Below are 144179 nucleotides of genomic sequence, written 5' to 3'. Positions count from 1 at the left end.
CCGTGTAAAACAGATTATAGCAGTAATCAAAAGTGAATCCAGAATGAGTAAAATATAACTATACAGGTCAAATACCAGTACCACTAAAAAATATTAAATAACTTCTAAATACTTAACTATTGTTTCGAAAGATGAAGGCACTTCCACTCCATTAGGCAGTATCTGCTTCAACACGTGATCTACAGACACAATTTTCCAGACAGTTGTAAATATTTGTAGGACAGAGGAAAGCATAATGTGAGAACAAATAATTAGAGAGTGTTTCTACCTAAACTGACATGTCAATATAACAATCAAACACTAACTCAACAAAATGGAGAAATCAGGGTTCAATAACAAATAAGACCAGAAAGAAGCAATGCACTTTTATTCGTGTACCTAGGTAGGTGATACGAAGAACTTGATGAACCGGGGGTCCACTTACGGTACACCCTTTTGTATTGGTATACCAATGCTCTAAGTGCCACCACATAGGTGTATGTATATTATATTATTATAATAAATTTATTATACAGCAATTTAGAATGCAGGAAAAGATGTATATGGCACAATTCATAAATTTTGAAACATGATTCCAACAAATAGATAGATGTCAGGTCAGCATCCAGAAATCATGTTAAAAGACAGTTTCTTCGGTATGTTTCAAGAGAACAACGGACCCACCTGCACTCCAGTATGAATAACCTAGAGTCAATGAATGGGGCAAAACTTCAATCTCGCACAAGTCCTTAAGCTCATCAAGCTTTTGATTTGGAATATCGGATAAATCTGAAACATACCCAAATCAATTCACAAATAAGAATGCCCACTGAAACTACAATTCATTATAATGAAACGAAAAGAAACTCCAAAGAAGCAAAAAATTAATACCTTGATTCTGAACTTTCTCGGAGAGTATAAGGTAACGGTTTTTGTCACAAGTTGGGTCCTCGGTGATGGGTTTAATTCGGGGCTTGTCAAGCAAGTAACTACACAATCAATCAGAGAGGAATTTTAAAAAGAAAAAAAAGTGCAGCTAAAACAGTCGCATGGAAAGAACAGGGAGATATAGAGAGGTACCCGTTGAGAATTCGAGTAGCAACCTTGCAAAGTTGGCAGGGTATTCGAAGGGCCCAGAGTTTCAAGTGCACATCGAACTTGCTCTTGTCCAACAACATCGCCACTATGTTTGGTTGGTGAGAAAAAAATAGAGAAGAAAAAAGAGATGAGAAAAAGGTACAATAGAATAAAAGGTTGAGAAAAAGAGAAAAGAAAGTAACAAAATATAACTACTTTTCTCTCTCCCTTTGTTGCTTGGTTGTTAGAAAGCGAGAATAGAGAATTAGCGTAGGTTTTCGAATGACAAAAAAAAGTCCCTATTACATTATCATGCACTAAAAATAAGTGGTGTTAGCACAATGCACCCTTAACTGCACAACTTACAAGTTAAGCGCCAGTAGAAAAAAAGACTGACTAATGTAAATATATGATATTAGAAAGAAAAAAAGGAACTCTAAGTGTATGTTGAGTTCCACTTCTAGAGGGACCAAAATTGATTATGGAGGTGTAGAATTAATTCTGACATGTTTGGTTGCTTTCAAGTATAATTGATTTTGCCTCCATAATTGATTCTACTTGAAGCTAGGATTTGCAGCTTTTGATTCTAGAAGTGATTTTTAACACATATTTAAAGTTCGAATCACTTTTACATGAATGTACCAAAACGCAAATCAGTTTCCCTTATACCTCACTTTTAGATAAAATCAATTTTATAGAATCAATTCACTCGAAATCAATTGTGTCACTGCAGAACCAAACATATGCAATGGACTGGGATAAGTTGAAAGCATAACTAGTTAGCACAAACGTATTGCACCTGAGTTCCTTCGTAGAAAACGCTATCTTAATCATTAATCATGGAGCATTTAACTAGATTTGGAACAAACATAAAAAGGCCCAATGCCCATGCATAACATGGAAAAAGCTACTATTTTCTAACTCTTGGATTCAATCAGTAAAGGTACCATTATTCTGGACTCAAACAAAATGGATAGAATTATATTTAGGAATTAACCTCGTTGAGTCATTTTGACAAACACCTTATGAGTGCAAAAATACAAATATATAAGGGTTCGTTTTCCTGCACCCCCAACCTCTTCCCCGTGATATAAGAGTTCAGAGGGTCTTACCTTCAAACTGCGACGGGCTCTGAAACGAAGTGGTGGAGAAGCGCCGAGCGAGCAAGGTGGAGTAGTTTAGACAGTTGATTTCAGAGAGACTGTGTCTTCGTGCGTATGTGGTTCGGTTTACTTGTCTATTTTTCTTTTTTTTGCCAAATAACACTGCCATTTAAGTGACAGATTTAATCTCGCATCTCAAAGTAATACTTGTGTAAAAAATATTAGAGTAAATTACACTCTCATCCCTTCTTATTCAAAACATATTAGAAAATATTTCACTCCTCTCCCCTAAGATAAGCTTGAATTACATCTCTCTCTCCTTTTATGTTAAAATCTACCCTTTACTCCCTCAATATTTTTTTTAATTTCTAATAGTCTAGCAAAAAAATTATAATCTAACACACTTCGAAAAAATAGTATTGTTGGTCTATTTTAATATATTCAAAATTTGAATACATATTTTTCGCTATTTTTGATTCACAATTTCATTATAATATAGTTTTATACCCTATTACAAAATAGGAAACAACCCAAAATAAAATTAAAATATGCGAAAAATTACTAAAGACAATGAAGTATGGTTATTTAAAATTTAATTTTATACTCTAAATTATAAAATTAATAGAAAAATATTTAAATTTAATTATCATTGACATTTAAATTATAAAGAAATGAATTTATTTTTCTTAAATGGTAGCTCAAAATTAATATATATCATAAAAATATTTATTTATGCCAAAATAGATTAAAGTGTAGTGTATATTTAATTATTAAGGGAGGGGGTTGTAATTCAAGCATTTTATATGGGAGGGGAATATAAGTTTTACTTTTCAAGGGAGGGGAGTGTATATTTTAACATAAGAGGGGAGGGAAGTGTAATTCAATCATCTTTGAGGGGAGGGGAATGTAATTTACTCAAAATATTAAATATACAGTTATTTCGAGACACACGGAGTATATATGAACAGAGACAAAATGTTCGCGTTTGTATCATAAAAATCTAACATGCGGTTTTTGTTTTTGTTAAGTTCAAGTTTGTTTAATGATTTTCAATTGTATTTCCACTGTTTTTTTCTCTGTTTTGTTGAATGAAAGTCCTTGTCAGAAGTTTTATCCTCAACGAGGCCTCCGTCAAGGGGATCATTTATCTCCTTACTTATTTATCTTATGTGCTTAGGTTTTTTTTGGGCTTCTAAATAAGGCACAAGCAGAAAAGGGCATTCATGGAATTCAAATTGCTAGAGGAGCGCCAAAAATTAATCATTTATTTTTTGCAGATGATAGCCTCATTTTCTGTAGGGATTCTTTTCAAGATTCCCAGACCATTCAAGAAATTCTTAATACTTACCAATCTGCTTCTGGTCAACGTATTAATTTGGACAAATCTGAAATCTCTTTTAGCCGAAATGTACCTGATGATCGTAAAATCTTGTTCCAAGGTTGGATGCAAATTAAGGTTGTTGAGTGTCATTCAAAGTAACTAAAATTGAAATTGTTTCCTCCCATTCAGAAGTCATTCCCCAACCTCGAACTAACTCTAAACCCACTCAAACAGAAATTGTTAATCTCTCAGATGTTGTGTCAGATTCTGAATATGAGACAAATATCATATATGGCTCATAAGCATCAACCTTTCAACCACCACCCATTAGGCACTCCATATATAATCTTAGCATCTTTAAACAACCACCACCTAACCCTAAGCTTGAGGAGCTAAGTACTTTTATTTACAATAGAGCTCAAGAATTGCTTGAGGAAAGGCTAACTAACTACAATTTCCAAGACCAATATGCCAAGTGGGACAACCTAAGAGCACAAGTAGACAAGGCATTCAATGACATGAATGAGAGAAGCCCCCAACAATGGCTAGTTGAGGTTCTTCATTAGATGAATCTAGTAGACCTCAGATGCAATGCTAAGAGGCAACTTCCAGCACCCATACCTCCTATTGTACCTGATGATCTGGAAGAAATTTATGAATTCCCATCTCTCCATCAGCATGTGTCTGCAAAAATTGATTTGAATCCTGAGCACCTGATAATAAAAAAAGGCATTATTGAGAATCCAGCTTTTGAAGCTTTTAAGTATGAAGTCATAGCTTAACTAGCTTCTCAAAGACATAAGCGAGAGAGATTCTATAAGCTAAGCTCGATGCTTCGATAGCAAAGCAGGACCCTGTGGATGAAGATATCAAGGCGTTGATGCACCTGATGAGAACCATAAACCGTTAGGACTTTTGGCCCATTTGTTTTACTTTTATTATGCAAAATTTATTTTTAACTCTGATCAACGTTTCTTAATATGTACATCGGAAAATACTTACTTGGTCACAAACACAAACAAAAAGTGATTAGGCACACACACATAAATTGAAAAAATTAAAAGAAAAAGTAATTGAATGACGTGACTAATTTTTTTTTCATTTATTTTTCTCCATGTATGTGAGTGTGCCTAAACATTTTTCATTTGTATTTGTTCCTATGTAAGACTTGCTCTATGTACATCAGTACTTTAATGCATATAATATTTTTTTTTATTGATGACAAAAGGGGAAGTAAGAGTCATAAGTATTTAATTATAAGTCTGACGCGTAAGAACCTATAATTCTAAAAATGCTATATCTCTAGAAAAATAACATCAAGAATTCTTCAAGAATAAAGAATAGTCAATCACAATGCACTATTTGCCACAATTCAAGGAGGTGTGACTGAAAAATAGGAAGTGGACAAATAAATCATCCAATTAAAATTTGCCAACTGTGTCTTGAAAAATTCTTGAAGATATTTTTCTTGAGAAGTAGCATTTTCCAATTCTAAAATTTATTGTTTCCGATAAAGTGAACGTTTCTATGATATGTTAAAATTTGCTTTAAGAGAATCAGTTAACCTAGTCAAGATCTAGGGGAGCTTACAAACCTCACCCTTTGGATTATAAGACTCAGGGAGAGCTTACAAACCTCATACTGTGAAGTCATCAAGTTAATTAATTAACAACAACTGTTCTAGAAATATTTAAGTTTGTCATCATAAAAAAAGGGATATTGTAGAACCAAAATGGGTTTTGTACAACGCCTCTGAAGTTTTGAAGATAACAAGATATAAACGAACAATTGGATATACTAATGTGCGTTCAATAATACAAGACTATAGAATTAAATTCTGACTCTTAGGTCAAGTTATAATCATGAAAATGAAGACTCTAAATGTATAAGGTAGCATCTGAAGCAAAGGAGAAGCTTATATGACTTTGAACAAGATACGAAGAAAGGTCAATCATGAAGTCAATATTCTGATCAGAAGAGGAATTTCGTTTAGAAGCATCTGAAGATCAAAAGCATATGAAGAATGAGCCTCTAAAGGGTGATGTTAGAAGCTGAAGACTCTAAACAAGTTTTTCGTGTTCTAAGGGAATGTCACAATCAAACGCAGAGTAATACCGTTTGTCTTCTTTTGAACATGTGCAGAAACAGACAAAGAAATTCAAAGGCAAAATAAATGTAACAAATTATTCCATTATGGGCGAAAGAATTTTGAATGAATACAAAACAACATTAATAATTTGAGGCAACATTTTAATGTCTCTGATCAAGCTTCTCAATGACTCATTTGATGCACTGACACTCTTCAACAACGGCTCTCAGAACTTCTCCTACATAAGGACCTAGGCAGTTGAAGAAAATACAACAATACTCTAAATTTTACAAGTGGCCTTGCTCTGTCGAAATCAAATAGTGCACAAAAACATTTAGAAAAATTCTTAGTAACTTTCATATCTTAGAATTTCTTAAGTTTTAGAGTCCGTATGAACTTTATTGTATTACACATCTGATTGTATATCAAGTGTAAAAAATCAACAATCCTTTATTTGATTAAGTTAGATTTTAGAAGTATATTTCTTGTGTGATTGAGCAATATAAGTCTCTTTTTTGTGCGATTGATCAAGGGAAGTCTCTTGCTCTTATGCTTGAGCAAATTATAATATGTGAGATTATAGTTAAAATCCATTGGAAGTGTAAGGAGACTGGACTACTTTCGATTTGTAGGAGGAGCCAGTATAATTGCGCTCCCCCCCCCCATATATGTGTGTGTGTGTGTGTGTGTTTGATTTCATTTCGCTGCATTACACTTTGTTTCAGACTTTGAACAAGACATTGTTTTGCTTCAGACTCTAATAAATAGTTTTACAAACACTTAGAATTTTTTTTGTTAATCCATCCCCCTTTCTTTTGTTTTATTCACCTTCAAAATTAAATACATTTGCTTGGACTTTTTTTTACAAAATCCACCACCTTATTCACCACCATAACTCCATCTACCAAATTTCGACCCTTAAGAAATGTTGTTTGGGATGAAGAGGTAATATAGTTCATCACTCTGGATAATCTCACCACTAACGCCTTAGAAAGAAGCTTATAAATATTCTGTAATAAAGAAATTGGCTGAAAATCCTTTAAAGAGAATGGGGATGCTACCTTATGGACTAAGGTTACAAAATAGGACAATAAACATTTGGGAACCACCTCATTCCCATGGAATTGATTAGACATAATTCTCACCTCATTTTTCAACACATACCAAAATTCATTTATAAAAGCAAAATTGAATCCATTCGGTCCCAAACTTTTATTTCCGTCATTATCATTTACCACCTTTTCAATCTTGTCCAACAAAAACAGTTTAATCAAACTATTGTTTTCCACCGTAGAGAGTCTACTAAACGGAACACCATCCAACCTTGATCTCTCCATGGGATTGACATAACTGGTTTTAAAGTACTCTACAACCTCGCCACACACTTGTAACAGAGATTGCACCCACACATCATTCACCTTTAATACACTAATGAAGTTTGTACTTGATCTTTTTTTAACACATCTATGAAAATACTTTGAATTAGCATCTCCTTCTTTAAGCCACTTTGATAAATTATTGCATCTTTAGCCTTTAAAAACCTCAAAAGATGCTCAAACATAACTTTTCTATTTTCTGCGTCTTCTTGAGTAAATACGCCCCTTTCCCCTTTCTCATACAACATTGCTATCTCCTCCACCAAGTTGACCACTCTCTCCTCCAAAGTCCCATACTCCTCTTAATCCCTCTCCTTAAGTCTTGCCTTGAGCGCCTTACTTTTTTTCTTCAACACTATCGCTATCCACCCCGTGATACTTTGACTCTTCCACACATCCTTCATCGGCTTAAGACACCGATTCTCTGTTATTAAACTGGAAAAGTTTTGGACCCCAATCCCACCCTCCCACTTTTACTACAAAGGACAATAATCGGACACATCTCTTGGGAGAACCCAAAGGGAGGTCGTCCCCCCACATATGGGACCACTCTTTCGAAACAGCTCTGGAGGTGTTTGTTGTTTTGGTTGATTCGCGGGGTTTGGATGTTCCGCCTATACATGACACCTGTTTGATGCGTTTTTCTATTGTGTCTAGCTTTGTGCTTCTTGTGCACGATAGCTTTAATAAAATTTGCAGATTAAAAAGAATCTCTCATAATAATATATGTGTAAAAATATAGGCAAATATGCGTACGGATATAAATTATAAAAATAGATTCGTTATAATATATATGTACAAATATAGGCATGTGTACAAATTACAAAAATAAAATAAAATAGAACCTTTGTATTAATATATGAGTAGAAATGTATACATATGTATAAATTATAAAACAAAAATTAATAATAAACCCCCCTTATATAAGAAAATATAAGCACATGTATAAATTTTAAAACTTTAGACCAATTATAATATATATATATATATATATATATGAGTAAAAATATAAGCATGTGTATAAATTACACAGAAGTATGCCTCCATTATGATATATAAGTGAAAATATAGGCACACTTATAAATTACAAAACAAAAGGTCATGTTATAATATATGAGTAAAAATATAAATACGTGTGTACATTAAATAAAACTGCCCTATGTTATAATATATGAGTAAAAATACAGGAATGTGTATAAACTACCAAAAATATAGACTCTTTTATAATATATGAGTAAACATATAGGAAAAATAAACCCTCATTATAATATATATGAGTAAAAATATAGAAATGTGTATCAATTTCAAAGTAGAAGGACTCCATATTAATATATGAATAAATCCATAGCTATGTCTATTGATTATTGAGATATTTTTATCAAAGCATTAATTTTTCATTTTACTATGTATCCCATATTTCCTCGAAAAAATGAATCCCATATTTTTTTATGTAATATTTTTCTCATTGTTTCTTTTTATATTTTCCGTTGTCAACTATTTGTCCCGATGTTTTTTATGTATCACTGATAAATATTTGTCTTGTTGTATTTTTTTTTTTTTTATATTTATCAGTGACAAATATATGTCCAACATATGATTTATTTAGTAAATTATAATATATTTCTATAATTTTATAACTAGATATCTATCATTTTAAAAATTTGTCGAAAAAATATCATTTTAATTTTAAAATTTTGGGGGAAAACAATTCAACAATATTTTTTGAAATTGATACTATCTTTTTTTATTGAAGGAAGCAATTCAATGCATTTCGTTAGCAAAAATGTGTAAAATACATTATGGTACATCATCAAAAACGTGGGAGCTAGCATCACATGGGGCTACCTTCATTAATAAATGAGCAACTCCATTAGTTTGACTCTTATCAAACTCGACATGAGAGTTTTGGAATCTATGTTGAAACAATTGTTTACAAGCATTAATATTACATTCAATTTCGTTATTATCACCTACACATGTGTTGAAAGAGTCCACAACCTTCTTATAGTTTAAAGCAAAATCAACGTTATCAAATTGAACATTTGATACCCATTCCAACGATGTATGCAACCCAACTGCTCCTCCTATTACAACATCACAAAAGAGACAAAGCGTGTTTCGCAAGCACAAACTCACCAACATCGTCACGAACACACATCTCAATGCCTACTTTGTTTAGAGATGAAGAAAATGAGGCATCTATGTTGCACTTATAACGGTCTCTTGCTTGCTTTCCCCACCAAATTAACTCTTGCCGGTTTGAATTCGGTCGGTGCATATTTGTATGCGTAACACTGCCCCTTTCCCCCCAAATAATTTGTGCCGATCTTCAATCATCAAGAAGATATGTTGCCCTGTCCACTACCTGAGCATTTGTTACATTTGATTTTTTTTTAATCTAAAGACAAAGGTTTCATTTTTTTTAAATTTGAGTAGATCATAGCTCTTAATGTTGAGAGACCATATAAGTTTCTTTGCTCTTAATTACAAAAATTTGATTTTTTTTTTAACGATTTTTTAGGGGAATAATTAAAGGATTTTTTGTTCATAAAAATATTACTACATAATAAGAAATACATCTTAGCAAAAACTAAATCATAATTAAAGAACTTGTATTTTTGAGTTTCCAAAACATATTTTGAAGAAAAATATATCGCTTTTTTTATTTTCTCCACATTTAAATAGTTTCAAAAATAAAATTACCAAGCAGTTTTGAACAAAGCTTCACAAAATTTGAAGATCGCATGGCGTGCGTTTTGAACTAGTGTTGGTTGCACTCTTGATCTCTCACAATTCAGTTCATCTGTGAGGTAAAGTCAATTTGATTCAACGTCATAGTGTTTATGTTGTTTTGTTTGCAATCTTCAAGTTTTTCATTAACTAAACAAGTTTGGAATGTTGAATTATTAATAATTTTGTTGCTTGCAAGCTGTTTAAGTTAATTCTTCAACAAATAACTGAGTGATTTGATTGACTTCAGACATGACATTTTTGTTTACAATCATCAAGTTTTTCATTAACTAAACAAGTTTGGAATATTGAATTATTAATAATTTTGTTGCTTGCAAGCTGTTTGAGTTAATTCTTCAACAAATAACTAAGTGATTTGATTGATTTCAGACGTAGCATTTTCGTCTACGATTTCCCCTTGAGGCACATTGTATAGGTATTTACTATTTTTATTTACTATTTTCATTACTTTGCTGTCCAAAAATATAAAATATTTCCAATACTATACTTTGCAAAATTGAAATTGCGTGTCCCGTTCATTATTGCTAATTACTCGTGTGCTGCATTTTGGCAAGACTTGGGAAGTACTTATGGCTATCTTAGCTGTAGCTAGTCTCTGGGTCTCCCCATATTACATGGCTTTCCTAAATACGTCAATTGACTTGACCATGCTGGATAACGTGTTCAATGGGATCTTTTTCATATATATCATCATTGGATTTTTTTGTGGCCTACCGAGATAAAAGTACACATCTAATGGTCAGTGAGAAAAAGAAAATTGCACTGAATTATGCAACAAAGTGTTTGTTGTTGGACGTAATATATGTGCTTTTAGTGAATATTGTTTACAAACTCCTAAAAACAAAAGTGGTTTACATCCCTTATAAAAAAGTGTTCATTTTGGCACGTTGCTTCAAGCTCTTATATGTAAGAATAAATGACATATGTTTGCTCCTCTTTGTATTCAACATTATTTAAGAAATGATATGAGTTGAGTTTTGTTTGTTTAAAAAAAAAACATATACCTTTATTCATACGTCGACAAACTAACACAATATGTGGTAATGTAGCTTGTTTTTCTCAATGTACACATGGGAGGGTGCACTTTCTATCTCATTGCTTCACCGCACCCTGATGCCCAAACGTCTTGGACCAAGCCAATGACGGACTTCTTCAGTGGCCGTTGCACAAAAGATATGTGACATCGTTGTATCTAGCAGTGACTACTTTTTCTACAGTCAGATATGGCGACTTGCACCCCGAAAGTCAGGCAAAAATGATTTTTTCAATGATCTATATGATTTGGAACATCCGCTTTGCGGCTTATATAGGGCTGCAAATCACTAGCATGATTGAAAGAATTGTGAACAAACATGTAAGCAATATTCTTTTTATGTTACTGTTACATATGTTGTGTGTGTTTAATGTTTTTGTACTCAATAGTTTAGAATTACATAGCTACGCACTAGTATAGAAACTCCGAGTTATGAAACCGATTCTTCATATCATTTTCCCAAAGTGGTAATATACTAAGAACAATCCCCCCCCCCCCCCCCCCCCCCCTCCATCACTTTGGACAGTTTTATTTTGCATTGAACAGATTTGAGAATACAAATGCTACTTCCTAATCTCCCCACATACATGAATATAACCATAAATGAACCTGAAACTTTAAACTTAACACACAATAACAAATTGATCCCTACTTTCAGCATACATTTTGGGAAAACAACACACAAATTATAATCATGTTATTATCAATAACATTTCTAAGCCAAGGGCCAGAGCTAGGCCCATTAATTAGGTTTGTTAGGTAGTGTTATAAACTTATTAGTGCATGTGAATGTGTGATCTATTCGCAATAGGTTAATTATAATATTTTCCATAATTGAAAGATTTACATAAGTTTTATGACATTCTCTGAAGGATGAAGATGAAAGGATAGAAACGGAAGTAGAGCTGGATGAAGGTACATACTTATCCTATTGTTTCTATATAAACTATTATTATAATGATCAGGTGTATAAAAGCTTGAATGATGATTTATAATAATTTAGGTATGGGTAGTAATAGTACACATGTGGCTATTGAAAATTAAAACAAGAGTCAGTCAAATCATAAAACTTACTTTCTGTTGCTGAGGGACACAACTTCCAAAGATGATGCATTGTTATTTACAGAAGTCTCTGGCCAAAGATGTACCAGTTGCTCAGCTTCATATACTACCATCCAAAGTCCAAACTAGCTAACGCAAATTGTTCTACAAACAAAATAGTAGTCACGGAGGAATGTTATAAGGACAATAGAAAGTGCAAAAGTAATGTAAATGTTCGCAGCGATATGGTAAAAGATGATAATGAGGGAGCGACCAAAAACCAGCACAAAGCACAAAGAATCATTCTCAATAGTATGGTGATTCTTACACAAAACAACTGGGAACAACAACAATAACAATAATTTAACACAATTAATTAGATTCAAACTTCACACAACAATTTTCAATCATCACATGCGCAACCCAACTCATCGACGGAGACAATGTTTTTCGCCGTCATCGCCTGTATTGTTTCCTTTCGCCGCCATCTCAGTTCCTCTCGTATATTTTCTTTTTTAGTTTTAAGACATTGGTGGGAGTAACAAATGGTCACGACAATTGATTGGTAATGGAAGCAGAATCAAAAAATTGGGGAATGGAATTCAACAAACACATTGGTGAATAATAAAAGTTGTGTTGTGTTTATGTTGTTCTCTCATGAAACAAATCTGGGAGTGCATTATAATTGCGTTTGTGTTTAGGGATTTGGTGAGTTTGCAACTGGACAATGATAATTGTGTATTTGTTTCGATTTTTATTCCATTTGAATGAATGAATGTTCTTTGGATGTTCTTTACTTTGTCTTCAGTTCTTGGGAGTTGCTGGGTTTGAATGCAATGATATACTCGAAACTTTCAATCGCACACAAAGTCAACAATACAAAATTGAAAATTATCAATCACAAAATAAATAAATAGTCGACCTCTTGTTATCAATGAAGCTTCTAAACTAACTCTTTGCAATTTGTTTATCGTGTATTACTTGCTGATTTTACTAAATAAGTTGGTTATGGTTTATTTCGTGATGTTGAATAACTTTGTCAAGATAAGCAATAGATTGTCCATGCACAACCACATTTGCAACAAACTATCCAATCAATTATGCCTGAAACACCAAAACCAACTGTCTATTCATCTGTGAAGAATCCAACTAGCCAACCAATTGTTGAGATTAATGTAAAAACTGATTGAAAACCTTCAAAAAAGTCAATTATAAGATTGGTTGTAGTAAAACCCAAAAACTTCAATTTCTTGAATGATTCTGATAGAGAACCCAAGAAGGAGAATGATTCTAATAGACAACTCAAGAAGGAGAATATGTTTAATAGACAACTCAAGAAGAAAATAATTTTGGTGAGTATGTTTATGAATTGCTTAATTATCTGTTTTTTCCCTCCATTTAGAGTACTAAATAGACAATATAATTGTGTTGTGGTAATCCCTTTTATTGTATTCATAATTTTCAATTTTAGAAAATAGAATTTGGTTTTAAATTGTGATTTTTGCGTGTTTTGTTTTCAAGGGAGTTGGAATCAAAAATATAATTAATTCTTGTATTATGAGTGCTATTATACAGACATTTACTCATATTACACCATTTTCCTGTCAACAATGCTTGAAATATCAAAGCCTATTGTCCATTCACCTGTGAAGAAGCCAACTAGTTAATCAATTGTTGAGATTAATGTAAAACCTGATTGAAAACATTCAGGAAGATCAGTTGCAGTAAAGCAAAAAATTAATCAGCATGTTAGAGTAAGAATTGTAACTCAAATTTTAGCTTTGTTGTTTGTATGTTACCATATATAGTATTTTTGATTTATGTGATGCCTATTTAAATGTAGGAATCGAAGAAAATATGAAAGTTAAGTAGTGATATGACTTAACCAAAAAGAAAGAATGAAAGACTCAATAAAACTAAAGACACTTGCTAATGATGGAGAAACATAGGCATAATCAATCAAACTTATATACAAATGTTGATGTTCCTGATCCAAAAACATGGGAAGATACTGCAATGTTAACTTTTCATTTTAAAAAAAGGAACGAGGCAAACACCTTTGTCAAATATTTTCGAAATATGAAATGGATAACATATTTCATTGATTAAAGAAAACATGACAAAGTTTAATGGATGCAATAAAAATTAAACAATATTAGGAGTAGAAGATATGTTTTTTATCAAATGACTGTTCGCTTTCAACATAATTAAATCGAAAAGGATAATGATCATCAGGACTTTGTTTTGAATACATGCACCAAATTGTTGGGATGAACTTTTGCAAATTTGAAGCGGTCTTAATTTTGTGTTTCATATATTTGTCTTGTGTGCTTATATGTATTAACGACAAATCTTTATCTCGTATTTCATTGTGAAATATTTGCTATGTATTTTATTATGACTAGCGAAAAGACGGGCATTGGCCGTCTTACCGCTCTTTTTATTGCGCTAGCGTTTGAAAATTATTAACAGTGTTTTTCTTAATAAAATTTTGATTTTGATTAAAACTAAAAATATAAATGATTTTTTTGAAGGATAAAAATATAAATGTTTGTTGCTTTCAAGTTATAACAGACCAAATTAATTATAATTATCTATTTCAATGACACCAACAATATAATAATCTAAATTCTTTTTTTAATGACACCAACAAAAATATTTATTATAGAAAAAGTTGTTTAAGGAAATAATTGGGATAATGAAAACGTAAGTATAAATAAATATACTCATCTAGTTTATTACATTTTTTAAATGATAAAGGAAAAAATATAGACATATATTTATACCGTGTTTGTTACATTTGTTTTAATATTTAAATTTATTATTATCTATTTGTTACATGTGTTATTTGTATTGAAAATTGATGGTATTTTTGCTTAACCAAAAAAAAAAATTGATGGTATTTTTGGAAAGAAAAATTCAACCCAAAGTGCTGAAAGGGGTAGTTTTCTTTATATATTGTATAGATTAATTGAGCACAATCAAATTATCTTTCTTCTCTTAATTGACGTTGAAATGTTCACATTGATTAATGTGTGTTTCAGATAAAACAATACCGTATGAATTGCATGTTTCAACGGCTTCTTAAATGAACTGTATCTGAAGAAAAAACTTGTGTAAACATATGAAAACTCTGTGTATAATAAGATCACACACCTTGTATTTATGATGTTTTTACAATTAGTGCATTGAATATTTAATCAGTAAGCACTAATCTACAAAGTTGAATACTCTAGGAGCAATAACAATCAATTTAGAAAGTTGTACAATTAAAGGAATATCTAAAGATTCTTAACTTTAGTTACTTGAATAAAACTAAAGTGTGAAGAAATTATAGTTAGTTTGTTCTCATGCTTATTTTAAGGATATTTAAAAAATAATAATTTTAACAAATTATTTCGTCACGAACATTTTCTCGTTTATGAATTTACTATCTAAAGATATAAAAAAAACTAAATTTTAATATTGATTAGTGACAAACAAACCTTTGTCTCGTGTATAAATTTGTAAGTGTCAGCGACTTTCTTAATTATTATTTTTTAAACAAAAGAGACGTGCAACTTAAGGAAACTGCAAACCCTAAAAAATATATTGATAAAAGAGAAAGAGAAACGTGGAGGGGGGACATAAAACCAAAACCCTCAAAAGAAACTAGTAGAATCTAAAATAAGGAAGCCCCAACCTATTTCTAGCAAAGTCTTCCCTAATTTGAACAGACAAGTCAGACCAACAAAAGGAAGTAGCAAGAGATAAGCCCACATTAGCTAGTTTTTCTGCACAATGGTTCCCTTCTCTATAAATATGAGTAACCATGAAGGACATAGTTCTAAGGTAATGGAGCATGTTCTCCTATTTATTTTGTAAGCGCCAGGGAACTATTTTGCTAGATTTGAAAGCCAAGGTAACTAACATTAAATCAGTTTCAAGCCAAAGATGTGTCCATCCTTTCTGGTAAGCAAGCTTTACTGCATACATTGCTCCAATCAATTCAACATTCAAAGAGTTTGATACACCAAGATTATAAGCACTTGGATTGCCCTGGTGGTATTGGCTTGTGATCTGGGAGTGTGCTCCTCCTCGAGGTCTCAGGTTCGATTCTCTCCGGTGTTAATTTGGGTGGGCTAATTATTCAAAAAAAAAAAGATTATAAGGAAAAGCACCAAGAAAGTTGGAGTCACTATTACTATTTCTGAAAATTCTACCACATGAAGTTTGACCTGGATTTCCTGAGCAAGCTCCATCAATATTACATTTGATCCAATTGAAAATTGGGGGCTGCCAGATGATTTACTTAATAACATGAGCATTAGGTCTTCTCATTAAAACTTTGAAGCTTTTCAGAATCATGAAGTCAGTGATTGAAGAATTACATTGACTTTTGGTTAAGTTACCAGATAAAGAGTAGACGATATAATGAGGTTGATGGCTGATTTAGGGTGAATGACTTTATCTGAAAATCTTCTTTGGTTTCTGCAAAACGAAATTGCTAAACAAATATTTGTGATAGCCGCTAGGATAACCAACTTGCATTGGGGAGACCAGCTTTTGTTGCAAACTTCTAATGCTTCATTAAAAGATTGAAAGCTCAGGTTTAGATTCAATATTAATCTTAGCCAATGCCAAATATACTTAGCAAAATCACAGTTGAAAAAAAGGTGAGATGATGATTCCAAATTCGTGCCATAAAGACTGCAACATGAAGGAAGATAACATCCTCTATTGGAGAGATTGTCATCAGTTGGTAGCTTGTTATGCAAGGTTCTCCAAAGGGTGAGGGTTTTGGAAGGAGGAATGGAGTTGTGCCAAATTAATTTAGCCCAACTAACATTCTGACCACCAGGGCAGTGAAATGTGTAAGCTTCTTTAAAAGAGAGGGTGCCATCATGAGAATGTTTCCAAGAGATATTGTCATCTGTCTGAACAATGGGAATGACTGTGTTAGCAATTAATTGGCTAAGTGCAAGATAGGCTTGTAGGATGCAAGTTGAGATATTTCAGCAAGAGTTGTGAATGTAACTGTTTAGAGTAGATTGAAGCAGGCTATGAAAATGTTGATGGATATGAAGAGTATGAACCAAAGGGTCTCCACCCCAGGGGTCTGTCCAGAATTTGATGTTTGCTCCATTACCAATCTTCCATTGACAATTATCTAGAATTTCACCATACTTGTGCTTAATACTGCTCCATACAGAGGAATAAACATGATATGAGATAGCTTTGTTGCCTCCAATGACCCTGCTTATGAGATATTGAGCCCAAGGAAGTTGAGAGTGAGAAAGCTCCCAACAAAGTTTAAGACCAACTGCTTCATTGATTTTAGAGAGATATCTATTGCCTAAACCACCTTCTTTCAATGGATAACAAGTTTTGTGCCATGCTACCGTAACTAGTTTCCCTGTGTTAACATCACCACTCCAGATAAAGTTTCTCATCCACTTTTCCAAATCTTTAATTAGAGTTGTTGGCCAAGAGTAGATTGAAATACAGTGAAGAAGCATACTTTGGATTACACTTCTAATTAATTGCACTCTTCCAGCAATAGATAGGAGAAAAGTTTTCCAGGCTGAGAGCTTTGATTTTATTTTGTTAGCAATTGGTTGAAGATAGACAGATTTTGGCTTGCCTTTGAATATTGGTACTCCTAAATATGTGAATGGAAGTGTACCAATCTTAAAACCTAACAAATTGGCTAAGTGAAGAAGCCTAGTATTAGAGTTTGATCCTGCAAATATTGAGGATTTTTGTGGATTGACAAGTTGACCAGAAATTTAAGCACATCTGAGAAAGATATTTGAAATAGCTTGAATATTGGAAGAAGTTCCTTTGCAAAAAGCATTATATCATATGCATAAAGGATGTGAGATGGAATAGCTTGATCTTTGGTACCAGGAATAAGAGTTAGCTTTCCTTCCCTTACCAGCTTAGTGATGTGTCTATTGATGACTTCCTCTGCAAGGCAAAATAAAAGAGGGGATAGTGGATCCCCTTGTCTGACCCCTCTGCTACAAGAAAAGTAACCATGTTGTCTTCCATTGAAAGAGATAGATAGCTTGCTGAATTAATGATGACTCTTATTCAGTTGCATAATTTTGAGTTAAAACCAAATGCTTTCAACACTTTAACGAGGAAACTCCAATTGAGAGTATCAAATGTCTTGGCAATATCAATCTTCATTGCCAGATTCCCTCCATAAGTTGTGTAAAGAATTAATAGGTTCAGATTTAAGACACGTAAGACAAGTGCAATCCTTTATTCCTCTTCCTTTGATAAATCCTCTGTGTGTCAGCGACTTTCTTATTGACTCATATACATGAAAATAACTATAAAGGTTGAAGTATGGAAACAATCATAGTTAATGTATTATAGTAATTCTCATCTATGATTAATTTGTTATATTTCTTCTAATTTTCATATTATAGATATTAATAAAAATAAAATTTTTAACTAATTTATGTCCTTGGTAAGATTTTTTTTTTTTTTTTATGAAATTGATAATTAATATATTATAAATATTATTATTTTTATGAAAATGATATTAAATTTTTTTAATATCACTACTTGATTATTGACAAACAGTTATCCCGTGCGAATTGTATGCCCTAACTACACTTTTTGGTCATTTAGACAAAATTAACGCCAAAACAATAAGGTATAGTTAGGGTATATATTTTGGTTGTTCTCTTTTTATCCAGAAATAATAAAATAAAAAGCTTATTTTAAGGACACACATTTTAAACAAAAGTATCACTTAAAAAAAATCTTAAAACAAATTTTGTCTAATGTTCGATTGAGTCTAATCCATAATTACATCTATCTACAAAAAATCATAAGTTTTAAGTATGATTTAATGAGAGACAATTCAATTGATTCACGTCTTAAATTGAAAAAAATATATCTCCATTGAATTCTCGCAACTTTGCTCATGTGTTTTTTACCCTTCATCTTTTCTAAAATACATATCGGTGAAATATGTTATAAGTATCGGCATATATGTGTGAAGTATCATATAAATATCTGGTCATTTTGATATTTTATGGATGCCCATCCACAAATATCGATGAAGTATCAATATCTGATACATATTCGTTACAAATACGTCACCATGATTAAATTATCTGAGCTTCATAGACGATAAGTCATTTTTTTCGTCAAATGTGACTTTGGCACATGGATCCAGTCTAGCACAAAAGGTCATGGTCTATTTAGAGGACGCGTAAGTGTCAAAGGTCAATGAGGTTGAAATTTAAAATAGGACTAAATTACACTATGGAAGTTTGAGTTTTGTAATAAATTGGTTCTTTAACTTATTTTGGTCACGCGTAAAAGTTTGAGTTTTTTAATAAATTAGTCCTTTAAGTTATTTTGGTCACACATAACATTTTCGATTTAATCCTTCTGCCACATCATCGATTTTGTAATGTTTAAGGACTAAATTGAAAATGTTTATAAAATTAAAAAACTTATGTATGTTACGAAAAATAACATTATCAACTCATTTTTGGAATAAGATGTGCCACATCTCTCTCTCTCTCTCTCTCTATATCTTGATATACTTGTTGATGCCAATGCATTATTATGAATACGAATATGACATGTAAATGCTTAAGAGAAAATAAGAAGCGATGCAAATACATTATTTTTATTAAGAATATGACATGTTTATCCTTAGAGGAAAGTAAGAAGCGATGCCAATACATTATTGTGAATAAAAATATGACATGTATATCCTTGGGAGAAATTAAAAATATTTTTGAACAATGTTTTTTTTGACTAGAAAGATGGGAGTTGCTTACCTCTTTTACGTACGAGTTGGTTTATTAATCCTTGTTAGTTGTATGGGTAATTAGGAGATTTTACACTTGTAAAGTGTGTTTTTGGGCTTCGAGTTCAGTAATCTCTCTCCGCTAGCTACCCGTACTTACTTGTATAAATAAATCCACAACTCAGCAAAGAGTGAGTTTTACAATCCTCTTTGTTTCTTTGAAATAACGGTGTTTTTGTGTCCCGTTTGGTGACTTTTCGACACTCCGTTCTTAACCGGTAACACACACACACACACTCTCTCTCTCTCTCTCTCTCTCTCTCTCGATATACTTTTACTTTGTAGATCTCATTACCATCATCAACTCTTCTTTTTCACTAACTACTTTCTCTCCATTCACTTTAATTTCTCTTGTTCATATAGCTCCAGTTCGATAAAAAAAATTCTTCGTATTTCCCCCCAAATTCTTCGTATTTGAACTCACTTTGACTAATTTCTAGGGTTACCGGAGCACCAAAATGAAAACTACTACTAATCAAGCTGATGAACTCGATGCTGCTGAGGCCATGCCACCGCCTAATTCCGTATGTATCTTCTCAATTCAATTCAATTTCAATTTCATTCTTCCACCTCAATTGCATTACACCTCATGCTGCTGCTGCTGCAATTCACTGAATGTTGTTGTTTGTTTCGTTGCAGAAAAGGGTCAGGGTCAAAAAAGAACTAACTTTTCAAGATATGTATCAAAACCAAGACTTGTTTGATCAGGATGATGATGATGATGATGACGATGATTGGGATCCATCTCAGAAGCAAGCTGATGATGATGATGGAGTTGGTCAGACCTCGGTGTCCGATGTCATCGATGAAGTTTCAGAACCCAATCCACTCCCTAATGCTGTAAGCGTCTTCTCAAATTATTGATCATTTGTATGTCTCATTTCCATGTGTGATCGAAACCAAGGTTTAAACTGAATTGTAATTGCTTCGTGATGTTTAATATTGTGGAAAATTGTAGTCTTATTGCAGTTGATGTGCTTACAATTTTATCTGTTTATTTAAATATTGAAAACCTTTGAGTTTACGGCCACAATCAGTGATTGAGACTGACAGTGTTGTTTGTTTGACTGCAGAAAAGGGTTAAGGTGCAAAAGGAATTGACTTTTCAGGACCTGTATCAAAGCCAAGAGTTGTTTGACGAGGATGATGAGGAGGACGATGATTGGGATCCAACTCAGTTGCAGAAATGTCTCGAAGTCATCAAGTGGTTCTGTAAAAATTGTACTATGGATAACCTAAACAATGATGTCTGTTGCCAAGTATGTTTGTAATTTTCCTTTATCATTGTATAGAGGAAATCTTATTATTTTATGGATAGTTATCAATCGTGATATATGAACTGGATTCGGTGGTGTTATTCATCTATTTTCATTATTACGAATCATTATTTAATTTTGCAAATATAATTCAGTGGTATCTTCTATGTACAGATATGTGGGGAGCATAAAGATTCTAAAATCCTGAGCCGTGGGCATTTTGCATCTCCCTTTGCACAAGATGAAGATCCAGATGAGATCCAGCCAAGTATAAAAAAACTGAAAGGTGAATATGCATGCTTGCTAATGATTCTGTCATAAAGTTATAGTCGAGTCCAAATGTTCCGCACCATGTTTCGGTAATACTGGACAAGTAATATTGCTTTCAAAAAGGAATCTTGGCCAATTTCCTTCCAAGTTTGTCAATTGGCTGCCTTCATTATGGCTGTTAATTTTGAGCTGTCAGAGTCGGGGATAGATGTTTATCATTAAATTTTATATGTTGATTCATTAAAATTTATAATCACTCTGTGGTTGCTCGACCTCAATTTCTTTTTCCCGTAGCACTCAAGTTAAATTAGGAGAGAAAAGAATGCACTATGAGATTTCGTACTCAACTGTCAGAGGACCAATTTCCTTTTAGACGTAAACCCTTCTTTTATACGTAAACACTGATCTAATTCCGCATATCGCTCTGTATTTGAAGAAACCTTATTTAAAAGCTTATTGTAGCCCATGCTTGATCCCAGCTGTTTAGGACAACTTTAATAAAAAGCTGAAAGACAGAATGACGATAAAGCAAAACAAAAACTGTATATAGATTCACATGACCTTTTTTTTAGTATTATAGAAAACATTAATTCAAGAAAATTACAATGTATCAACATGCACAGAAATATGCTATTCAGATTTTTATTTGTAGGTTCTGAATGTAGAGTTGTGCATCATACTACACATAAATCAAGGGAGATCTACGTTTTTTTTATCCCTTTAGCTTGTATGGAGTTATCTAAAGGAATTTTTACAGGCTGGTATCAGTATCACTTTTGTATATCCTTATGTTTATTCTTACTAAAGATATTATTATTCTCATATGATTGTATGTGGATTTTGCTTTGTGTGGTATCAAACTCCAAATTTATAACAGTATTACCCTTATCTTTGTAGATGTTGACTCACTTGAATCAGCAGCAAACAGTTCTACGGCAATTGGCTTTGATGAAAGAATGTTGTTACATGCAGAAGTATGGTTCTACTTGTTTTGTTGATTCTCTTTTTACCCCTCTTCAAAATTTGATGCTATGCCTTATTACTAGCCCACTAGCACATACAAGCATCGTCATTTTGGTCAATATCCAATCAATATTTTCTTTATTTTCAATGAAACACTAGCGTTTTCATGTCTTTGTTTTGTATGTCACTAAATAGCCCAAGCATTTTAAAAAATGCTGTAACAAACTCCCACTAACCCAAAATAACATAGACTTAATCAAATCATTATGAGTTACAATACTCATATATATAAGTCTGTGGTTAGTGGTTCTGAGTTTTCAATATTACAGAAGTCATATATCCACATAGGTACACGAATAGTAATTACTTATAGGGATAGCCTATTAAGAGAGTGTAATTACATATAGTCAAAATCAATAAATGTTCTACGACATTCAATTAATCCAAGTTTTATAAAAAAACGTGACTATGAAAATCCATAAAAGCAAAATAGGAAATTCAATAATCCCCAAATTGGATTAACATAGACACTTAGTTTAAAGAAAAAAATGTGGATTAATGTGGCCACTAGAATGTCAATTAACAAAAGAACATTTATGATTATCTCAAATTATAAGTACCACAAAAACACAATATCATACTCGATAGGAGTATTGATATTATACATTGTACTTACTATTTATGACCTCATAAAATGTGGAATGTTGGTAAAACAGAAGCACAATGTATATTTGCATGCCAAGAAATTATTGTGCATATTCCAACAAAATTGACTTAAGCATCCAATTATGATGCTCATTGAGATCGATAGAATTTTAACATATATCTCAATATAATAGAATGAGACTAAAGTTTAAAGTCTCTTAAGCTATGCCATATTTTATAGTGTGCACAAGAGTATATGGCGATAACGACAATAATATTGTGTACACATTTCTCTTGATCTCACATATATATATAAACAAGAGTGAGATTTCTCATTTGAGCTCATAATATATAATATTGTGTACACACTCCCACTGATCCCACATATATATAAACAAGAGTAAGTGGAATTCTCATTAGTGATCACTGATACAAAATATTATAATAATGTAATATTCAACAGTGGGATACTCAATTACTAGTGCAAGATCATCAACATAAGTGGTTATATAATTTTAGCCAATAGAGTTTCATGAACTCAACCACATATTTTGCACATGAGCATAGCAGAATTATTAACACAAGTGGTAACTCAAAGATAATATGAAATCCCTTAAATACATATTTTATCAATGGCAGATATCATCAAGAATTGGGTTTCATAGTTAACCACATATTCTGCATTTACAATTAAGGAGAACGTAAATTTTCATTTAAGAATTTTATAACACAAGATCTCCTTTTCACAATTAAAATTCCACAGAATTTTATAAACATAGTAACCGTTATATGACAGAGTATGATGATTATATAAAAATTTATCATCATATGAGTGAGATGAGTCTCTAAAAATAGGATAAAAGACTCTGTTCACAATTTTAATAACTCACTCAAAACTCAAATGCTACAATTATACTTACACAAATAGATACAAATTCTACATGTCAACTAACTATATCTCATAAACAAATATATTTATTTGTTTTCATATTTTAGATATGAAATAGAGACTTATATTGAGGATATTAATTATGTTATTGCTATTCTTTAATACTTTTGGAAGCTTATGACTATTTTCTCTTATATCCTCAATAATAATAAAATATAAGTCTTCTGTATTTCCGCTGCTTGTAACCTAATTGTTTCTCAAATTTGTGTAAGTATAATTGTAGCGTTTGAGTTTTGAGTGAGTTATTAAAATTGTGAACAGAGTCTTATATCCTATTTTAGAGACTCATCTCACTCATATGATGATAAATTTTTTATATAATCATCATACTCTGTCATATAACGGTTACTACGTTTATAAAATTCTGTGGAATTTTAATTGTGAAAAGGAGATCTTGTGTTATAAAATTCTTAAATGAAAATTTACGTTCTCCTTAATTGTAAATGCAGAATATGTGGTTAACTACGAAACCCAATTCTTGATAATATCTGCCATTGATAAAATATGTATTTATGGGGTTTCATCATTCAGAACTCACCCACCCTATAATAGTAAAGTTATACACTAGTGTATTTATGGGCAGCTCGAGGAGTTTTAGTTGATAATATATCAAAGTAGGGCTTTTCTTTTCCGAATATCTGATTCCATATATGAAAAATGTAGTTCTACTCTGTTCGTATTTATAGTCAGGTGTCAATATTAACCCTACTTTTTTTTTAATACTATCAACTAATTTCCATTTTAAACATACTCAAAGGAGCATGTTTTGTATGTATTATCTTTTAAATTTGTATATTAATTGTTTTGCAGTAAACTTTTAAGTGTTTCAAGACTATACCACTTTTGCGGTGAATTGTAATCATTCTGACATTATTTTACGAGCTTAATCATTCTGAAATGTTTCTGTTATTTACTTATATTATAGCTTTTGACTAATATCGACCCGGGTCTTGTCATAACCTGTGTATGGATATCATCTGCTATGCCGCTATGTTCCGTTTTCCCCCATCTTTTCTAAATCAGAAAAGGCTCGTTTGCTTGGTCCATGGTCTATGTTACACACCACAAAAGTTTCATCACTGTAGCATTTAATTTTGATGCATCACTATCCCATGCATGCACTATGATGATCTGTATTTTTCTTTGCTAAGAATTTCATGTCTGTCTATCTGATAATATATTTTCTGGTGGTTATTGGTTTGAGTAGGTTGAAATGAAATCACGTCCACACCCCGAAAGGCCAGATCGACTTCGAGCAATTGCTGCTAGTCTTGCCAGAGCTGGTATTTATCTATCCAATATTTGCTATTACCGTTCATTTTTTTGGGCTATCGATATTTACCACTTAGCCTTACTACTGATTTCCTTTCAATTTTCATTTGTCTTCGATAAATAGTCATACTGATCAAGTGCATTAATTGTCAAATTTGAGTCACATAGGTATATTTCCAGGAAGATGCCATTCAATTCCTGCTAGAGAAATCACTCAAGAAGAACTGATGATGGTAATTGCCTTCACTATACTTTGTATAAATATGTGCCGTGCACACACATTTCCACCTATTTAATAGCTTTTTTATCGAGAGATCCCCAAACAAATAAACGTAGGTCAATTGTTGGACATACTTGCCAATGATATTTATGGGATGTTGTTTTTGGAGGCAAAATTGATCTATTTCCTTAATTTAAATGTTACATGACATAAAACATAATTGGATCATGCTCTTTTTTATTAAACACCAACAATCATGGTTTTAGTATTGGTTATTCATCCAGTTCAAAAATATCTATGGAATAAATTTTTGTCAGCTGCATCTTGGCATTCAGTGATTATGTTGGTAGGATGACTTTTGTTTTCAGTTTCTGCCTTTGTTTCCCTTTCCTTTTTCTAACCATAGATCTCAAAGGCAACTGTTGGACCATCACGCAATTCTAACCATTTAAGATATTGGAATTGAAGGTTCATTCTTCGGAGCATATTGAATCTGTGGAAGTTACAAGCAAGTTAATGTCTAGGTGCGTTAATCTATTTCTTTATCGTGGTCTGTCACTCTATGTTATATTTTGTTTCTTCTTCCTTTTTTCCCTTTTGTATAGACAATATTGATTTTAATACAACTTGTATTCTGGCCAGTCCTCTTTACTGGATTTCATTAAATGCTTCAGTTTTAAAATTTTAATACCTCTTGCTTTACATTGGCAATAAATCTTTATCATGATCAATGATCTTTATGATTTCAGTTATTTTACTTCCGACACATACGCCAATGAGCATTCAGCATGTGCTGCTAGGTTGGCAGCTGGGTTATGTGCCGATCTTGCATCGGCAGTTATTTCTGGGCGTGCCAAAAATGGATTTGCTTTGGTACGAATCATTGAGTTGCCGTTCATAACCGTCATTAGAATTTGAACAATTTAAGGTTTGCTGTAGTTAATGCTTGTTCCTCACTAAAATCAGGTTAGACCTCCTGGTCATCATGCCGGTGTAAAAGATGTGATGGGGTTTTGCCTTCACAATAATGCTGCAGTGGCAGCATTGGCGGCCCAGGCTGCAGGGGCTAGGAAGGTGCTAATTTTAGATTGGGTAATGTCTTCACTCATCTATCTCTGAAATTATGCGATTTTCCTGAAGGCAGTGTTGACTAAGACATTCAATATGTTATTTAAGTATTAGTTGATTGTACTCCCTGATCATTGCAGGATGTTCATCACGGAAATGGCACACAGGAAATATTTGAGCAAAACAAATCAGTGAGCTGGATTTAATTATTATTTTGCTCTCCTTACTTTTACCTTTAATTGTATTAATATTGACCTTTTATTCAAGGGGGCTGATAATTTACACCCACCTAAAGTCACTAAGGAGTAAGTTAGCAACCCACACCCACTTGGTTTTGACTAAAATACCAACTTTCACTGTAGTAATCACTTGAAATTAAAGGCTAGTTGTCAATTTCACTCTAGTTTTTTTTAAAAACCTTAACTTCCTAAAACAGAACTATAATTCGGTACACCCAGGATTGAGAATTGACTTTGTAATATTTTTTTTTTTTTTTAACTTTGAATCTTCTATGTTAATGGTTTTTTGTTTTGCGTAAAAAACAAGAGGCTTAAGTGCTTTATTTTTTTTCTCTTCCAGTTTATTGTATTTTTTATTGGTTGAATAGTATTATATATTATATTTACTAGCTATGAAAACAGGGAAGAGGCTTTTAGTGGCTTTATCAAGAAAAGAAAAATAAACAAGGAAAACTTAGTAACCTTAATTCAACAACAACGGTAGATAGAACGTGTTATACCTGGGATAATGGTAATGGTAGATGGAACAACATTGTTATAGCTAAAAACGGTTACATGATATTTGAACTATTATTATTTTTTTAATTAATTAAATTAAACTTACAAAACTACCCTTCTGTTTAAAATTTGTTTGAATAATGGCAAATGAGTTTTTTAGTAAAAAAACAAGTAGGTGTAACTTGTTAACTTACTCCTGAGTGTGTTTAGGATGGTTGTAAATTAGCAGCCCCCTTTATTCAATGTTTTCCACATTGGTGTTTTTTTATTTTTTTTGAATTCGTTTCACTGTAGCATTTTATGAGCTATGGCACATCCTCACCATTTTAATGATGCTTATGAGTATTATCTATTCTGTAGGTCTTGTATATATCATTGCATAGACATGAGGATGGAACATTTTATCCCGGTACTGGAGGTGCTCACGAGGTATTTGATTGCAGACAAATTTTCAAATTAAACTGCTGCTGCTGGCCAACTCAGCCAAGCGCATTTTGGTCTGGTAGTAGAAATATTTTTATGGGATGTTTTTTTAAAGAAACTAAAACAGGTAGAGATAAAAATTTCATCGAGGAATTTAGCTCGGGTTATGCTGACAAAAAGGGCTGGGTTATACTTTAGTTTTGTCCTGTAGATACAATTTAAGAGTTTCATGGACAGGAGTTTGTCAAATAGAGTTCAGTATTACGTGTAAACTACTTGAAGATATGTATATACCTTTTTCTTTGAGATGCATACTGTTGGAAATTTCTCCTTCATTGCGGTCCGCCCCTAGCCGCCGCCTAATTGTGGCATTTTGGTTGCCTTCATTGCAGCCCTCAACACACCTTCATTGTATTGGGTTTGAAGGGGTGGATTTAGTCCCACTTAGAGACATGGCTTGTGTAGTGTTTATAAAGCTTAGACAACATCAACTTACAAGCCGGTTTTGTAAGGATGAGTTAGGCTCAATATAAAATCTGTTCAAGATTCAAACTTATGTCCTGATGATGGTTTAGTTATTGACTTATTTCCATGTGCTTTTGGTCAAATGGGTATTAATTTGTTTCTTCTATCTTGCTATTCTGCAATTTGGTTGCTGTACTTCTATCTTGGGTGTAGAAGGGATGCTGTCCATCATGTTTAAATTCTGAGAACTGAGAGCCTCCTAAGTTCATTTTTTTTCTTTTCAGGTTGGTTATATGGGTGCAGAAGGTTACTGTGTGAATATTCCATGGAGTCGAGGTGGTGTTGGTGATAATGATTACATTTTTGCATTTCAGCATGTTGTACTTCCTATAGGTTAGTATTTATTGGGGCCGATTGAAGTTTATTTTATTCCTTGCCCTAAAATATGTTGATCAATAATTTCAGAACCATGCCTTTTAGGAAGAGTAAATGATTAAGTAAAACAGCTTCAAGATGAGACATTTTTGTTTTTCCTTAATTACCAGGGAACACATAAAACAGATCTTCTCACGATTATAACATCAGTTGTTGAAATCAAAATGTGAATATCTAAGAAGAGGAGTAAATAATAAAATAATCTTAACTTTGGGGGGACTGAACTAATCACAAGTCACAACCAAAGATGTTTGACTTTTGAGAGGTAAAAGTGATCATAGAAAGGTAAAATTGATTTTTTTTTCCAAGATCAGTTGAGACTTGCATAGGGATATAGCATTGTTGTAGCTTTTTTGATCTGGACTTCCTTTTATGATCTCAATAAAAGTAATATCACAGTCAATGTACCAGAACCTATTTGCTAAGGAATTTATCAACATGCAAACTGTTTGTCAAAAGAAAGTCATAGTCTAATATGCCTGATGTACTTCCCAGGAAGATTGATTGATTGGCAGCTGGCAAAAATTCCAAAATTACATGAATGAAAAATAAGTTTAGTATAGGTTGGTTCGGAATATTGGATTATACCATGTTTTTTATCTTAAAGAGTGCCTTTGTTTCATGATAGTCTATTCTACCTTTTGGTTGTATTTTTAAAAATAGGCAATATTCTCTGCTTGAAACATTGACATTGAATGGTATTCCTTTTCAGCTTCTGAATTCGCTCCAGATTTTACCATAATATCAGCAGGATTTGATGCTGCTAGAGGTGATCCCCTTGGAGGTTGCGATGTAAGAATTTTAACTCGATCTTCATCCTTTTGTTGGCCTTCTTGTAATCATTTTATTAAAATAAAATCATTGGCAGGACTATGCAATAAGTTACATCTATCCACCATATAAAGAACCTAATCTCCTGTTTGATTTTTTTTTAATGACAAATCTTCTGCTTAGTTTTATTAAGGATTAAAAACGTCACTATACTTAAAAATTGAAATAACTTAATTTGTTAGCATGCTATTGGGCTTACATCGAGTTTTTCATCTATTATGCAGATTACTCCCTCTGGCTATGCACAGATGACACACATGTTGAATGCCCTTTCTGGTGGAAAAATGCTTGTTATTCTTGAGGGGGGGTTTGTGGCTCATACCTTTCTTAACTGTTTAGTATTCTATTAAGCTCTAGATTTTGCTTCAAGTTGATCTAAATACATTTTATTGCAGCTATAATCTTCGCTCTATATCATCTTCTGCAACTGCAGTAATCAAGGTGAATTCTTCTGCCGTTCATTATCTATGGTGATATCCCTGCTTTGGGTGTGCCCCTTTCATTTATTGTTTTATCCCTTCTGGAATACTGGTGGAATTGACCAGTCATTTAGATTTTTCATGTATATATGCAATTTTTTGCATGACTGTGACTTGTGAGAATAATAAATCAGAGCTATTTTTGTTGTCGATAATTTTTGGTTTCTGACTGGGGTTCTATTGGAACAGGTATTACTGGGTGAGAGTCCTGTACCTGAACTGGAAAATAGTTTCCCTACCAAATCTGGCCTCCAAACTGTTTTCGAAGTCCTCGACATTCAGAATAATTTTTGGCCTTCCTTGAAACCTATCTTTAAAAATGTGATGTCACTTTGGGAAATGCAATGTCTTGGGAAAAAAGGTGAGGAACTGTCTTGATTTGTATTTGTTAAATTTTGCCGCCTTATTTCTTTCTGTAATTGTTTTATTTTGATATATTTGACCTTGCTGGGTTGGAATGGCGGGATTACCTGTGGGTAGGGGATTATTATTATTATTTTTTTTTTTACAGATTTTTGTTTTTTTTTGTTTTTCCTGGAAACAGCCTCTTGTGTAAAACAGGGTAAGGCTACGTACAATACACCAAATGGTGGGACCCCTTCCCAGACCCTGCATATGCGGGAGCTCTAGTGCACCGGGTTGCCCTTTTTGTTTTTTTTGTTTTTGACGATTGTAGGTAGGGGAAATTTGGTATCTCATCCCCCGCTTTTAAAAAATTCTGTTCACCCTTGCAGTAGAGATTAGAATTAGGACTTTTGGTGAAGCTCTGAAGTACCTAATTACAATTATGATTTTTTTAGGCAAACAGACAAAAAAGAGACGCCGAATTTTGGCACCAATGTGGTGGAGGTGGAGTCGCAGAAGTTTCTTATTCCATATGCTGAACGGCCATCTTCGTGTAAAATCAAAATGACTTTGCTGAGCTGAATTTGAAGTACAGGAATACCTATTAGTTATCAGCATTTTGTATATTCCATCTTGATTCGAGACAAATATATTTTTTGGTTGACCTTGTAAGTGCGGAGGTTGGCACAGGAATTGGGAGAGAGGGGAAGAAGGGACCCCTGGGGTAGAAGTAAAGGACAAAATGACTTCCCTGTTCCTTGTTTGAATATTTTAGAAGCTGCTAAGATAGGAATGTGAGAAATTAATCATCTTTGTACTTGTTAATTGAAAAGCAAATTGACATTAGAAACACCGCCTTTCAATTTAATGCATGCAAAATTTTCCGTTCTTGAATTGGGTTTAAATGTTAACATGTCAAGCGTAAGCTCATTCTTTTTAGAATTTTGTACAAATTAATTGAAGGCTGTGCCGTGCTTGTTATCTAATGAGAGAACCTCTTGTTGGCAACAAAAAGTTGTTTTAATAGGGCTCTGTTTGTATATGAGTTTATCGATTAAGATAAGTGCATGCGAGATTGTTTGGTATAACTTGTGAAACAGCTGATGACATGGTTATAAGCTGTTTTCGGCTTATTTCCTTAAGCTCTCTAAGATAGCTTATGGAAGCAGTCTATAGCATGTATGAAAACAATTTAACTTTGCTATAAAATTAGTTTAAATATAAGTGTTTGTCATGATAAATGCTAATGCTATAAGCGGTACATGAAGTTGTTTATCCATACATGGCCTAATTATACATAGGCAATGAATTGGCATACAACTTTCCTGAGTCGTGATGACCCAGAAACAAGGAAGCTGGACCTGAAGGTTCCAGTTAAGTTTTGACATTTGACAACAAAAATAGCGAAGTTTAGACTTTTTGCAAAGTGCATTCACTAATGCTTCTAATAATTGTGTAAAATTTAGTGGATTTGTCTTGGATCCTGGTGGGAGTAATCCAACATCCAGTCTGCTATGTCTACTATTATGAAGGAGCTTAGAAGATAGAATGGAAGCAAACAAGTAGAAACCCACCATTAGACAAAAAAAAGAGCTTTACTGAGCTATATATGGATCTTGCCTGAAATAATTTAGAGCTAGCCACATTCCTTGTATGAGATGCAATTGTCAGTAGGCATGGCAACAGAACCCGTACCCGCGGGCACCCACCCGAACCCGCCCCGATTTTGACGGGGAAAATCCGCTTTGACTGGGTTTGGGTTTGGGTTTGGGTTTTCCCCGATTTTAAAGGATGGGGGTGGGGCGGGTAATGGGGAAACATGTACCCACCCCGAACCCGCCCCCGAACCCGCCCCGATTATATTAAATTACATAATTACCCCTATTTTAACTTGTATATTTTATATAGGTGAAATATTAATGTTTATATTATAACTTGTATATTTTATATAGGTGAAATATTAGCTAGTGGCGTTACTTCCCTCTTTGAAGATGGTCAATAGTATTTTGAGAAAAGAGAAAGAAAGAAGACTACATTGGTGGTGGCAGCTTATCTAGCTACTTTTGTTAGCAATTTCAATGAACAATGATTTTTATCTACTTAGTTAGCAATTTCAATGAACAATGATGTAGAATATTTTTGGTTATGTGGTTGTTTTGATGGCAGTTTTGGAATATTGGTTTGGTTATGTCGTTGTTTTGATGGTAGTTTGGAATACTCTTATCTACTAGTACAATATTATGTGGTTTTGATAAATTTGATATTGGTTTTGATAATTTGGATTACGAGTTGTATGGTTGCTGCACTTTATTTGAAATAATTTTTTTTGTATGTTCGGACGAATTTTGGGTTCATGATATATGTTCTAGTTTGGGCCAAGGGATTATGTTTATTAAAAATTTGAATCCACTGCGGGTATGGGGGCGGGGCGGGGATACCCGAACCCATTTGGGATGGGGTTTGGGTTCAATTATTCATCCCCGTTGGGGTACGGGGCGGGGAACGGGGCTTTATCAGGGAATTGGGTTTGGGGATGGGGTAGGTAAAAACCGTCCCCGCTCCGCCCCAATGCCATGCCTAATTGTCAGAAGATAGAGATGAAAGTGAAAGTGTAGGAAGAATACATGGACGTAGCTGTTGTCCCCAGTCAGTCCATCTCTCACTTTTTCTCTTGCATAATTCAAAAATCTACGTATGTTGCGTTTGATTCAAGTTGAATTTGAGTACTCTCAATGAAGAAATGTCATATTAACCAACTTTTTGTATGCCTGTTAAATTCAATGTATTTGTGTTGTCTGCATGAATTTATGGACTTTTGTTCGAATTTATGGACAAGTGGCATTTAAATCATTATGTTAAATGCCGATTTTGGAAAAAACAGCCTTTATAAATACATAGTGATAGATTCTACTAATCATGTTAAGATTTTTCATGTTACTGACGTATCTAATGATGCCTTTTTCAATAATAGTTTTAAGTCTTGATTTCCTATAAATAACAGGACACGTATCATAACTTTTAGATACAGGCTTTAAATTTAGTGATGTTTATGGAAAATAGCAAGTTATTTTTACACAACTTTCATAAAGGCACTCAACAACAACCACTAGACCCCTTTTGCAAGGCACTCAATTCATTATTAACTTGTGTTTACACTGATCATATACAGTCATAAAAAAGTTTCTGAGCAATTTATTTCATTTTTCTTTATATATTATATGCATTTGGAAGAGAATTTGACAAGTGCAAAGGATTTAAATTATGGATTGTATGTCTAATTTACAATAAAACCCCTTTATTTTCTAGCCCTCGACTCTTTCCTTTTTCAAGTTTTTGCATGTATTTGGGTTTTTTTTGTTGTTGAATAATTTGCATGTATTTGGGTTGGTCGTATAATTTATTTATTTATTTTCAAAATATTTTCCCTTTTTACATTGTATAATCTCCTTAGAAAATGATTAATTAAATTTCTGTTTGTCTAACTTTTTTAGCATAGTAGTGCTTCTCCGCACGAACTTTTTTGTCGTACGAAAAGTTACAAAGGAGAGAAAATGAATGGAATAATAAAAAGTTGGCTTAAATGCAATTTTAGTCCCCCATGTTTTCAAATTGTGCAATTTTGGTCCCCCTAGTTTATTTTGAGCAATTTTAGTCCCCCATGTTTACCCCCTTTTTGATTTTAAAGTCCCCACACCCATATGTGGTTGGATTTCTTTGAAGTCTATGATAGTAACATAAACCTTTCACACTTGATCAATTTCCCCTTTTCATCCGTTCTCTTCCATTCTACCTCCCCAGTAGACTTCCTTGAACCCTCTTTGTTTCCGACAACAGCCCCGCCGTATTCATCAACCAAAAATCAACAACTCCCATCCCCACCACCACAACAACCTTCCACCACCCAACACAACCATCGTCATCACACATTCCATCCCCTTCACTGTCTTCCTTCAAAAATACTTTCCCGCAACGGTTTAACCTGTCACCATCACCCACCATAACCTCATCCAAACTCCCATATACCCTCTCTTCCTCACCACCAAACTCACACATACTTTGATATCCAAACTCCCCCCATAGTTTGCCGCAAGTGTAGTGAATGGGGAGACAACACGGAGAAAGAGAAAACATAGAGAGGAAGAGATGAGAAATAATTTGATTTTTCTAAATCAAATTCTTAATTGCATTGAATTGGACAATCTTGGTTTGTGTTTGGTGGTAATGAGAAGCATCAGAGCCATGGTACTTGTTGAGATGAGAATAGAAGAGATGAAAAGGGAAAAAGTGATCAGGTGTGAAAGGTCTATCGTACCATCATAGACTTAAAACAAATCAAACCACATATGGGTGTAGGGACTTTAAAATCAAAAAGGGGGTAAACATGGGGGACTAAAATTGCTCAAAAAATATTAAGGGGACCAAAATTGCACAATTTAAAAACTTGGGGGACTAAAATTGCATTTAAGCCTAAAAAGTTAATCTTACAATGGGAGTATTGGAGTATATGGTTATAGTCAGTTATATTGTTGGTTAGTTCAATTACGGTAGTTATATATAAGTACTGTCTGGATTGGCTATAGTTAGTTTGCTATGTTTGCTCATCTATACTTGTCATGAGAATTTTGAATGATTTTGCAAATCAGTATCATAGGACTTGAACATATATCCAAAATTAGTCTAACTCATCCCAAAAACTTGAATGGTTTGGGGAGTGGAGTGTCCAAAACACCAAGTATGTGTATTTCAATGCTACAAAAAGAACTATTTATTAGCATCTCTAGGAGACATGACATGATCATAATCTTGGCAACAAAGAGAAGTTCATTACTTTCCTTCGAATTTAATATAATCATATCTATGTACATATACACCAAGACCCACCACCTAATAAGGAAATCTACTAAATCAACTAAAACATAGTGTATACTTAGTTTTAGTACTATTATTGAATTCCTCAAATTCTTTTTGAGTAAATTAACTAGAGCAAATTTAGCATAGCAAAGTTGCGACTTAACTTTCCACATAAAAGAGGATTTTTCTTTAAATCCTCATAAAAACTAACAACAAATAAAAGAAAGAGGAGTTGAGCCAACATTGGTTGGTTCAGTTGGTAAGAATTCAGCCTAAATCCCACAAGAATCTAACTTTGAATTCCGCAGCCAATGTGAGAATCTCATCGGTGTTAAATATGTAAGTACCTCTGTCACTACACTCTGAGTCTTGAGACTTTCCCCGACCCTGATGAGCCTCCAAAATCCAACTCTCCTAAACTTTATTTTCGACAAAAAAAAAAAAAAAAAAAAAAAAGAGTTGTCATTGGTGCATTGTTGGAGGTGCCATAGGGTAAGCAAGAGGTACAACATAAGGTGGATGATGATGAGGATGATGGGGAAGCATAACAGGTGTCCCAACTGCAGATGCCATATGAGCAGGAGGAGCAACAACAGGATGTCCAACTGGTGCTCCATACATTCCTAAACCACCAGGACGATGATGAGGCTGAACTCTATGCTTCATTGATTGTCCTAAACCCATTGTATTTGAAGGGATTGTGTTACCATGTTGACCTGTTATTGGTGCTTGATGATTACTAGCTACATCTCCATTGTTAACACTAGTAATATCATGGATACTAGACCTTCTTCTATCTCTATTCATTGAATTCAACCTTATGAAATACTTTTGTGCATGACTTGCTACTTGTGTTGGTGTCCTAGATATCACAAAGTTCCTTGATATACTTCTCCAATCTCCTTTTCCAAATTTGTCTAAACCAAGTAAAAATAACCTGAAAAAAAAAAAGAAACAAATTAAAAAACTTGTTACTTAATTAACCATGTTAATTAATTACCTTGAATTGAAATGAATCCTTGTTGAAATTTTGTACATCTAGCTCATATAGCTAATGAAATATATTTGTGCACACGGAAAGACAAAGTGACAGACAAACAAATAGACAGACAGACAGACATATAGATTAATAGATAGATAGATAGATAGACGAGAGATCGATGAACAATTATATGAAGGGTTCAATTCAAGAAGTGTAAATGTAATTATAAAGCACCTATGCTCTTCTTCTGTCCATGGAATTCCTTTTCTCCTTTCTTGTTCTGATGATGATGATGACCTTGACAATCCACCTTTACCACTACTATGGTGGGTAGAGTCATGTCCTAAACCAGAAAACCCACTTCCAAAATTACAACTTGATCTTTTATCTGAACTTGTGGTGGCCTTAGAAGAATCTTTGTTTGAAGAATTAATAGTATATAATTCATTAGCATAATTTGGCAATGATACATGACCTTCCTCAATTGCACTAACATCATCTACCAACACTTGGTAATGTTGTTTCACTTGTTCCATACTTTTGTTGGGGACAGATGAAGCAATCTTTTCCCATTGTTCTTTTGAATCTTCTTTTTCAATCCAATGCATGGCTATAGCATTCTCAAATGCTTTTTCTTCTTCATAGCTCCAAATGGCTCCACTTGATGACATGTTGGCCCTTGGTTGGATTTCTTTGGAATTATGGTTCAAAGTTTAGAGAATGAGAATGGTGAAATTAATTGAAGATGGGTGAGTGTGTGTGTAATGTAAGTCTTTTTGTGAGTGGAATTTGTCTCTACATGACATGGTAGTATAGAGGGTGCGCAGGATAAGGGGAAGAATAAATTTTGAGAGGACCACACAATGAAATTTAAGGGAAGTGTTGTTATTTGTCATGTTGGTTCATGTAATATTTTTGTTTCACCCTCAGTTACACCGACAAAATTGTCGGTATTTTGCTTTCTTAACCATGATTATTGTCGTAAAGAAAAACCGTCGAGATTAATGAGAAATCATAGGTCTCTTTTTGGAGGGATATTTTGATTAGATGTACTAGAATTTCAAAATATAATCCATTTATTCGTATTTTTTAAAGTTTACAAATATGTGGTTCGTCGGGGTGGTAAATAGCTCGAACATCTTAAATGAGTAGTTAGATGTTCCATCTCCGGCTTATGTGTATGGACGAAAATCTAGTTGAGAGGGGAGAATCTACTTTGTTTGCCCAATAATTTCCTACAAAGATTAGTAGTTAATGCTAAATAAGATGATGGGATATTTCATATCTTCTATAAAATATATATATATATATATATATATATATATATATATATTTGATAGTTTAAGAATTTTGCACATATATTAATATATATATATCTTTGATAGTTTAAGAATTTTGCACATATATTAAAAAAGTCATTTCAATATTAACATACATTTATACCAAAATATATCCTTATATTTTTCATGAATTATTTTACGAATTCTCATTTTTTTTAAATGCAAAGAGTATAGTCTATATATAAATACTCCACAACAAATAATTTAACAAAAATAAATCATCTTAATTATATCAAATGTATAATTATAAAACAAAGGTAAGTTACATTGAAATTCTAGAGCACTCATTGTTTTGAAACAAAATTAAAATGCTAAAAACACTTTTAAAACGGGGTATATGTTTTTTCTATTCAATCAAGAGGTGATATAAGGACGACATGAATCATGATTAGACCATGATCCAACAACCAATATCTATGGCATTCCATGAGCCAACAACCAATATCTATGGCATTGAAAGTACTATGACTATGTACAATTTGTATCCAACATTTTCCTCATGCATATTTTTTAATCAAGCAATGTCTCCCTGCACACAGCTGCAGATATATTTTTTTAAAAAAAATAAAGTTAGTTTTGATGTTGTTAGTCTCACATTGCTTAGATTCTCAGACTCTTTAGTGTATAAATATGCTCTCTATCTTCGTACTTTGAGCTATCTTTTTGGATGAGATCCAAACTTGTTCAAGAGATCTATTCAAACATATGTTTTTCATACAAACCAGTTATAAATCGAACCCTAAGTCAAATAGTTAGGATGTGTTTGGATTGAGGGTATAAGAGGGAAAGGGAGGGGAGAGTTTACTTTTCTTTTCTAAATCACGGTTTATATAACATGATTTTCTAAATTAAATTAAGTGTAATTGAATTATTATATGATCGTTTATCATGTTATTACTTTAACTTTTTAAAAAACATTTCATATGTAATGTCTGAAGGTGAGAAAAACACAAGAAGGGGGGTTGAATTGTGTTTTGAAAAATTCTTCGTTTCTCCTAAAAACTGAACACACTGATCAGAAGCTAGGTGAGACAGCTTCTGAAGTGATAATTAGAATCTAAATGCAGCGGAATAAAACAGAGAGAGAGAAGAAGAACGACACAAAGCAATTATACTGGTTCCTTCCACAATCCGGAAGTAGTCCAGTCCCCCTTGCACTTCCAAGGAGATTTCACTATGAGTAATATCTGATTACAAATGCTCAAGCACACAAGCAAGAGACTTCCAATGCTCAAGCACACAAGCAAGAGACTTCCTTTGCTCAAGAACACAATCAAGAGACTTCCTGCTCAAGCACAACTGCAAGAGACTTCCTAACTAAACAAAATTACACAGAAAATTGTTTAAGGTTGAACACTTGATATACAATCAGAGGTGCTCACAATACAAATCAGATACAGACTCAATGGACTTAAGAATTTCTAAGATATGACTTTGAGACACAGAAATTCTAAGTGAATGCAGAACAACTTCAGCAGAGGTTTGGCACTTGATATCAACCTGTTTCTTGTTACTTCACCTTGCTCATTCAGCTTGTTTCTGAATACCCATTTTGTTCCAATAATGTTCTTGTGCTGAGGTTTGGGTACCAGATCCCACACATCATTTCTTTGAAATTGATTCAACTCTTCTTGCATAGCTAGGATCCATCCATCATCTGAAAGTGCTTCATCAACTGTTGTAGGTTCAATCATTGAGATTAGTCCAATCATTGACTCCTCTTGTCTGAAATGTGATCTTGTTCTTCTTGGACTATCTTTGTTTCCAATGATTAGCTCCTCAGGATGTGAAGACTTGTGTTTGAATGTGTTTCTGGGAGGATCTGCTTGATGTGAGCCATCTTGTGCTTCATCAGAAGCAGCTTCATCTTGTGCTTCTGATGTGGGTTCAGCTTCTGGACTATCTTCAGACTCAGCTATCTGATCAGGTTCTGGAGTAGCTTCAGGAACCTGTATCTCTGCAAAACTTTCACCTTGCTTTGAAGTTTTATCTTCAAGCTCCTTGTCATCAAATTTAACGTGCATAGATTCTTCAACACAAAGTGTTTCTGAATTATACACTCTGTATGCCTTTGACCTTTCAGAGTAACCTAAAAAGATTCCTCTTTGGGCCTTGGCATCAAATTTCTTTAGGTAGAGCTTGTTGTTCAGAATGTAACATGTACATCCAAATTGATGAAAGTAAGAGATATTGGGTTTTCTTCCTTTAAAGAGTTCATATGCTGTTTTCTCCATAATAGGTCTAATATAGATCCTGTTTTGAACATAGCATGCTGTATTCACTGCTTCTGCCCAAAAATGTTTTGGTAAATTGTTTTCATGAATCATGGTTCTGGCCATTTCTTGTAAAGTTCTATTCTTTCTCTCTACAACCCCATTTTGTTGTGGTGTTCTAGGAGAAGAGAACTCATGGAAAATTCCATGTTTTTCACAAAAAGCTTCAAATGGCTCATTTTCAAATTCTCCACCATGATCACTTCTGACTTTCAAAATTTTTGATTCTTTTTCAGATTGAATTTGAGTGCAGAAGCTACTGAATACATCACACGCAACATCTTTACTCTTTATGAATTTCACCCAAGTCCATCTGCTGTAATCATCAACAATGACTAATCCATATCTACTTCCATATAAGGATGCAGTACTCACTGGTCCAAATAAATCAATATGGAGTAATTCTAAAGGTCTTGAGGTTGAAACAATGTCTTTGGTTTTAAAAGATGATTTCACAATTTTCCCTCTCTGACATGCACCACAGAGTGCATCTGGATGATAGTCAATGTCTGGTAGCCCTTTCACAAGTTGTAACTTACTAAGCTTAGAGATTAACCTCCAGTTAGCATGTCCCAACCTTCTGTGCCACATCCATTTCTTATCATTCACTGATAGTAGGCAAACCACCTTCTGATCAGCCAGTTCAGAAAAATTGATTTTATAGACATTGTCAACTCTCTTTCCCTTGAACACAATGGATTTGTCTTCCTTGTTGATTACTGTACAGTTGGGTTTTTCAAAAAGCACATCATAACCATTATCACAAAATTGACTAATGCTCAAAAGGTTATGTTCAAGACCATCTACCAACCATACATTATTAATTGAGGTAGAGGAATTACCAATAGTTCCTGTACCTATGATCTTGCCTGACTGGTTGCCTCCAAATTTCACATTTCCTCCCTCTTTCATTGTTAGGCTGAGGAACATGGACTTGTCTCCTGTCATGTGTCTTGAGCAACCGCTGTCTAGGTACCATGATCTTTGCTTTGGCACTGCTCTTAGACATACCTGCATCATTGTCATTTTTAGATTTAGGTACCCATTGTTCTATGGGTCCTGGAAGGTTAGTACTTAAGGCTTTACTCTTCACTTCTTGTACCTTGTGCTGTGAGTTGGGTTGCTTCTGATTAACCATCACCTTAGGTTTTGGTACTTCAGAAGCAGTAACTATCTTCTTCTGAAACTTAGACTTCAGAACCCCAGATTTTGGTTTCACCAGACTCTGAGGAATAGGTTCTGATCTTTTCAGGATCCTGACCTTTGAAGTCTTGGAATCAGATTTGATCATAGCCTTTGACTTAGAGTTCTTTGGCGTTGAAGTAATCTTAGCCTTAGGACTAGAAGCTTCAGGTTCTGATTGAACAACAGTTTCCAACTCAGCCCCTTCTGGTACAAAGATTGTTTTCAGACCTTCCTTGATGCATTCACAACAAGATTTTAGATTGGTTTTCTCAAGTTTCACTTCTGGAAAACCAATTCCTCTGCCGTTGTTCTTGTAAATGCTATAAATCATAGAAGCCACTCTGCTTCTGTCAATGCCAGATATAATAAAATCTTCAAGAGCAATTTCATGGTTACTTAAAGGTTTTTCATTACACTTTTCTTGTAGCTTCTGACATAAGAACCTGAGCTGATCTTCATATGTTTTACACATGAAGTCAAAGCCCCTAAGTCCTTGTTCAGAAGCTTTCAGATCCAATAGAGTTGATTTTTGCTGTTGTACCAAATCAGCATATTTTTCTTTTAAATCCTTCAACTCATTGGTTCTTACTTCAAAATGTGTAAGAAGTTCTTTAAGTGACTCAACAAGTTCATCTCTGGGAATTTTGGAATATACCTCGTTTTCATCTTCTGAGTCTGAATCTGATCCAGCTTCTGAAGTTGCTGTTGCTACCAACCCAACAGCTACCTTTGCATCTTCATCAGCTTCCTCTTTATCAGATCCAGATTCACTACCCAAATCATCCCAGGTTGCCATTAAACTCTGCTTAATCTGCTTCTTGAGTTTGCTTGGTTTGAATGTAGACCTCTTTGACTTGTCCTTTGACTTTTCTCTTTGAAGATCAGGGCATTCAGCAATGAAGTGTCCAGGCTTCTTACAGTTGAAGCATCCCTTCTGATCTTCTTTCTTTGAGCTTCTGGAGTTACCCCTTCTGGAGAGAAACTTTCTGTTCTTCTTGGCCAGATATTGAAGTCTGTTTGAGAGCATGGCCATTTCAGCAGCATCTGGTTCAGAATCTGAACTTGACTGTTCTTCCTCTTCAGATTCAACCACTTTGAGAGCTTTTGATGACTTGCCTTTGGATGGAAGAGCTATTGATTTACTCTTCTTAGTAGACTCATGTTCATTAAGACTTAACTCATGAACTTTGAGAGAACTAACAAGATCTTCGACACTTAAAGTGTTTAAATCTTTAGCTTCCTCAATGGCAGTCACTTTTGGTCTCCATCTGGCAGGTAAGCTTTTGAGTATCTTGCTTAAATGATCATAAGCAACATAGCTCTTCTTTAGAATCTGTAGCCCAGAAACTAAGGTTTGAAACCTTGAGTACATTTCCTCAATAGTTTCATCATCCTTCATCTTGAATAACTCATACTGATGTACAAGCAGGAGAGCCTTTGCTTCTTTGACCTTCTTGCTCCCTTCATAATTTGAACAGAGAGAAGCAAACATAGCTTTAGCAGTGGATTTGTCACTCATCTTCATGTATTCTGCTTTGGGTATGGCAGTGACAAGAGCTCCTCTGATAATATGATGCTTCTTGTAAAGTTTCCTCAGTTCTGGAGTATGTTTCTTTCTATCCACAGCAGCTCCTTCTTCATCAAGGACTAAATCACCAACACCATCTTCCAGAATATCCCATAATTCTTCATCTAGGCTCATGATGTAACTGTAAAAGTTGGTCTTCCACCAAGAGAACTCTTCAGCATCTCCATTGAACTTTGGAACTTTTCCAACACTGGTTTTCTTACTATCACTATAATCATGTGAGACATGTTTATAGCTAGTATCACTAGGACCAGTAGGAGGAGGAGTAGACATGTTTTTCTCAGATCTTTGACTGTTGCACGGTTAAGTGTTACACAACAGACCAAGGCTCTAGATACCAATTGAAGGTGAGAAAAACACAAGAAGAGGGGTTGAATTGTGTTTTGAAAAATTCTTCGTTTCTCCTAAAAACTGAACACACTGATCAGAAGCTAGGTGAGACAGCTTCTGAAGTGATAATTAGAATCTAAATGCAGCGGAATAAAACAGAGAGAGAGAAGAAGAACGACACAAAGCAATTATACTGGTTCCTTCCACAATCCGGAAGTAGTCCAGTCCCCCTTGCACTTCCAAGGAGATTTCACTATGAGTAATATCTGATTACAAATGCTCAAGCACACAAGCAAGAGACTTCCAATGCTCAAGCACACAAGCAAGAGACTTCCTTTGCTCAAGAACACAATCAAGAGACTTCCTGCTCAAGCACAACTGCAAGAGACTTCCTAACTAAACAAAATTACACAGAAAATTGTTTAAGGTTGAACACTTGATATACAATCAGAGGTGCTCACAATACAAATCAGATACAGACTCAATGGACTTAAGAATTTCTAAGATATGACTTTGAGACACAGAAATTCTAAGTGAATGCAGAACAATTTCAGCAGAGGTTTGGTACTTGTGAAAATCTTGTGAGTCTTTCGTTCAGCGTTCTTGCATTACCAAATCTCTAGGTCTTCACTCCTTTATATAGAGGTGTGAAAGAGACGTTGTGAAATTGCCAGCACACCAAAGAGTCGTTATTGAAGCTTGATCTTTCACCAATGATCTTTTGCCTGATTTGGTTGTTGTCCTATGAAGAACCAATTTGAAATCCATTCCTTATCCAAAGGAACATATATGCAGGCGAGACCGTATTCTGGAGCTGTTTTCTTGTCTTGAAGCGTGGACACAAAACAGAGTAGTGGAGAACGTGGTTGTACAATTCGTACAAAGTACAATGTCAACGCTTTCGTCCAAATTGCAAGCACACGCCTTCAAACACCTTTGAAATGACCGTTGCAAAATTCCACTAATCCTTTGTTTGTGTTTTCGAATCCAATAGACAGCTTTTGCATTGATAATTCTTCAATTCTTGAATCTTTTGCAAATCCAGTTGAGATTCAGCTTCTGGTGAAATAGCTTCTGATGAGGCAGCTTCTGATGATGCAGCTTCTGATGATATGACTTCTGCAGCTTCTGATGACGCAGCTTCTGATGATGTGGCTTCTGGACCTCTTGTCTTCAGAAGCACTATTCTTCAGGAGCAGCTTACTTCAGGAGCGCTATTTCTTCAGGAGCAGCTTGACTTCAGGAGCGCTTTGCCTTCAGAATCATCTAAGCTTCATTTTCTTTTGCTCTTTATTTGCTCATTCAGAACCAATGATGATGTAACTTTATAATTATGGTCCTGTACACTTGAACAAATATTAGCTAGTCCAATTTACAATTTTTAATACCTTGTTATCATCAAAACTCTTTAAGGTTCATTGTTAAACACATTTTGTTCCAACAATGTCCGTAATTTAAAAATGAAATGTAAACACTTCCCTTCCTTCCCCTCCAAAACCCTCCATCCAAACACACGTTTAAAAGACTCGAATATCTATCATTTAAGCGCCGTACCTTGTTGGTTCACACGTTCACACATGAACATTGGTGATCTCTATAATAAATCAAAATTTAATAACTTTTTACCTAATGTATTATGTTCTGTTATTAGTATTTAATTTGCTAGATTTTGAAGCAAAAGTCATAGTTTTTTAATCACTTTTTTGTGTATTTTGTTGGAATTAATTTAATAATTACATACAAAACATATAATTTATCAAAAACAAATCATAACTTAGAATTTATGACATGCAAAAATAGTAAGGATTCAACAGTTTAAAGTATACCTGAATCCATAATCAATAACTTCATAAGGGCATAAACCTAAAAAGGATAGACTTAGACACCCGGATGGTTCTATAAATAAAGCTTTTTACTCTATTATCTCAAGAAATTGTATAAGAATGGTTAAAAACTTTGGATACATAATTTCTGAATAAGTTCATAAATAGTAGGGCCAGTAGAATTTCTTTTCCATATCGAATGGAATCTCGACCATGCTAATGAATAGACCACTGTTGACAAAGACAACTTCATTAAGGTATGCCTTCTTTTTCAATCACTTGATATTAAGTGATTTTAAGTGCTACCTGTGATTTGCCAACACTACTCAAACTTTTTTTTTTTAATCAGTGGTAACTCCTAATTAAATACTATCCTTTAAGTGAAATTCACAAATGATTATTTTGTTTATAATTTTGTATGAGACCGACAAACGGTTGAATTCAGTGAAGCAATAGTAGATATTATTACCACTATTATAAAATCGATTTAATTTTTACGAAGTGTAAATTTATTTTACGTATGCATCTAATAATGTGATGTGTTACCACGTCATTTAACGTATTTGAGAACACATGAATTGTCAAAATGAAACTCTTTTTAAATGGGAAAAGGAAAAAAAATATCATTAATCAATGTGTGACAATGATAGTCATTTTAGTATTACAAAATGAAACTCTACACAGTTGAACATCTTATTGACAAAATTATTAATCTTTAGCTTTAAGTTTTTTTTTTTTAGTTGTAAATTGGTATATATCGCGCGCAACTGCGGAGATTAATTCTTCGAGTGTTGTAGGATTCAAATGGGCGACAAACTTTTCCTAAGAATTTTAACGATGTTGCATGTCCAAAGGCTGGATTCGAACCAAGACCTTGATTAATCTATAAGAGACTCATATTATATCTTCTAAGCGTTATTGGGTATTATTTACTTTAAGTTGTGGAGTAAATAAGAAAACAAGATTTTTTTATTAAATTATTTGTCTATCCTAAGTGAAATTGAAGATATATATGATAACATCATGGCCTGAACAAATAATTCACAAAATACAAAGCACATATGCCCCCACTTTCAATAAAATTATATACAGAATTTGTCTTGTTAAGAAAGCCAAACAGGAAAGTGGACGTGGCCAATTTTCCACGTCTTCTCTAAGATGATATCAACCACATTTGTGAATTTCCCTTTTTCCCAAGGAGGAACCTTCTCATTCACACTGATGAAAATAAAAGAATACCATCCAAATCTACACTCTTATTATGTCAAGTGAATACATTGTTCACATCAAAAACAGTATAGATATAGATATACATATTAATATAAGGTCAAGTTGTACCATATGTCCATAACAATGGAAACTTCTATAATACTATATATAATCTTTCTTCTCTATCCACTTTCTATTTTGTTTTCATACAATTACTTTTAAGAGGTATTTTAAATAGCACCATTTTTTTATACAAATAAAACACTCATTTGTATGTTTACAAAATAGAGAAATGTATGTATGTGATATTTACATGTATTTTTCTTTTATGGACTAAAGGATATATGAAGATATTTTAAGAGAGGTGAATGTATTTTTCTCCTTTTTTTTATTTTTTATTTTTATTTCATTGAATTTATCTCCGGATATGTTTTTTAATACCTTGTGACAATTTATATATTAAAGTTAAGCAAGTTATGCACAAACGAAAAATTACATATTTGTGTCACGAGATTGTTTCTACATTCTCATTACAATATATGTAATGTATATACTGTATAAAAGTTAGAAGTGACATTTACATATACGTCCAAAACCGGCACAATTTTATCATCAAGTAATTACAAACATTTCCTAGTGAGATTAAGACCTATTGATGCCTACCATATAACTACTACTTCGATACAAACTCGTTTTGGGGACAAGATAGAGCACAAATTTTGGATTTTTAATCCACTACACTCATAGAAGTTAGTCCTAGTACCACACATTGTTTTGAGAGGGAGAACTCATACTCATAATTAGTGATGTATATCAGTATATGGAAATGTTAACAAAGATATATATATATATATCTGAGGGTATTGCTTGTGAGCGAACCTAAAAAATGAATTTTTCTCTTACAATAGAGAATAGAGTCGGGGGGAAGTACTATTTATGTCACTCTCAATTTAAATATTTCACCTTTCTTTTTTATGAACAAATACGTAAACCAATCCCAAATAAATAGCTTGATTTGTGAGTTAAATGATTGAAGAGTAAGTCGTCAATTAAAACCCTAAAAATTACCAGTAACTAAATTTTTTTTTGGTTACAACCAGTAACTAAATTTAGTTACATTTTTCTTCAATAAAAAAATTTGAGTCCTAATATGCAATGGTCACGCCATATAATAGCACCAAAATGTAGCAATTCAAGTGATGGAGTGACAAGTGGGTGCCATGGTTGACGCATGTCATAAACATAATATAAAAAAAATCATTTTTGTCCTCTTTCTTCATAGACTAGTGTTTCAAAAAGGTACCTCAATAATTGAATGTGGGAAATTTTAATTTTGAATTTCTCTGTCTTATTTCAAACATTAGTGGAAGAAGGCTTATACAAATTTTTATCAACAAAACAAAAAAAAACCTTATACAAACCTTCTTCACGTGATGGTTTACCTTAATTAGCTATTAGAAATAATCATGTTCAAATTTCTATCAGACAATATATAATACATCTCCCAGCAATGGGAATCCAAGAACTGTAAAAAATCTAAAACAACATAGGATCTTGCCATCTTAAATACAATGTTCAAGTATCCACTGGACTTTCTGGGAAGAGGTAAATACATGTCTTTGTAAGTGTTCTTCGTATACATGTCTTTTTAGTTTTCAGATTATAAAAGGTTCTACTCTTCACTTCGTTAAAAACATTCTCAGATAGCCATCCAATTCTTCTAAAAATAGTATCATTTGAGCGAGCGGGAATTAAGAATTGAAGCCAAGCTTTTACACATGATTGACCCGGAAAAAAACGGTTGGGCAGATCACTATTCATTACATTGATTGCAATCATTTATAAACACTCTAAATATCTATTATATATACAAATTAGTTAGAGCAAAACAAAATCAAGTTCAAAATTCAAAGTAACCAACTGGTTGCTCTATTTTTCCTACCCCTTTGTTGTGTATTAGACAATGTATAAGTTGGCGCATAATTAACGTGAGAACAAAAACTGTAGCAAGTATTCACCATTTCACCTTGTTATATGTAACATTTTCTCACTTTCCTTTAGTCACACTGTCTTCTATGGTCTTGTTGTATATAAAAAAGTTGGTCAAGTTAACGCTTAGACATCATATACAGGCAAGCGCTCTGCAATATAGTTGCGGCAAATTGGGCACGCCTTACACTTCTCCGAGCAGAAGCTGCAGTTCATCCATGCAAATAAATTAGCATAAGGACAAGCTATGAATGAAATGTAACAAGTTGTATCATTGAATACCAAATACTTTTATGTTATTCTTACTTGCAAAGGACACGATGTCTACATGGGAGTAATACAACGCTAATCTCTCCCTCAAAACAAATTCGGCACAGCACTTTCTCCTGATAAGAATAAGAAATGAAACATATAAGTTGGCCAAATGAAACTTGATGATGAATCTAAATAAGAAATTATTATAACATAAAACAAGAGCACATCACTAAGATTTTGTTTAGGACACTGATCACTAAGATTTAGTCTCAGAGACTTTGTCCATGAGGTGTTGACTTAATAGTAAGAGCGTGATCTTCTGATCTCAAGGGACAAAGTTCAAATCCCCTTGGAGACAGTTGCAAAATGGCTGTTAGTGATTGGTGATTTATCACATGCGAATGAACCCATTCATCTTCTTAGGATCTTAAATAGTATTGACCCTTGCTGATGTGGATGATTTCTTCACACATCATATATGAGACTTTGAAAATTATGTAGTACAAACTACAAACAAACGACTAAAAAACTTGTAGAAGTTATTAATTTTTACATTTTTAAGTCTTTCATATTCCTGTTGGCTGTATTTTGTAATTTCCGTCTGCTCGCCAAGAGCTGCCTGGAGTCTCCATACCTGACATTGCACAATATTTAAGTACGCCAATGATGGAAATTATTGTGATGACCTAAACATATGCAAGTTATTTAAATCATAATACTATAAACGTCCATATACATGAATAGAATCCACCATAAAACTGATCTATTGATTGTAGGAACTGTCATTACCTCCTCAGCAAGATCCCTTTTAGGCATTTTCTTAACAATCTCAGGAGGGTAACCACTGAATGTATTATACCTGTGCAGTGACAAGTCAAATGTTCAAAGAAAATTAGAATTAACAGCTATTTGAACATATTTAGAAGAAGAAGAAAACTAAAATAACTTATCAATCTTGCTTGTAACACAGGGGCGGAAAGAAGGATGTCTGCATACTTGTATATGTAGTCATATACAAGTTCCGGTGTTAAACAAAACAATAAGAGAAATCATATATGGGACAACATAAAAATCACATCATTCTGACTGTACACACTTCGGTTGTAATAATAAAAGAAATGATGCTTTACCCAGATGCTCCCTCATGGTACAGTCGTGCCTGTTCTTCCCGACTACCTTCATCAATTGACCACCAGCCTAGTAATCTGATTCCATGAATTGTCAGATCAGATTTAGTGCAGAAAATTATATGCATATGGTAATTGAACAAGATCACTGCTTCGCTTTTTTTAAATTTTGACCTTTAAACACTGGATTTTTCATCTCTAACCATAGCAGTGGTAAAAATAATAATGAAAACAAAAATCAGATTACTAGCTTGAGGTTTGGAGATACTATTTTAATGTTTGTGCACGGTGCACCAAACCGACTAGAGCATCTTCTTGAAAAATATGACCCCAAAATACATTGATTTGTTATTTAAAACCTTAACAGTGAAAAAATATTGCAGTACAAGAAAAAAAATTAGATTACTCCTGAACTGAACTGAAGACATATTCAGTTTCTGAACCGAACCAAGCTTTACACATTCAACATGAAAGGACTCAAACAAATTGTCATATTTTATTGATTCAGTGCACACAGTAATTGTATCTACCTAAGAATTTTTGCAGGGTTTCATAGTTTGTAATCGCAATTGATATTAATTGTTTCTCTCTGCTATTATTCTTTACTCTTCTTTCTTGATAGACTTTCATAGTTACCATAGATAACCTAGCGTTATTAATTTGATCCCAAAGAATCAAAACCTTTGAGCTTCCTATTCTTAAGGTATAACTTAGCAGTTTTCATTCTAGTTTAAAATAGCTGGTGAATAGAATATAGTAATCAAGGATTTATTTCATTTGAAAAACAGCTCGCAACATATGCGACTCATGTTAAATTTAGTCATAAAGTGGACAGAGGATCTCAGATTTGAGTCATAACAGAGTAAAAGTTACAGGAACAGAATGAAAAATTTAAATCAGACCATCCAACATATTTAAAACCTAAATTTTTCCCTTGTAATGATAACAATAAAAGAAGATTTATTACCTAGAACCATGGTGCAAGAACCCCAAACAATCATGAGCTCTGGAAGAGAATCTAAAATAAAGTCCTCTACCAGCTCCACTTCGTAGAAGAAGCACAAGTTTCTCCGCAAACTTAGATGCAGATAATAGCACACCAACACCTTGCAGTACGAAAAGGGGAGAGAAAAGAACTGCAAGAGGTAAATGTGCAGCAAAAGCAGGTGTTCCCTGAAATGCAAAACAGCTCAGTTTTCCAAATGCAATATGAATTTCCGAGGTCAGCTAAGCACACAATTCAGCATTGCATACCTCTAAATGCATGCAAAGAAGAACCTGGAAAACAATGACCGGTACTTTCATGAAATGACCCCCTATGTCTTGGAGGCTACACATTCCCGCCTGATGTTGATCTTCTTCTGAAGAAACCAGTAAACCACTGTTCCAGTCAAGATATCTAACTGTAGTAGTAGAAGAACTCGGTTCCCTGGAACTTCTATGAATGACAGGATTGGACCACTTCGTACATACAAGAAATGCAAAGCACTCGGCAATGCTGCAAAAAAGTAAGATATAAAAACCATATACAAAAAATTCAAGTCAGAAATCTAATAAACACAAAGCTAATTATCGAAGTACGTTTCAGTGCTTAAGAGTTAAGATAGAAACCTACGCGAAGTTAATAAATAAGTCCCACCAACCGAGAGAAGCTACACTACCTGTATCAGACAAGGAAAAAAAGTCATACTTAAAGAAAGATGAACTTGTGACTAGGGGCGTAGCCCTTCATATGGGAGGGGTAGTCAAGGCTACCCCAAAAAATATATTATTATTGAATTGGTCAGTATGTATTTATATCCGGCTACCTCAAATAATAAATATTGAGCCACCTCAAACAAGTTCAGTTGCAAAAATTAGCATAAATAATAAAGTAAAAAATTACTAAATGCATGATTGATAGATTTATTTGTATTGGTTTGATACTTCTGGTCTCAATAACAACAATAGAGAAACCTTTTTCAACGATAAAAATTATCAAGACAATAGTCATAGACAAATTAAATGGACAAAGAGTTTCTTGCAAATTACTTATTTATTTACATTTGAAAAGACATTATTAAACAGATAATTATGGATGAAATTGGGTTCTTGAAACACATTTTGCCCAACTTTAATTTTAGCCCTTAATTATCTTGAAACACAGATAATTTTTTTTTAGAGATTATATTCAAGACTAAAAACACTTTTGTTTTCGTAAGATTTTAAAAAACTGAGACAAAAATTGAATAATTTTTTTAAAAAAATTATAATTTATGGGACTAAAAATATATTTTATCCTTAAATTTACTATGTTTGTTTTAAAAAAAATGCTTCTTTATAGTTGGCCCCTGCGTAAATTTTCTGCGAGCTTCGCCGCTGTGACTATGAGCATAAAATACATCAATTATATAAAAGAAATGAGTCCATCGTCATTTAGATGTAATCACAAATTTAAAAATGGTCCAATTAAATGGCATGGACTTCATATTTATGTTCATGAGTAAAATAAGTCATCTGGACATCGTCGGACTCGGATCATCTATTGCTACTTTTATATCAAATGTGCTGGTCCTATTCACTTGTTATTTTCAAAGTTCAGTTCAACATTGACTATTGGTATGTCAATAGTACCCTTACCATATTTACTGCAGAGAGAAATAAGTGAAATGAGATAATGATTAGCCAGGGGTATTATTGGAAAAAGGTAAATATTTCTCTCAAAAGTAACAAAAATTATTATTATTCCCAGTATACGTAAATGATCTTAAAACAACAACTAAAAGGAACGGAGGGAGTAGAATATATCTATAATGAATAATAGTTTTTACAATAACTTTCATGTTTCACTGTGAAATATGGATAAAACACGAGGAATCAATCATTTTAGAACATATTGCAGATGATTGATAGAGGCAGTGGTGTCAAAAGCTAGTTGGATTACTGGTTCTATACTAATGTTTTTACATGCCCTTTGCTTAAAAATATCATTTTACAACCCATTGTCCATGCGACTCAAATGATATCTGTTAACATGGGGGAAAATAATAAAAATGCTGCTACATTTGTCAAGCATTCACGTCACATCTACTTAACCCCAGCTCATTAAAAGGGTACTTAATTTTAAGGGAACCAATTTTTCATGAATAAAGTAAAATTAACAGAAATTCCGTATTTATTTATTTATTTTTACATAACCAAAAAGTCCTGTTCTGTCAGGAAAACTATTGAAGAATGATGCAACAAAATATAGAGTTCCCTTTTCAACAGCAGTGTAAGACAATATTTCACAAGGGTTCACAAGATCACAAAATTATTATCATGAGATTAAAAATTGATATCACAATATATATACAAAATAAGTGGAAAGAAAATCCATCTATTGACAGTAGAAGAAAAGGAATTTACCACTCAGTTTTAGGAGTGTGAAAACTGTAGCAGCAACGAAGAACACCATAGAGATGGCAACCCAAAAGTGCTACAACAAACGGAATGAAAAGCACTCTCAGCATAATCAAGCTTCAACAAGTTCAACATTGAACATTCCACTAAGAAAAAATTGCAAGCCAAGACCTTAACGACAATAACATACCAAGCATCCTATGAAGCCCGGATACTCCAAAATGGAGACGTACCCGTACCAGATACGTATCGGATACCGATACTCCATGGATACTCGCGGATACGCACCCACGAAGTATCCGAATTAATTATTTAAAGTTTTAAAAAATATTTTAACGGATACTTATACGATACTCCGCAGATACACAAGGATACTTATAAGATACTTCACAGATACGTATCCTAGAAAAAGATGAAGAGTAAAAAAGTGAGACGATGATGTAAACCTTCAGTGGAGATATATATGATTCAATTTTAGATATGCATCACTAGAATTGTTTCTCGATGAACCGCTTAAAATTATACTTCTTGTGAATGAAGGTAACGAGAGAGAGATGATTCAGTTAATCAATATTAGATAAAATTTGTGTTGAGTTCTTTTAATCAATGTTTATTTTCTTCAAGTATTTTACATACATATAAGTTTTAGTATAAAAATTTTGTTGACGTATCCTAGCCGTATCGTATCCTAAATTTTGAAAAATTTGCGTATCCGCGTACCCGTATCGTATCGTACCCGTACCGGTATCCGTATCTGGGCTTCATAGCAAGCATCACAAAATTTTGAATCGACTCAAGCAGCAATTGCAATCGGGTAGAATGTCTTCCATTAAATAATATAGAAGAAAATGAGAACATGAAAATCGAAAGAGTTACATATATAAAAGCCTTACAGGAAGAGTTTCCCATATTGCTTCGTCACTCATGCTTTCTTCATCCCCTGGCATTAGAGCTTTACACATTCTGCACAGATAACAAACATTGAGATTGAAGGACTCCACATCACAAACTCATTTGTCTGCACCAATGATTGAAATCCGAACATTTTCAAGTAGAAAAAGACAAAAGAACAATCCAAAAGAAATTAAGGTTTATGGGAGCTATCTTAAAGAAGTTACCTGAAATTGTCAATGAGAATAATGATTTCAAATGTTAGTAAAGGAAGGAACACAATCTTCAGATCTACTGCTGCAAAGCCACGAACTGTGCAAGAAAAAAAAAAAAGCATTTGTATAATTGGAAATCTTGCAGAATTGTCATTATAGAAAATCAAGTCTTCGATTGTGAGAAAAGCCTTTCATTTAACAGACAAGAATATGGCAAAATGCTCATAATTCTGTAGTAGAAATTTGAACGCATCAATCTAACTGAATAAACAAATCATACCAACTTAATATTTCTTAAGAAATAACCATGCAAAGACAGCTGAAGTACATATGAAACGATTAAAATAATTGGAAATTCTTAATTATGAAAGCGCAAAAGCATAGAGTAGAAAAGTACCATATAAGCTCTCAAGGTATATACAAAGGAGCAATTCAAACGCAATAAGCAGTGGCATTGCAACAACAGCGTGACAAGGCGCCCACTGTCATAACATAGAAAACCAGTTTGTATTCACTTGTTATAATCATTAACAGGGACAAAAAGTACTTGATAATAGTAATTTATAAAAGAAAGATGAAATAAGGATTCAAAAACTAAGATTGAGGTTTTATTCTTGATAGCTAAATAACAATACGAAAAATAAAAATTCATGGTTCTGAAGTCAATGGTCTGATATCCACAATAACAAAACAAAAACTCAATATAGAAACTGTCTCAAATTTTAGTTAAAAATGACATTGGCGTACATGTCGATTACGTGGAGCTGATGGTGCAGGTAATGAAAACCTTCCTCGAGCCACAACGCCATGGAACATCCAAAGAGGTGCAAAAATTATCCTGTATATTAAAGTTGAAGTCAATGATTTATACTCACCGTATTCTAAGAATCCAGTACACACTGCAAACCACACATATTGACTATCATCAAATTTCCATATTAACAATGTTTAGACAACACAATCAACTGCACCATGTTTTCAGGCATACGTTTACATTATAATTGAGCAACCTATGAGTGAAACACTCACCAGTACTTTGCACCATGATGCACAATACTTCAAAACTTAAACCATACACGTATTCGGTACACTCGGGTACTCAACTTGGGATTCACGCAAGTACTGTTTTGGAACACACTAATCTGTAACCGTAGTCTGATAACTTAAAGAGTATTTCTGTGTAGTTAAAAAATTAAAGACATTATGTTTTGATCATTCCTACTATTGATAATGTTGATACTTTCCTTATTACCTTGTAGATTCTTTCCCTTTCCCACTATGTAAATATTCTTTCCCTATCTCTGGCTGTTTACATATCCCCTTTCCTGATTTCCCCGTAAATATTTCTTGATTCTGTATGGAATTCTAATGTAGCAAATTTGAAAGAAAAAAAAACTCTAGACAATAATTGGATTATTTGAAAAATGTAGTACTCTGTAACATAATCCTACCCGTTACAGATAACGCAATGTACCGCTATGCATGCAACATCATAGACTAACAAGTGTTTCCAACAACAAAAACACTATCTAAATCAATTCACAGTAGGATCAACATTGGTCAGCGCTCGGATGGCATGAGATGTCACAGGTCTGAGGTCTCTTCCATCTTTACAAGAAGTCTCAAGTTTGAACCCTAAAAATACAGCAACCTACCTTAAAACTCTCGAGAGAAAGCTTGTCCAAGTGGTCCTAACCCCTACTCAACTCGAGGGTTTCCGTACCGATTTATACAACAGTAGAAACATCGGTCACTGGAAAATTAAACCTTACCAATTTGGGGGATCACTAGTAGCAAAGTTAACAAAACTTCAGTGAAAGGGGTAATTAACATATGCATGATCATTGAATTATGTTCTCACACCAAAACATAGATATATCAGACATTGCATGTGATATCTACCACTGCCAACCCTTTTTGGTAAAAAAATCCTTTTTTTTACCAGACATAAAAAGGAACACACTCAATTAGGTAACATCATAAACCCTTGTCTCCAAAGATAGTAATAATAAATAACAAAATAAATAAACAGAAGCAATAAAAAAAAAAAAAACATAAAAAACAAAACTTTAATACAAATTGGTAACCCAATTGAAACAAAAACAATAACCCAGAAAGAAAATTAGCATAAAAAGAAGAAAAAAGTAACTAACCACCAAGAGGAAGAGATGCGATGATCAAGCTTGAGAAGGAGCAAAAGAGTGAAACAGAGGAGAAAAGTGTGGGCAGCGAAGGCCTGCGCTGATTTCAACACCCTGCTCCAGCTCATCTTTTTCTTCTTCTACTTCTTTTTCTTCTGATAAAAGTGAAGCCACACACAGAACAGAAAAAGAAACAAAACCCCAATTTTAAAATACCCCAAAACAAAAGAAAACAAAAAAGATAGATATTTGATATAATAATATTTTAATATTTCTGAACAGAAGAATACAAAAGGAGAAACCTGAGGAATTATGTGACACACACGTTAATTATCAGAAAAATCTACGACTAGGGTTCTTGTTCGGTTACATTAAACAGAAAAATGGTGGGATGTGAACCTTGTTCTTTGTTTCCTGAAACAAACATGTATGTCAGAGTGAGAGTTAAGAGTTGTTTTTGAGAGAGTTGAGAGTTGTTGAATTTAATAATAAAGTACTGACATTTATGGAGTTTAGTTTAGTCTTGCCGATACGATACCTTCGTTGTTTGTACTATTTTCGAAGCTAATGGATTGAATTTAGAAGGAGAGAGAGAGAGAGTCAAATAGAATCAATCTATGTCAACGTTAATTACACAAACAAGCCTATAATTCTTGTGCCACCGAATGAAAGAAACCATTGTCGTTTCTTCATTACTTCATTTATTCATTTATTTAAAAAAAAAGTTATTTTTGTGCAAATTTAATTGATATTATAAAAAGTTGACTCGTATCTCGTAAAAAGTTTGGTTTAGCTTATGCATTGATTCTATAACTCGCTTTACCAACAACTTTTTACATTGAAAAAGTTGTTAATACATGTTGAACATTCCTTGCAACTTCACTTGATGATGTTTGGTAAAATGAACACATTGTCCTCGTTACTAGATATCTCTTCAATAGATCAGGGGTCGCAAGGCACTCAAGCAGGCGCGAGGTAGCCCCTCTAACATGAATGTGAGATTGGATTTGGAGCACTAAGGAGCATATGGGTTAAGGACCTGTCGCAATTTTGAAGCACCGTTTATGCATTGTTTCATCATTTGTTGTGTAATCTTAGAGAATAAACTTATGGAATGTTCTTAGAGAGCACTGCTGGCTAAATTAAATTTATTGATCACTTTTGGGGGAAGATGTTGGATTTAGGGTACTCTTAGAGAGTTTGTTGAAATTAATTTCTTATAACTTTTTGTATATCTCTTATAAAGACTCTTTAATGGTGGATTGTAGATCTGCTCTCTCTCTCTCTCTCTCTCTCTCTCCCCCAAGCGTAGGTCAATTTGGGCTGACGTGGGTAGACAAATTTTTGGTGTGTTTGTGTCAATTATCTTTGCTATGTGGTTCAACTGTGATTTTATTTTACACTTTGTTGCTTTTTGTTGCTTAGACTGTTTGGTTGTAGGTTTTCATTGATACTAGATACACACATCTAAGTTTATTTGTGTGATTTGAGTTTGAATTCACAACAATTGACGTTCATCGTGGACAACAATTAAAGTTTAAGTGAGCACCACGGGTACAAATTTTGATATCGTAGATATGGAACCAAATTGGAATCAAAGGAAGTGTATGTAAGCTTTGAAGGGTGAGTTAATGATGTAGGTTAACCTATAACAATTATAGGAAACATAGATAAGGGGTAAGGCAAAGAGTTCTAGCATATGATGCCTCAGAGATAAAGCGTTGAGATAGCAAGTCATGAAAAACGAGATCATAATGCTGACGTGTATTTGTAAAAGTTTGGAAAGATGGGAGAAAAGTTACACTTGTTAACCTGAAGAAACTGTGAAGAATACCGAAGATCGACCGAGAGAGACGGAAGTTAGAATGCTTAAGGTCAGCCTAAAAAGACGGAGGTAAGAATACTCAAGATTAGTCTGGAGAGGAAAGTGTAAGAATATTCATGGAAAGAGAGTGAAAAAAGGTAGAGTTAGAGTTGCATGCTAATTTCTTGTAACTTCTTTATACCTCTTGTATATATAGACTCATTGATAGTGGATTAGGTAGTTGCTCTCTCTCTCTCTCTCTCTCTCTCTCTCTCTCTCTCTCTCTCTCTCTCAATTTTGGCCGAAACTGGGTAAACAAACTCTTGTTGTGTTTGTTCCTCTGTTCTTTTATCTTTGTTCTTTGGTTCGATTGTGGTTTTATTTTATATTTTGTTGCTTGTTGATTTGATTGTTTGGTTGGTAGTTGTCATTTATACTTGCTCCACACATATAAGTTTATTTATGTGATTTAAGTTCGAATCCACAACAATACTCTCTAAAATAAACTGTTCATTTTAGATGAACTCTGTTGAATTTGCCTATTCTAAAATGAGTAGTTAATAAAATGATAAAATTTGAATCTATAAGAGCTAACTCAACTTACAATGCTGGTATCTTCACTTGAATTCGAATCTAAAACATCGCACTTGTGTGTGAGATTAAACAGTATTTGTCATTTCATCTACTCACAAAAGAAAATGATAAAATTTGGCAAAATTAAAATGCCTCTAAAATGAACAATGATGGTTGCTCTTTTTATCCTAAAAAATAACGTTCAGGGGTTATTATCTCCTAGAATCTTTACCAACACATACAATATCGTTCACGAGTTATCTCTCAAACGTGAAAAATATCAACAATTAATAAATAAACAAACTAATTCAACTGTTGATGATATTTTGGCTTTTGCAATGCAGAATGTGCATTCAAAAAACTGACCTTGGTTTTGCTTATTAATAATATTTTCGTAAAATTTGAGGATATAATAGAATAGAACCAACCGAAGGAAAGGACCCTCCAACCAGTTTTTTATTGTTTTCATTTTGTCATGGTGAAAATGACAGGCATGCACACAAATGAGTGAGTGCTCTTAATCTGCACGCACACGCAACACAATCCATATATTAATAGGCAAAGTGGACCACTTGTTATAGTTTTTTTGTTTTGGTTTGGTGAAATCCACTTGTTTTTTCATTTTTTAAGAAAAAATCCACTTGTTATAGCTGCTCTATAATGAAATCCATACATCTTATCTTTAAGAGAAAAAATAATAATTATTTCTAACAGTTTGAGATAATAAACTAATCGGTGTTGGTTTGATAAAAAATAAATAATAAATATGTGTTTCAAATTATATTCATTTATGATGCCCTATGTATCACTACTTGATTTGGAGAGGTAAAGTATGAATATTTGGTCAAGAGAGGCTAGCGAATGGTACTTGGTCTGGAGAAACAAGGTATCGGTATTCACAATGTCTGAAGAGGCATAACAAAGAATACTTAATTAGTGGATTAAGTCCTTACCATGGAAAAAAAAACAAAATCACTATGTTAAGGATGAACTAGACTTGTTGTAGGTTGGATAGTAAAGAAATCTAAATATATTGTGTGATTCTCTCTTTACTTACTCTTTTTACTTATCTTATGCATGTTCTTTATGATTTAACTTCATCTTCTATTTAAACTCTTCAAATTGAAATCAAGTTGAAGTTATATGATTTGATAAAGAACTCGCATTCATGCTAAAATGGTTTTAAGAGGAGACTGGTTCAACCAAACCTATGTCGATTAAAAAAAGTTTTAAAACGATTAACATAGTTCAAATCCTTATTTTTTGTGATTTTCAGCACATTCCTCGCACACAACTACTTCTGTTATTATTGTTATTGTTTATTATTTTTTACCGTAAAATAAGTTTAATTCAAGTGTTGAAATACCGAGAGTACAATCAAATTGGCTATGAGTTGGGGCATCTCCCATCCATATTTTCAAATACATGCTATCAATACACATATAAATTATATCAGCTAAAATTAAATTTAACAAACCAAACTCTTAATCCTAACAACCAAACTAAATTCTTCGACATATGACCGACGATCAAGAATAATGAAAGATCCACAATATTTAATTGCATCTATTCCTGAAAAAATTATTGTTGGTGTTTGCCAATTTTGACTATCAGTGGTCTTTGAAACGACCAATTCAATCACACATGTTGACAAGTCTTCTGTAAGGTTGAAAGAATGTTGAATTTGTTGATAACCATAATTAGCTTCTTACTCAAAATATTGTACCGACAAAGTGAGTCACTCTCGGATATTTCATCAAACACATGTGGTACAAACTTAAAGCAAAATAAAAATAACAATATAAACAAAAAAGCAAACCAAAAAAACCTGTAAAAACTTCAACACAATTATCAGATCTCAAACTAGGAGGTAATGGTGTGACCAACATGCAAAGTTTCTAGGAGGATGCTTCGAGATTCTTTCTTCAATTAAAGTTGCAGTCATAAAGCCAGATTAAAAGGCGATGGATATGGTGGGGGTCGAGCAACCAGGGATGGACTTGTAAAGTTTTTAGTGAGATCTGTATAATAATATTGACAAAATTACTCGAGATATTCTTTGTTTTATTTATTTGTAACACTTGAGTCTTTTCTTTTTCATCAGAGTCCTTCATCCTACTGAAAATGCACACATAAATATTTTTTGAGATTTACTTTTCCCACCCTGCTGGCTTCTCGCGCGCCCTGCAAAAATTCCACAAATACCCCTGGTCCGGATTACGTTTTCCGAACCAGATTGTTAGTGTTTCCGGAAACAATAATCCGGACGCATACGATATGAAATTTTGTGTCTTTCTTTGATGTCAAGGGTCTCTGTTTGTAACACCCCGTTTTCCCAACATAAAAATTTCATAATAAATTATCAGAGTAATTCACATAAACGGAATGCTACATCTCTTTATTCATAAAATCTTAACAAAATAGATAATAATTTATCCTTCAAAAATTCATCAACATAATATTTAAAAACTTCGCAGCGGATTTAGTTTAACAATAGAAATAGTCTCGGCACGCAGGCCTCATCATAAAAGTCTCATAAATCTTAGTTCAATAATAATTCTTAAACTTCAAAAGCAGTACGTAAAGGAACAGAAAATAGTATTAAAATCCCCATCTCGTTACGTATCAGAGCACCTAAGGACACAGTGAGAGATAGTCACCCACGACCGCAACTAATCTTGATTACCTGCAAGTTACCCATACGAAGAGCAACATTTTCAAACAGAAGGGGTGAGATTTCTCAAACAATAACATTAAGCTCATAAATCATAAATTACATTTAACAATATAAACATCTTATAATTTAACAATTATAATCAAATACATAGACATCATCATTTCATCTTAGCAATATATCATCATATAGCAGTCACAATCATCGTCACATATCATCATACTAAAAGGCATCACAAAGTAATTCGTTAAAACATCACAACTTAACAACTTGACTTGACAATGCATCTAGACTCGACTATGCAACTCTTAACGTCTTAAACCATCTTGAATCATCATGAAAATGCAAATGCATGTGGTACCAATCTAGGGCATAAGCCCTCGTCGCTTATGAGCATAAATATACTCCTAGGGCATAAGCCCTCGTCGCTATTGAGCAAAAGCTCATAGGGCATGAGCCCTCGTCTCTGGTTGAGCAAAAGCTCCATCGTCGTAGTTGAGCAAAAGCTCCATCGTCGTGGTTGAGCAAAAGCTCCAGGGCTTGAGCCCTCATCTTTAAATGAGTATGCATGGACTCAACATCTTACGTCTTAGAAACTTCATGAACATCTATGATATCTTAACATCTTGACAACATGACATCTTAACAACTTGATGACTTCATAACGACTCGACGACTTAACAAACTCTTTGACTTAGACCGACATTTACATCTTAAATAAGATCAACAACAACATATGCAACACTTATAAAGTCACATCATATCAGCATCATAACTTAACAGTATCAAATGATAAACATCAACATCTTAAACATCGCATCAACATAAACATCATAAATAACACATATTTAAATCACACATCTTCCAAATAGCACTTCATTATATAACACATCTTTAAATAACACATCAGTTTCTCATTATCAAATCAATCACAAATTACACTTAATCAAATAATTCATCAATTACTCTTTGATAAATAGCTCATCAATTACACAATGTCAAATATCACATCTTAAAAGCACACATCTTAAAATAGCACATATTTATATAGCACATCCTTAAATCACACATCTTCAAATAGCACATCTTTAACACATCGTAAAAGGAATCATCAATAATTCATCTTTAACAAATATACAATTATCATGGTCAATTTATCTAACTAATCAAAACTCATGTCAAAGTAAATTACCATGGACGAATATGTTGTTCTCGGTTAATTCAAAATATATCAAAATTGAATTCAACAATATGAAAGGTGATTATGATTTTAGCTCAGAAATAGCATTATGCAGCTAGAGCCTTTAGAACTCAGAAAATTGTATCAGGTCCACATAGCACTTGGTTTTAATTCACAACTTATTACATTGTCATAATCAAGAAATAAATAAATAAATAAATAGGCAAATACACTAGAGTAATTTGATTCTTGCTTAAATCGAAAACCAAAGTTACTAAATTGGCATAATAGTTTTTAAACCGTGATACCCACTAAAAGAGAATTGGCGTGGCACAATGTGAATTTCAAGCAATGGAGACTAAATCAAACAGCCACACAACACGAGGGACTATATATGTAGTAAGAGCAGCTAGCAATAACAACAATTCCCAATTGGAATTGCAGCAACAGGACGGATACAATTAACGGAAAACAATTAAATTGGAATAAAAAGGGATAATAATATACTCGATAGCACAACAACAAATTGGGAGCACGAATTTAACATGAACTTATCACAAGAGCATGGAAACAAGGAAGAAAAACAAGAGCCTTTCACTACCCATATGATCATACAACCCTTACATCAATTCAACGGTTTTTCATCACCTAATCATCAATTCTCACTCAAACCCTAATTCTCATAATCTTACAAAACTCATCAACATGTTAGATGCAATCTAATGATCTACAAACTTAATATTAGTGAAAGATAGTCTCACCCTTACCTTAGATTGTTTTTCTGGAATCAAAAGCAGCGTTCTTCGTTCATAGGGTTCTCTCTCTGAGTTCTCCTCTTTCTCCTCTTTCTCCAAAAAGCGGTTTAACGTCAAAACTCTTTCTAATCTAAGCTTCCTTATTTATAATACTAATCACTCTTCCTAAATCTATTTAGGCCCAATAACTTATTCTTCTTTCTATTCTAACCTCCATTCTACTTACACTAATAATTCTCATATTCTAATAAATAATAGAATAATGCCACATAATAAAATACCAACACCTCATATAAATAGATTCTAACTTAATAAAAATAATTAAATAAAAGGAGGGCGTTACACTGTTGACCGTTATACGACCCCCGCATAAGCTGCAATGCAATTGCAGGGGTCGTATGAGCGGTCAACAATGACCATGCACCACAAACACTCCTAAAGGCTACCTAAAAAACTTAAAAAAAATTGTAGAAAATGTAAGAAAGTAGGTGAAGAAGAATGAAGGAAAATATTGAAGATCCAAGTCTTTTTATAGACTAAAACAAGTCCTAGGTCATTTGGAAGTCAAGGAAAATGTGTTTTTAATTCAAAACCGTCCAAAAAAATGCGTTAAAACTCTACTAACCGGCCAAACCTTTGGTGAGACGGCACCGACCAAAATTTTACTGAGGTGTTCCGGAATATAAAATCTGGATTTCATGTAGATGTTCCGGATCTTATAGTCCGAACTGCATCAGACCCTTTTATTTCGAGCATTTCTTGGCGAATGGCTTGGAAAAAAATAGAACAACGGTACATAACATAAAAAGAAGCAACATAAGACAAATACAAAGTAAAAAAAACCATAATAACATAAATGATGAATCTTTTGGGAATGTGTTCGAAGAGGAGCTTTTGAACTCGATCCTGCCGGCCTGCCAACTGACATGTTACGATCGGCAGGCCGACATGATCGAGTTCATAAGAACCTCTTCTTTGGAGTTAGATCTGCAACACAATGAAGAAAGGCAAGGTGTTTTCAAGAGGATTTATTTGAGTTAGATCCTGCTGCTTTGCCAAATGACATATTCATCTGGCAGGCAGCAAGATCTAACTCATAGAAACCGCTTGATATTTTTGAGTTATCTATCTATCAAGGAGGCATCAAGGACTATCTATATATTTTTGACAGCATGCTGAGGATCTTCATCATGCCGTTATATAGAGATCTATATATTTAAAACAGCATGAGAAAGATCCTCAGCTTGATGACAAAAATTTGCATGGTTTTCTTTGGTGTGTTTGTGTGTTTTGCTGGTATTGAAGATCAAAACCGGAGAGGGTGTATTTATAGAGGTCCTTGCATGTTGTGGACCACATAAACTCTTGGTGCAATGTGGATCACACAAAAGAATCTTATGCTGACGTATTCCGGATTTCGTTTTCCAAAACACACTTATGCCCTAGGTGAACCCGGATTTCATAATCCGAAAAGCATATCTTTGGTTATTTTATCGATTAAATGAATATCTTTGACAGAGAACATGGTTCTCACGTCGTCGTCGTTTGTGAGTTTCTTCCAGCTGAAGCGAAGAGATCCGGCTGAGTCGGACAATGGACATCGATATTCGACACCGACCACCCTCCTCGTGTCTATGCGGTTGAGTTGACGGTTGATTTGATCCAGCTCATCCTTCAGCCCGAAGAGGGTGACATCGTTGCGAATCCTAAACAGATGGGGTGGTGTTCCACCGTTGTAGTACACTGCCGCTAGCTTGGTGTTCGGATCAAAGCCAGAGAATTCCATGTTGCAGAGGTATCTGGGCGTTGTAGTTTACTTGTAATGAAAACAGGGACCCCTATTAATAGAGGTATCTGGGCGTTGTGGACCACGAAAATTGTCGGTGCAATGTGGGACACACAAAAGATACCAATGCTAAAGAAATCCGAATTTTAAAATCCGAACCAAGCATCACCATACACAAAGTCCCAAGTTTTCCTTTGGTTCACGCCATGATCGTATCTCTCCGAATATAAAGTCCGAAATATATGTGTATTCCGAATTATATTTTCCGGACTGTACCAGAAGCTTTTGGCAGGTGGTCTGCACCACAAAGATAACGTTTTTCAAACGTTGTGTGCGGTGGTCAAGTTGAAAAACACGTTTTTTGACCGGTTTTAATGCATTTCCCACATTCTTTTCACCCCCCTCCCTATAAATAGACTTCATTTCCTTAAAAAAATTCACACCTTCTTCTTTCTCCTCTTCTCCTCTACAACGATGTGTTTCCATCGTTGGCCTTTCATAGAAAGAGGCCTCTTTGGAAATTCATCAGGGGTCATATGATCGGTCAATAGGGAAGGGGTCAGTCTGGGCGTGAGGTTGGTTTGTCTGGGTGTCATATTGACCATCATGGTCTCTTGTTCCCTAGAGGCCCCTGTGCCCCCTCTGTCTCCCTCCAACACCAAAACTACTGGTATGTCCCGCCAGACATCATTGGTTTCTTCTTCCCACCATCTTCTTTCCTCCCACCCTCTTTCCGCTCCACCAGTGGTTAGAGCCACTGGTATAGCTTATGTAATAAGATAGGATTAGAAATAGTTTTAGGATGTAATAAGCTTAAAAAACTTCAACATTATTGTAATGTGTTGTTCATATATTAATAAAATGAGTTGTTTTTATCTTTCTGTCTTTTTATTTATGTTTTATATGTTTATTTGCATTTATTTTACGAATTTCAAAGCTTAAAATTGTAAAAGTTCTGTAAAAAAACTATTCCGTAGTTTAAAATCCGAATAAGTCTGGAAATCCTTAACAATGCGGTCCGGAAAACGAAATCCGGACAAAGGGTAAAAATGGAAGAAGAAAAAAAAAGGACGCGCGAGGAAAGCATGGGATGGGAAAAGTAAATCTCATATTTTTGTTTCAGTTGTCACAGGATGTACATGGGTGAACTAAAGTAACTGTTAGTAAGGGTACTGTTGGAAATAGATTAGAAAATCGATTAAGTAAGATGAGAATTAGAAAAGGGGCAATGTAGTAATTCATCGTAGCCATATAAACGGAACAAACTAACATGAAAAAAAAATATCTTAATTTTCCTCTCCTCATCTCTCTCTCTCACACACGTACAGTACGAAAGCTCTGTTCCAAACTCCTTGTTGCATGCAATGCAATCTTCAATTCTTGTTCTCAATCTTCCAGTAAGGTGAGTTTTCAATTCAAAGCTAGGAATTGATTTTGGGAATGAGAAATAGATGAAGTTGAAATTGGGGTTCTTATATGAATTCTGAAGCAATGTGTAATGAAAGAAAGATAACAAAATTTATTTATTTATTTATTTAAAAGCATGGGCCAATGAATCTTAATTGGGCTAGGTTAAGGTTAAGTAACCTATTTTGTAAAATTATATATATATATATATATATATATATATATATATATATATATATATATATATATATATATACTATACCTGTCAGGTTTTTGACTCTAAGTTGCCCATATTCACTCACATCTTTCCGATCACGTTTCTAATTCTGGTTTAATTGGGATTTTTGTTTTTGTTTTTGTTTTTTAGAGATTCTGTGAAATTGAGTGTCTAGTTAGAGTTCAATCTGTTCTGATTTTTTTTTGGGATTAGGGTTTCAAACCTTTGAATCGCTGCTACTGCTAAATTAGATTTGTTGGTTGTTTTTTTGTATTAGTTGTGGTCTCTGTTGGAATTTGAAGGAGCGTTTCCAGCCGCAGTCAAATCACACAAGCGCAAATGGGTAACTCAAATCATCCATTTGCCATGTTTTAGAGTTTGAGTTTAGAACCATGTGAAGACACAATTCATTCTGCTTTCCTATTTGATTAAAATGCAAGCTCTTGATTGAATGTTAATATGGTTATGTTTATCTTGCTATTGTTGCCATACTTTGGAAATTCATTCTCTATCATTTTCTATGTTTGTCTTCTATTTTGTCTGTGGCTGTTCGGCTGTCGTGCCTTGTCTTTTTTCCCTTCTTTAACTTTAAAGTAATCTTATTTGATCTAAACATTTAACAGAATTTGCTATGGAGTGTCTCTCAAACAACAACAAAAATGAAGTTGCTAAGAAGCCATTTTTTCTTGCTAAGAACAAAAAAGGAGAAAGTAAGTTTTACTCAATGTTGTAATGTTGTATTCATATGGTCTTCTCAGTTAAATTAATTGGTTTTAGTCAATGTTGTGATGTTGTATTCATATGTTCTTTGCAGTGAAATTGGTTTGGGGTTAACATGCACTTCATCCATCTGATATAATTTTGACTTTAAAAACCATGTGAAGACACAACATTTTCTGCTTTTGTTTTTTATTAAAATACAATGCAAGCTCTTGACTGAGTGTTAATATGCACATAAGTTGGTTATGTTTATCTTGGTATTGTTGCCATACTTGGTAAATTCAGCCCATTTCATTCTCTGTTATTATCTATGTTGTCTTCTATTTTGTTTTTGGCTGTTGTGCCTCATTTTTTTTCTTTTAACTTTCAACCGTATTAAAATAAACTCACCCTTTCACTCATTTTTTTGAAACGTTAAACAGAGCATCTTTTGAAGCCTTACTCTCGTCGTGATAAACATTATCTTAAGGCAAGTTCATCTGGAAATCTCAACAAAGTTAATGAGGCCTTTAGCATTGCTTTAGATACAAGTTTCACAATTTTAGTTTCTGCACAGATGGGCTATTTCAGGGGAGGTCCTTCTGATTTATTGTACTATTGGAAGATTAACCCTTCTTTTGACATCGTAAATGACGAGGCAAGTTCTTCTGGAAATCTCAAAAAAGTTTACGAAGCCTTTTGCATTGCTTTCGATACAAGTTTCACAAATTTAGTTTCTGTGCATATTTCAATTCTTTAATATCAATTTCCAAACCCACAGGAGAGATTTGTCCAGCATCATCCTTCTGATATGTTAATTCAACCCAGCGACAACGTGTGCAAGAAGGCTTAACATGAGAAGGAAGAGTTGGTGGTTAATATCGATAATGAAGTGGCTACTGATATGAACTCATGAGCTGATGAAACAAGTACGAAGAAGAATGGCATGACCGAGAAGAAGAGAAAGAAGACCAATAAGAGTAGTTATGTTATTATAATATAGCAGCAGTTACTTGAGTACATTCAATTATAGGTTGGAATCATGTGTGTACTAGGGTCATGTTATGCCATGCTCTCTATGGTGTGTAAAACTGTACTTTCTGCATGTTTGTTATTATTAATCTTCTGTGATATAAACTAGATTATGATTTGCATCCCAATTATTCCAATCTTGCACCGTATCACTGTCGATTTGCTCAACAACCATTTTACACAACCAACCTCCATTGTTTTATATGCAACACACCAGCGCTTGAATCTTTAAAAAGTTTTCATCTCAAATAAATTCGTTTGGTTTTTTGGAAAGAAATGTTTACATTCATCATTATTATTACTAGCGGTTAGACGAGCACATTGTTCGTCTGTTTGCTCTTTTTATTGCTTTAATGCGTATAAATTACAAACAATATTTTCAATAAAATTTCAATTAAAATTATTTTGATTATACTTACTGGTATATATATAGTAGTTATTTTACACTTTTATATTATAACAAATTACACTTATCATTTTGTCAAAAAAAAAAAAACAAATTACACTTATCATAAAAGGAGTGAAGGAATGAAGTCGTTGTTTAATTGACCCGAACAAAATAATTATACTTATCTTTTTTAATGAAAACAACAATATAACAATAATATACATATTTTTTTAATAACACCAACAAAATAATATTCCCATAGTCAAATTTTGTTACAAATATAATTGGAAGTGAAAAAACCACCCCGTTTATAATATATTTTTATTGCGATAATACGTATAAATTACGAATAATAGTTTTTAGAAAATTAATTAGGCCTTTAGCATTGCTTTTGATACAAATTTCACAAGTTTCTGTGCATATTTCAATTCTTTAATATCAATTTCCAAACCCACAGATGAGCTATTTCAGGGGAGGTCCTTCTGATTTGTTGTACTATTGGAAGATTAACCCTTCTTTTGACAACCTATATCCTGAGGCAAGTTCTTCTGGAAATCTCAACAAAGTTTACGAGGCCTTTTGCATTACTTTTGATACAACTTTAGTTTATGTCCATATTTCAATTCTTTAATATCAATTTCCAAACCCACAGGATCTTGAGGAGAGATTTGTCGAGCAAGATCATTCTGATTTATGTTGGAGGCTGATATTTGATAGTGAAGTGGCTACATGAGTTGATGAAACAAGTGGGTAGAGCAGTAAGAGTAGTTTTTAATATTTGGCAGCAGTTACTTGAGTACTTTTCAATTATAAGTTTGAATCATGTGTGTTAGTGGTTTATGTTATGCGTAACTTATGTTGTTGGCTAGCCAGTGAATGATTCTGCATGTTTGTTGTTATCAATCTTAGACCCGAGCAATTTTTTTTTCAATTAAATAATTATAAAATAATTTATATCTTAAACTGTTTTAAATTTATCATAAGAGTTTAAGAGTAAACAAAAAAACACACATGAAAGTACAAATTTTAATAATCATAGTTTAAGATGGTCTAAATGTAAAAATAACAGTAAAAAAGAGTACATTGTGGCCAAAGCATTCCATCTCAATCATGATTGACCTATGTCTCTCTTTTTCTTTTATAGTAGATATTCAGTCTCTAGACATTTTTTAGGCTTAATACATGCTTTGGTCCCTTAACTTATTTTCGGATTTCATTTTGGTCCCTTAACTTTAAACTGTGTCAATTTGGTCCCATAACTTTACCTCCGTTTACACTACTGGTCCCTTCTATTAGTTTTTTACCAAAAACGTTAAGTTTTGCCATGTATGCTCTCCACGTCAGCAATACAAAAGGGGAAAGATTGGTGAAAGTTAGGGTTTTTTTTTCTTCTCCTTGTTCCACCATTCCTTCTCCTTCGTGACCTTCCTTATCCTTCTTCCACCATTCTTTTTCTTCTTCATTCTCCTCAGAAATTCGAACCACACAACACCTTCAGGTGAAATGTCGAACCAGACATTAAAAACTCAATGGGTTCATGAAGAATCATATGCATCTGGATCTGTTGGGTCTAATTTGAGAAGAAGGGCAGTACCAAATTGTAGGTGTGGAGAAACAGTTGTAATTCGAACTGTAACTGATGCTTTGAATCGTAATTTTGGGAAGAAATTCTGGGGTTGTAGAAATTACAGGAATTCGACTGACAAAGGATGCAGCTACTTTAAGTTAGTTGATGAAGATGATGGTATGGATGAAAGGGATTTGTTGATTGAAAAACAGAAATTGAAGATTGAAAAACAGAAGAAAAAGAAAAACAAGTTGAAGATTGAGTTATCAAGAACAAGAAAATGGTTGATCATGGCGTTATTTTTAGATTTTTATGCTTTGGGATTGTGTTGGTCTTAGGAACAATTTTAGTTTGCAAAACCACATACATTTTGAGTGGATTTTATTTGAAATAGGAACAATGATGTATTTTGAATTCTAGGAACAATGATGTATTTTGAATTATAGGAACAACTTTGTAATTTGAGTGGATGAATGAATTAGTTGGTATTGTTATGAATGTAATGTATTTGATGAATGAAGAATGAATGCAATAGTTTGAATGAATTGTGCTTTGTTGATGTTCATTTTAAGTATATAATGTTGAGTTGCATAATGGTATATCAGGAACAATTAAGTTGAGTTGTATAATGGTATAACAGAATTGCAAAGTGTTATAACAGGAACAATTAATATGTGCTATAACAGAGTTGCATAATGTTGAGTTGTATAAGATGCAAAAGTGCTCAATAGCACATCATTCCATTAAATTCATAAGTGCAATTACAACATATAATTCATCAGCTATGAGCAATGTTACAGCACTAAGTACTTATCAGTTAAAAAGTGCAGAACATTGCACACCAAAACAAAGTGAAATGTGCTTAATATCAGTCAATAGCACATATTACATTCAAACAGACTACTTAATAAGCTTCTAACCAAAAAGACTACTTAATAACCTTCTAACCAAAAAGACTACTTAATAACCTTCTAACCAAAAAGACTACTTAATAAGCTTCTAACCAAGTAGACTATTTAATAAGCTTCTAAGGCTGAGATGCAGATCCTGCCTTCCTTGACACCTTGTTTCCTTTCTTTTGTGTTGGTTGAGTTGCAGCAACATCAGACACATTCCCATATTTTCTTTTCCTTGGTGATCTCATTTTTTTCTGAACTGGTGCTTGAGATGATTGTGTCTGAGCTGGGTGTGCCTTTGACTGAGAAACTGGTGCTTGAGATGATTGTGTCTGAGCTGGGTGTGCCTTTGACTGAGAAGCTGGTGGTTGAGATGCTTGTGTCTTAGAAGCTTGTGTCTGAGATGCTTGTGTCTGAGAAGCTTGTTGTTGAGAAGCTTGTTGATCAGAAGCTGAGTGTGCCTGTGACTTAGAAGCTTGTTATTGAGAAGCTTGTTGCTGAGAAGCTTGTGGATCAGAAGCCTGTGCAGGGTGTGCCTCAGATGATTGTGGGTGAGAAGCTTGTGGCTGAGATGATGGTGGTGGAGGTGGTGGTGGAGGTAGTGGGCATGTTGACTTGTTGTGTCCAGTTTGCCTGCACCTACTACACTTAATCCCATAAGAAACTCTCTTCATTTGTGAGTTATCTCTCATCAGCTCACTTGCATCCATTCTCCTATTCTTTTTAGGTCTCCCTGGTTGCCTTTTCACAGGTGGTGGTTGAAGGTCAGTGCAGTCTGTCCTCATCCATAGATCTTGGCCATTGATAGGGAAAATGATGCTGGAATAACATGCAGCATATTGCTCTTTTTTAAAAATTGATGGCACATAGTCAGCTATCCTGTAGTTTTTGTATTTCATGCAAGAAATGGCATGACAGCATGGTAGTCCTGTCAACAGCCATTTCCTGCAATCACACACTTTGTCCAACAAATTGACAGCATACCTGTCTCCAGTGCTTGACATATGTATAACTTGAAAATCATGATCTCCACTTTGCCTACATTAAGATTAACAAGATGGTTACATTATGCAATTAACAAGATGCCTACATTAAGATTCTTTATCATTATTGGTAAAGATATTCATACCTTAAGATATTCATACCTTAAGATTCTTTAACAAAATACTTTTACATTAAGATGCCTACATTAAGATATTCATACCTGACTTGCCAGTTATTGGTATAAGAAGATTCCTTTTCTAGCTTTTTCTTGATATTTGGCAGAACTTCACCATCAGCATACTTAGCAATTTTCTCCCTATTGATCTGCCACCTTTCCATAACATACACACTGATATCCTCCAACATAGATACAATTGGCTTGGACCTTGGAACAACAATAACATAATTGAAAGCCTCTGAAATGTTATTCACTAGTGTGTCACACTGTGTATCACCCTTGAACATTGCTCTAGTCCAATGCCTTGGTTCAATTTCACACAGATAGTTAAAAGCTTCCTCATTGATCTTCTTGATTTCCATCATTTCCCTCTCAAATGCATTTCTGTAGGTAGCCTTTGCAGCCCTCCACATTAACTCTTTCAGTTTTTTCGCAAGAAATTTCTTCCTAAAGTTGTTGTAGAGGTGTATGACACAAAACCTCTGATCAACTCCAGGAAGTAATTTATCAATTGCTGGCAAAAGTCCCTGTTTAACATAATACATTTCAAAAAAACAGTAATTAAAATTATTGTATGCAATTAAATACAAGTAATTGAACATATTAAAGTAAAATGAATAGTTAGTTTACCTTTTGCTGATCACTTATTATAGTATAAGTCTTGCACAGTCTGGTGCCACCCAAATCAGCTATGAGAAGCTCCAAAAACCATTCTCATGATTCTTTAGTCTCTCCTTCCACAACAGCATATGCAATTGGAAGAATTTGGTCATTAGGATCCATGCCAATTGCAGCCAATAACATTCCACCATAAGGGGTCTTAAGAAAACACCCATCAAGACCAATAATGGGTCTGCAATTGAAGAAACTATCCCTACACCCCTTAAAACAGACATACATTCTCTGAAAGTGGGGACAAAATATGGCATTAGGATTCTCTAGGTCAGCCTCAGTACCTACATAAGGGGTGCTAGTAATGGATACAAAAGATTCTGGGTTGGATCTAAGTAATTCTTTGCCATAGTCATGTAACCTTCTATATTGATCTCTAAAGCTACCTTCCACAAATTCAGCTGCCAAATTCTTTGCCCTATAAGCTTTGCTTCTGTTCACACCAATACCCCATTTTTGTTGAGCCCTATTCATAATTGTAGTAACTTCCAAGTCCCTATTCTCCCTAACCCTTGTGTGTAGTTTAGATCCTAACCATTTAGAGTTCATCAACTTAACTCTAAATGCTGGAGTACATGTATGATCCCCTTCACTAACACTCCTCAACTGCCATGTTTCCTCACCTTTAATATGACCACATAACATCTCCCATTCACAGCCTTCACCTTTGCAATAAACCATAATTCTCTCTTTATCATTTTTTCTAAACTTTAAATCCCTAGCATTCTCCACAACATAAGTTCTAACAGCATGTTGAAAATCAATCTTTGTCAAAAATAAAGTACCAGCCTCCCATTTATAGTCTTTCATACTACCTGGCATCTTGAAAGTTGGGAATCTGGGGTTCTGTACACCATCTTCATCACTATCAGAACCAGTATCCAGCTCAGAGTTATATTCTTCCACATCACTTAATCCCTTGTCTCCCACAACACTTGATTGACCTACTTCTCCTTCATTGTTAACAGATCTTCTAAGATGTTCAATTAAGTCATCTTCAAACACAGGCTCTGCAGTTGTTTTCTTCTTAGGTCTTCCTCTTCCTCTCCTCCTACTAGATTCTCCCTTCTTCTTTTTCCCCTTGTTAGCAGTACCACATCCCTCACCTCTTAAGGTTTCAGCTTGAACAGTTGCTTCATTCCCATTATCTTCATTCACACCAGATCCCTCACCAACATTAACAGTTGCTTCATTCACACCAGATCCCTCACCAACAACAGTTGCTTCATTCACACCAGATCCCTCACCAACAACAGTTTCAACATTCACAGTTGGGTCATTAAACACAGGGTCTTCATTTAAGGTAGCAGTTGGTTTATTAACTACATTCCCACCTACCTCAGTGTCTAGATTTCCTGCTATACACACCTCATCATCTGAGTCACCAAAATGTTGCCCTAATGCACTATCTTCCCTCTCAGGAGTCACATTACCCAGTCCATCTTCATTATCTACCCCATCTTCAACAACACCTTCATTGCCTTGCCCATCTTCATTACCTAGCCCATCTTCATTCACACCTTCAGGCCTATTCTCATGCTCACCAAACAAATCATTCTCATCCAACATTGGGCCTAAGTCATTTAAGTCCAACTCAGGCCCATCTTCATTCACACCACAGTTGGGACCACTTACACCACTTTCAGCATTTTTATCTTCAGCAGTGGGACCTACATCAGTGGGACCTTCATTTGTTTCATTAACAACAGGTGGGACAGGTGGGGCCATACATGGATATTCTATCAATGGGTCAAGGGCTACAACATCAGGTTGTGACATAGGGTGGACAGCATACAAATGGACCCTATCATATTGAAGTGCAATACTTTGCATCCTTCTACAACCACTATCATTATTCAAAGGAATAAACCCATCTTCCATAGCAGGGTCATGATACCACAGAGACTTAAGACTAGCATACCCACATCTTTTTAAGGTTGATAACAAAGCAAAGTATGAGAAAAAGTCTGGTTCACAGTCTAGTGTTTCTACTGGTCCTTCATAATCAGGATCCATAAAGCTACTAAAATCTCCAGCATGATGGACCACACACTCAAATATTTGGTCCATCTGTTTTTTACCATTAATATACAAAAGAAAGAAAACCTAATCAGATTTATGCACAAAATTTCGAAATAATTGGACCACACACCACACAACAGTATAAAACCCTAATTTAACAAATGGAAATCCAACAAAGCAGACAAAATTCGACTTTTGAGAAGGAATAAACAATAAATAAACCAAACATATGCATACAACACCTTAAAAGGTAACACATTCATATTCGCAAACCATGCCAAATTTTCGCATTCCAAATCAGACAAAAAAAACTTGTTTTAACTTCATATTCGCAAAGAAAACTAGGAAATTAGCCTAAAAAGGTTAAAAATTCATAGAAATCTACAAAACCCTAGAGACTTTCGAAACCCTAATCAATTTTTTTTTTCGAAACACATGAGATTCGCAAAGAAGATGATGAAACTAACCTGGAATTTTGCTTTGCTTCGTTAATCTTCTTCGTTTTCCAGATTTTTCTTCTTCGTTTTGCAGATTTCTTCAACTTCTCACTCTTGGTTTTCGTTCTCCTTCTCTCTCTACGTTTTCTTGCTTCTCTCTCTAATTTTTCAGAAAAGTAACGTTTTGATTACGTGGACAGCTTACCTGGCAAAACTTAACGTTTTTGGTAAAAAACTAACAGAAGGGACCAGTAGTGTAAACGGAGGTAAAGTTATGGGACCAAATTGACACAGTTTAAAGTTAAGGGACCAAAATGAAATCCGAAAATAAGTTAAGGGACCAAAACATGTATTAAGCCCATTTTTTATATGTAAAGTTGCTCTAAACCCTTACAATATTTTCATCCATAATGTATTAGTTATACCAAAATTAATTACTCCAAACCTACACTACCCTTTTTCCTAAAGTTACCCATTGCATGAATTTACACATTACATAAACACCAATTATTACTGGTATTCTTATACTATATAGTTATATGATATCTACAAATTTTGCTCAACATTTGTCTAATTTTGTACTGATATCATTCATGTCGTCCTCTCTTAAAAGAGAGACCAACCCACCAAGATAACTACATCATGTAGGACAAAAAGTAAGCACTGGAATGAAAAATCCTAATACAACGTACCATCATAATGTGTTATGCATACTAAGTATCTTAACCTGTTCCACTCGTCCTGATCTACTTAAAAATGATTTTCATTCGACCAAAAAATAAAATAAAAATTATTTTCGTTCTGCACTTTAACCATCATTAAGGTGTATTGTTTTCCTTTACATATGTAACTCTTCTTTCATCAAAATATATATAAATATATTTATTTAAATGTTATTTTTCTTGGTTTCCATATTATAGATACAAAGTTTATCAAATTTTCATTATACACAAGAGATGTGGATCAAGTCTCCTACTTGCACAAAGAGTTTAAGCTTTCCTTGCCACTTAAATCAATTCATATGGGTTGTTTCAATGTTAATTAAATTAAAAAGCTATCAAAAGTTCAAAACATACAACGTCGCATCTCACATATATTATCTATAACTAAATCTACACTAAACTTTTCATTAATTTTCTTTTTGATGCACTCTAACAAACACTAGGTCAAAAGTTTACATTCATGCATCTTGTTGTGAAGTGTAATCATCCCTTATTCTTAAAAGCTGTTACGTCTTGCTATTGTTTAACCTAGATTTTTCCCTCTAATCACCCATCATTAAATGCTAAAATGTAACCCTAAAAAAATTCCCTCCTTAAAATGTGCAATTTGAAATTCAAAATGTGCCTCCCTTCCTATTCTCATGCCACATTAAATGCAATCTTTTAGAACTAATGGAACGGCTTCCTCATTGAAAATCAAAACAAAACCTGCTTATATTCATACTTTTAGAATATCCACCTTCCTCAGCTTTTAATATCCACTCAGCAATTATTTGTGCGTTTCCAATGCAGAGAAAGGTAGCTCTTCACACACACTTTATGCTATATATACATGCATACTGTAATTGACTGAACTACATCCTTGCATTTTCTTTTAATCTTTTGTATTCAACATGGCTGGGCGAAATATTGAAACTCTTTTTGTCATATCACTGTATACGTGTTCACATGATTGCATTAATCTGGTTCTTTTCACTTTGTGATATACACATGATTCAACTAATTTTTATCTTTCTTTCTCTAATTAGTTTTACTCTTTTGCTTCTCTTTCATTTTTATGATGAATTTGTATGCTTATTAGTAAAAAAAATTATCTCTATTAATCTCTTTTGTGTTCATTCTCTTAAAAGTTAATTCTCAGATTTTTTTGTGTGCTTTCTCTGTTCATGCCAATCACTCTTTTGATTCAATTTCATACAGCTTTTTTAATGTTTTTATTCTTATTTTCTTCTCTTTTTCTCTGTTTGATAACCAAGGAGAAAAAAATTGATCACATTCAAATCGTTTTTATTTTTATATATCTTTTTATGGTTTTTGATTTTAGTCCATTTTATAGGTTCTTGGAACACATGATGTCTGCAGAAATAAGATGATTTTTAGCCAGTATCTTATGATGAAACAAAACTACAATGTTTGAAACTTGCATATTTTATCTGTGCTTTTTGCTTCCGGTTAGAATGTAAGTGTGACACTGCATTAACTTTTATGTGATCCACATAATTAATTAGGTCAAGTCTCGGTAGTGAAACTACCATCAAAGAAACTAACATATTTTTTTCTTAATTGTGTGTTGGAAATTGCAGGTACTGGGTGAGGATGAGAACAATGTCAAGGTAAACATGCCCCTGAAGATAAAGCAATTGCAAGAAAATTGAAGCTGCTTGCTGAACATGACAACTATTTACCAAAATGCATAGCATCTTTAATTTAACACATGCAAGGATTTTGAGGCAGACCAGAACCTTTGAATCTCACAGATGGGCATCAACAGATGTGGCTTAGGCTCTGGTTGGTGGAGAAACATGATGAGTATAGCTAACAAAATTATGACAGGAACAAAAGCATCGAGTCTATTTTTCCAACTCAATCATTTTTTTAAGATAACCTCATTATCTACTATGTGTCCAATGTAGCTGTCAATTCTATTTTCGAAGATAATCTCATATACCTGCTTTGGATTTTGAAGGAGTGTAGCTGTCAATGTTTGAAACATATTTATTAATTCATTATCTTGATAGACCATTTTGATTGCACAAATATAAAGATACATGATTCATTATCTTATTTGTAATATATAAATTGAATTGTAGTTCAATTGTAAAGTATTTCATTGGCAAAGAAAAATGCAGCTGGTAACTTATAACCATGGTCTTTTCTATATAAATCCAATTTGGTATGTCATTTGTAATTGTTGTGCGATTTAGTTTATAATTGTTGTAATGTTTCCGAAAAGAGCGTAATTGCCTGAGTATACATTACTTTCACTTTATTTCATTGGTAACATAACTTCGGTATACTTTGGAGTCTTTCCATTTTTTGCTTTTCTTATATTATATTCACTTAATAGGATGTCAGGTTGTTTCAAATTAATAGAAATCTGGTTTGATTTTTTCTTTCTCAGTTACTCCTTTTGCAATTAATTGTGTTTTTCCACAATGAATGCTTTCTCTATGTATGAGTCACTACTTTTGCAATTCCCTCTTTGGAATTATGGTTCAATATGAAATCTAATTTATTGGCAATTAAGGGGGATGCCTTCCATTATTTGACGTTAAACTTATAAAATAAGAGGTGTAAAACATAGGTAATTTTTCGTATGGCTTTTTTTACACCAATGAAAATATATAATATAACTTATTAATTTCTATTACAGTCGATAACATCCGTGCGTAGCACGGGTCGAAAGTCTAGTACTTACACTTATCACTTACTCTTAAAGCTTATTAGGTCTAACTACATCTAAACCTAATTATTTCCCTCTAATTCCATGTAATTTAATGCTAATCCCTTTAACCCTAAAATATTTCCCTCCAACCATTTCAAATTTGAATTTGCTATTTTCTCTTCCATCATTTTCTAGGCTGTTGCACGTTCCAATAACTTCAGTCAGATTTTGTTAGTGCTTTTCCTACTCAATTTTTAAATTTCTCTCCCACAACCTTTGGAATCTGCGATGCATGTATCAAGAAAACTGTTGATGCATGAACACAGGGTTATGTTATTGCATTTAATAACGTCCACCCTCATCTCTCTTTTTCCAACATGGCTATTCGTGTTCTCAATTCAGATTTTAATCCACTCTCTTTCCCATGCCCAAATTAAGTTCCACTATTTTTCATCTCACAATTCCCATTCCCATGCATACATCCCACTATATCTCACAATTCCCGTGCGACTTACCAATGTTATCTCGGTTTTGTTTTGTGTGCTCATTCACTCCAAGTCCATCAACAAATCTGTATCAAGAAGAAGATAATAACCAAGTGCGGTGTTGCCAAAGATGTGTCTCTCACTCCGACGCAGAAACTTCCGTTGTTGAAAATCGCAGCTCGCCGGAAGGTCAATAACCCAAGGCTTCAAATAAATTCTTCTCCTTTTCATTCATTCCCATTTGGTACTACTCTCTCTCTCAAAACCCAACAAGAGATTTGTACAATAGAAATCAGAACAACAAGGGTTAGATTGAGATTGAGAAGAGAAGAGAATCATGGAGTCATAATAAGCATCATCATCTCCTGATTCACATATATCTCCATCTACCGGTGTCAACCACAACCACTACTGCAACTACAATCACCGCCTCTAATATTCGGTTGTAACCGTTGCAATTGCTTTAACGCAAACAGCTTCATGGAGACGATTTCCATCTCTCTGCCACCACTACTGATTCAGTCATGGATTCCAACTCAAGGTAAAATTAAATCAAAATTCAGTATCCGTATTTCGATTTTAGTGATACTATTTTAATTTCATTTGTGAATTTTTGAAGAGTTCGATTCCTCCTTATTAGTCGGGATTTTTACAGTGAAAAGGAGAAGAATTGATTTGAAGGATTGTGCTGTGCTGTGCTGTGCTGATATTTATGCAATTTACCGTCCCTTTCAACTTCCTGAATGTTCATCACATTTCTTTATTTTGTTTGAAAGAAAGGGAGTTGCTACGTAAATGTTAGTTCTTCATATTTTTTTGAATTATCCCTCTCTTCTTCTAATTTTTTCATTTTTATTCCAACTCTTTCGTGATCTTTCTGTGGGAGTGTTGGATCGCTTGAGATTTATGAAATTAGAAATGTATAGTTTTAGATATATTCAAATGTAATTCATTGTTCATATAGATCGGAAGTATGTTTATGAGGATTTGATATATTTATATGTTTTTACTCCTTACAATTTGAATGTAATTGAAAGAGTGGTGGATATTAACTGATTTCTTACCAAAGCAGCAATGCAAAGAAGATGCATGTCAATCATGATTTAGTTCCTGGCCATAAGAACTCAATTAACATCTTGGTATACTTCATGTCTTTATCAGTTAAGATGTAGTGGACAACATTAAAGTGTGGTCTTGGTGTTGGTTTCTTGGACGACGGGTGTCAGCTCTTTGCATGTACTATTATGAATGGGTGTGGAATCCATTAAGTTGTATGGTCAGTTAATTTAATTCTGTTTTAAGTGCGGCAAGGTCAAGTGTGCTATGTTGCAGCCAGTGTAAGTTCCATCTCTGTTGTGTTTTTCTCTGTGGTGCTTCTATGTCTTTGGTTTGATATTTGTGTTTTTCGTGGTTCATATGCTACTGTTTCTTATGGATTTGCAAGGTGTTGTTGCTGTTTGGTAGTGCAATTGTGTTTCGGGTCTGCAGAGGAATATTTGTAGCTGCTGTTAGATTGGTTTGGGAAGTTTTTTGGGGTCCCGAAAGTGTTTTTTATGCTGTCTGTAGCAGTCCTGCTTTCTCTATTTTTTAGGTTCTGTTATGGCTATTGGGTGGATGCGTTGGTGGTGAATTAATTCTTTTGTTTTATGTATTACTCTTTTTCTTTGACATGATTTCTCTGCGATGAGTTACCATGTTATGCTTTATGTTTGATTTCATTGGTCTTTTGTATATCTTTAATTTTTTTTGTTATTCTGTGTTTATAAGGGCATTTGCTGTGTTTTTGTGCATCTTATTTTGATACAAGGGCAAGAACTGAATTTTTTTCAATTGAAATTTCTCAATAGTTTGCTCTTTGTTTTCCTTCTTATTTTTTCATGATGAAACTATCATATTATGTTTTTGTTTAGGGTGAAACTTCTATTTTTGGATCTTCTAACTAGAAAGTATTGATACTTATAAATTTGCTATTTTGTTTATTTATATGTAGAAATATGCGTTGGAATCCCAACATAAATGTTAGTACATGAAAAGTATTGATACTTATGAGATTTTTTCTTACTATTATTTTGCATTTGAATTAAAATAGGTGATTTGATCATAGTTGTATAAGTATGCTCCACAATATGTATGGATGTTTCGATGTTAGCAGAACCGAGATTGATCAGAGACACTGCGGGCATGGATGAAAACAAAGTCTTTCCTATTAGGTCCTATGAGCATGACAAGGAGAACAACATTAGTGAAAACATAGTTATGCAGTTGTGTTGCAAGAGTGCAGGTTCTGTCATGGAGTGGTCTTGCTATTGTAGTTTTTTTTCCCCGGTTCAGCGGTGGTGTTTGGAGGCTGGCTATCATGAATTTTTCTGGTGTTGAAATCAGTCTTCAGTCTTTAGGTTTGCTGCTGCCTTTTTGTCTACATTGCAGCCTCTGTAGCCATTGTTTTATAGAAAAGGCTAAGTTTGTATATGTGCTTTAGTAAGTTCAAGCTTAAAATTTGACTGTTTTCATGAGAGGAAATAATTGAATATGAGAAGGGCATTAAATTGTGTATATTAGAGTATGATAGTGATTTAAGGCTAAATTTGTATGTGGTTTGTTTGTGATTTATTCAGTTTGTATACGTTCACCTCTCATGGTTTAATTTTCTTCATGATAGCAAGTGCATATGTAATGGAAAGGACCTGAATCTGTATGCAATACTACTATATTATTCAAATTAGAAGATATTAGAAGCTAGAAACACATGATATGATTAATGTTTATCATATCCTTATCTCTATATCCTTTATTATAAAAGCTTAACTTGATGTGCTGGCACTTTAGCCCTAATCACTTTCATTTTTCCCTCCTAAGCTAGCCTTAAATGCGACTTAACCTCCCAACTACCCACTCATCATTAAATGTGGATTTTGAATTGCAATAGCTTAACACTTCTCGGCCTTTCCACTTCTCATAGCCACCCACCAACTCTTCAATTAATATAGGCAGGTTACCATGCATCTTCTCCCAATCTTTCCTCTAATTCCAAAACATATCAAGAAATTGTCCGCTATTCAAAACCTCCACTCTTGAGCTCCCCAAAACTCCCTCGGCTCCTTAGGTTGTCATTGTTGATTTATCTCATCCTTCTTATTATTTGATTATTTCCTCTTTCTCCTCCGTCAATCAACGATTTCATTTTGGATTTTTTTTTAGTTTAGAGTTTCTTTGTGTTGCTATTGTGCAGGATCTGAGAAAGGAAATGATACTATGCACATTAGAGACCATTTGATTCATAAATTTGAGGTATTGGCCTCTTCTTTACTTACTCATTTCATATTCTATTTGTGCGAGTGTTTGTTTGTTTCCTCATTATTGCGTGCAACATTTCTGTCGTGGTTCATTTCATTTGAACTATTTCACCATGTTTATCTCATAAATGGATTTGTGGTTGTTTCTATTTTAAGTTTTGTTGTTTCTATGTGATGAGCATCAAATTTGTGCCATTTAAAATGAAGTTTCCTTTCCCCCTTCATATTTACTTTTCACTATCAATGTTGTTACAGTTTTGTATTTTTGTTTCACACATTCTATTTTTAATTTTGCTATTTGTGTACTTTGTCATAAGGTAGGCATTCATCCTTATCTTAACTAATTAAGTTTCTTGCGATGATTTTCTTCTTCTTCATGATGGTATTTAGTGATTTATTCAAGTATACTTTATTGAATTTTATGGCGTTTATTCAAGTATACTTTATTGAATTATTTAGTGATTTATTCAAGTATACTTTATTGAATTATATAGCGTTTGTGTTTGCAATTAGCTCATTTGTTAAAAGGACCATTCTATTGTTACCATAATGCAGTTTACAATTTTACATATTGTTAAAAAGGCCAAGGATATACTTAATGATAAATTTTCTCTTTGTGTTTAAGGATATGGTTCAGCTTTTAACAACTAAAAGGGCAACCTGGTGCGCTGACGCTCCCGCATACGCAGGGTCCGGGAAGGGGTCCCACCATTTGGTGTATTGCCCAATTACATCTTTTTTTCTAGCATGAAAAGCAACGAGCATTCGTTAGTTAGAAATATGAATGAATTCTTTTTGGTTACCAAACATGAATGAATTCGTAAACATCTGATTTGTCAAAATTATGATTGATCAATATAGTGGATTATTTCAGAGACTCAATTGCCAAACTAAAATCCCACAAATACAGTAAAACTAATCAAAACACCCCTAGAATCTCAAATTCACTACCATATGTCTTTATGGACTGGAATTCATATACGAGGAATTAGCTAATTTGATAGAGACGCTTACAAGAATAATATTAACATGGGTGGGTGTATCGTAAAAAACTATAAATCCAGAAGAAAATAACCATGCTTTTTGATGATTGAAAACAAATAATAGCATGAGGTTAGAGAAAAGATACTCACGAAACAGAAAGATGAATTAATTATAAGCCGTTGGATCAAATAAGATTGATGGTTGAGATTTGGTGTCAATAATTTCGTTGACACCAGATGTCAACGGATCTTGTCTTATATATATATATATATATATATATATATATATATATATATATATATATATATATATATATATATATATATATAAAATAAAAAAATTAAACCAATTTATGTCGGATGAGTGTGTGTTTTCTTTTCAATTTTCCAATGGTTCATTAGTTGATTTTTGCCTCTGATTTTTCTTCTACGTGGAATATGCATGTTGCACATACAAGACAAGTAGACAACTTTCACTTAAAAGTGTATTATGTGGAATATTAGTCTTTCTTCATTTGTGTCAATAGTTATAGAGAGCAATTATGTCTTAAAAGTGATGATTTTGTCAAGCCAAACTGCATCATTATCGGTTCATTGTTCATCTTTCTTGCAAGTGGAGTCCAACTATCAACAAATGTAAAGGAGTTAGATCAAAGAAGGTAGAAGGAAGTCCTCCCGCATAAAATTAAACAATATCAATAATTTTTTTGTATAAATGTTAGATATATTTTGTTGTTGGTATGGTTGTCGTAGAAGTGAACATGTTTTTAAATTTTTATATGACTTCTATTAACTATATATGTACATTATTGAGACTTATTCGTTTAACTTCTTTTCGGTAGGACCCGTGCGGTAGCACGGGTAAAGAGTCTAGTTTCTAATACTAACAAACATGCTACCCATGATGCTTAACCCTAATCCTTATTGCATTGGCGCCAAACATTCTTGGCCATTGGATTTCAGTCATTGATCAGATCTCATCAGTTTGGGAGCACAAGTCACAGCACACGATGCAAATTCAAATTCAAATTTCCCCATCCATTGTAAATTGTGAACTGTAAATGATAAACAATTAATGGTATCTACTTTCAATACTGAGTGGTGCATATCTATGTCACTGGGATGGGAACAATGGTTGTGACCTAACCCACCCCTCTCTCTCTCTCTCTCTCTCTCTCTCTCTCTCTCTCTCTCTCTATTAATGATAAAAAATTACTAATATTTGATTCTCTCACGTTTGCCTTCAAAATTCAGATGAATGAATGACACCATCATCAATCTTCTTCCTCTCAGCGTCCTCTCGCCCCTTGGTTCAGCTTTCCTCCGTCCACATGCATTCACGCCATTGAATCATTCGTAACAATAATATTTACCAGAAAAAGATGATTGCAGCAGTGAAGGTTCCGCCGACATCTTTCAATTTTTTCATAGGTAATATTTACATTCCTTCTTCTCCTTTGGTTTACCCTTTCTTCTCCATCTCCTAATTTATTCTCCATCTCAATCCCTGTTGTGTGAATCATGATTTTCAATAATTACTTTTATTTTCTATTTTTTCAAACTAAATTATTAATTTATTACTGTACATGTTTCAATTTTGTTCTGCATCTGAGTATTTTTTTTTGGGTTATTTTTTGTTATTAAAGTGGTGATAATTTTGTCTTTCAGTCAGATTCAAAAAATTGGACAAATCAACAGAGGTTAGGAGTAGAGAGTTTGATATGTAAGCGGTGTCGTCGATACGATGACGGAGAGGGAGCCACACGGTGGATTGATGAGGTTTTACTATCCAATCAATGTATGCTTTAGTTTATTAGTGTATTTTTTTTTTTGGATTTTTTTAAATTTATTTTTTATATTTTGAGGATTATGGTTGTGGGTGATTATTACTAAAGTAACGGTTTTCATGGTTGTGGTTGTCGAATTTTGATTTTTTAAATATTTGAGTTTGGTGGATTTGAAATGGTTGTGGGTACTATGTGTTTGTGAAAATTTTTGAATGAGCAAAGAGAGAAATAATTGCAATATTTTAGAGAGGGGTGCTTTCGATTAACGATATTGAAGAAAATTCACCATCATTTGAAGAAAGAAACTTTTGCAAACTTATGCAATTTGTACATTTCTGCAATAGTTAGGAATTAGACTTTAGTGTGAGTTTATTTAGTTCTAATTTGTGCCTTTTTGTTTCATCATCCCTCATTCTCTTTCATTTTTATTCCGTATTTATAATCTTCTTTTTCTTTTTTGCAAGAGAGTTGTTGCAACATAGCATACTGCTTAAGTTAATAAGGAGGTTCAAGCAGAGGCAGTAGGTTGAATGTTTCTGATTATGAGGAGTGGCTTTTGGTATCTTTGTATGTTACTTGCTTGCACAAATCAAGGTAATTGTTGTTCATATATAGATTTACTGTGGGTTTGGTTCGTTTTTTGTAATTTGGGTATTTTAAATTTGGGGGTTCCAACTATTCTTAATTTGTTTGTTTTTTGTTGTTAATATATAGGTTTACTTCTTTATTTAGGAACTTGAGCATCTTGAGCATGCTTTGGTGTAGATTTATTGAGGCATAAAGGTGTGGAGAAGAATGGTTAAATTCATCTGGTCAAATTGGATTTGGGATATGTCACAGCTCATAGTAATCGGATACAGAAATCGGATTTGATATCAAGGCAAAAACAGCGAGAGCCTTGCACAGCATGACAGGTGCTGAATTGAACTTGAATATATATCGGTCATTATCTGTGGAGCTAATTGCATTCATATATCTATCTCATCTTCAATACAAACATTTGAGTCCAATTATTTTCCATTATGTTTTATAATGCGTTTTTTGTTTAGTATTCCTTTGTGTCTTTTCTGTATTTGCTGTTTAGTGGTATAGAACTTATGCATACTAACCAATAAATTATAAACAACTATAATGAGAATTTATGATAAAACTAGCATCCATCAAATTGAAAAGTTTTACAAGCTTAAATTGCAACTTCAGGGTGTTGCTTTGAGAATTCAGGTTTGTTTTGCATAGCATGTTGTGTTTTCTTTGTCCGTAGCTCAACTTTGAAAATTTCTTCATGTTTATTGTGCTCCTAGGATTTTAGAAGATAAGCTGATGAATTGTGTATAGTGTTGTACTACTGTGATGCATACATATTATGTAGCACTGACACTTCTGATCGAAGTTTGGACGCCTTTCCTTATAGTTATATGTTAATCGGTGATAGGAACTTGGTAAGCTAATTGGGATTCCTGTACTGAAGGCTAAAGGAGAAGCTGAAGCACTCTGTGCCCAATTAAATAGTGATGGTCATGTAGATGCATGCATCACACCTGACAGTGATGCCTTCCTCTTTGGGGCGAAATGCATTATAAAATATTTCTCTCCCAATTCAAAAGTAAGTGACCATCTTCATTGTTGGGCTGGTTTTGTGTTTCTTTCTCTGGAATGAAAATCATATAATATAATGTATTGGTCTTAAAGAAAGTTTTCTCATCTGCGAGTTTATTGGTTATGATATTTGTTGGTTCTAATAGATAACATTACTATTGTTCATGATTTTGTCGGTTAAGGAAAGAAAATTGAATTGGACTAAACTGACCATTTACAAGTTACAACAATTCGATAAAATAGTATTGAAATGTTAATAGTTCGTCTTGAACTGAATCAAATTAGTATAAATGTATGGTGCACTAGCTCACTATTTCTGAATGGAAACTAACTTTACAAATAGCTGAATTTTACTTTTTCAAATTGAACTAATTCTTTAGAACTGAACTGTACCAAATTGTTATTACTAACTGATTTTTTATCGGTTTAAAAAACCTAAGATCAAATCCATTCGTATATTAGAACTGCTAAAAAAAAACGAAACTGAACCACATTGAAAAGAACCAAACAATGAGTGATAGTTTATGACCTATATCAAATTCCAATTTCGTTGGGTGTGATTTAGACAGGTTCGATTGTATCGGAGCAGCTCAATTTGGTTCTGAATGTGTTGGGCTAATTAGGATATGGATTGGCAAATATATTTAAATGCATTAGTGTCTCGGATGTTTTTCCCATGCTCTGGTGATGGAACTTACATGTTGTTATGTGTATTATTGTGCAGACATTTTTTTCCTGTTGTGATGTTTTGGGTGCAATGAAGGATTCCTCTCACTGTCTTTTAGTTGCAATTAAATGCTAGAGTAGGAGATTGGAAAGAATTTTATCTAAGTTAGTCTGTTCCTGTTTGATGTGTGGGGGATATTTGCTGGTGCTTTCAATAAATGAATGTAGGCATTTGTTTTGTAGCTACTTAGTTTTTCCAAGCAAGCTGATTTGATAAAAGAATTCTGCAGAATAAATGTGTTGGTTTAGCATAAATGTTGGTTTACATTTTATCATTATTTTGATTGGTTTAGCATTTTCTATTAGTTAGTCTAAAGCTTTGGAATTTTGTCGGTTATGTGTTTTCAATCATACAAATGTGGGAGTAATAACAGCGTGATAGACACCTTATGGAAGAGAAGATAGTTCTTCAACTGGTGTCGTGGTTATTTATGATTTTGTCACCCAAATTTATTAACTATTTGAAAGTAATTGAGTTTCTGGCTTATGTATTTGAAAGATAGCTATGATTATTGTTCTTTATCTGCAAAAAAAAAAAACAAAATCTGAAATCATTTAGAACTTCATTTTTCAGTTTTTTGAGGAGTAGGAATTGCTCAAACAAGATGATCAAAAAAGCACTGGAAAGTATGTTGATAGCACAGTACATACTAGAGTTGTTGACGTAGATGTGTAATCTTATCTTTGATTTTGATAATTTGGTAATTTACATGGTTTAATATATTTTTGATCGATTATGTATAGTGTGTATTTTATTTCATTGGCTTTGACAGATTCAAGTTGGGATGTGCTTATTGTATCACCAATTCCTCAATTCCTCAATTTAATTTGATTCAGTTATATTGTTGTGATATCATAAAGTTAGCACATGAAATTTTTTGAAGCAACACATTCCTCAATTGCAGAGTTCATTTGGTTTTAAAGTCTGTGAGTAGTGTGCATGTAATATTACTTCTGAAATGTAATTAGTGGGTTATTTGTATGTCTCTTTTGTGGTTTTGCTTTTTATCTTATCTCATGGTGGGAAGAAAGGGTTGTATTATATTCTTTTTATTTGGACTATCTTCCTTTTGAGGAAAGAAGATAACATACATATTATACAATACAATGAATTGTTGAACCATACAGTATGCAAATTTAATGGACATGTTATTTCAGTTTTTGTAAAAAAAAAAAAAAAAAAAAAACTTGCTTATTTTCTTCTTGAGATTTAGTTTATTTGCTTTGACAATAAGCATAGCCTCTCACATCATACAATAATTATTAATCCAAGAAGTTAAGCAGCCGTAGCCTCAAATAGATTTCAAAGGTTATTAACAACAGCAAAAGTTGATTATAATGTGCTTTATGTCGTTTTTGTTGAATGTCTTTTATTTAAACCAAATTTCACACGTTCCTTTTATGTGTTTCTCATCAATGACCCGTGCGAGAGCACGGGTCGGCGATCTAGTCTTTTTTCTAGTACATATCAAATAATGGAATCCTGTAATTAATATTTCACTTCATTCAATTGCATATCACTAATTCAAACATATCTATAAGGATAAAACAAAAAGTAGGGTAAATTTCTATTGAATCTTAGCTCCAACCCATATCATATCTGTCCCAATTAGAATTGTTTATACTAAGGTTTGTTCATTAGCATGTTTCACTTTTTCCTCTTGCTTGCGTATTAGTTAGGTTATAGTTTGTTTTTCTGTTAAGTTTGTTATCTTTACATGTTTCATTCTAGTTAGAAATTTTCAGCACATGTCCACTTTGAATCCATTTGGTTATTGTCGGTTAGAAATTTTCAGCACATGTCCACTTTGTATCTATATGTCCACTTTGTTCATTTTCAAATATATTAACCACAATAATTCCACCTTATGTCACCTCATTCCTTTGGATTTTTCTTCACCAACTTGAAGATCTCATTCTAGTAACAGACTCAAGTCTCAACCATCGTGCCCTACTTTTAAATGTGCTGGTAATCTAGCTCATGGTCATGGAATTTCACTTTTACTAAATACGTGTCCTAATTTTTATGTACTAAATAGAAATACATTCACTTTTACTAAATATGAAAATGATAAAAATATTAAAAATGAATTAAGAATGAATGAAATGTTACCTGAATATTTATCATGTTATTCTTTCTTTCAATTATGTAATGTGCAAATATATACCAAAATATAGATATAACTCTTCAAAGTTCCCTCATCCAACAAAATTCAACTTTCAAACATAACCTTAGAAAAGTTGGGTTATCAGGGAAGTCCTAAAACATTTGAGGATCGTCATATTGAGTTAAGAGCAACCACGCAAGTTAAATTGAACACCACATTTTCATCCAAAATCTTAACACATTGGGTATAAGTTCATTTATATGATGTTAAACTTTCACTTTTACGTACAACGTGAGACACACATCAACAATCACCCCTTAATTGTGAATTCATCCGATCGTTGGAGATTTCTCTCTTGAGCGAAATTGTTTTCATCCACATACATATACTTGCATCATCAACATTAAGGAGACAAACTGCACTTACCACCATTGTTAGAAAGATGTTCGACATAAGAAGTCGGGCCATGAGAGGAGTCTTAAAACACCGGGGGATTATCAAATTAGGCTGAGAACAACCACCACAGTTGAATTCAACATCATGTCTTTCCCCAAAATCTTAAGTCATTCCGTATATAGATCATATTACTTTTATGATGTTCAACTTCCACTTTTCCATTCAAATATAAGACTCTTGATATACTAAGGAAAAATAATATTAGAAAGGGAAAAAAAATAAGAGGAAAAGAAAAGAAAATGTCATGAATAATATGATGGATAAAGAATACATAAATGTGACATGGTATGGTAAATAGAAAATGTGTGAAAAATAAACATTAGTCTTCATCTAAACGACTAAACCGTTTACATTTCATTTTTTGAGAATATGTATAATATTCGTCATTCTACTTAACCACATTTTAGTTATGTTTATCACAATATAAAGGATTAGTATTTCCTCACACTTGCATGAATCCATTTTGAATCAGATGCCTTCTTCAAAGAAAAGGGAGGAAAAAAGCTGTGTTCCAAACCAACTCCTTGCATGCAATGCAATCTTCAACTAGGTGAGTTTTCAATTCAAATCTAAGAAATGGTTAGGGGAATGAGAAATAGATGATGTTGAAATTGGGGTTTTTAGAGATTCTTATGAGTTTAGTAATTGCATTTCATGTGTAGGAAAAGTGATGCATATTGCTATGTTCATAAGTTTAAATTTTAGTAATAAGAATTTCAGATTCATTTGTGATATTTGAATTATGAAGGAACACAAGTTCCAACTGAGACAGTAGAAGAGAAGAAAGATCAAAGGAATTATTATTCAATCGTAATAATGAAGAAAAAAAAAAAAAGATAACAAAATTTATTTAATGAAATAAAAATATGGGCCGAATTGGGCTTTGGCTGGTTAACATATTTTGTCAATTTGTCCCATTTTTTATTCACTCACCTCTCTCTCCATCGTATTTTTAAATCTGGTTCGTTTTCTTCTTCTTCTTCTTCTTGAATTGGTATTTTTTTTAGTTATTTTGTTAAATTGAGTGTCTTGTCAATTTTAAACTTTTTTGTTGCTTTTTCAATTCTAGTTGATAGTTCAGTCTTTTCTGAAATTTTTGGGGGTTATGGTTTAAAACCTTTGAATTAGGGCTTTTATTATCATTATTAAATTAAAGTATATTTGTTTTAAATTTTTGGCACTTTTCAGAATTTTGTTCTTTCTTATTAGTTGTGGCATCTGTTGGAATTTGAAGGAGCGTTGAAAGCAGCAGTCGAATCACGCAAGTTCAAATGGGTAACTCAAAACATCTTTTTTATATATCGGTTAACATGCACTTCATCCATATGTTTTGATTTAGATTTATGAAAATGCAACCACTTTTTGAATGTTAATATGCACGTAAGTTTGATTATGTTTTTTATCTTGATTCACCCGATTTCATTCTCTATTATATATCCATTGCCGGTCTTCTATTTTGTTTGTTGCTACTGTCGTGCCTTGTCTTTTAAGCCTTTCCTTTTTTAACTTTCAACCATGATAAAATAACATCATTCTTTCATTTTTTATTTGATCAAAAACATTAAACAGAATTTGCTAAGGAGCATTGTTTAAATACAAACAAAAGTGAAGTTGCTAAGAAGCAGAAAGTAAGAAGCAGAAAGAGAAAGTTTCGTGTAGATAATGTTCGTCGTGCAAGAAACAAGAACGAAGTTGCCACAGAGCGAGAGAAACAGTTTCTTGCTAATATTAAAAAAAGAGCAAGTAAGTTTTACTCAATGCTGTATTGATATGTTCTTTGCATTGGGTTAACATGTACTTCGTCCATCTGTTATGATTTACATTTTGACTTTAAAACTATGTCAAGATACAATTATTTTTACTTTCCTGTTTTTATGAAAATGCAAGTTCTTGATTGAGTGTTAATATGCACATATGTTTATCTTGCCATTGTTGCTAGGCTTGGGAAATTCAGCCCATTTCATTCTATTTTTTCCTATGCATGTGTGGCTGTTGTGCGTTGTCTTTTTTCTTTTTAACAGTTTCAGCCATATTAAAATAACCTCACCCTTCATTTCTTAATTGATCAAAACATTAAACAGAATTTGCTAAGAAGCTTCGTGCAAGTTACAACAAAAGGGTAGCTGCTAAGAAGAAAGAATTCTTGGACCGAAAGTTTCCTCTTTTGATGTTCAGGAACCAAAAGGGACTAGTTCAGTGCTATAATACTATATATAAAAAGAATGGCGATTGTGTTACTATTCCCTATGTGTTTGATTGTGACACCATGCGTATTGTTAAGGCAAGTTCTTCTGGAAATCTTAACTTAGTTTATGTGGCCTTAAGCATTGCTTTTTTAAATAAGTTTCAGAAATTTAGTTTCTTTGTGCATATTTGAATTCCTTAAATATCAATTTCTAAACCAACAGGAGGGCTATCTCAATGATGAAGGAAGAGTTGGAGGCTGATATTGATAGTGATGTGGCTACATGAGTTGATGAAACAAGTGTGTAGAGCAGTAAGAGTAGTTTTTAATATTTGGCAGCAGTTACTTGAGTACTTTTCAATTATAAGTTTGAATCATGTGTGTTAGTGGTTTATGTTATGCGTAACTTGTTGTTGGCGAGAGAATGCTTGAGGGTGTACAAAACTGTACTTTCTGCATGTTGTTATTATTATTCTGTTTTTTTTTTTAAAAAAAAATACCCCCTTAATCCTTTCTTCATGATAGAGAAATACTCTTATGGATGGTATAGAGAAATACTCTTAAAGAGAACAATTTTATCTGAGTTAAAGAACTTTTGACTCATCAATCTCTATAATGTCATCCTTAAAGTCATCACTGGGGTCCTTGTTAATTTATTAGCCCTTTTCTTGATGATTTGATTGGTCTCTTTCAAAGTAGCTTCATTTTGAGGAGAGGTACAACTGATAATGCTAGCTTTATTTGGTCAAGAAACGGTCCATCATATGCATATCTCTCGTTCCAATAAATGTAAGTTGACTTTAAAATAGATTACTAAATTGGAAGTTTCTTGAACTTACTTTACAAGACTTCAGCTTTACCACATCCACTATCACTTTGATTATGAATTATGTGAATGTTACAAACCTTTCTATCATGTGCAATTGTACAAAAACAAATTAATGATAAATAAGATTTTAACGTATACAATAGTTTACACCGTTGATCAAGTTTTACACTATTCTAAATCGAGGTTTGAAAAGAGTTTTATTTTTTTGGTGTACAATGCTAAAATGAGGAGATTCACAAGGTTTGTCGGAGGTGACTTATGATGTAGAAACTCAAATTCAAGTTTTACACTATTCTAAATCGAGGTTTGAAAATAGTTTTTTTTTTGTGTATAATGCTAAAATAAACACAGGAAAAGGGAAAACGAGAAAAGAAAAAAAAAGAGCTACTCTCAAATAAAAAATTTCAACTACGTTGCTCTGGAGGAGATTCACAAGGTTTGTCGAAGGAGACTCATGACGTAGAAATTCAAAATTAGAAGAGACACTAAGAATTTGTTTGAGTAAACAGTTTGTTATATGAATTCCCGCCGTGTGAGAAACCTCACTCTCCATGGTGATTTTGAGGTTCTAGTTTATTTTATTGGTTTCATTTCATCCCTAAAGACTTTAATCGAACATCATGGGCTCAATTGCGTCTTTGATTTGAAGTTTTTTTTTTTTTGAGGTAGTTGATTATCAATAAAGTTAAGTAGGACCTCTATTTGATGATGGGATAAGTGTGGTGTTTTTGGACTTGCTAATCGTTTTCAAGGATGCGATAATCACTAATGATGGACAAAATTTAATTTGACTAAAAAATATTCAAAGCTTTTGAGTTTGATTTTTGGAAAGTGAAGGCATGTGATATTGATGTGAAATTCAAAGTACAAGCGGAGCCTGAAGTTAAGCCATGCAAGATAATACACGTGGGTTCTGTTCAGTCACAACACTAACCTCTTGCCATGTAGGATTTTATCTTGAATCTTCAATTCAGTATAAATTATGGCCAAAGTGAAGCTACTAAATTTTCAAGTGCAATTAGCTAGACACTTAAACTGAGAGGGAGAATGTCTAAGTTGAGGAGAATTGTAAAGCAACAAAAGGGGAAACTATGCTTCTTAATTGGCGTAAGTATCCTTCAACATTGAGGTCTCTTTCATCATATCTACTTCAATGTGTTTGACCGTTGTCTATCAGCATTCAATGAGCCTGTATAGTTACTACGGTTATTAGTTAACATCTAGGAGGTGTAATTTATGGTTGCAAAATGAGTGAAGATCAATTTCTTCTTTAAAATTATACTCTCTCATACTTTGTGTTGCAAATAAGGTGAAGTTTATGGTGGGAAGAATTATTACTTTTCCTATGGTGGGAAAAGCTAAAATTTACCGTTGATATATTATTAAAATATTGGATTGTTTGGATTTGAGAAAGGGTACCTTTTGAACCAAGTACCTTGATAATTTTTGTTTAATTATGAATATGCTCCAACCCTATTGTTTCTCTCATACTCTTATTCTCATTGTGTGTTTACTCTTTATTGTTTTTAACCAATAAAAATAGAGAAAAGAATGTTGTTTTAAAAGTTGTCACAAAATGGTATCACAAATATGTTACTCATTTCAATAAAAAAATTGTCATATTAAACCTGAAAAAGAAATAGATGAGAAGGAGGTGGCAATGTGTAGAAAGGGGAAATTTTGGGTTTACGGTCTTATTCGATTTTTATTTTGTTTGAGTTCAAAAGATATAAAGATATGGGATTTATATTATAACTGGTCATTTATGGTAAATTTAAATTTTTTGGGAAGAAAAATTTAATTTGATAACAACGGATTCAACCTGCTATTGGCAATGATAGAAAAATTTATAGCCTTTGTTTGCATAATGCAAGGATTAAGGGGGTATTTCCATAATATGTTATATTTTATGTAAATATGTTTATTTACATGATATTGCCTATAATTTGGTTGCAATGTAGCGATTTCAATTTCAATTGAAGTATGTCCACGTGTATAATCAATTAAATTTACAACATTGACATGTAATTTAACTACTATCCACTATTTTTACCAAAGTATCAAACATAAAATGAATGATAAATTGTTTACTGGTTGCTTGTTAATATAATATAGCCTAATCTTTCTTCAAAAAAAATATATATATACAGCATAAATAGTTTGCAAACATTTGTATTGAGATCAATAGCATTTAAAAGCCTAATCTCGAAGCATACAGTAGTATACCATCGTCCAACCAAGGACCTCATCCATACAACCCTCACTGCTAGACAAGTCCTAGTGGCTTTGCAAAAGGGAACTTTAACCAATTTTTTTTTTTGATAGAAGAACTTTAACCAATTTTAATAAATAGTAATAATAAAATAGTATTCATTATAATAATATATGTAAATATTTCTTTCCTACAAAACAAATTAACGGTTTATTTTTTAGATGAATTTTTTTTAAAGCTTTTCCTGCTGAGTGCATTAAAAAAGTCCTACTACTATGAGCGCTCACTGTAATATGAATGTTTGGCAAATCGTCAGTGAAATGCTGCAAGATTAGAATAATTGGGATGCAAATAATATAGTTTATATTAAAGAAGATTAATAATAACAAGCATGCAGAAAGTACAGTTTTATACACCATGGAGAGCATTCCCTAACATAAGTCAGGAATAACATAACCCACTAACACAAATGATTCCAACCTATAAATGAAAGTTATCAGCTAACTGCTGCTATAATGAAAGTTATCAACCTATAAATGAAAGTTAAGTCCTTTAAAAATGTGAATGATGTGCACCCGTCGGATTTTTGGTACAAATGTTTGTGCCTTAAAAAATGGCAAAATATCTCTTTTAATCCTTTAAGTTTGACAAAAATATTGTGTTAGTCCTTTAAGTTTTTTAGGCTTTGTTTGGGAGTTTGGAAGGGAGGGGAAGAAAGGGTTTTGGGGGGAGAGAAATCTAAGGGAAAGTTGGGAAAATTTTCACATTTTTTGAAAGAGTTGTTTTTTTAGAGAGTAATAAATTAATGCTTATGATTAATATATTTTTAATTTTAAGAATATTATAATAATATATATTAAATTTTAAGAAGAAGTAATGAGAAAATATCTTAAGGGGCATTTGTTTCAATTTTAAAAATGACATTCTTGAGAATACATAGTTAGGGAATGATTATACCAATGTTTGTTATAAGGTTGAGAAAAAATATTCTTAGGTATAAATGTTCTTAGGAATAAAGTAACTTCTCGTAATTTTCCTTATTCCCGTATGAGAAGGTGGGAATGAGCATTCCGATGAAATCCTACCTAGATTTTAAAAAATTGTAACCAACAATTTTTTTAGGAATGTCAACTTATTTGCCAAACACTTTTTTTTAAAAATACTCAGGAATCAAATTTCCATATTTTAAGAGTTGTACTCATGTTCATGAAGATCTCACACATGTGTTCTTTGACTGTCCTGCGGTTCAAGTATGGCGCTTGTCTGGTTTATGGGAAGCTGTTCACCACGCCGTCATGCATAATGACTCGGCAGCTGTGACTGTTTTCTCATTGTTGCAGAATTTCTCTCCGGAACTCAATCAAAGGTTTGCTGCCAATTTGTGGAGTGTGTGGAAACACCGCAATATCAATAAGAATGAGACGTGTGCTCAAGTTGTTGAGCGAGCACACCATTTAATTGAAGGATGGCAGGCTGCCAAGCTGCCCAGCACCTCTGACATGCAGCATCAACAGATGGGCAGAGACGCGCTTGAAAATCAGCCATTCAACCCCGCTTTTCCGCGGCCCAGCTCTGCTGGTACCGCATACTGGCAGGCCGAGAATCTGCTCAGCAGTTCAGCACAGCAGCAGTAAATGCATGGCAGCCGCCCGCGGAACTTTCAGCCTCTGACTCCATCATATGTGCGGCCAAGTTCCCCTGGTTTTGCAGTTCCGCAAGCTCCAATTCTTCCTACAAATTCTGAAACGCAGCAGCTAATGCACGGTAGCAGTACTACGAATGGTCATATACCGCATATAGTGCACGCCCATCAAAACTCAACAGGTACAGCAGACCCAAATCGGTGGCATAAACCCCAGCAAGGTCGACACAAATGCAATATTGAAGCCGCATTCTCGTCAATCCGAAACCACACAGGTATTGGTATTTGTTTGCGTGATGATAATGGTGCTTTTGTCTTGGCCAAAACTATGAGTTTGTCTCCTATGAGTTCTGTAGCAGTGGGAGAGGCTCTTGGTTTACTTTATGCGATGCAATGGATGCATGATATGCAATTTGACAATGTGGACTTTGTAGTCGACTCCAAAATAACAACGTATGCTTTTCACTCCAAACGGATAGATGTTACGGAGTTCGGTCATGTCATCTCAGCATGCAGGGATATCTTCTCAACTTTTACAAACTCTGGGGTGGAGTTCAATCAGCGACAAGCAAATGATGTGGTTGCTGATGCTTTAGCAAGCGAGGACACATTTTCAGCTAGTCCCAATATCTATTTTGTAATACCCGATTGTATCGAAACTCTTTTTATTAATGATATGTTATAAGCACTTTTTCTTTCAAAAAAAAAAAAAAGAATCCTTTTCAGTTTGCTTGCTATATATGCTCATTTAAATAGTGTTTATAATCTCAAATTCACGAGTCACACTCATTTCATATACTTGACATATATGTCAAATTCTTAGTGATTTATACTATTTTGAGCTCATTCGGAACATACCACAGCAGAAAGTTGAACAAAATTGCAACAATTATTTGGAGTATTTGAAAGAGTCTTAACTTATGAGTTTGACAACAAGTTTTTGAAAATTGTAATCAAGTTCTTGCAATTAGAGCGAAAGTTGTCTCATTCAAATAAAAACTAAAAGAAAGGGAGCGAACATGGGAAAATTATGACATAACATTTGAGATAAATTGAATAATCTAGAACTGAATCTGTAATTGTATTCTAAATTATGTAGAGAACTTAATCTGTTATAATGCATGTATGCAGTGAGACCGTAATTCTAAAGGTTCCAACTACACCTAAACTTTAGAGACCTAAAAAAGCACAAGGGGAGACATGTGCACTTCAAAAAGATAAATGCATAAACCTGCACTAAAAATTAGGCATAGCGGCCTCAAAACTAAAGGAAAAGCAATATCAGCCACAAACACCTCAAAAATCATAAAAGTATGGAATAGAACTGCTCTATATTGCAGATCCAACAGCAAAAACAAGGCAGAACCTACACTTTGCTCTTTATATCATCAATGATTGGAGAAGCAATGATTTTTTTCTTCCTGTTTCAAATAATTTCCAATCTTACCCACCTCTAGACTTTAAGATATTACTTACTTTCATATGAAATGCACTAGCCAATGACATGGTGATTAAAGAGACGTCATTCACATTACAAAAAAATTTGATTGAAAATACTCACGCAAAATCAAAACCAACGAATTACTTAATAATAAAAAAAGGAGAATTGACATTAATAAGCTATCAAAAATAAGACCAATGCAAAGTGGAAATAGAAACTAGTCAACAATACATAGTGGTAGAAAACAATACCACAAAAAAAAAAAAAAGCAAACAAAGTTCAATTTCAACAACTAAGAGTGACTCAATTATCCCTCCTTGATTATTTTGCAACAGTTAAAGTTGTCTCATTCAATAAGTTTGAAGGACCCAATATCAAATCCAATGCTATCCTGAGTCTTATACCTTCATCCACCTATAACATACATATCATATTTATCAGTAAACTTTTCCTAAAAACTAAAATACAAAAGCAATTGAAAAGGAAGTATGTCATACATCAATCTGATACTCATTTGCTCCCTTTTCCATCATCCACTTTATCACCCATATTCCACAGTCATTCCTAACATTGAATTTCATGATTAGATAACATATAAGAAAAATCAAAATGAAAATAAATTTGGATTACGTAGGAGTTAACTAGCACGAAAATAAAATGGTATCATAAATTGATTTTGTTAAGTTTGTAAAAGGTAGTCATTAATATCTTCTTCACAATCGACTCATACACACATATAACTGCTCTTTGTATCTTAGCAAGATGTCTTTTTATATAACAACTTTAAAATGTTTTATCATGATAATTATCAAAGTAAATAATGAAATGAAAATGAATTCTTCAAAAAAATTAAAAAGTAACGAAATGAAGATCATGTAAAATGGTCAGAGCCGGTCCTTTAAATTTTGATGCCTTAGGCGAATCAAGAGAGTGGTGCCCTTATAAAAAAAAAATCCAAAAAAAAAATGATAAATTAAGAGAAATGAACTAAAAGACTATTAAACATTTCATAAAATTAGCATCTTATAAATAAATAAACAAACTTGTTGATTTCTGAAAAGTGAAAATTGGTATGAGTATTATTGAATAATAAATAAATTGTTTGGCAATCGCAATTGACACCTACTCATATATCTTATGTAGTTATGATCAATGGCATACAACACTTGTGCTTTTGGCAATTGTTTGTTCTTGTGTTAACAGTTGGAGAATTGAGATGGAGAGATGTTTTTGTTTACAAATTGAGATGGAGAGATTAAACATAGAGAATGAAAATTAGAAAGAAAAGAGACTCATAAACTCGGTAAAATATTGTGACTTTTAACTGTTAATATGGAAAAGCAAAAAATCTATCTCTTTATTATTCATAACACTCCATATTATTATTATTATTATTATTATTATTATTATTATTATTATTATTATTATTATTATTATTATTATTATTATTATTATTATTATTATTATTATTATTATTATATTAATTTTAGTGCCCAATTAGACTATTGACTATCACTTGATTTGCTCATATCACTCAACGGTTCAATTGGTAACACATTTTTTTTTTTTGTGAATGTGTACATTAATTTAGGTGAAAAATTGCTAACTGATTTTTTTGGTACATGTAGTGTAATCAATGTTATTTTAATTTTAATGTGGTAGTCAATATTTTTTGGTGCATGTAGTTAACAGATTTTATTCTAAATTTCATTTAATCACTACTGTTATTAGTTTAGACTTTGTAGTGTAGTGCCCTATAATTTTGTTAGCAACTCATATTTTACATTTTTTTATGGGAGTATATATACATACATATATGGTGTATGTATATATACATATAAGTAGTAAAAAAAAACTTGGTGCCCCTAAAATTGTGGTGCCCTGGGCTGCCGCCCCCAAGCCCGTGCTCAGGGCCGCCCCTGAAAATGGTTTTACCTCTTACGAAACAATAGTGAAGTTGTGAGGAAAGGAAGATGAAGGTAAGACAAATGCAAAAGTCTCAAAACAAAAGTGAGGGAAGTTAATGAATAGTGGATGAGGAAGAGTCTCAAGTGAGGCAACGTGTGTGCTCATCTTACTATACAAATGAAAGAACAAAATGCAAGCAAACCCTAGCACAACCCTAGGATTAACTTGATTTGTTTACTGAAATGCCACTTCTTTGGCTCCAATTTCAAATTGTTTTGAAAACAGCCGTATAATGTCGGTTTTAGCCAATTAGCCAATAGGAGCATAAGGTCGGTTTTAACGTGAGAAAATTGAGCAATAGGAGCGTAAGGTCGGTTTTGAGAACAGAACAGAACAACTTTGCTTCCTCTTCTCTCAATCGATTTTCATTTTTGTCTTCACAAACCCAAACTCTTTCTCCACCTCTCTCCCATAAGGTAGCTTCTTCTTCCTCTCCTCCCAATCCATTTTCATTTTCACCTCACAAACTTAAACTCTCTCTCCCATACGGTTTCAATTTTCAATTTCAGCTCACAAGAAAACAAAATCATTACAATTTGTTTTTCAATTCTTATGCATTTTTAGGGTTTCAATCTCTTCTAATTTTAGTTCTGATTCTGTGCAAAATTATTTGATCTTATGTTTTTTTTTTCTTCTGAATCCTTTTGTGCAGGTTGTAAGATTCAAGGTTGTAAGTTGTAAGATTCAGGTTGTAAAAAAGATTAAAATAAAATGCTTTGTTCATCATGTAAGATTCATATTTCTTTTTCTCTTTTTACATGATATGGCCATATATTATTTTTGTGATGCTTCTGTTATTTGTATAATAATGGTTTTTGATTTAACTATCACGTATCTGTTCAGCGTATCGTCTCATCTCATCTGCAGTTAGTGAAATATACGTTGCATTTGGAGGATTAATGACTCTAAAAAGCATTCACTTTGATGAAAGCTATTTTGTTCACCACTTCCACTTTCATTTTTGCTGTTGCAGTGATGGCAAATCTTCCTTCATCATTAATGATTTCAGTTTCTTGCCTATACCTTCTGATTCTCCTCCACCGCCGAGTCCAAGAAGGTTTGATTTCAGAAACCTTCCAATTCAGAAACATTAATCGGTTTCAATTAGCGATGTGAAAAAGGTTCTTCATCTCATTGTTTTCATCTCTCTCCGTCTTTGGGTTTTGATTTCTCCTCCAAGGTACTATCTCTTTCCCTTTCGATTACTGCTCTTTTTCTAAGCCGATATAGACGAACATCTATTAAGAGGAATTTTTTTTATTGAATAGTGAAAGTCTTTCCTCAATTGAGTTAATATAAATAAACCACTGAAAGATTAAGAGATGAAGCTTTGACAAAGGTGATGGTTAACGTTTTTGCCAATTTTGGGTTTATATTGACCTTTCCTCAAATGATTAGCCTTTTGGCAAAACAAATTCTCAATTTTATATGTTTTGTTCATGGATTAAAGATCAACCGACTAAGCTTGGAATGAATTCATATGTTCTGTTCATGGTTAAAATATCAGATTCGATGTGTTGATTTTAATTTAATTTGGTTTTTTAGTTGAATTTTAACGTTAACTTGCAAAGCTTATTTGGAGTTTTTCAGATTTGAATCATAATTTCACAATTCAAATGTTTATATTATCCATTAAAGTTTACTTAAGAGTTTGTAATGTGTCAATGTGTAGGATGTTTTAAGGAGCCAATATAGACCTTTTGTTGATTGGATGGAATCAATGCTGACAAACTTTAACAAATATGTCTTCTTATCATTTAGTTAAGAGATATGTCTTGCCTTTTTAAACGTTGATTTTTTGTGTTTTCAGTCTAATTTTCTATGTGGTTATGTAGATTAATAGGAGTAATTCTTTTCGGTTGTCCTTTTATCAACCTGCTTCTTATGTTTCTATCATTTTTATTTAGGAATTGCCATTCTCAACTATGGATATTGTCGTTGAACATTTATAATTTAGTTATCTAATGAAAGCGCTTGCGTAGGAATGTATATTTTGCTAGCTAAATGCTATTGTCACAAACCTATATAACATAGGTTCCATTTCTTTTTATTGTTTCACCCTTGGCAAATACTCATGAGAACAAGCAATAACCATTAGATGTGGAAGACATAAGCAACAAAGGTAAAACAAATTACTCTTTGTGAATCAGTTTAAGTTTTTCATCTTACTTTTGCCTCTCCCTTGGAAAACTTTTTGAGAAGGTATATGTTTCTATCATTGACTCCAGGAAAATATACACTGCATAATAGCATACTCCTTAACCGTTTGAGCCATGAAGAAAGTCAATACAATGTTTCTAATGTTGTCTCAATTGATTTGCACGCTACTTCTTTTCAAATTATTACTTTTTAGTCTAGATGCATTTGAAAAGGAATTAGTATTTATGTTAGTGAATTCCTATATGTATGATTGGTAAGGACATTAATGCATATTAATATGTCTACTATCAATCTTTACTAAATATGCATATTTTAATGATTGACTTTGATGGTGTAAGCAATTATACTTTAATAAATTATGAAAAAAATCTGATTTTTATCATTGATTTTCAGCAAATTATATGAAGTAAACCTGTTGGTTATTTATAAACTAGTATAGTGACCCGTGCCAAGCACGGGGAAATAAAAAGCTTTTTTAATCAAATGTATAGATATTATATTATGTTATCTTAAAGTTATAAGTGGGGTTATAATTTAAATTAGATATGGAAAAAATATATATGTTAATTTTGTATATATTTTAAAATATCTAAACATTGCACATAACGATTAAAGTATTTGGTTTTATACTTATACTAATTATTTGTAGTATAAGATGTACTCATTGTTAAACTTATTATATATAGTATTTTTGCAAAAATACGCTGACGTACTGTATATTATTATTTGTTGACATAATGTATTTTATTAATCATAAAAACTAAAAAAAAAATTATATAATAGTCATTGTCAGATGTATACACCTAGTCTGTGAATGCAAACGTTAAATTTTTTATGGGTGTGTATAAATATAGTTTGGGCTACAGAAAAGCCGATTGTTATTTGTTTTTATTTTTTACAAAACCAATGGTCTGATGTAAATATTGTATTTTAGGGTAACAACGATGTAAAAAAAAAAAGTTCCGGGTATTGTTATACCTGAAAAATGCATCAATTAAAAGTCAATGGCAGGAGGATATGCTTATATAGAAATTGCAAGTCATGTAATGACCAGTACACCTTATAAAGAAATTTTAAAAAAAACGACTTCCAAACAATACACAACTTTAGTTTTTTAAATTATAGCAACAACAATTCTAAAACATAACGATCATACTTTTTGAAAAACTTCACGATACACAACATTTGCGGTCTCCTTGCAAACATTATTATCTTCATCCAAGATGAGCAGCTTCAAACCTTTTCTAGAAGTAACTCGAGAGACAGCGACATAGAGTTGTCCATGCGTGAACACGGGCTTAGGAAGATAAACTCCCACTCGAGACAAAGATTGACCCTGACTTTTATTTATTGTCATTGAAAAACAAAACGTCAATGGAAATTGCCTGCGCCTGAATTTGAAGGGTAGTCCTCGATCACTCGGAATAAGATCCATCCTGGGAATGAATACCCTAGTACCTGCCCTTTTTCCTGTAATTACGGTAGCAGCTATCGTGCTCTTCCCTAGATGTGTAACTGTCAGCCTCGTACCATTACACAGTTCATTGGCCTGATCGATGTTTCTCATCAGCATAACAGGACATCCCACCCTTAGTTTCAACTGGTGATTTGGAATTCCAGAGCTCTTAATACCATTAATAAATTCCATTGTGAACCACTCACTCTGGACATCAGAATTTTCACCCGATCGACAAAAAGAATCAAAGCTTAAATACTCTTTCTCTTCACCTGGAATCAGGGACATCATATATTCGTTAACATGCTCGACTGAATCAAACATTGGTGCGAGTATTCCCTTTTATTGGAAAAATAGCGGGTCGCTAAGGTTATCATTTAAATCGGGATACACAAAGTCTATAAGTGACATCAACGGCTTTGTTGTGTCTAAAATGAGCAAATCTTCAGGAATTTTTACCTTCATTTCACCATTCTTATCTGAAGCGTAGTTGCCGTCTCCAATTGAGAGTATTCACTTGCCAAAATTAGCAATTTCTTCCTGCTCTGCATGTACCGAAGATGCACCCAATCTCATATTAACAGTAAGCCTCAACACATTACAATAAGCCCATATCTTTGATTAATTGACTGAGGCATCAACAATATCCTGCCTCGTTCCTTTTCGGAAAACATGCAATATCTGCCTGAAATCACCACCTAAAACTACTGTCATTCCACCAAAAGGTCTAAACTCGTTTAGGGGATCATTCTTGGACATGATATCACGCAATGATCGGTCAACTGCATCAAAACACCATCGGTGCATCATTGGAGTCTCATCCCAAATTAACAACTTTGTAGCACGCACCAGGTCTGCCCTAGGACTGTCCTTTTCCATCGTAAGAGATGATGCCTCATTAATCTCAATAGGGACTTTCAGCGTCGAGTGCGCGGTTCTTCCACCTGGTAATAAAAGAGCTATTATACCGTTGGATGCAACATTCAATACAATTAACCCCTTCGATCTAACAACAGCCGAGAATGTATTCCATATAAAGGTTTTCCAGTACCACTATAACCATATAAGAAAAAGAAACCACCGTCGTCAGAACCAATGGACTCCATGATCTTGTCATGCACACATCTTTGTTAATCAGTCAGCATCAGTAACATATCTGTGGGTGTCTTTTCCAGTTCATCTTTGTTGTAATGTAGCTCATCAACGATAAGCTTGTTTGTGAAAGTTGGCATGTCTGCTGCGTTTGGCCTGGGCATAGATTTGAAATCAGTAAGCAACCGTCTGTTTTCCTAAAACAACATTTCAATTTCAATCAAACACAGGTTCTTCAAGTCATCATCACCGATACGCATATCTGCATATTAAATGTAAAGTCACAAAATTAATATTAACACCTAAAGAAAAATGATAGTAAGAGAATATATGCAATGCAACGGAAAAAATGACATTGAAGTTATGACTCAATTCTTAATCGAAAAAAGCTTCTTTCAGCTTAACTCAAACTAAAAAAATAAGCTTATTAGTAAAGGATTTCCCAAGCCATTATTTATTTAACGCGAAAATAAATAGATATAGGAACTGCTACAAAATGATGTCATGAATGCTCACTAATCTAGATAACGTCAAAAATTAATCAATTAAAGAACAGAAAATGTGAACAAATTAATCAAGATATACATAGTGGAAAGCTATATATGACAGTTTTGTGGCATTGAAAGTAGGTCCTGCATTAAACGTATGATGTTTGTATTATCTGTGGGTGTGTCGGTGTCAGTTTTGCGCTGCTATTACTTGATGTAGCCGCTGGCTGGGAGGCTTCTGTGTGTGCATAATTGTTGCTGCGTCCGATTGGCTTTTCTGTTTTGTAGTAGCAGGTATTTCGGCCTGTTGTAGTGCAGCTTTGCTGCTGTGCAACTGCGATTTTTTAGAGGATCTTTATGGGCATTAGGTTGTGAGACAGGGTACTCTCGTGTAGGAAGCACCACGGTTTGTCGTGGTACTTTGCTGGGTTTGGTCATTGATTAAGGCAACCTAGTGTACACCTCGGCCTCATGATTTTTGGGTGCAGGCGTGTTGCCTTTGTTGGTTCTTGTATTCATCCGCTGTGCATTTGTCCGTCTAATAAAAATAGTGAAAAGCTCTCTGGTGTGTCTACTTTGTTAGGTAGCCTTGAATTTATCTCTGTTTTACTTAAGCTATTGTTTTCTTACGCGCATACACTAGTATTCAGACATATGTGCCCTTTGTATAATTTTTATGGAAAATACTTATTGTCATTTAATGTTTAACTTTAATTTTTCACATATCAAGATAAAAATATAATATTCTCTAAAAAAAATATAAAAGTGTAGTATTGGTAAGGAGTATACTTGATAAAATCATACACCTAGTAAATTGTAAATTTAGCTTATATTTTTGGACACATAAATCATTCAAATAGGACTTATAATTAAGGAGAGATAAATCGGCCAAACATTGAACCGTATAATTCTCCTAAATAAAATCCGCTGAATATGTTATAAATTAAAATAAGTTGCTTAACATTTAAATCATATCGACATATGTTATACATGTCAATAAAATTATTAAAATGAACAAACGACAAAGAGGAGATTGCAAAATACATAATTTGTAAATCACAATATAATTATAATTGATTCAGATTGAAATTAAAATGAAAATAAAAAAAGTCTTGGAAAACTTATACAATTGAGTTTGTATCGCTCTTTTTTGTTCGATACAATCTAAGATTTACATCACCGCCAAAGTTACTCGTATAATACAGCTTTCTCTTTTTTATTTATTGATCAAAAAATTTATATCAACTTATTCGTATAGTTGCATGAATTATATTACCTTGAAAATACAAACAAATAAAAATACAAAATTAGATTAATTTAAAATGTCGGGAAAAAATTAAATTCAATATATACAAATAGATGGTTCCATGAGAAGCATATATAAATAGAGTGGGTGTGTGACACAGTTGACATTATAAACGAACCAAACATGAATGATTCGAACAACTCGCTCCATGATTCTTTGACCAAGTTGATCTCAGCGATTTTATCAGATCTTGGTGTCATGACAATTTTTTGGAGTTTGACAATACTGTTTGGAAGAAATGTGCAGGTGAAAATGATGAAAGAAACATACATTATATATAGAAAAATAAATAAAAGCAAATTACATCATGAACAAATAAAAAATATGATGCAAAATTGGTTAATCCTTAAACGTTTGATTGACTTACAACCTAAACGGTGACACATGTTACACTCTAATTGATTTACATATTAAAAGGTGACAATTATATTATAATTTGATTGGTTCACTTGTGTAATGTATAATTCTACCAATAAACAGGGTCGGTCGGTCCTAAGATTTTTATTGCCTTGGTGAATTAATAAAATTGTGCCTTTTTAATTATTTAAATGTCTTTCTTCTTGTATTTTTTATTGCAAAAGATTCATTAATAATCAAAGTTCTTTAAAAATATATTTTCAATCGAATTAATCAGCGATTTAAAAAGAAATATATTTATATAGTACTAACTACTACGTAAAATTAATAATTTTGATGCCCCCTACAAAATTGTTGCCATGGATTTATGCCCCTTCCGCCACCCTCAGGGCCACCCCTGCCAATAAAGACCTATGACGATTTGTTTAACTCTAATTAGTTAAAAATTAAAACAAAGGATCGATATACAATTTAATTTGATTGGTTGAGTAAATAATCAAGGATCAAGATTAATTCCTAAATAAAATAAATTGATACTTATCATATAAATTTGTTCGACATATGTTATACATATCATTAATTAAAATTATTAAAATAAACAAACGCCAAAGAAAAGATTGCAAAATACAGAATTTGTCAATCACAATATAATTACAATTGATCCAGATTGAAATAGAAATGAAAATAAAAATGTCTTGGAAAACTTATACAATTGAGTTTGTATTCATTCTTTTTTGTTCGATACAATCTAATTGAGATTTACATAACAACCAAAGTTACTCACAAAATACACCTTTCTCTTTTTTAATTGTTGCTCAAATTTGTATATCAACTTCTTTGCATATTGGCATGAATTATATTACATTGAAAATTGAAAATACAAACAAATAAAAATACAAACATAGATTCATCCATGAGAATCATATCTAGAAAGAATGGGCATGATTCGAACAACTCGCTCCATGATTCTTTGACCGAGTTGATCTCTGAGATGTTATTAGATATTGGTGTCATGACAATTTTTTGGAGTTTGACAACACTATTTGGAAGAAATGTGCAAGTGAAAATAATGAAAGAAACATATCTTTATATAGCAACATAATAAAAGCAAATGAGATCATGAACAAATAAAAAGTATGATGCAAAACTGGCTACTCCTAAAACATTTGATTGGCTAACAACCTAAAAGGTGACACATGTTACACTCTAATTGCTTTACATATTAAAAGGTGACATTATACTATAATTTGATTGGCTCATTTGGGTAATGTACGATTTTACCTATAAAGGACTTTGATTATTTGTTTAACTCTGATTAGTTTAAAATTAAAACAAAGGATATATGATTTGATTTGATTGATTGAGTAAATAATCAAGGATAAATATATTTTGCTTCATCTACTTAATCGACAATACCGTAAAAAGAAGCAATAATAATTGATTATAAATGTTATTTTCATCTTTAACAAAAGTTCCATATATACACATTTGGTAAAAAAAAATCATATATATATAACGTGAAATTAAAGTGAGATTTTAGATATTATTTCATTTATTTGGTGCTTAATTTGGTTAAAATAAAATTATTTGGACATTATTGCCATCGATTTTTCCATAAAAGATAATTAAAGGTGTATAACATTTTCATTTATTTTGAATGAAGATTGAAATTTGAATATGTGTGTATTAAAAAATTATAGAATATTCCCTTTGAAATAAGTTAAAAAAGGTAAAAAAAAAGCATTAAATGATAAGAGGAATGTGAAGATGCCACATGTACTCTTGATTTGAAGTAAGGTAAATGTTTATAATAGAGATAGAGATAGAGATATAAAAAAAAAAGGTATATCAACAACCATAAATCACATCAAATTCATTATTAGATGATACTAAAATAATTTAAAATGGAAAGAAATTAACCATAATTTTTTTTGAGAGAAGAAATTAACCATAATAATTATGATTAGTTACCACTACTCGCCAAGAAAGATAATTGATTTATGTATCCTACCGAAAACGTTGGTCTATTAAAAACTTTTAACTCTCCCTTAAAAAAACTTTTAACTTTAAAAATAGCAATTGAAGATTGACCAATTTAAATGGATGTTTAATGAGTTTAATAATATAAATGAGTGTTAAACACGTGTAGTAAATAATTTACCAATCATCTCAATTTAAATAACAGTATAATATGTGTACTGAATAGATAAACAAAAATAATAGCATCAAATGCCAAATTAGAATGCTTGGTTTAGTCTACCTGTCGTGTGACTAAAAAAGTTCTGGCGGGGTTTGCATTATCATATATACATTTGAAGAAAAAGCCTCAACACTTCTTTGATTCCAAAAATTGTCATGTCACGTTAATTTTGAAAATAATTTGCCACACGTATTTCTTTTTTTTTCCCTTATCATTAAATGCAAAATATCTCTCCAAAATTAGTGTTGACTCAATTGATCGTTTAATTTCCGTCTTGAATGCTATGATTTGCAATTGTATCAATAAAAAAAATTAATATTTCTTTATACGCTCACTTAGAACTCCTTTTTCTTTTACAATCGAACACTTCTTCTCTCTTTTCACAGCTTCACCTTGCTACACTATTAAATAAAATTAGCTAAAATAAAATAATTTTTTCTGTTTAGACCAATTATACCCGATTTTCACTTAGTTCCTTCTCATACTTGCATATAAGTAAAATGTGATATATTTGAATAATGTATTTCCGGTGTAATTAAAAGAGGAAAAAAATTATATAGAATAAAAAATTATATAGAAGATCTTTTTTGTTAATTTCAAATATCTCACATTAACTTATATAATAGACTAAAGAATACACCATTTAACGAAATTAACAGAAACTAAATGTCCATTAAATCTGACATAGCAAAAAAATGAAGAATGAGGTTTAGTTTTTTTTTTTTTTTTAGTGGCTGATATAGAAAACGTGTAGATAGATTATACACTAATTTACTACTATATCATATGCCTCAAATTCCACTATTTTTCTGTGCCTTTCCAAATTTCCTTCATTATTTTTTTTTGAGAGAAAATTTCCTTCATTATTGATTAATTAAGTATATGACATTTTTTCAAGTCCATTATTTTTTGAAACCAGCACTCATGTATACTTGTTATGTTGGTTAGCTATCAATCAATATTTATGTGGATCTATTTTTCTTGATTAAAAAAAAAGACAAACTGTGTATTAAATAACTGAATTAGAGCGGCTTTTTTTTATAGAAGAGTTAGAGCGGCTTTATCCATGAGCCTTAGGCATATTATTTTACACTATTAATTGATACACAATAATAAAAAAAATAATAAAAAAACTGACAAACAAAAAACAAACAAACTATTTGCTATATATAAAAAATTTTAACAAATCTAACAAAACAAATAGTGTCAAACAACCTTAATATCGTAACCAAAAAAAAAAAAAACCTTAATATCCATAAGAACCATTTCTGTTGATACACAATAATAAAAAAAAAAAAAACTGACAAACAAAAAACAAACAAACTATTTGCTATATATAAAAAAATTTAACAAATCTAACAAAACAAATAGTGTCAAACAACCTTAATATCCATAACAACCATTTTTGTTGAGTAAGACAATTGGTCATTGTTCATATCTCTCACAAACCACAATGGAACATATATCAAAAACGAAATCAATTCTCGGTGTCATTTGGATTGTAAAGAGGTAGGAAGAAGAAACACTAGAAAAAAAAAAATCAAATAGAAAGAGAGGCGGAGTTTTGATATGAAAAATTTGCTAATTCATATGTCTAATTTATAGTATTTTTCACATGGTAGTTTGGTAAAATTACCACATCTATTGTTGGCCAACAAAATGAAACGTTTTTGCCTTTTTAAAGAACACAATAATATAATTTTTTTGTTTTGTCTGTTTTTGATACGTTATTAAAGTACACAAAAAGAACAATAAAATAAATTGCTTTTTTTTGTCCGTTTGATGAATTTGCCTCAACGAAACGTTTTTTTTTTATTTTTTCCTATTTTTAAGAAAATCATATTGTATTTAATTGTTTTAATGGCACTTTAAATAAAAAATCATTGGTATGATTTTAACATAATAAAGTCTCATAATATTATTATTATTATATGAAAATAAAAATAAAAAGTAGTTCATTTCATTAATTCATTAGCTCCATTAATTGCCAAACACATGAAATTGCTTTGGTTTGCTTCCGAGTGCCACATGTCAATTGAAAAAAATACTTAATTGAAATCCAAATGTTTGAGAAAGAGCGCCACATGTCAACACCAAGAGAAGAGAAAATTACTTCTATATTGGGACATGAAATAGGTCCTAAATTTATATAATACTAGTATGGACACCCGTGCCAAGCACGGGCTAGAATTTCGTCATCCTCAATGTAGAGAATATTGTGGTGCATCAAGTGTCAGTTAAATCTCAACATTGGATAAAATATTGGAGGTTGAAGAACATATAAGTGAAAAATAAATCATATACTTAAGTCTTAAAATTTTGGATGAAGATGTAACATCATTTTCACTTGTGTGATTGCTTTTTCTACATTGTGTCGATTCACACAAGTGTTGGCTCCCCATAAGTCCCAATGGTGATATCATATCCGTTTCAACATTTTTTGGGAGCGAAAGTGGTTCGTGGTGGTGGATCGCAGACACGGAGAGTCTCATACTTAACGGAGAGATGCTAATGTGTCAAGTGTGAGTTAAAATAACACATTGAATGCAATAGTAGATGTTGAGAAACATATAAATGAGATGACTCGTATATCTAATGTCTTAAGATTTTGGGTGAAGTTGTGATGTCAATCTTACTTGTGTGCTTGCTTTTAACCTAATGTTATGATACAACCGAATAAAGGTTCCCACGAAAGTCTCAACATTATGATGATTTGTTTTGTTAGCTTTTGGTGTCATTTGTTTAATTTTTTTATCTTAAATTTTGGTTTTGGGATGTCATTCACTTTCAAGCAATTTTTTATTTAACCACTATTGTATTTAATTCCTTCACTTTTGGTCTTTGGTGCGATTTGACAATGAAAAAATGTAGACGTGTTCTGCTATGTTAATAAAATACATGCTTATTATGGTAGCATAATTACCCAATAATTTCCAACTCCTTCAACAAATTCATAAAATTACCAGCAAATCATTTATCTCTTGCACAAATTCTTTTTTCATCTTATTTCTTTTTCTAATTTACTTTCTCTTTTCTATTAAAAAAAAGTAAAAAAGACACCCCTCTATGAATTCGCCACCAACCATATTTTTTTTTACCTTGTTGTGCCTTTATGCTTATTTGATTATCTCATCATATCAGAAATATAAATAGTCTCACACTTGAGGGAAAGACGTTAATGTGTCATGTTTGATTTAAACTTCATGATTATATGAAAGAGTAGATATTGAGCAACATATAAGTGAGAAGACTAATATACGCAAAATCTTAAGGTTTTGAGTTTAGATGTTGTGTGAATTTCACGTGTGGGGTTTCTCTTGGTCAAATATGATCATTAAACTCATTGTAGGCACTCTAAGAACTCTGGACATCGTGATGAATTGTTTTGTTAGTTTTTGGATTTCGTTTGCTTAATTTTTTTTATATTAAATATACGTTATTGGAAGTCATTCACTATTATTTAAAATACATTCACTTTCGCTTTTTGTGAGATCTAACAATGAAAAAAATGCATGTGTTTTGCTGAGCTGATAAAGTGATATTTTAAAATTATGTGACATTTTCTTATTGAGTTTATTTATTTTTGGGTAGAATAATCACTCGTAAATCTCAAACTCCTGCAACTAAACCATAAAATTACCAATAACTCGATCTATTTTCAATACTTCCACGGATGAAACACTCACTATTTTTTTCCTATCATTTCTCTGATTTTCAAATTACTTTTTCATATTCTTTCTTTTTCTAATTTCATTTCTCTCTTTTTGTGAAAGTTAGAATTATAAACCTCTCTCCATGAAATCACCATCAATCCACCTGTTTAACCACGTTATGCCTCCTTCTGACCTTATTTGGTTATGTTACCAGATCAGAGACGCAAACAGTCTCACACTTAAGGAAGATATGTTAAAAAGTCAATTGTGATTTAAAGTTCCACAATAGATACAATAGTAGATGTTGAGACACATATAAATGAAATGACCAATGTAAGAGTATAAGTTTAATTTTATATTAAATTTAAATTTTTTGTTTTTCATTTTTATGCATTTTTTTTTATTAATCCCTATTATTTTGAATTTCTTCACTTTGTGTCTTTGGTGAGATTTAACCATAGAAAAACTCTAATGTATTATGCTGAATTAACGGAATATGTGCCTAATTATTAGAATTTCTTAAATGTTATTGTGTTTTTTTTATTAAGTCTAATTTTTGGGAAGTTAATTACTCAAAAATCTCCAACTCATTTGACTCACTTTATTCTTTATAACCTCAGGGACAAAACACATTTTTTTTACCGGTGTCATTTATCTCAATCTCAAATTTCTTTTGCATCATCTTTCATTTTCTAATTTTCTTTCTCTTTTCTCATGAAAGAAAGGAACATAAATATCTCTTCATTAAATCACCACCAACCCACTTTTTTTATCTGTTGTGCCTCCGTTTGACCTTATTTGACTATGTCATATAATTACGGACATAGAGAACCGCACACTTGGGGGATAGATGTTAATATGTCAAGTACTCCCTCCGGTCCTAAATATAAGCAAATTTAACTTTTTAGGTTCATTCAATTAATGATGTATGTGGTTCATATTATGTGGTTCATATTATGTGGTTCATATAAGCAAATTTAAAGTTCTAGAATTGATGGAATAGTAGATGTTGAATAACATATATGTGAGATGACTCATATATACGTGCCTAGATATTTTGAAAGAAGATGTAATGTTTCTCATATAGTCTAATACGATGATACAACCCAATGTAAGCTCCATGAGAATTGCCAACATTATAATGATTTATTTTGTTATTTTTTGGATGTTATTTGTTTAACTTTTTTTTATCTTAAATTTTATATTTTTGATTTCATTCACTTTCGTGCAATTTTTTTTATCAAGACTATTTTTTTAACATCTATTATTTCAAATTTCTTCGCCTTTTTTAGAGTATGGCCAAAGAAGAAAGTTAGTTATCAAGTTCCAATCTAGTTGAGACGTCATGCCTTTCTCTTTTATGCTTTACATTCTATTCATTTATTAAAAAAAATCTTCACCTTTGGTCTTTTGCGGGATCTCACAAAAGAAAAACGTAGATGTGTTATACTAAGTTAACAAAATACATTTGCTAAAAAAAAAAGTTAACAAAATACATGTTTATTATATATTTAAAATTGATATGGAGTTTTTTTAATAAGTGTAATATTTTGGTAGTATAGTTACCGACTAATCTCCAACTCCTTCAACAAACTCATAACACTAACAGCAAGTTATTATTTTCCCTTATTATTTCTATATGTTCAAATTCCTTTTTCATCTTATTTCTTTTTCTAATTTACTTTCTCTCTTTTCATAAAAGAAATAAAAAAACATCCCTCTTTGAAACCACTACCAACCCACCTAAGATTCACACCTTTCATTTTAACTTGATTTAATGATATCATTAACAACTCTTATATTTGTCCTTCAAAAAAAAAAAAACTCTTATATTTGAACACCAATTATTTTCAAATACTCATTCAACACCTCATTTAATTTTCTCTCTCTATTTATCTCTTCCTCCCAATATTTTTCGTACTATTTATTATATTCTTCTTCCCAATGTTTTTCGTACTATTTCTTATTATGTGCTTGTTTGACACTTCAATAACTGAAAATGAAGACAAACATGTGCACTAACGAATACACAGCGACAATAGATGTCTAGTAAAAATAGATGCTTAGAGCATCGCCAACGATGAGGTCCTCACCATTTAAGATACGGTAACTAATAGGTATCCCATGAGAAATTTTTTTTGAGGGTCTTCTAATACCGAGAGTCTCACTTAAGACCCCCAATTCTTAATTGGACCCGACAATACTTTTTATTAAAATAATATGTTAGTGTTGAAATGTAAATGATGAAGAGTTATTGCTGGGAACCATTTAGACTTTTTGTTAGAGGATCTCCATTGGATTACTTATTATGTACTTTTATTAAAAAATTATAAATGAATGATATGTACATGGGAGACTCGTTTAAAAACTCAAAATTGGGGGTCTCCATTAGGGATGCTCTTACAGTTTGATACATCAAAAACAAACAAAAGACGAACAACGAAACTCTAAGATTAATGATTTTGGGCCCACTGAAAAAATGAGAGTAGTAAGTTTTTTTTTTTTTTTACAAATAGTGAGTATTGTTGAAAACTCAAAAATACAATAAAATGGAAAATAATTTTGAGTTCTTTGGTTCAATATCAGAATTGTGTGAAGAATGGTGGAATTAGAATCAATATCTATAGAAAAAAATTCAAGAAAATCACTAAATTAACGTATGGATCCAAAATTTGCTGCAAAATTAATTAATAATATATTTTATAAAAAAATTACATCATGTGAAAATGAAAAAAAAGTATTAAGTTGTTTTTAAAAACATATGAGTAGATAAAAAAAGTATGAGTAATTTATTTTTTTCTCATCACAAATGTTTTTATTTTTTTCATAAATAATATGAACTTAAATAATGTTTTTTATGTACCATTAATTCAATCATTCCTTATATATAAATAAAAAAAAAACTTTTTTCTTTGACCCTTCTTATCACCCTTGTTTTTTATTTTCTTGCTTCTACAAATAATATGAACTTTTTTATGGAAAGAAATAATATGAACTTAATCAATGTTTTTTATACACCACCAAATCATTCTTTATAGAGAAAAACAAAAAAGTCTTGCTTTGAATGATGTTTCTTATGTGGAACATAGACACCGATTCTACTAATTTTTGCTCCCTTATTAAATTATAGCTGCTATGTTGGTACATGTTATCCTTCAAAAAAAATGTTGGTACATGTTATATATTTGTTTTTTTTTTATCTCTTATTTGCATATCTTGTGCCTAGTTTAGATTCTATCAATATTTTTTAATTTTTTATTTATTTTATAGAGAGAAAAAAACCTTAATTTTCGCACATAAATTTTTCAAATCACATGAAAAAAATACACCCCAAAATTTTATATCAATTCTCATGATGTAAAACAAAAAATATGTAAGCTATAATTATTGCATACATATAAATTTTCATGGCAAATTAATTTCATTTCATGTCCATTCTCCTACATTTTTGCGCGTAAAAAGTTAATTTGATTAAATGTCAAAATATCTTTAAATGAAATTTAAGGTGACAGTAAAGATAATTGGGACAAAGACAATCACTGAAATTAATGGAAAAGATTATGTTGCCTCTTTCTTTGAATTCGGTTTATGTCCATAATTGTTTATTTGGCTAGGTTTATGTCCTTTAGTTTTTTATTTGTCATTTTTTTCTTAATAAATTTTTAGCCTAAAAAGCTTGTTAAAAAATATGCTTAAAATATCTATAATTTGCTATTTTAAATACGAAAACTATCTTGAATATTATTTACAAATGAAAGATATAATATTTTATTCATTATCATAGTTGAAAAGTGATATCTTTAATATATTGAATTGATAAAAAAAAGAACATCATTAAATGTAATATCATTAAAAAATAAATTAATGTTTTTGTAATGATAAATGTTAGTAATTAGTTGCAAAAGGAAGCCATTAATTACATTAACTGGAACATTCATTTAGAGTTAGAAGTCGTGATTATGCGTCTCGAGAAATGGGTCATGATTCAATTCGATTGGATGATAAAAAAACATTAAATAAGATGAAGAATGTGAAGATGCCACATGTACTCTTGATTTAAAGGAAGGCAAATGTTTATAATAAAGATAAAGATTGGTTTATATTCGAACAATCATAACTCGTCATACGTGTTATTAGTTAGACACTTGCAACAATATCAATATTTACTGCTAGCATTTTTACAATCTCAATGCAGATAAAACTACTTAAAATTCATATAACATCAGACACTTGAATCAAATTTTTAATATATACAACTCTAAAAATATAAAGCTTGATTAAAATATACAACTCAATGTAAAATTTTTTTACAACTTTTATTAGTTTTGTAAAATATTCAACTCTACAAATCCTTTCTATTGTTGAGAGGAACTCAACAAATCCATGTAGTCAAACTTCACTTATTGCAGCCTTGCACTTCATCTTTGATTGAATCCACATAACTGGAAAAATAAGAAATTAATAAAATCCAGTTAAAACCAAAGAACAATTGGTCGAAGAGCAACCCATATATATTTCAACTGTTGCTAAAGAAGAAAAGTTGATCAATTTTTTTGGCAAAAAGACTATAAAAATATAGAGATAGAAAGAGGATTAAAAAATAAAATAATAGGTTTAAATAAATTGCAAACTGAGAGTAGTCAAGAACCATAAACAAATATGTGATATTTAGAGAATAAGGATGAGACACTATTTATAAGCACTATGAAGAAAAATAATACAAATATTTTTTATAAAATAATGGATACAAATTATAAATGAACAAACATGATTGTTTTGAAATAATTTTGAATTCTATAACTGAATGTTGAAATGATGCGAGGAATGGTTATGGTTGAAGTAATATTTATAACAAATCTCTATTAAATAGTGGTTAAAACTTTCTGTACACAAATACTAATGCAAGAACGATCAGCACGCATTTATGAACATTTACACAAATACGGGTTTCAAACCAATACTAACACGTTGACACCGTCAATAATCTAAGAAAATAAAATATTTAAATCCACTTACCTTGTTACACTTGAGACTATGATTTTCATCTAATTGATTTTTACTATATCATATCTTTGTGATTGAAAATATGATCGTGATTTAAAATATGCTCCCTAACAACCTGAAGAGAAAAAAAGAATGGTGTTAAAGCTTGGGAGGAACATATGGAAAAGAAGAAGATAAAAAAATATGTTCATTTTTTCAGGTTTAACTATGAAACAAATTAAAAAAATGCAATGAAAGTTAATTAATAGCATTTACACGCCATTAAATCATTCATTTTTTAGTCACCATTTACTTTTTTAATCACAAAAAAATAAGAAGAAATATTCTTTGATGAGAGAGATATTCTGTCATAAAAGAATTAAATGAATAATTGCATTTGCAAGTGCCACGTGTACTTTTCAAAAAAAATTAAGGCAAATATATATAATAGAGATAGATTTCAGATGTTGATGTTGGGATGACATTTGATAAAGAAAAAAATAACACCAAAATCACATGTATGATTAATGGTGAAGGCTCTGATATACCCTCTAATTCATGTACGCTAAAGACGAAAGATGGTTTGTGACATATGTTAATTGATGGTTTTTTATTTGATATAGACTCTATTTATATGCTATTTATGCTCACTGAACACATTTTATACTCTTATTTTTAGGCATTCATTCTCAGTTGAGTGATGTTAATGAGGTCAATGATTTAGCATCCATTGAGTTTTGGTTTGTTAATTTTGCAGTTTATGAATTTTCAAATTGGGGGTTAAAATAAGAGTCTGAGCGTTTGTTTAATTTGATTTTTGGTTATTATAAATCTATGTGTTTTTTAATTGCATTACTATCAAATCCTATGAGTTTTTGGTTATTGCAATATGCTACACATGATGCATTTTCCTTTCATGGGTTTAGCTACTATGAGTTTGTTGCCTACACATTCCCAACGGAATGAAAGTTCTTGATGAAGATTTAAGTTTCAAATTTGTCTATATATCAGAATTTTTTTTATTTCAAATGGAATAATAGGATTTGGATTGTGGCTTATGTTGTTTGTTTTATTGTTGAGGGTAGCTGACTTCTTTGTTAAGTCTTCTTGGCATGTATGTGAAGGGCTTTCAATTGCATTTTTGAATTGACAAACTTGATTCTCTTCTTAGTATTTATATATTCTTGCTCATTTTTGTCTTATGACAATTTTCTTCTTATATGTATATTTACCAATATTAGTTTTGCATAGTTTTTTTTCTTCAATATATAACAAGATCATTTGCTTTCTGTCCCCTAAAGTTTCTTATCCAACTATTGGTAAACATACATATGCATGAACTTGCTTAGTTCTATTGTAAATATGAACTTATAGTTGTCAATTCTCTTTGCTGCGGCATCTTGCCTCTGATTGGTTTGTTAAGTTTATGATTGTGTTTAAGTATGATTTTCTCTCTAAGAACTTAAGGAATAACCATCATGTGATTAGTTTTGTTCAGATTTATGGACCAATCTTTTGGTGTGGAAAACATCAAATTTTGGCGCTGATTTGGTCGCTCCATCAGTTAGCCTTCAAACAAAGGTCTTATTTTTCTTTTTGCAGAAAAACATACTTCTTACAACTTGATTATATTTCATGTGACGTAACTGACTATAAGCATCTCATTACAAACCTAATGTATAACTATAAGCAATGATTTAGTATTTTTTTTAGTCTTTAGGAGTGCTGATTTAGTATTTTTTCTTCGGATCCTATCGATATCATTTCTTTTTACTTTAGGAAATTGTTTTGGTTTGTCTTCGTCAAAACAGGTTCATTGCTTTTTATTTTCAGAATGGGTGTTAAGACACAATTATGAACATCACAACAATGAAAAAATAAACATGTTTGAGCAAGTTTATTTGGTTCTTATGCAACTATAGTGTAAAACATTTGAGTGTCTTAAAACTCTTAGAATAAAATTGACATGTTTGGTTCTTTTTAAGTACCCTATTTTATTGTTTGGTAGATAGATTTAAGCTATCTTCTTTGGAAAACTGTTTGCATGATAAACATGATTGTTTTGCAATACTGGTATGATCCTTTTATTTGTCATCCTATATCAAGGTAATAAATAGATTAGTGTTCCTTTTTTTTACTTGGTAAAATGCAGCACTGTTAGCATGTCAGTAATTGATGATTTGTATAATTGTTAGCAAGAGAAATAACAGGTGTGCCTCTTTTTATTTTGCCAAATTGGTTTGATTTTTATGAATCTTTTTGTTTTTATACACTAAAGCCTATGTCAGCAAGTCTTAATTACTTAGGTTTTGCAGATTTTTGAATCACTTGGTCTATTCCAATCTTTTATGCTAATTTGTATGGAATTAGCGATAAGATAACGCTAAATATTAATGAATCTTTACGATGGTGATGTTTTCTGACTATTTGCAAATATATGTGTTTGAGTAAGTTCATTTTTTATGCATGTATTTACTTTTTGAATGTATGTTATTCTTGATATATTAATCTCATCTTATAATTATACATCTTCTGTTTTAGCAAAAGGGAAAGCTACCTGGCTGATTTAGTTTTTGAATGTATGCTATTCTTGATATATTCGTCTCATCTTATAATTATATATTTTCTGTTTTAGCGAAAGGGAAGGCTACCTGGCTGTTTTGCATGACAGTTTGGATTACAAGTTGCTCCGTATGTTATCCTTCGTGATCCATGCCAAAATGAGTTCGAGGTGAAAGTGGAAAAGAAAAATGGGAGAGTTTATTTTACGGATGGCTGGGCCGGATTGAAGAATTTCTACAATATATTGGTTGGTTCATGGATCACTATAATTTATGCAAATCAAAATCTTTTTCTGATTTGAGGAAGGGATTTGTATGAGAAAGAATTTTTATATCATAAGAAGACTCCTCCGAAAAGATGAACATTAATACCTTATTTACAAATATAATCATATTATCATAACAATTTCAGAATGTACTTTAGTTTATTTATGAACTATCTAACCTCATCTACCCTTCAAAAAAAAAAAAACCTCATCTAAATATTCATGTCAGCATTTTAATGGTACATTATATTCTATAATGATATATTTCTCAAATTAATTGAGTTGATTAGAATAATTGCGTATTTTGCACCAATAAAACAAAGAATAATTGCATATTAAACACGATCAATTCATATGGGCTTCCAAATCATATATTGAAATTGACAATGGGGGTTCCTGTTATGCTTTTGAGGAATGTGGACCAAAATTTAGGGTTGTGTAATGAAACAAGATTGATAATTACAAGGATGGGAACATACGTTGATAAGGTTTTTATCTCAGGGTTATCATTGACCCTGTCTAATAAAAGAATTCCTTTGAGTAATTTCAACGACGACAGTTTTCCATTGTTGTTTCATTTGTCATGACCATTAATAAAAGTCGGGGACAATCACTTAGTCACGTTGATGTCTATCTTCCGCAGTTGATCTTTTCGCATGGGCAGTTATATGGAAAATGGCTAAAGATATTGTTGACTGATGATGCGGTTTTAGATACAAATCTAACCTCAAATGTAGTGTAAAAAGAAGTATTTCAAAATGTTCGCTAATTAATGTTGTTCCTATTTATTATCTATTCTAATGACGCTTCGAGTGCGATCTCTTTTCTTTTTTTTGGTCAAGTAGCCTAGTGGCTAGAATTCACCTTTTTCAAGGTGAATAAGTGGGGTGTCCGGGGTTCGAACCCCAGCCCCTGCATATAACAATGCATGTCCCTGCCAACTGAGCTATGCTCACGGGGACCGATCTCTTTTTTACTACCATATTGTGTTGTTTTTTATGTCAATTAACCATGCATTTTTCACATATATATATATATATATATATATGTCGTGATTGTCGTTGTCCCGTGCAAAGCGCGGGTTCACGATCTAGTGAAAAGTAAAGGGAAAAAAACTGTATGCGCGCTCAATGTATATATATATTTTTTTATGTAAAATGGTTTTATCACGAATTCAAGCCATTTTGTTAACAAAAAAAAAAAAAAATCAAGCCACTTTGCACACATATGTGTAGGGGGAGCTAAATTTTAGCTCACGATTCAATTAACCTTGGTTTTAAATTTCTCCTTTATTATCACTTTTTAAATTATTTTTTTACTACATTTTGAATTAACGAAATAAATAATATAAGAAAAATGAAATAATAGTTCAACGAAGAATAACAAAAATAAAAAGTTCAATCTAAAAAAAGTGTATTCTATTTATATTGTTAAGATTTAATAATAAAATTAAATTAATAAAATAGTTTAAATGAGTGGTAAAAGTGGAAGAAAATGTCTAACCTAAAAGTATATTCCCTTTATATATTGTTAAGATAAAGTAAGTTTATTAAGAAAATGATCAATGATCACTTTAGTAAATCTTATCAATTGTATGCATAATTTGAGGGGGGCCCAAAACTTGTTTGATGCATAAGTTAAGTGAGAGCTTTTAATTCCTTTTAATTCAAGTCTTCTTGTATAATCTTAATTTCAAGAAGTTTGTCATCAATATAAAAAAAGGGAAGATTGTTGAAGCAAAATTCTCTTTGAAATTGTTTTTAAGTGATAAATAAACTCTTGTGTTAAAAGATTTTTTTTTTTGTTACACTCTTGTGTTAAAAGATTAAGACTATAATTTTATGTGTCTATTTAATGTGTGATTTTTGAGTATATTTCATTAAGGACAAGAATTCAAATCTCACATACATGTTAAAGTCATGTGTCTATTGGTAATAATCATCAAGCTCTTCATGTTTCAAAGAGAGTGCGAATATAATTTCAATTCATAGAATAATTAAGAAAAGATATTTATTAAGAAGTCTTAATGCAAAGAAATGATAAAAACAAAGGACAAATACGCGCCCTTAAAAGCCAAATAGCAAAGGCCAAGCATTTACAAGTCATATTTACCTTTCAAACATGAGTTGAAAGTAATTCCTAAAGAAGATGATGAAGAAGCCGGTGCTAAGCACGTGTCTTGGAGGAGGGACAAGACAAAAGATAAATAATATCTCGGAAAACATGCTCATCGTCTTGGTTATAACATAGAGGACGAAGTTGCCATTCTTTGATTAAATTTCTTTACACACGTTTTATTGATCTTACATGTGTATATTATTATGAAGAATATTTTATTTTTTATAAAATTTTGATTAACATTAATTTGATTTTGATTAAAATTATAAGTATAATTATTTATGACTTTTAAATTTCAACAAACCATGCTTATCTTTTTGAATGACACTAAAAATATAATACATAAAATATTTACTTTTATTTTTTAGAGTAATGATATTTTGACATCCATTTGATGACAACTTTGTTGACAACCTTGTTTTTCTCACTTCTTATTGGTCAAAAACAATGGAGAGAGAAAAAGGAAGAGAGAGGATAACAACATCATGTGAGTATGAGAGAGAAAGTTGTCCAAAAGTTGTCAAAAAGTGGTTGTCAAAATATCATTTCTCTATTTTTTAAGGACACAAACAATATACTTTTATCATTCTTAATACAAGTCGTTATCAACCACTTCACACATGTCAATCATCACCTTCGACTATTAACAAATTTAATTTTTTTTAACCAAAAAAGGAGCCTCAGCTAAGTGTCAAAGTCTCAAAAGGTATTCTTCCTTCTTTTTTATCAATGATATCAAAAGAAAGAGGAAACTATGTTATATGTTGAATAATTTGAACATTGTGAATGATGTAGTCACAATATTAATTTTTATTTGAAATTTATATCAGTCTTGTTGTTGGGTTGTTTTGTAGCAACGAACAACCGGATGCAGGCATTCATTTGGTTTAAGCAACTTTAAGAACTTAATTTACATGAGGGATAATAAAGTTTAAGCTGAATAATTATGTTTATTTATTTATTTATTTCTCACATGTCTCTTTCTATTACAGCTAAACTTGTTCGATGAATTCCTACACAACAAGTTTAAGTACCTCTCTCTTTTGTTTTTTTTTTTTTTTGGTAATAAAAGAGGGCTGACGCCCATTAAGTACCTCTCCTTGATAATCAAATTTTAAAAAATTGTTTTATAATCTATATTTATTGGAACTATATTTCCTTTTATATAAAATGTTTTATTTAAAATTTAATCCTTCTTTATTTGATTAACTAATCAAAGTTTTGATGTAACATTTTTCTTTCAATTTTAACCTTCACTTAAACTTATTTTTTTACAATTTTATCATTAGTAACCAATCAAATAACTTAATTGTTTAAATAATCAGATAAAATTTTACAACTTGTATTATTATAATTAATAATAAAATGTATAAAACATTATTTTAATTAATTTTCAAATACTTATAGTTAAATGTGGAATTTCATCACTAACTTGTAAAATTAATTTTCAAGCGCTGTAATATTGAAAAATGGGAAACACATATCAAAATATTATACCATTAGAATTTAAAATAAACATATTTTATGATAGATGGCAAGTGGCAACTTGACATTAGTGACAAGAAGCAAGTTAAAATAAATCCATAAACTATACAAAAACACTTGCAACAATATTATTTTTTTGACAAAGATATCAACTCATTTCATTCATAATAATAGAAGAGATACAAAGTGGAATATGATGAAAATCTTCGGGACTAATATTGGAAGGTGTCACTCGAACTAGAGTGAGCTATACCATTTGCTTGTCTCTTGAATACAACTTACACTAAATGGGAAAAGGATATAAAATTCTTCAAAAACGACTTAATGATTGAACCAAATGCGAAAGCTTTATTCATTGGCTTGTTAATCTGGTCCGCCACTACCTTGCTAACCACCTCAAACATGACTTGTTGATGTCCCAAGTCTTTCAGCCAATTAAGAGCTCGAAAAAGACCCAACACCTCGCCTTCCAATGTTGCAAGATAATACCGTACTGAATCTATTATAGCGGTGATAAATTTGCCAATATGGTCTCTCAAGAACATGCCAAATGTGGTTTTCCTTTTGTGCTGGAAAAAGCATGCATCAATATTGCATTGATAGCAGCCCAGTGGTGGATGGAACCAATTCTGAGTAGTGTACGTCTGCTGAACTGATTCTAGTCCGCAGCACTGTTGTGCTCGAAACCAGTGTAAAAAAAAAAAACAGCAGCAGAGTTAATGGCAGTCTGATGGTTTGGATTCACATTATCCCACAATTTAACAGTGCGGCTCTTCCAAATGTTCCACAAGTTCATGACAAACTTACTCCTCCTGTTTTATCAGTGCAGCAATCAAACCTGAAGCAGTGCAGCAATAAAAAAAAGAAGAAGAATATTTAGTCCAAGAGACAAACTTTCTACACATTTTCTTCCCAAACACGAGTTCTTACACATAGCACATAAACTTCCCATTATTGAAGTTCATCTGTTAGAAATATAAAATTGATTTTAGTATGCTTGGAGGTTAATAATTAGAGATATAAGATATTTTTGCTTTAAAAATTAATTGCTTTTGCCTCCAAATGTGATTTTTGTCATGCATAACTAAACACACACTTAGTAACTAAAAATCAAGCTTAAAAGCACACCTGCATTTTGAAGGTGTTTCCATTAATCAAAGCAGCCCTCCACAAAAGCTCATGCTGCAGTGTTTTTATCTGAAACACCGGTACAGTTAAAATCAAATTAAAGAAAGCCTTCAGTGAGATAACCAATGGTTCAAAAAGGAAAGAAGAAATTCGGAGGAATGAACTCACTTTATCTCTCCCCAAGTTTAGCTCCTGCAAAATTAATCATAAGAAACACAAAATCACTATCATCACCCTCAAAATTGATATGATATTGAATAATCATCAAATAAACTCCCATTCAGTCCCTCAAGCATCACTATCTCTACTACGTAGTCCAAAGTCCCTAACGTATATTTGTCAAATTTATACCCACCAATTTTAAGTGATATACCTCTTCCAATTTTATAATGAATATCCCACAAACCTCTGAATCTCTCCAACATGGTTCACTGAAATTGCAATTGCACAACACCAAAACATGCATTATATTAAGGAATTAATTGTCCAATCTAAATAACTTATGGTGAAAAAAACAAATGTTTCATTGAATCCTACACCAGACTAATCCTGCACAAGACCATTGAGTTTCTATAGCGCAGCCTTCTTTCTTCTCTCTCAGACTTAAGCAGGGTGAGGGTGTCTCCTTCTCTAACTGGTCCCTTCAAGTTCCTCAGGATGTGACGATTAGTTTTTTTTTTTTGAAAGGAAATGTGACGATTAGTGTCATCTGTAAACTTCACCCTAACTTGAGTCACCTGTCCTCTAGAACCAGTACAACCCATGACCTTGACAACAATAGCATGCTTGATTTGAGAATCCATTCTGCCCAAATACAAGCACATTTACAATGTCAATAATGGGGAAAGATCCCTAACAAAAAGAAAGTGTAAAACAACATAACAAATCTAAAATCATGGCCCTGAAAATTCTCAAATTTCAGCAGAATAGTATATATATCATGCAGCAGGTGGCTTCATATTTAACATAACAAATTAATAATAAAAACCATTTAGACTAATACAAAATGAGTTACATATGGTTGGGTTAAAACTACAATCAAAACCACCCAATGACAGTTGTAAATGAGGCAGCTTTAACAGATCAACAACGTACAAATGAACTCATTTAGTCCTTAGGGCAATTATAATTCAAATCACAGTGCAATAAGAGGGTTAATGGTTGTTGAATACACAAACATATAAACTACTACTAATTTCTGACAAGAACCAATTCCAGCACATTCAAAGCAAATTTCAAAAACAAAATAAAAATTATGCGATCAATTTCAGGTTCTTCTATTGGGGGTGATTCAATTCAGAATACAACTAAACCAAATTAATAGTTATCTACATCAAAGAAACCAAATACAAAAGAAGTAACATATGAGGTGGACAGTGGTGTGGTATGAGATATGATATCACTATCTTTCTTAACTCCCATCCAACGCAACACAAAGCAGTACTTGTTTAATTCCTAGTCTATATAGTGAAATAAAATAATACTATGATGAAATGAAATGCTATGATGCCTATGGTATAGTCCTACTTGTTTAATCCATAAACTCAACGAGGATCCATTCAAGTGGATGTGAGGTATGTTACTTGTACAGCAGTGGCAGGCGCACCGGCATAAGCAGACATGGCCGAGGAGGAAGCAGGCGCGATTGAGGAGAAGGCTGAAGGTCCAACCGATGAGGAGGCAGCAGCAAAATGTGACTGATGGCTAGTGTTCTTCTTCATACTCTTTCAAATTCTTCAACCTGTTTATATAGTAATAAAGAATCACATCAAATTAGTTTAAAACATTACTGTCACGCCATTTCAAAACAGCAGCATTTACGATTCAAAATACGAGCAGAATAGTAAGGCAATGTTACCATGTTATGAACACACCTCCAGCACCAACGTTTCTATTACCTCTTCTTTTCCTCAGAGAGCCTTCATTCTCTAATTCTTCAACATCCTCCTCCTCAAGAATGGGCTTGAGCTTGGGCCTAGGATCGGGCTTACTGATCTTAATTTCAGGCATGGAAGCAGCACATTGAAGAGGTGAAGGGGAGAAATCGGGAAGTGGTGGTGGGGGAAGAGGGATGTCAAAGGGTTTTTGAGGTGGTACTGGTATGTAGGAATTATCACCGGCGTCAGTGCCGGTGGTGGTTGATTGCCAATTATATGACACGATGGGTGGGAGAAGATGAACAGTAAATAAAACCTAAAATTAATGAATTTGGGGCAAATTTGCAAATATTTAAAATTGGCAACTTTTAAATAACATTTTAAAGTTTAAATCCACTTGGATCTGGATGGTTAGATGTGTGACATGTCTGTCAGATGGGTAAGGAAACCCACCATAGTGAGATGGGTATCAAAGAATTTCCCTTTTAAAAGACAGAAAATTTTAGGCTTAATTGCATTTTTGGTCCCTTAACTATTTAGTTAGTATCGCTTTGGTCCCTTAATTAAAATTCGATTTATTTTGGTCCCTTAACTTCTCTATGTTACACATTTTGATCCTTTCCGTTAGTTTTAATTCAAAAATGTTAGGTTTTCTTCATTTTCTTATGGAATTTTTCTGGGATTCTTGTTGTTGAAGGGTTGATGGTGATAATATGAAGATGAAAAAGAGGAGAAGAAGATGAAGAAAACCTAACGTTTTTAAATTAAAACTAGCGGAAAGGACTAAAATTTGCAACAGAGAGAAGTTAAGGGACCAAAATAAATCGAATTTTAATTAAGGGACCAAAACGATACTACCTAAATAGTTAAGGGACCAAAAATGCAATTTAGCCAAAATTTTATAAGGATGTTTTTTTTTTTAAAAAAAAAAAAGGAAATGTTAACCAGTGCGCCCGAGGTATTGGTTAAGAAATTATAAAAGTAAATATTGTCTTGCAAATTGTGTATTCTATTTTTTGAAAGTTAAAAAAGTGTTGTTTTCAATACAAAACTTAATTTTTCTTTCTACTTTTAGATCCTTAACTAGTGCCCCGGGCGTACTGGTTAACAATACCCAAAGCTGGCTATATTTACGGGGACCATTTGCATATCTAAGCCTTAAAAATATAAATTTTACATTTAAGCCTTAAAAATATAAAGTTTACATGAGTTTTCTTTAACGAAGAGACCAAAAGTGAAGATTAAATTTTTTTGAAGGACTAAAAATTGAAGAATTTTTTTAAAGGGACAAAACAAAAAGTTAACATATTTATAGAAATCAAAAACAAATTTAACCCTATAAAATATTAATTAATATATGTATATTAATATTTATCTTAATATATTTTTTTTTAAAAATAGAGTTTCCTCAAAAAAAAAAAAAAAGTTACTACATAATGTATTTAATATTTTAAATAAGAAATTGGCACAACGTAAGAGGAAAAAAAATGAAAGTCGTTATGAAGAGCGGAAAAACGGGCACTCGAGTCCCCGCCTTATGTAAATATATCTTTACTAAATAACAAATGAAAATTTTATTTGAGATGAAATTATTTAAAAGCTACTCCAGCTGAGTGCATTGGGAAGAAAGAACAAATGGAAAGAAAACATACTACTACTATGAAGGCTACCCGTGTAAAATGATTGTCGTGCAAATCGGCAATCATATGGTTCAAGTATATTAGAAAAATTGGGATGCAAACTATAATCTGGTTATATTACAGAAGCTTAGTGATAACAAACATGCATAAAGATGTCGTAACAAAAATATGCATAAAGAAGTCTTTATACACTCGGGCAAACAACATAAGTTATGCATAACATAACCCATTAACACAGTAAACTGCTGTAAATGAGAGTCCTCGACTAACTGCTGCTATATAAATAACTACTCTTATTGCTCTTCAACTAGGCCATCCCATTCTTGTTCCCACTTATTTCATCAGCACATGGGTCCATATCAGTAGCCACGTCTTTATCAATATTCACCTGTAAAGCCTTCTTCTTGGGCACAAGCCTCAGCTTGCAATATGGATGCAACAGATGACCATCGATAACTATTTCCTGTGGGTTTGGAAATTGATATTGAAGAATTGAAATATGCACAAAAGATAAATTTGTGAAAGTCGACATTAACTTTGTTGAGTTTCAGGAATAACTTGCCTTACGAATACAAGCAGAGCCGATCTTCCTCCACCCATATTGCTTCATGGGTTCTGTTTAAAATTATAAACAAATAAGAAGTGAAAGGGTGAGTTTATTTAAATATGGCTTAAATTTAAAAAAGAAAAGAAAAAAGATGAGGCACAACATCCAAAAACAAAATATAAAACAAAACAGACAATAATAGAATATAAAATAGGATAAATTTCCCAAAGTATGGCAACAATACCACGATAAACACAACCAACTTATGTGCATATTAACACTCAATCAAGAGCTTGCATTTTAATGAAATAGGAAAGCATAAATTGTGTCTTTGCATGGTTCAAAATCATAACAGATGGATGAAATGCATGTTAACCCCGAACTAATATCACTGCAAATAACATATTAATACAACATCACCACATTGAAGTAAAACAGACTTACCTTCTTTTTTTAGCTTCTCGGTGAGAGGCTCTCCAATTGTGCTCCCTACTTTTTGCTCCTTAGGAACTTCATTTTTTATGTTTTTTGAGCAGCCCTCCATAGCAAATTCTGATTAATGTTTTGATCAAATAAGAAATAAAAGGGTGAGATTATTTTAATACGGCTGAATGTAAAAAAAAAAATGCATGGCAGCCAAAAACAAAATAGAAGACATCATAGAAAAAATAGAGAATAAAATGGTCTATATTTCACAAGTAAGGCAACAATAGTAAAACAAACACAACCAACTTCTGTGCATATTAACACTCTATCAAGAGGTTGCATTTTAATAAAACAAGAAAGTAAAACAAATTGTAGCTTCACATGGTTTTAAAGTCAAAATCTAAATCATAACCGATGAAAGAAGTGCATATTACAACATTGAGTAAAACTTACTTTCTCCTTTTATCTGCTTAGCAAGAGACGATTTGAGCTTCAAATAAGGCTTAACAACTTCATTTTTGCTGTTTATTGAGTGATGCTCAGCCAATTCCGTTTAATGTTTAGATCAAATAAGAAACAAAAGGGTGAGATATATTAATACGGCTGAAAATAAAATAAAATAAAAAAGATACAGCAGCCAAAAACAACATAGAAGACAGCATAGAAAAAAATAGAGGTTGCATTTTCACAAGTATGGGCAACCATAGCAAAATAAACATAACCCATATATGGGCATATTAACACTCAATCAAGAGGTTGCATTTTTATAAAATAGGAAAACAAAACGAATTGTATCTTCACATGATTTTAAAGTCAAAATCTAAATAACCGGCCCACCGGCATCCAACACACAAAAAGTAAGACAAACAGCATGATTTGCAGTGGTGCAAAACCGTCAATCAAACCAAAAAATAAAACTGCTCAACTCGAAAGACACGCACCCTCAAAGTACCCTAGAACACCTTAACAACCCAAAACTCAAACAAGAGCTAGCAACGATGATTATGGACCCGAATAACAGAGGCGGTCTCCAAAAGGAATCACCTCACCCCTCTTTACCGAATCACCACCACCACCACACCGCACATCCACCACTATGCCCCACCACTACCACAACTGAATCATCACCATCACCACTACCACTGCAAAACCAACGATAGAGACAAAACTACGCTGCCAAACCACCTCACCAAGAAACAGGCAGCAACACAAACAAAGATCTAGAGGAAGACGAACCCGACAACAAAACACGGGCAGCGACGCCGGTCTAAAGTGGGAAGACAACCCAGATTGAAGAAAGGCGGCCACCACTGACAAGGAGAAGGCGTTTGAGATCGTGGTGTTATTTGAGAACCCATTGAGATCTGAGACTATCCAAATGAACACCTAAAATCACCACCACTGCTCTTTCGAGCCACCACTCAACCCCCAAAACACCATGAAAGACACCATAATAACCCAACGCAACACCAAAAATGTCTCGTTTGGAAGTCCTCATAGTCACTTCGGTGATCTCAAAGGAAACTCGGATGAAAAATAAGCTCCCAACTCCAATACTTATTTCCAAAAAGCTCCGTGTGTGGTAATCACCCTTATAATTAGTGACCAGCTGAAAGGCTATACAAAACAACATATGAGTACAAAGAGTAGTCTCACAAGCAAGCAAAACCATATAAGTAACAAGAAGTGAGCCGAACTCAAAAGAAGAGCAACAATGCCACACTAAACACCACAACACATTAAAATAAAGCCTTTCAAAAGGACCACTGCAAACAGACGCATCACTAGCACACTAAAAAACCCTTTCAGCCACCGACGGATCTGAATCCAGATCCGGATTCGGATCGAAATTTGAATCCAGATCTACCTCCACAATCTATCCGCCCAGCACCATTAAAACCACTACGAAACCACCACCAACACCACCACGAAATCCTCCAAAGACCACTGCCAACCACCACGAAAGTGCTAAAAATCAACACCACGAACCAGCCAACCATGGAAAAGGGTCGGGAGTGATGCGGACGGCTAAGCCAAAATCCTTGCACCACCCAGCATCCGCATTTACAATGAGGCGGAGGTAGGTTGGATTAGGAGGGAGAGGGCAACGTGTATACCGAGAGAGGTCAGAGACAAAATTTTCTAGAGTATGTTTTTTTCTAAAACTATAACCTGCGAACAGTAACTCATCTCCAACCATAGAGGGAATTGTCACGAGTTATACTGTTATGTTACGACTGGAATCGCCGCAGGATCGATTGGATGAATGTAGATCTTACGGTTTTATGATTTTAAGGTCGGATATACATGATTATACAAAATCATACTCATATGATTTTACGACTCAACACAATTCTGACTACCATGTGTCAACAGATTCATTGACACCAAATCTTAAGCGTTCTTTTCTTTAATCTAAAGGCCAATAATTATTCATCAAAATCTTAATGCGGGCATTCATTTTTCAATATCTCACTTTTAAGTCAATTTATTATATTCTCTCTTATCAATTTCAATTCTTCTCTAAATCATCTTGTTTCCAACCACTTGTTTTTCTTCCGTTTCTTCCCTTTAACACCATGTTTGTTTCTATCATTTTCCATTTTTAGCGGTAGAGATTTCATGATTGATTAATTTATTTTTTTCGAAAAAAAAATACCATTAAAATAGATAGGTTGTTAAATTGTGGCACACGATGTGTGAAACTTTGATTCAAAGGTTTATGTTAAAACAAAAAAAAAAAAATACAAGCTAGCCAATGCTTAATTCAAGTGAAGGATAAACATAAAACAATTTAACAACCATGAAACAATCCTTTTGTAAGATAATAGCGCAGGACGTCTCATTTGAGAAGAAGATGGATCTCTATTAGGAAACAAGAAAATTTTAGGACAGGAAAAGATTGAACGACGAATGCCCACATTAAGATTTTGATGAATAATTATTGGCCTTTTGGTTTAAAGAAAATGAACGCTTAAGATTTGGTGTCAACGAATCCGTTGACACCTGGTGTCAATGGATCTTGTCTCTCTCTCTCTCTCTATATATATATAAATAATTTAAATTTCAAATAAAATACAAACATTATTTTTATAAAAGATCTAAATTGAGCAATTGGGTACACTACAAAAAAGTTTTTAAACAAAATATAACAATTTTTCACCTCATTCATACAACTACTATAGTGAAAAGTTAAAAATAATGTTATTGAATTTAATGTCTTCAACTCCTTCATTAAACATCACTACCTCGACACATTTTTAAGCCCAATAGAAGTGTAAAAGTGTGTAGGAAAAAAAATTATATTGGAACACGTCTGACACGCGTCGTACGGGAGTCAGAAACCTGGCACGATTAATGCCAGAGGTGACCAACCTTCGTAGGCAAAGAGCGTTTTATTACAACATTATGGCATTGAGTAAAACTTACTTTCTCCTTTTTTCATCTTAGCAAGTGATGATTTTAGCGTCAAATGAGGCTCCTTAGAAACTTCACTTTTATTGTTTTCTGAGAGACGCTTCATAGCAAATTCTGTTGAATGTTTTGATCAAATAAGAAACGTAAGGGTGAGATTAATTTAATACAGCTGAAACTTAAAAGGAAAATAAATGCAACAGCCAAACAGCCACAAACGAAAGCAAAGAAAATAATAGAGAATGAAATGGGATGAATTTGTCTAGTCTAGCAACAATAGCAAGATAAACATAACCAACTTATGTGCATATTAACCCTCAATCAAGAGCTAGCAATTTCATAAAATAGGAGAGCAGAAATAATGTGTCTATCACATGTAGGGTGGGAATAGGCCAGGCCGCTCGTCAGGGGTCTATGGCCCGGCCTACTTAAAGCTCGGCTCGATCTAGCTCGTTTATTCAATAGACGAGGGCTAAGGCTTATAGAGAAGCCTACTAGGCCTACCAAGCCGGCCCATATGTGTAACTACACATACTTTTTTTTTTTCGGTACAACTACACATACTTCATTATATTAATAAATTTTTTGTTCCTTCAAATTTTAAATACCACAATTTATTTATATTTTTGCAACTTAGGATTTCCAAATTGTTACAAAGCTCTTAGTATTACTCTCTGATTTCAACGAATACACATACTTATTAGGCTTTTAAACAGGCTAATAGATCAGGCCTGACTTTTAAAAAGCTAGGCGGCTTAAAAGAAGCTTAAAAAAAGCCTTTGACAGGCCAATAGGTCAGGCTTAGGCTTTAGTTTTTTCAACTAGGCCTTGCCTATTTAAGCAAAGCCCGGCTCGGCCCGGCCTATTCCCACCCCACATGGTCTTATGAAATGGGATGAATTTCCCAAATAAGGCAACATAAGCAAGATAAACATAAGTACATAACCAAATTATGAGCATGTGTGAAGTGCATATTAACTCGAACTATTTTCACAGCAAAAACATATTAATACAATATCACAACATCGAGTAAAACTTAATAATAATAATTAGTACTTAATAGCCCCAATGATTTAAATCTTAATCACAAAAAATTCAGAACAGATTGAATTATAACCCATAGTTGAAAAAGCAACAAAAATAAGTATCCTGTCGAGATTAAAATTAGACGACAAACACTCAATTTCACATAATATCTAAAAAATAAACCAATTTCACCAATTCAAAGGTTTGAAACCCTGATACTCCAAAATTTCAGAACAGATTGAACTATCAACTATTATTAAAAAAGGCAGTGTCATGGAGTATAAAATGACATGACAAGTTCAATTTCACAAAATCTATATAAAAAAAAAACCACAATTCAAAGATTTTAAACCCTAATCCCCAAAAATCTAAGAACAAATTGAACTATCACAAATAGAATTGAGAAAGGAACAGATAACATGACAAGAACTTCAATTTCACAAAATCTATATAAAATAAAAAACAATCCGAGAAGATTCGAATAAGAAGGAAAATATCTTAAACAAGGCAAAGAAAGATGTCGCGCGTAACAGTAAAGAGGCTGAAAATCAAACAAATACAAACACAGAGAATAAAATGGTCTATATTTCACAAGTAAGGCAACAATAGTAAAACAAACACAACCAACTTTTGTGCATATTAACACTCTATCAAGAGATTGCATTTTCATAAAACAAGAAAGCAAAACAAATCGTAGCTTCAAATGATTTTAAAGTCAAAATCTAAATCATAACAGATGAAAGAAGTGCATATTACAGCATTGAGTAAAACTTACTTTCTCCTTTTTTCTGCTTAGCAAGAGACGATTTGAACTTCAAATAAGGCTTCTTAAAAACTTCATTTTTGCTGTTTTTTGAGTGATGCTCAGCCAATTCTGTTTAATGTTTTGATCAAATAAGAAACAAAAGGGTGAGATAATATTAATACGGCTGAAAATAAAAAAGATGCACAGCAGCCAAAAACAACATAGAAGACAGCATAGAAAAAAATAGAGGTTGCATTTTCACAAGTATGGGCAACCATAGCAAAATAAACATAACCCATATATGGGCATATTAACACTCAATCAAGAGGTTGCATTTTCATAAAATAGGAAAACAAAACGAATTGTATCTTCACATGATTTTAAAGTCAAAATCTAAATAACTGATGAAACAAGTGCATGCTAGCCCAAATTAATTTCAGTGCAAAGAACTTAGAACACATACTCCGACACAGACACCTGACGTGACACAGACATCTGACACATTAGTCGATACGGACTCCGACACCGTGCAAAGAACAATGAAACTCACATTAATTTAACTACAAAAATCTAAAGGATTCGTCAAAATCTTAAGCGTTCTTTTCTTTGACACCAAATCTTAAGCGTTCTTTTCTTTAATCCAAAGGCCAATAATTATTCATCAAAATCTTAATGTGGGCATTCATTTTTCAATATCTTACTTTTAAGTCAATTTATTATATTCTCTCATCAATTTCAATTCTTCCTTAGATTCAAAGGTTGATGTTAAAAAGAAAATACATGCTAGCCAATGCTTGAACACTAAAATACAAACGTTATTATCATAAAATATCTAAATTGAACACTAAAATATATATGTACATCTGAATTGACAATTGGGTACACTACAAAAAAGTTTTTAAACAACATATAACAATTTTTCACCCCATTCATCCACCTACTATACTGAAAAGTTAAAAATGATGTTATTGAATTTAATGTCTTCAACTCCTTCATTAAACATCACTACTTCGACACATTTTTAAGCCCAATAGAAGTGTAAAAGTGTGTCGGAAAAAAAAAATTATATTGGAACACGTGTCTGACACGCGTCGTACGGGTGACGGAAACCTGGCACGATTAATGCCAGAGGTGTCCATCCTTCGTAGGCAAAGAACGTATTATTACAACATTATGGCATTGAATAAAACTTACTTTCTCCTTTTTTCATCTTAGCAAGTGATGAGTTTAGCGTCAAATGAGGCTCCTTGGAAACTTCACGTTTGTTGTTTTCTGAGAGACGCTTCATAGCAAATTCTGTTTAATGTTTTGATCAAATAAGAAACATAAGGGTGAGATTAATTTAATACAGCTGAAAGTTAGAAGAAAGAAAAAATGCAACAACCAAACAGCCACAAACGAAAGCAAAGAAAATAATAGAGAATGAAATGGGATGAATTTGTCTAGTCTAGCAACAATAGCAAGATAAACATAACCAACTTATGTGCATATTAACCCTCAATCAAGAGCTAGCAATTTCATAAAATAGGAGAGCAGAAATAATGTGTCTATCACATGTAGGGGTGGGAATAGGCCAGGCCGCTCGTCAGGGGCCAATGGCCCGGCCTACTTAAAGCTCGGCTCGGCCTAGCTCGTTTATTAAATAGACCAGGCTCAAGCTTTTTAAAAAGCTCGTTAATATAAATAGACCAGGCTAAGGCTTATAGAGAAGCCTACTAAGGCCAGCCCATATGTGTAATTACATATACTTCGTTATATTAACAAATTTTTTGTTCCTTCAAATTTTAAATACCACAATTCAATTTAGGATTTCCAAATTGTTACAAAGCTCTTGGTATTACTCTCTCTTATTACAATTCCAACGAGTACACATACTTATTAGCCTCTATAAAATGGATGTACAAGCTCAACAAAATTGTATTGGATATACATGTAATATATGCTTATAGAGTGGGGGAAAATAGATATACATGTTTTACAAAAAATTTATAGGCTTTAGTTTTTTCAACTAGGCCTTGCCTATTTAAGCAAAGTCCGGCTCGACCCAGCCTATTCCCACCCCACATGGTTTTATGAAATGGGATGAATTTCCCAAGGCAACATAGGCAAGATAAACATAAGTACATAACCAAATTATGAGCATATGTGAAGTGCATGTTAACTCGAACTATTTTCACAGCAAAGAACATATTAATACAATATCACAGCATCGAGTAAAACTTAATAATAATAATTAGTACTTAATAGCCACAATGATTTAAATCTTAATCACAAAAAAATTCAGAACAGATTGAATTATAACCCATAGTTGAAAAAGCAACAAAAATAAGTATCGTATCGAGATTAAAATTAGACGACAAACACTCAATTTCACATAAATCTAAAAAAATAAACCAATTTCACCAATTCAAAGATTTGAAACCCTAATACTCCAAAATTTCAGAACAGATGGAACTATCAACTATAATTAAAAAAAGGCAGTGTCATGGAGTGTAAAATGACATGACAAGTTCAATTTCACAAAATCTATATAAAAAAAAAAAACAATTCAAAGATTTTAAACCCTAATCCCCAAAAATCTCAGAACAAATTGAACTATCACAACTAGAATTGAGAAAGGAACAGATAACATGACAAGAACTTCAATTTCACAAAATCTATATAAAATAAAACAATCCGAGCAGATTCGAATAAGAAGGAAAATACCTTAGACAAGGCGAAGAAAGATGTCACGCGTAACAGTAAAGAGGCTGAAAATCAAACAAATACAAACACAGAATCAACAATTCGACCGCATGCGTAACAGTGAAGAACGAATGGAAAGAAAGAAGAAGAAGAAGAAAACGAACCAGAATCGCGATGGCAGAGACCTGAGAGCATCTCCAATGGGGGGTCGGGAAATACTTGTGTGACATTAATGTCACGGTGACATTAAATTTGGGCCACATATTGGGTGACATTAGATGTGTTGTGTGGTCCAGATGCAATGGCACGGTGACATTAATGTCACCAAAGTGCCACCCGGGTCCTTAGAGCATCCACAATGGTAGTTCCTTAACAAGGACTCCTTAAATGGACCCCACGTGACACATCACTTATTTATAATTTTTTAATAAAAGTACATATTAAGGACTCAATGACTCCAATGACAATACACTAACAAGGACTCCAATGAAAAATACTTAAATATGTCCCACTTTCTTTTCATATTAAACAAAAATAATTTATCTATTACTCATTTTTACAAGTGGGACCAAGTAGTACACATTTTATTACTTCTTTATGCAAGTGGGACCAAGTAATACACATTTTATTACTTTTTTAAACGTGGGACCCGTTAGTTACACAGGAGAGAGAGGGTCCTTATATAGTTGCTCGTTCCTTAACGGGGACTCAATTTTTCTTCCTCCAATGGAGGGTCCTTAACGGGGAGTGATCCTTGTTAAGTAAGGACCCCCCATTGGAGATGCTCTTACTTAACAAGGACCACTCCCCGTTAAGGACCCTCCATTGGAGGAAGAAAAAATGAGTCCCCGTTAAGGAACGGGCAACTATATAAGGACTTTCTCTCTCCTAAGCAACTAACGGGTCCCACGTTTAAAAAAGTAATAAAATGTGTACAACTTGATCCCACTTGCATAAAGGAGTAATAAAATGTGTACTACTTGGTCCCACTTGTAAAAATGAGTAATAAATAAATTATTTTTGTTTAATATGTAAAATAGTGGGACATATTTAAGTACTTTTCATTGGAGTCCTTATTAGTGTATTGTCATTGGAGTCATTGAGTTCTTAATAGGTACTTTTATTAAAAAATTATAAATAAGTTATGTGTCACGTGAGGTCCATTTAAGGAGTCTTTGTTAGGGAACTACCATTGTGAATGCTCTGAGTGAGGCAGCACTAGGGAGTGTTTGTATATAAAAGAAAATTGCTTTTTTCACAACCAAACTTCCCAAAAACACATGGAAGTTACCAAAATACCCCAGCGGTAGATAACCGCCTCCAACCACTCAATTATTATCTCTACCAAAATCGTTCAATCTCAAAATAAAATCATCCAAATTTTTTCATCAAAACCACAAGTAAGTAACATACATTTTTTCATCCTAAACTATTAACATACATTTTTGTTGGTATATTTGTTTTTTTTTTTTTGGTGTCCATTTCATTCTCTATTATTTGATCAAAATGTTATACATAATTGGCTGAGCGTCGCTCAAAAGACAACAGAAATGAAGTTGCTAAGAAGCCTCCTTTGAAGTTGTTCAAATATTTGTTAACAGGAGAAAGTAAGTTTTACTCAATGCTGCAGTGTAGTATTAATATGTTCTTTGTGGTTAAATTCATTTGGGGTAATATGCATTTCTTCAATATGTTATGATTTAGATTGACTTTAAAACCACATGCAGCTACAGTTCGTTTTGCTTTCCTGTTTTTTGAAAATGCAACCCCTTGATTGAGTGTTTATATGGGCACATAAATTGGTCATGTTTATCTTGGTATTGTTGCCATACTTGGGAAATTTATTCCGTTTTGTCTTCTATTTTGTTTTTAGCTGCCGTGCCTCGTCTTTTTTTAACTTCAGCCTTATGAAAATAAACTCATCTTTTGCTTCTTATTTGTTTAAAACTTTAAACAGAATTTACGAAGAAATACTACGTGTGGAGGACTGTTAACCCTAGTGTTGTTTGGAAGGCAAGTTCTTCTTGAAATCTCAATAATTAACGAGGCATTGTTTTTTTATACAAGTTTCAGAAATTTATTTTTTGTGCATATTTCAATTCTTTAATATCAATTTCCAAACCCACAGGAGCGTTCTGCTAAGATGAATCCATATAGCATAGTTATTAGAGAATGAAAAGGAGAAGAATAAGGAAGTTACTTGATTAACAAGTAACTCAGTTTAGTTTCATTAATAATGTTTAGTTTGAATTTTAGAGGCTTTGTATGTCTATATATACCTCATGTACAAACTGATTCAAGTAATGATAATGAGAGAATTTTCATTTGATTCAATTTCATAACATGGTATCAGAGCCTTTCTCTCTCTTTTCCAAAAGTTTGTTACGAGTTTGTTATAACAAACTTTCCGCCATTGATGAACCTTCATTTTCTTCGTTTTTCTTCATCAATTCTTCATTGATCCTCCTTATTTATTGCATCTTGTCTCGTATTGATTCTCGTCTTGCTTTGGATTCATCATGCCTCGTCAAAATCAACAACCTGATACTGAATCAGAGTTTTATGTTCATCCAAGTGAAGGCCCGAATTCTGTTATTGTTCAACCTCCATTGGATGGATCCAATTATCTCCTATGGAGTCGTTCCATGATTCGAGCTTTTGGCGCGAAAAACAAATTGAAATTTGTTGATGGATCCATGGAAATTCCAGACGAAGCTGATCTCAATCGTTCAGCTTGGGAACGATGTAATCATCTTCTTCATGCTTGGATTCTTAACTCTGTTTCACCAGATATTGAACAAACTTTGATTTTTCATGAAAACGCCATTGATGCTTGGTTAGATCTTAAAGAACGTTTTTCTAAAGTTGATCGTATTCGTATTGCTGCATTACGCTCCAAAATCAACAACTTGAAGCAAGGTTCAAAGTCAGTTTTGCAGTATTACAATGAGATGAAAATTCTTTGGGAAGAGTTGAATTCACATATGCCATTTCATTCATGTACTTGTCGTGCCTTGAGGGAGACTCGTGATTACAGGCTTGAAGATCAAGTCATTCAATTCCTAACTGGATTGAATGATCAATTCAATGTTGTGAAAACTCAAATTCTCGTGCTTGATCCTCTTCCCACTATAAACAAAGTGTATTCACTGGTTATTTAGGAAGAGAGTAATAACTCTTCTTTAATTCTCATTGATGAACCTGTTTCTGCAATCAATGCTTCTAATGCATTTCCTTCTAGTAACAAATCTCAGTGGAGAGGTAGAGGATACTCCTCTGGTCCTAAACCACCTAGACATTGCACTTTTTGTGGAAGGAATAATCACACCATCTATCAATGCTTCAAGTAGCAATGAACAAATTGAAGCACCACCAGGAAGTTGCACTGATGCATCTTCATCTAATGTCAGTATTTCACAAGAGAAGTATGATCAGCTTCTTAGCCTGCTTCAACAAGTGAATTTGCTTCCTTCATCTTCCACACCATCAGCTAGTACCAATCAAATCAATGCCTCCCCTGTGTCAGGTATATCCTCCATTTTCTCTTGTTCTATTTTCTCTAAGCATGATTGATGGCGTATTTCGCAAGTGTACCAAATCGTTCAAGTAGTAAAATTAAACGGTAAGACCTAGTGTCAAACTTGAGGATCGCGTTATATTGTTGAACCGTATTTATAGATTAATTGGACAAAATATCACGAAGTTTGTTTTATAGCAATAATGAAAATAACAATAAAATAAAGTGATTGAAGATTTATAAGAGAAAGTTGCTAGGGATGAGTTTCACTAGATGACTACTAAAAGCTAATGACCTAATCTCAACTATTGAATCGACTCATATGATTGTTACCGAATTATCTAATTTATTCTTGCCCTAATTCCTTAGTGACAACAACTTTAAACCTAAAATAAAAACCTAATTCCTTAGTGAATTTGAAGATTAGGGTTAAGCATTAACGAACAAGAATTCTCTTAATGATTCCAAGGGTTTGTATCTATTCCTAGATTACAAAGGCAAGGATCTCTTATTTCAAAGCGTTTATTACTTCCACTTCCGTATCACAAAATAAACCGTAAATCAATTTAAAGGCGGCCGACACAATAAAAAGCATTAAGAACGGAAATAAGAGAAACAATCATATGAATTGAAATCAATAGCATTAATTAGGTCAAATCACAATAGCATTCATCTAGGTCTACTCATCCCCAACAATGGAGGGTTTAGTTACACATAGCAATTAAACAATAATGGATAGAAGAAGAATTACAAGGTGAATTCATGAATAAACCTTGTTAGAACTCCTTCAATGATGCTCCAAAGTGCCCAAAATCGCTCCTTCAGTGCTCCTAAGCCGTTTTTCTCTTTCAAAATTGTCATCCTTATTTCAGAAACCTAACTTAGCTTAAATAGAATCGTGTCACGTTGCTAGTGAATCGTGTCACGATTTGCTTCATTAAAGCCCATGGGTCAAAATTAAGTCTTCTGGATCGTGACACGATATGGCCATCGTGTCACGATTTGAGAGGCAGCGTGATGGATTTTTCTTAAACTTGGATCGTGACACGCTAAACCAAATCATGTCACGATTTCTGCTTCCTTGCAAATTCTATGTGTTTCTTCTGTTTCTTGCTGAAATATGATGCTTTGTGACCTTAACATGCTAAAAATAACCATGAAAATTACGTAATGACAAGGTGTCATCAATGATTTATGGCTTTTAGATTCAGGAGCCAATGAACACATCACTTTTTCCAAACATTGGTTTAATTCTTATCATAAAATTGATCTTAAACCTGTTAATTTACCAAATGGTACTTCTGTCCTTGTTCAATATGCTGGCACTATCCATTTTTCCCCTGATTTACACCTTGAAAATGTCTTATGCTCACCATCTTTTACTATGAATTTGATTTCTATTTCCAAGTTGTGTGAATCTTTGAACTGTTTTGCCAATTTTCATAACAAGAAATGTTTCTTACAGGAACTTCACTCACAGAAGATGATTGGTTTGGGTGAAGAGATTGAAGGTCTCTATAGATTAGTATTAGACTCTTTCAATAAGCAATTATGCAATAGTATTTCTGTCAATCATATTTCCACCAATACAAATTTAACCATTCCTTCTTCTGCTTTATGGCATTTTAGATTAGGTCATGTATCCCCAAAAAGACTCACTCATATGTCTCAATTGTATCCTACTCTCACTTTTGATTCACATGCCACTTGTGATATATGTCATTTTGCCAAACAAAAGAAATTACCCTTCAGTTTAAGTTCATCTGTTGCTTCTCATAATTTTCACCTTCTGCATTTTGATATTTGGGGTCCCATCTCTACTGCTTCTGTACATAATCATAGATATTTTCTTACCATCCTTGATGATTATAGTAGATATGTTTGGATTGTTCTCTTAAAATCCAAGTCTGAAGTGTCTCAACATGTTAAGAACTTCATTTCTCTTGTTGAAAATCAGTTTTATATTACTCCTAAAGCCATAAGGTCAGATAATGGTCCTGAGTTTTTGTTGTCTTCTTTTTATGCTTCTAAAGGCATTGTGTATCATAGGTCATGTGTTGAAACCCCACAACAGAATGGTCGTGTTGAAAGAAAACATCAACACATTCTTAATGTAAGGAGAGCTTTATTATACCAGTCAAAATTACCTGCTTCATATTGGTCTTATGCTCTCCTCCATGCCACTTTTATCATCAATAGAGTCACTACTCCTCTGTTACACAACAAATCCCCATATCAATTGCTTCATAATACCATCCCTGATATTGAATCCTTCAAAGTTTTTGGCTCTTTGTGCTATTCTTCCACTCTTCAGTGTCACAGGACCAAATTATCCCCTAGAGCTAGAAAATGTGTTTTCTAGGATATTCTGTTGGTTTCAAAGGCTATGTTCTCTTGGATCTTCATTCCAGAGAAATTCACATCTCTAGACATGTTTAATTTTCTGAACATATCTTGCCTTATCCTTCAAATCCTCTATCCATTACCACCACATGGTCATATTTTTCTTCAGATACTTGTTCTGCAAGTAATCCTCCATCTCTTGTTCCTTCTCCATCTCCTACTCCCATTATTGATCCTGACCCTCCCTCTTCCAATCCTACACCACCACCTACTCCCACTACCACTCCCATCCTCATAAAATCAACCAGAACCATTAACCCCCCTTACTTAGATAACTATGTTTGAATAATGCTTCTGCTTCATTTTCTGCTTTACCTAATAATGTGAAATATCATATTTCCAACTCTATCTCTTATGATAATGTGTCTCCCTCTCATTGTGCCTTCCCTTTTTCCATTGATTCCAACATTGAGCCAACCACTTATGATGAAGCAAGCAAGCACACTTGTTGGCAACAGGCAATGCGAGCTTGCAACTCTTGAAAATACTGGCACTTGGAAACTGGTGGATTTACCACCCCATGTTAAACCAATTGGGTGCAGGTGGATATACAAAATCAAATATCATGTTAATGGCACCATAGAGAGATATAAAGCAAGATTGGTTGCTAAGGGTTACAATCAAGTTGAGGGACTAGATTACTTTGACACCTATTCACCAGTTGCTAAATTGACCACTGTCAGAACTATTATTGCTTTAGCAGCTATCAACAACTGGCATATTCACCAACTTGATGTTAACAATGCA

At 32.9% G+C, this 144179-nt stretch overlaps 10 protein-coding genes and 5 long non-coding RNA genes across 54 annotated transcripts in view; 8 read left to right on the top strand and 7 right to left on the bottom strand.

The window, feature by feature from the left end:
- Nucleotides 1-2295, bottom strand: part of LOC146902129 (S-adenosyl-L-methionine-dependent methyltransferases superfamily protein) — a 5667-nt gene extending 3372 nt beyond the window's left edge. The window contains exons 1-5 of the mRNA XM_085734221.1: nt 2169-2295; nt 1060-1162; nt 871-968; nt 664-768; nt 119-179 (exon numbers count right to left, since the gene is read on the bottom strand). Coding sequence (XP_085590347.1) covers nt 119-179; nt 664-768; nt 871-968; nt 1060-1157 — 362 coding nt within the window. The 5' untranslated portion in view covers nt 1158-1162; nt 2169-2295. The remainder of the gene's footprint in view (nt 1-118; nt 180-663; nt 769-870; nt 969-1059; nt 1163-2168) is intronic.
- A 17430-nt stretch (nt 2296-19725) lies between these two features.
- HDA15 (histone deacetylase 15) lies at nt 19726-30844 on the top strand. Of its 3 annotated transcripts, none has more exons than XM_085734218.1 (19): nt 19726-19810; nt 20033-20116; nt 20232-20432; nt 20666-20851; nt 21023-21134; nt 22016-22092; nt 24883-24958; nt 25116-25180; nt 25636-25691; nt 25917-26040; nt 26134-26259; nt 26376-26426; nt 27333-27401; nt 28145-28253; nt 29008-29087; nt 29351-29433; nt 29522-29567; nt 29795-29966; nt 30406-30844. In XM_085734218.1, the coding sequence occupies exons 2-19, from the start codon at nt 20051-20053 to the stop codon at nt 30516-30518; spliced, it is 1812 nt and encodes a 603-aa protein (XP_085590344.1). In that variant the 5' UTR covers nt 19726-19810; nt 20033-20050; the 3' UTR covers nt 30519-30844. The 3 variants fall into 3 exon arrangements, with proteins under 3 accessions (XP_085590344.1, XP_085590346.1, XP_085590345.1); XM_085734220.1 differs by having other exon boundaries at nt 30150-30844; XM_085734219.1 differs by having other exon boundaries at nt 19726-20116.
- A 3909-nt stretch (nt 30845-34753) lies between these two features.
- LOC146902127 (Duplicated homeodomain-like superfamily protein) lies at nt 34754-36530 on the bottom strand. Of its 2 annotated transcripts, XR_015021567.1 has the most exons (3): nt 36018-36530; nt 35149-35738; nt 34754-35073 (listed from the first exon to the last, which is right to left on the bottom strand). XR_015021567.1 is itself a non-coding variant. In XM_085732904.1 (2 exons), exons 1-2 carry the CDS (start codon nt 36452-36454, stop codon nt 35264-35266), a joined length of 912 nt encoding a protein of 303 aa, XP_085589030.1. In that variant the 5' UTR covers nt 36455-36530; the 3' UTR covers nt 34754-35263. The 2 variants fall into 2 exon arrangements, 1 of the variants encoding a protein (XP_085589030.1); XM_085732904.1 differs by having other exon boundaries at nt 34754-35738.
- Nucleotides 36531-47282: 10752 nt separating this feature from the next.
- LOC146902126 (uncharacterized) lies at nt 47283-56170 on the bottom strand. Of its 9 annotated transcripts, none has more exons than XM_085734210.1 (16): nt 56032-56170; nt 55833-55944; nt 55543-55685; nt 54137-54227; nt 53787-53871; nt 53402-53486; nt 53177-53246; nt 52290-52359; nt 50518-50563; nt 50157-50400; nt 49870-50075; nt 48906-48980; nt 48565-48634; nt 48329-48409; nt 47827-47906; nt 47283-47725 (listed from the first exon to the last, which is right to left on the bottom strand). In XM_085734210.1, the coding sequence occupies exons 3-16, from the start codon at nt 55656-55658 to the stop codon at nt 47647-47649; spliced, it is 1398 nt and encodes a 465-aa protein (XP_085590336.1). In that variant the 5' UTR covers nt 55659-55685; nt 55833-55944; nt 56032-56170; the 3' UTR covers nt 47283-47646. The 9 variants fall into 9 exon arrangements, with proteins under 9 accessions (XP_085590336.1, XP_085590342.1, XP_085590334.1 ...); XM_085734216.1 differs by having other exon boundaries at nt 55543-55667; XM_085734208.1 differs by having other exon boundaries at nt 56069-56170.
- Nucleotides 56171-65578: 9408 nt separating this feature from the next.
- On the top strand, nt 65579-67785 carry LOC146902125 (uncharacterized). Of its 5 annotated transcripts, XM_085734206.1 has the most exons (6): nt 65579-65704; nt 66204-66269; nt 66550-66636; nt 67069-67115; nt 67203-67283; nt 67407-67785. In XM_085734206.1, the coding sequence occupies exons 2-6, from the start codon at nt 66266-66268 to the stop codon at nt 67476-67478; spliced, it is 291 nt and encodes a 96-aa protein (XP_085590332.1). In that variant the 5' UTR covers nt 65579-65704; nt 66204-66265; the 3' UTR covers nt 67479-67785. The 5 variants fall into 5 exon arrangements, 4 of the variants coding, with proteins under 4 accessions (XP_085590332.1, XP_085590329.1, XP_085590333.1 ...); XR_015022218.1 differs by lacking the exon at nt 66550-66636; XM_085734203.1 differs by having other exon boundaries at nt 67069-67283.
- A 3181-nt stretch (nt 67786-70966) lies between these two features.
- Nucleotides 70967-72215, bottom strand: LOC146902124 (uncharacterized). Its single transcript, XM_085737111.1, has 2 exons — nt 71713-72215; nt 70967-71546 (listed from the first exon to the last, which is right to left on the bottom strand). The coding sequence occupies exons 1-2, from the start codon at nt 72213-72215 to the stop codon at nt 70988-70990; spliced, it is 1062 nt and encodes a 353-aa protein (XP_085593237.1). The 3' UTR covers nt 70967-70987.
- Nucleotides 72216-72384: 169 nt separating this feature from the next.
- Nucleotides 72385-74959, bottom strand: LOC146902123 (uncharacterized). The gene is made up of 2 exons (XM_085737110.1): nt 74832-74959; nt 72385-74412 (listed from the first exon to the last, which is right to left on the bottom strand). Exon 2 carries the CDS (start codon nt 74410-74412, stop codon nt 72385-72387), a length of 2028 nt encoding a protein of 675 aa, XP_085593236.1. The 5' UTR covers nt 74832-74959.
- Nucleotides 74960-76013: 1054 nt separating this feature from the next.
- On the top strand, nt 76014-77699 carry LOC146902122 (uncharacterized). Its single transcript, XR_015022219.1, has 2 exons — nt 76014-76321; nt 77107-77699. It is a non-coding gene; the product is annotated as an uncharacterized LOC146902122 (long non-coding RNA).
- Nucleotides 77700-78234: 535 nt separating this feature from the next.
- LOC146902121 (uncharacterized) lies at nt 78235-81283 on the top strand. 2 transcript variants are annotated; one of them, XR_015023118.1, is made up of 3 exons: nt 78265-79214; nt 79329-80010; nt 80763-81283. It is a non-coding gene; the product is annotated as an uncharacterized LOC146902121 (long non-coding RNA). The 2 variants fall into 2 exon arrangements; XR_015023117.1 differs by having other exon boundaries at nt 78235-79214; nt 79329-81283.
- Nucleotides 81284-81784: 501 nt separating this feature from the next.
- LOC146902120 (uncharacterized) lies at nt 81785-83261 on the top strand. Its single transcript, XR_015022603.1, has 2 exons — nt 81785-81961; nt 82592-83261. It is a non-coding gene; the product is annotated as an uncharacterized LOC146902120 (long non-coding RNA).
- Nucleotides 83262-83823: 562 nt separating this feature from the next.
- Nucleotides 83824-88040, top strand: LOC146902119 (uncharacterized). Of its 3 annotated transcripts, none has more exons than XR_015021451.1 (7): nt 83824-84083; nt 84204-84380; nt 84618-84747; nt 85201-85330; nt 85451-85650; nt 86169-86339; nt 87633-88040. It is a non-coding gene; the product is annotated as an uncharacterized LOC146902119 (long non-coding RNA). The 3 variants fall into 3 exon arrangements; XR_015021452.1 differs by lacking the exon at nt 87633-88040 and adding an exon at nt 87057-87360; XR_015021453.1 differs by lacking the exon at nt 83824-84083 and having other exon boundaries at nt 84183-84380; nt 84618-84728.
- Nucleotides 88041-90071: 2031 nt separating this feature from the next.
- LOC146902118 (uncharacterized) lies at nt 90072-92213 on the top strand. Its single transcript, XM_085734202.1, has 5 exons — nt 90072-90172; nt 90832-90897; nt 91192-91365; nt 91704-91903; nt 92031-92213. Exons 2-5 carry the CDS (start codon nt 90894-90896, stop codon nt 92067-92069), a joined length of 417 nt encoding a protein of 138 aa, XP_085590328.1. The 5' UTR covers nt 90072-90172; nt 90832-90893; the 3' UTR covers nt 92070-92213.
- A 7739-nt stretch (nt 92214-99952) lies between these two features.
- LOC146902117 (uncharacterized) lies at nt 99953-120561 on the top strand. Of its 16 annotated transcripts, none has more exons than XR_015021899.1 (6): nt 100150-100315; nt 100552-100626; nt 100873-102021; nt 118059-118154; nt 119093-119175; nt 120230-120561. It is a non-coding gene; the product is annotated as an uncharacterized LOC146902117 (long non-coding RNA). The 16 variants fall into 16 exon arrangements; XR_015021896.1 differs by having other exon boundaries at nt 119083-119175; XR_015021900.1 differs by having other exon boundaries at nt 118059-118175.
- Nucleotides 120562-124218: 3657 nt separating this feature from the next.
- On the bottom strand, nt 124219-127378 carry LOC146902116 (uncharacterized). Of its 6 annotated transcripts, none has more exons than XM_085734876.1 (7): nt 127011-127378; nt 126680-126893; nt 125690-125956; nt 125526-125583; nt 125321-125344; nt 125153-125221; nt 124219-124862 (listed from the first exon to the last, which is right to left on the bottom strand). In XM_085734876.1, the coding sequence occupies exons 3-7, from the start codon at nt 125953-125955 to the stop codon at nt 124857-124859; spliced, it is 423 nt and encodes a 140-aa protein (XP_085591002.1). In that variant the 5' UTR covers nt 125956; nt 126680-126893; nt 127011-127378; the 3' UTR covers nt 124219-124856. The 6 variants fall into 6 exon arrangements, with proteins under 6 accessions (XP_085591002.1, XP_085591003.1, XP_085590998.1 ...); XM_085734877.1 differs by having other exon boundaries at nt 126759-126893; nt 127011-127363; XM_085734872.1 differs by having other exon boundaries at nt 126736-126893; nt 127011-127361.
- Nucleotides 127379-128702: 1324 nt separating this feature from the next.
- LOC146902115 (uncharacterized) lies at nt 128703-137708 on the bottom strand. Of its 2 annotated transcripts, XM_085731983.1 has the most exons (9): nt 137677-137708; nt 137534-137577; nt 136022-136123; nt 134858-134956; nt 133072-133173; nt 130096-130191; nt 129661-129768; nt 129232-129284; nt 128703-129132 (listed from the first exon to the last, which is right to left on the bottom strand). In XM_085731983.1, the coding sequence occupies exons 3-9, from the start codon at nt 136113-136115 to the stop codon at nt 128977-128979; spliced, it is 708 nt and encodes a 235-aa protein (XP_085588109.1). In that variant the 5' UTR covers nt 136116-136123; nt 137534-137577; nt 137677-137708; the 3' UTR covers nt 128703-128976. The 2 variants fall into 2 exon arrangements, with proteins under 2 accessions (XP_085588109.1, XP_085588110.1); XM_085731984.1 differs by lacking the exon at nt 133072-133173.
- Nucleotides 137709-144179: the final 6471 nt, after the last annotated feature.

This window comes from Medicago sativa, chromosome 8 (genome assembly GCF_051527215.1).
Source record: "Medicago sativa cultivar Bolivia chromosome 8, Bolivia_mono, whole genome shotgun sequence".
NCBI classification, from domain to species: Eukaryota; Viridiplantae; Streptophyta; class Magnoliopsida; order Fabales; family Fabaceae; genus Medicago; species Medicago sativa.
This window is presented reverse-complemented; position numbering and strand designations above follow the sequence as displayed.

Coding starts and splice junctions, on each gene's coding strand:
- HDA15 (XM_085734218.1), top strand. CDS start 20,051: ATGAAAACTACTACTAATCAAGCTGATGAACTCGATGCTGCTGAGGCC. Junction 20,433..20,665: donor CCAATCCACTCCCTAATGCT/GTAAGCGTCTTC, acceptor GTTTGACTGCAG/AAAAGGGTTAAGGTGCAAAA. Junction 24,959..25,115: donor TGCTAGTCTTGCCAGAGCTG/GTATTTATCTAT, acceptor TGAGTCACATAG/GTATATTTCCAGGAAGATGC.
- LOC146902127 (XM_085732904.1), bottom strand. CDS start 36,454: ATGTCATCAAGTGGAGCCATTTGGAGCTATGAAGAAGAAAAAGCATTT. Junction 35,739..36,017: donor TGGACAGAAGAAGAGCATAG/GTGCTTTATAAT, acceptor TTTTTTTTTCAG/GTTATTTTTACTTGGTTTAG.
- LOC146902126 (XM_085734209.1), bottom strand. CDS start 55,658: ATGAGCTGGAGCAGGGTGTTGAAATCAGCGCAGGCCTTCGCTGCCCAC. Junction 50,401..50,517: donor GACTTATTTATTAACTTCGC/GTAGGTTTCTAT, acceptor ACTTTTTTGCAG/CATTGCCGAGTGCTTTGCAT. Junction 47,726..47,826: donor AGACATCGTGTCCTTTGCAA/GTAAGAATAACA, acceptor GATGAACTGCAG/CTTCTGCTCGGAGAAGTGTA.
- LOC146902125 (XM_085734203.1), top strand. Junction 66,637..67,068: donor TAAGAACAAAAAAGGAGAAA/GTAAGTTTTACT, acceptor AACGTTAAACAG/AGCATCTTTTGAAGCCTTAC. Junction 67,284..67,406: donor TTGACATCGTAAATGACGAG/GCAAGTTCTTCT, acceptor CCAAACCCACAG/GAGAGATTTGTCCAGCATCA.
- LOC146902124 (XM_085737111.1), bottom strand. CDS start 72,215: ATGTATTATGTTAAACAGGGACTTTTGCCAGCAATTGATAAATTACTT. Junction 71,547..71,712: donor ACCAATAACTGGCAAGTCAG/GTATGAATATCT, acceptor ATCTTAATGTAG/GCAAAGTGGAGATCATGATT.
- LOC146902123 (XM_085737110.1), bottom strand. CDS start 74,412: ATGGACCAAATATTTGAGTGTGTGGTCCATCATGCTGGAGATTTTAGT.
- LOC146902118 (XM_085734202.1), top strand. Junction 91,366..91,703: donor TAATATTAAAAAAAGAGCAA/GTAAGTTTTACT, acceptor AACATTAAACAG/AATTTGCTAAGAAGCTTCGT. Junction 91,904..92,030: donor ACACCATGCGTATTGTTAAG/GCAAGTTCTTCT, acceptor CTAAACCAACAG/GAGGGCTATCTCAATGATGA.
- LOC146902116 (XM_085734872.1), bottom strand. CDS start 126,764: ATGCCGGTGCGCCTGCCACTGCTGTACAA. Junction 125,957..126,735: donor CGCCTGCCACTGCTGTACAA/GTAACATACCTC, acceptor GTATTTGGGCAG/AATGGATTCTCAAATCAAGC. Junction 125,584..125,689: donor TTGTGCAGGATTAGTCTGGT/GTAGGATTCAAT, acceptor TTGCAATTTCAG/TGAACCATGTTGGAGAGATT.
- LOC146902115 (XM_085731983.1), bottom strand. CDS start 136,115: ATGAAGCGTCTCTCAGAAAACAACAAACGTGAAGTTTCCAAGGAGCCT. Junction 129,285..129,660: donor CGAGAAGCTAAAAAAAGAAG/GTAAGTCTGTTT, acceptor AATTTTAAACAG/AACCCATGAAGCAATATGGG. Junction 129,133..129,231: donor GCTCTGCTTGTATTCGTAAG/GCAAGTTATTCC, acceptor CCAAACCCACAG/GAAATAGTTATCGATGGTCA.